Here is a 102,074-nt window from a genome sequence, read left to right on the forward strand (position 1 = left end):
AGGAAAGTTGGAGCTCTACATTGGGAAAACCCAAGACCTTAAAAGACCCAATACCAAGAAAAATATAAAATATTAAATTGCCTAGTAAGAACTAGGCTGAGATGCTCCACAAGGATTGGTCTGTGTTCTGCTCTAGTTGCATTTATTGGTTGGTGGTTCCATCTATCATATAGTGGTCCTCATTAACATTTCACAATGGTTCCTAAGGCTCATGAACAATCTTATTATGAAGTTATGATAGACAATCTAGTTTATCCTTCTTCCTGCTCTTTGAGGAATACTCCTTGAGGAAAGAGTATCCCTCATTTTTTTGCATGTCAAGGTGTATATGCTGTTGAAAAGTGTGAACCTTGTGAAACACTTTCCCTCAGAGGCTTCAGTGGTCCCCTCATGCAATGAGATGCAAAGCTTTTTGACATGTCAGCATTTCATTGGCTGCTGGCTGTAAGGTGGGATTTCACCAACATACTGATTGCAAACAAGGCTTCAACAACATTCTGTGCAAATATGTAAGGGAAATACTGCATGGCCACGTGGTGGCATCACATGATATGACGTCACAGCGCCACGCCCCCTTGAAAATGACGTCATAGCACGAAATCACGCGGGAGTTTCCATTTCGGAGTTGTTCAAGGAGTTGTGCCAGAGCAAGGGAAGGGAAGTGGAGGGCACAGGTGAGTAGTTTAAGGGTGGGGGACACCTCTACAGCACTCCCAGAGCGCTCCCAAGAAGCCACACCATCCTTCCTGGAGAGTTGGTGCTGATGGAGGGAACCAATGGGAGCCCTGGACCACGCGCCTCCCTATTGGTCCACCGACTGGCATGCAAATAAGGGCCGACGTCACTTCCTTGGACAAATCGAGCGCCATTTTCTCTTTCTGGCTTGGGAAGGAAGGAGGAGTAGCAGCCGGAGGTGGGTGGATGGGAGCGCGGGCTCAGTGGGGCTGAGCGGGGCACCCGGTCCGACGCTGCACGGCTGCAGGGCGAGCGGTCGGGGCGAGGATGCTGCGGCTGGTCCTCCTGTTGCCGCCGCCGTTGCCCGTCCTGCTGGGCCACTGAGCGCGGGCTGCAGGTCGAGACCGGGAGGCGGGGCAGGGCGGGGCGGCCGCGGAAGGAGTGACCGAGCAGCCGGCCGACCAAGCAAGCGGCCGCCGAAGGAGGAGGAGGAGGCGGCGCCGGAGGCTGCAACGCGTCCAAGCGCCTCGGGGAGGCACGAGCGCAAGAACCGGCGGGCAGGCAGCGGGCTCCCCCTGCCGGCCGGGCAGGTAGGTGTAAGACTGCGGCGCTTCGCTGAGCCCGGGCTCCCTGGTGCCCAGGGCGGCCTCCTACTCCCTCAGGCCGCCTTGGCAGGAGCCGCCTCGGTGCGCTGCCAGCCAAGCCACAGCCAGAGGGCAACCCCAGCCTCGTGGGGAAGCCCGCCTTCCCTCCCGCGGGCGCGGAGCGGGGAAAAGCCGCGAATGAAAGAAAAGGCTTCTTCCCTCAGCCTGCTCGCTTCTCCCCGGCGCTGCCACCAGCTCTAATAGCTGAGGGGCATAAATAAGGTCCGGGGGCTCCTCGGAGGCTAGGGAGGATGCAATGTCGTGAGGCATTTGGGTTTGCAGGATTTTTATTATAATATTATTCTGCGTTTAACACCACCAGCTCTGCCGCTCTCCTTCATGTGGAACATCAGTGATTTCAGGAAGCCTGTAAACTCTCGACTGCTTCGTTGGAGGATGGCTAAAGCTAGACCCATTTTTTTAAATAAAACCATTTTGGAATACTAAACCAGTTGCTTAAGGCTAAATAGAATTGTGATTTTTTTTAAGGAAGTGCATGAACGGGGTTTGAGTTACAGAGATGGACTGGAGCAAGCTGTCGAGGCTGTTTATAGAGTGGTGGCTGGTTAGTGTGGTACTTTTCTGGTCCCAAGACTTGAGGGTCGGTTTGATAGCGTTGCATATTTTAGGATCTTGCATTTAATTGTCACTGTGGTACTGTATGTGTGATTGGTCTGTTTCCAGCAAGTGATCTGTATTTCCATGGAAGAGTCTGTGAGAGAACTCATATTTCACTGAGACCTGGAATCCAGAACATTTTTCACAAAGTCACGTGTCTGTATGGCCTTAGAGGTGCATGCCTCTCTTTGGTCATAGTGGCTAACCATATGGCAGCTGGAGAGATCATGACATTTTAGGCTTGTAAAGGCTTGAACTTGACTCCCTTGCAAATGTGTTCCTGGCCCACAGTTCAATTAAGAAAGGGAGATCAGGGAAATCGTCAGGAAAGGCAGGATAACCAAAGGTGCAGAGGGTACAAGAGAAGAGGGAAGAAGTCCTGTGCTCACATACAAGTGAGAAGGAAAATAGATAGATTCTTTATTGTCATTACACAAGTGCAACATTGCACAAGTGCAACGAAATTGGATGCCATCCCTTAAAAACAACAAAAGCAAAACAACAACAACAACCAAACAAACCACATTCCAGCCACACCCACACCCACACCCATCAAACTCCCAGGTCACACTATCGAGTTACTGCATTTAAGAAGGCCACAGCTCTTGGATAGAAACTATTTTTCAGTCTATTTGTCCTTGACTTGATGTTTCTGTATCTCCTGCCAGAAGGCAGTAGTACAAACAGACTGTGTCCCGGGTGAGATGCATCCTGCAGGATATTGTTTGCTTTCCTAAGACAACGGGAACCGTACAGTTCTTCCAAAGATGGGAGGGGATGACCAATAATCCTTTGGGCTGTGGTTATGACCTTCTGGAGCACCTTCCTCTTCCTAGCTGTACAGCTGGAGAACCAGGCACAAATACAGTATGTGAGAATGCTCTCTATGGAGCCTCGGTAGAAGGACACCAGCAGTCTCTCACTCAGATTGTTCTTCTTTAAAATGAGAGAGGTAACACTTTGCAGCTCAGACACATTTTGTTTCTGTGACTTTGCCCTCTTTATCTTCTTACTAAAGCACTATTTTTTTCTTTACTCCATTTATATGCAGCTTAATATATTAAAAAAATCTCTCAAATGAAGTACTGTAAACTGAAACAGCAATGAACAATAAATAATACAGAAATACATTTAACAAATAATTGCATTAATGCAATTAACAGTTTACAGAAATACAGTTAACAAATAATTGCTGATACAAATAAGCCACCCCTCCATTCACAGTTCCTTCTCCAGCCTCTGCCCTTTCTCCTGCAGCTTCTTTATTGTCTCTTGGGCAGGGCTTGCATTTATAGGCAGGTATCAAGGTGGGCTCCTGCCAACGTAGCAGTTTGAAAGCACGTCAAAGTGCAAGTAGATAAATAGGTACCGCTCCGGCGGGAGGGTAAATGGCGTTTCCTTGCACTGCTCTGTTTCGCCAGAAGCGGCTTAGTCATGCTGGCCACATGACCCGCAAGCTGTACGCTGGCTCCCTCGGTCAGTAAAGCGAGATGAGCGCCGCAACCCCAGAGTCGGCCACGACTGGACCTAATGGTCAGGGGTCCCTTTACCTTTACCTATTACCACACCTGGCTCCAGGTGCAGTAGGTTTGGTGAATTTCCCAGGGGGGTGCTGAGGATGGGAAAAGGACACCCATCCACTCAAAAGTTATTTCTCCAGCCTCTGCCCTTCTCTTCAGCTGATGTAGTAAACGCTTCAGGAGCTCATAAATTCTATGTGGAAACTTGGTATTTCTGCAGGCAGGTGTATCAATGTAGTCTTTTAAAGAAAACTTAGTGTGTTTGTTGCCTCTCCTAGTCAGCAGTGTTGTCATGGCTGTCTTGGCCTGAGTGTTTAGTCCAGAGTAGACATGCTGAATGATGGCAGGTTAATGATAGAATTGTAGAGTTGGAAAGACTGTGGGTCATATGGTCCAACCCCCTGCAATGCAGGAATCTTAGCTAAAGCATCCATGACAGATGGCTTGAATATGCAATCTGTATTGCCTTATATTAGTTTTTTAAAAATTGTTTAATGCATCTTCACATTTTAAGATCAAACTGGAGAGGCTTTCAAATGTAGTTGTGCACAGAATTGTTCTTCAGATCATGATCTTGAAACGAGGAAGAGCAGGAGAGATCTGTTATGGCTGGAATTTTGCTGCTTGAGAGTCAAAACCACCATTCATGTTCTATGACAGATTATCGTTTCAGCAATTGGATTTGTAGCCAAGGGAAGGCTTTGAGTGAAGTGAAGTTCTCTCCTGTGCATTGATGTAAATGTAAAATTTCCTTATGGTTCTTTTGGTTTTGGTCTTGGTCTTGTAACTCCACTGCTGCTCAAACTTATGTCATTTATCTCTGTCAGCTCTTTGGCCCTTAATATTCAGTGATGTAAATTTTCTGGAAAGTTTTGGAATGGAATTTCTTCCAATGCAAATTAGGCTAATTAAGATAGTGGAATTTGTATTGGAATATTTTCAGTTTCCATGGAATTTCTTTTCTGATTTCCTAGAGAGTTCTAATTTAGTATGCTTATTTATTTTATATATATATATATAGAGTAAACAATGGTTAAAAATTTTGCTTGCCTAACATATTTTAAGGGGTAACTGTTACCATTGAGCCTTTGAAGCAGAACATTTTTCATGGAAAAATAAAGCACTGGAATATTTTCTGTCTCATGTTGACTATGTTGTTATGCAAAACATTATTCTCACATGAGAAAGTGGTGAGCAAACCAAATTATGTATCATGTATAAAGTGGAGCAGTCCAGTCCAGGAATTACGTTTTCCAGTTCACTAGGGTCAGGAACAGCTCCAGTCCAGGTCCTGCATACAAGTTCTATAGAGATCTGATCCTGAAGCAGCTGAAGATGTAAATTTATGGTGGGCTTTCCCCTCTACGTGCTCAGGGGTCCACAGTTTTAGAGGGCTACATCAGAGGCAAGACCCTGAGTCAGAAGAAGGTGAGAGCTTTGTCTCATGACTTTGTCTCACACGCTTTCCAAATGAATGCAGACAAGAGAAACAAAGGAGGAGAAAGTTCTTTGTTCCAGTAGGCACAGCTTACCTTCCATCTCAGTGCTCCCAGGCCAAACATAGACACTTTTGTCTCCTTACCTATGAAAGCTCAGGCAGCAAGTGTGTATCCCAGGAACAGAGTTCAAGAGGAGCCTGGCACATGGTTCAAGATGGAGAGCAGGCATGTATGTGGTGGGCTGCACTGTGGGAAGGTTCCTTGCTTTGACTTTTGTCAGCTCCAGTCTGATACTGCTAAGAAGAGTTTGGATTCGATATCCTGCTTTATCACTACCCAAAGGAATCTCAAAGTGGCTAACATTCTCCTTTCCCTTCCTCCCCCACAACAAACACTCTGTGAGGTGAGTGGGGCTGAGAGACTTCGGAGAAGTGTGACTAGCCCAAGGTCACCCAGCAGCTGCATGTGGAGGAGCGGTTCACCAGATTACGAGTCTACCACTCTTAACCACTACACCACACTGGCTAAGTAAGCAGCTGTGCATAGCACAGTTAACAAGCTTATGCATGGCAGTTACTTACGTACCAGTGCAATGTGTTGTTCTCTTAGACAACAGTTCTAAGTAGCCACAGCATGCTCAGGGGATGGAAAGGGAAGAAGTACATGCATGGTGCTGGATATGTTTTGAAAGCTTTGGTTGCATCCAGTTGCACTGGAAACTTTGCCTGCTTCTTCCACCTGCTGGAATCCTACCACACTGGCATTGCAGTCTTCTGTTTGTATGTGCATTTCATCCTCTGGTTATGCCGCGATATGGCTTTTGCAAAAAATGTGTTAGCTGAATAATGAATAACTTGTGGCTAGCACTGAACAAAAATATGAAAAACCTGAACATTGATAGCTTATAAAATTAGAAATGGTGGGGAAAATTGAACTTGGAGTCACCTGATGAAATTGATTGGTACTAGGCTGAGGGTAGAACAGTAAATAATTAAGGCAACATCTTACATCTTAGAGAATTCACTGCCACACTGTTGTGACTGCGAAGGAAGCATAGGATGTAAGTTTTTAAAATTAAGATGTGGCAATGGCTTTTTTTAAAGGATTGGAGCAATTCATGGGTTCCTCATTGGACTGTGGATATTTTAGCTTCATTGCTGTACAGGTCAGGAATAATAATAATAATAATTTATTATTTGTACCCCGCCCATCTGGCTGGGTTTCCCCAGCCACTCTGGGCGGCTTCCAACAAAGATGAAAAATACACTAAAATGTCACATATTAAAAACTTCCCTGAACAGGGCTGCCTTCAGATGTCTTCTGAATGTCAGGTAGTTGTTTATCGCTTTGACATCTGATGGGAGGGCGCCACTACCGAGAAGGCCCTCTGCCTGGTTTCCTGTAACTTGGCCTCTCGCAGTGAGGGAACCGCCAGAAGGCCCTCGGAGCTGGACCTCAGTGTCCGGGCAGAACGATGGGGGAGGAGACGCTCCTTCAGATATACTGGACTGGGGCCGTTTAGGGCTTTAAAGGTCAGCACCAACACTTTGAATTGTGCTCGGAAACGTACTGGGAGCCAATGTAGGTCTTTCAAGAAGGAAGGGACTTTGCTTCCTTCACACCACAGATGTTGTGGAAGCTGAGTGTGCTGATGGAACATGGACAGAGCAATTTCTCTGATCCTCTTGCATTTCCATGCTAGCATAGGAGGAAGGTACTTTGTTTCCTAGCATAGAAGACGTATGAGCTGACAGAAGAGGCACACAGTGATTTGTACCCCTCCACCAGCCTGTTCCCTCACCTGGATGAAGTTCCATGAATGTGCCTGCATGGAATTCCTGGTCACCCATGATGAGTAATTCAATACAAGGTGGTTATATCTTATTTGTGTACAATAAATTGGAAGTTACAAGGTTAAAGGCAAGCAGTTATGGGAGAAGAATCATAGGCTGGCTTTATTATACAGGAAGTAAGTTACCATGCCCATCACATTGAGTTAGAGAAGATGGTTAGACACTAGATGTCATTCTGGTTGGAATATTTAATGCAGCTACTACAAATGCATCCTTGAACAATCTGTTCTTTGGAAAAAGAAGTGCTTGAAACATCCATATAAAAAAACCTCTTAATACCAAGCTTTCAAATGACACCCTTATCAGTTTTTAGAAGTCACCACATGCAAAAGAACATTCTTGGCTTCATGGAATATTTTATTGTAGTCAATTGATGGTATTATTTTTTACTTGCCAACTGAAAAGTGTCTCAGCCCGTGCTTACAGTCTCGGAGGTATAGCAGTTTCTGTTGCTTTCAGTTTTGCATCAGGTAATTACATTCTGGTACACAGTCGTACCTTGGTTTTCGAACACCTTGGTACTCGTTCAATTTGGCTCCTTAAACGCTGAAAACCCGGAAATAAGTGTTCCGGTTTTTGAACGTTTTTCGTAAGCCCTATGGATTGTTCGGTGGTGGTGTTGCATAGGATGCACATCATATGTCTTGAAAGATGTAGCTATTTTTGTCAGCTAGTATTGTGACATATCACTTGGCAGTGTATAGCAATCCAATTAAAGAGGTGTATCTGAAATTCACACCTTGAGTTTGGCTTCTAAACTCATAATACAAATTACTACTTACATTTCAGTAACTCAGTACTTTGAGCACCTTTTTCAGACAAATAGATGCTGGAAGGAAAATACTGAAGTTTTCTGGTGGTCTCCACTTGGAATTTTATATTTGGGTTCTCTTGCTAATATTTGAACAGCAGAATTGCACCTCTTCAGTAATAAAGAACTTGAGCAGTAGCATTCATGTACAGGCAGGGTGGATAAAAAAAATGATTTTTTTTTTAATGGATTTTTTATGATTTAAATTGGGCTTTTTTTATTTAAATCAGATTTCTTTGATTTAAATCAGATTTTAAAAATAAAATGCTTTTGGAGGAAAAAGCTTTCTAAAGATAGTTTGCTATTTAAGTTACATTATAGTCCAAAGGCTATGCATCAGGAAATAAGGATTTGTTTTAAGTTTTTAATGTGTGCTAAAACTCAGTCTGGTGTTGTTGTTTTTAAATGGTCGTTTAACCACATCAGTTAACAAACATGGATACATATACTATAATTCCAGTTACAGATAGGTAGCCGTGTTGGTCTGCCATAGTCAAAACAAAAAATTCCTTCCAGTAGCACCTTAAAGACCAACTAAGTTAGTTCTAGGTATGAGCTTTCGTGTGCATGCACACTTCTTCAGATACGAAGAAGTATAGGTATCTGAAGAAGTGTGCATGCACACGAAAGCTAATACCTAGAACTAACTTAGTTGGTCTTTAAGGTGCTACTGGAAGGAATTTTTTGTATATACTATAATGTTATTGTTTTAGTTAAATAAATTGTTTAAATTGTTATTAAGGAAATAATCCTTCCAATAAAGTACAGCAAAAATCCTTCCAATAAAGTACAGCAGAAAAGCTGTCTAAGTATAAACAATAATTTCATAATTACCTGTCTTTGTATTTCTGTTAGTATAACCAAAAAAGGAATTTTTGATATAACTGAAAAAACTACTCTGAAAATTTATTATTCCACAAATGAAACCTTCATCTGGTTGTAAATATTAAGATTATACCAGTGATTTAATTTTATTTGATTTAAATCAAATCCACCCTGTGTACAGGTAGTGCTACTGTATTTTTATTGTGTTCAGTAGCACTTACTCCCGGGGAAGTCTGTTCAGAAATTGCAACCTTCCTGTGATAAATATAGCTGCATATGTATTATTTGTTGTTTGCCACAGAAAGTGTAAAATCTACAAATATACTCATTTGTTGAAATACTCAGTCAGATTAATCTGAATTTTCTAAATGCATAAGCATAATTTGAAATATTACAGTTAACGAAATGATGTATATATGTTGTGTCACCTTGTTTTCTAGGCAAAATTCAACATGCTTCAAATTCCTGTGCAAAATCTTGATAATATAAGGAAGGCTCGGAAGAAAGTAAAGGGTATTCTAAAGGATATTGGGCTTGACAGCTGCCAGGAGTTACTTCAGGTAAGACCCTTATAGTTCTCTATTGTCATTCTTCTTAAGTGAGCTCATGAGTCTTATAAGTATGGAAATATTGGTTGAAAAAGAGGAGTGGAAAACCAATTCCAATACAATTGTCCATGAGTAAAACATCATGAGATCCTCTGTAAGTCACTGTGTGCGTGATCATAGGTCTTCAACTGTCTTTTTATAGGATTCAATTTGGGGATTTACTTGTAGCATGCATATTGACTCTTTTTTAAGAGAGAGGTTTGCAGATTGGAACTCTTCAGTTATTTATTTATTTAATACATTTTTTCTCGTATTTCATTTAGGATGACTCTTAGATTACATCCTATGAAACATGACTTGATATATTTCATGTGTCTATTTTTCTTAAAATAAACATAGAAGTAAGTGAAAGCTTTGGTTTGCACAGAAGTAGTACGGTTTGCACAGAAGTACTAATATACTAGTTTGGCTTGTCAAGAAACAGTATTTACAGAATACACAACTCCTTCAACACCTGTAAAGCTAGAAAAAAGACCAACTATGATAGGTCACATGAAAATATGAATGGAATGAGAGATCTTTGTTTAGCTTACAGATTCAAGCAAATGGGTATTGGGCACATTAATCTGAGGCTGTGAAGCTCAAAACATAAGATTTTAAAAACATGATTACTTCAAATACAGTCACCCTACTCTCACTTGGAGTGGGAATGCACATCAGTTAAAAAGACTGGGCATTCCTGCTTCCTCCTTTATTGTGAGAAAAGAATGGGAAAAAGGAAGCGTGTCTTTATGGCACTGGTAGCAGAGATTTGACTAGGCTTCCTTCTGGATAAAGGGCTAGTAGGACTTTGCTCAGATAATTTTGTCTTTGTGGCTGCTGGGGAGCTGTTGGAGTGTGTGTTTATCTTCAACACCTATATATTTTGCTATCGGTGTGCATGCTATGGAAGCTTCAGTAAAGCTGTTAAGCTCACCAACATGAACCAGTTATTTTACTTGGCACACACAAAACACACACTACATATTTACACACTATATACAGGTTACATGTAGGCGTCTCTCCTTTTGGTACCAGAAGGGTTTCTGTACTTTAAAGTTTTTGCTGAATAAAGTCCACACACAAGCCAATTTGCAGTTACAGTGGTACCTCAGGTTACATACGCTTCAGGTTACAGACTCTGCTAATGCAGAAATATTGCTTCAGGTTAAGAACTTTGCTTCAGGATGAGAACAGAAATCGTGCTCCGGCAGCAGCAGGAGGCCCCATTAGCTAAAGTGGTGCTTCAGGTTAAGAACAGTTTCAGGTTAAGAACGGACCTCCAGAACGAATTAAGTACTTAACTTGAGGTACCACTGTATTCCTGCAACAACTTAAAATCTTCTGGTCCCGAAGTCTGGCAATTCTCCAAATCTTCTCAGACAAGCTCTTCTCAAAGTGTTCAGGTAACTCCACAGTTACACAAGGATCCACTCCTTCCTGATAATGACCACAACCAATGACCCATGACCCGTGCTGCAATCTGAGCTCTTTCATACACAGAGTTCAATCTACCTAGTAACACTAATACGGAAGTCACCAGATTTCTGCACTGGCTCCCGGTGGAGTACAGGATCAGGTTTAAGGTGCTGGTTTTAACCTTTAAAGCCCTATACGGCCTAGGACCCTCATACCTACGGGACCGCCTCTCCTGGTATGTCCCACAGAGGAACTTACGGTCTGCAAATAAAAACATCTTGAAGATCTCGGGCCACAGAGAGGTTAGGCTGGCCTCAACTAGAGCCAGGGCCTTTTCGGCCGTGGCTCCAATCTGGTGGAACGCTCTGTCACAAGAGACCAGGGCCCTGCGGGACTTGACATCTTTCCGCAGGGCCTGCAAGACAGAGCTGTTCCACCAGGCCTTTGGTCACGGCGCAGCCTGACCCCCCCTCCTCTGGCAATCTGCACAGATTTTTGCTTATTGGTTGCCATAAATTTGATTTTAATTAATTTTTATAATGAATGTTTTTAGAATCGTTGGATTATTGATTGTTGTTAGCCGCCCTGAGCCCAGCTTCGGCTGGGGAGGGCGGGATATAAATAAAATTTATTATTATTATTATTATTATTATTATTTAGCCAGGTGCATCTCAGCAATGAGAAAGCTCTTTCCTCACTAATAAAATTAACCCCTTAACAGGAGGTTGGCATGAGTTTCTGGTGAATTTGTGCAGGAGTATTAGTCATTGTTTTGCTTTGACTATTTGTTGTGCATGATAAATAATATTTTAATGGTTTTCTGAATTTTGGAAAGACTGAAAGAAAAGTAAAACAAGAATAGAATAGTATTTTTTTGCTGTGTAAAAGCAGCAGAAGCTGGTGGTGATGTTGTAGAGCCTGGAAACAACATACACACAGAGTGAATACAGATGACTAAGTTAACATGTAGCTAACGGGGCCACATTGTAAATGTGTATAGCAATTCAGATAGCTGTGTCTGGCTTTGTTGTGGTATCATGCACATATTGCTGTTGCTCCACCCCTAGTTACTGGCTAGTTCATTGCTATGAAGTGAAAACCTACCCTTCCATGCATTGTTGCCATGATTTGTCACTATTTCCTGTTTGTTTGGGTTTTTGTTGTTGTTGTTTTTTTGTTGTTTTTTTGTTTACAGAAGTTGATAGTCTTAAAAGTTTGCGCCAAGCAGATGAGCAAAATATTGTTTGCTCTTTTAGGAAAAACTGAAGTTCCCCCAAGTTGTTTTTCATTTTCATATTACTATTATTTATACCCCATCCATCTGGCTAGGTTGCCTTTGAAGCCCTCTGGTTTATTAAAGATTATGCATAGGGTTTTTTTAGTTTTTTTAAAACACACACACACACACACACACACACACACACACACACACACCATGAAATCAAGGTCAGTCACAAACACACATTCCATCAGGGCACTTCATTACATCAAACATACAGAACTTTAACTTCAGAGATATGACTATAGTTTCTTGACAAGCAAAGCTTGTTCAGATACACCAGAAATTGTGCATTTTAAAAAAGTCTAGCTCAATTAATTGCAAATATTTAAAACCTTCAAATTGCATAAACTACACTTGAAATAGATTAAACTTGAAATCTGAACAAAGTTAGAAAGGCAGGGGAGACAAGCTGTAAAGAAAACTCTGGCTATGAGACTCTATAGCTTGGGTTAATACCTTCCACACTCAGTGTCACCTGTAGATTACCCACACAGAAGCAAGTAGTGTGGGGAAGCCTTAAGATCTGATAAGCTCACCAAATTTACCACACTTTGAAATCCATTATTGAAAAAAAGGCAACATAGCATATATATTTTTCAAATTACAATTTTAATTTTGAGGTTGTATCCAGTATTGTGTGAGTAGAGCTGTGCTTGTGCCGCCTCTACTCACTAGCCCCTAAAATCTGCTTCAGAGGGTCCCCCAACTCTCTGGAGCAGTTTTTGCTCGTGTTTTGGGACTGCAGGGCAGGGGGGAGTCCTGTTGTGCAAGGGAGGTGTTGTGAGTGAATGGAGCAGAGGCATTGGATACAGCCTGCAGTTTATATCCAACATAATGAACTTATTGACTTAGAATTGTATAAAATAGGGTTTTCTTTTAGTTGCATGCTATTTTAGAAATCTTTGTTGTTGTTTTTTGTAGACTCTGAAAAGTTTTGACCCAGGAGAAAAATATTTCTGCAACACTTCATGGAGTGATGTGTCTCTTTGGGAGTCTGTGACCAGAAGAAGGGTATGTTTATTCATTACAGTTTTCAGAATGCTGTTTGAGCCCACTGGTTTGTAAATACCTAGTGGATTTTTTTTAGCCTTTCTGATAGAGCATGGGATCAATTGTGCAATGCAAACTGTTTCTTAGATGGCTATCAGTCTTAGAAGCTGATTGCAATATAGCAAGAGGTGTGCATGCTTTTCTTAAGTTCACATGGAACTTGGTGTATTATTATTTTTTTGGATGCCATTATAATGACTGATTAGAAGATGAAGAGAAAATGATGGTCTTGAAAATGATGATCTCAAAGAGTAAAGAAACTGTATTATTGTTTCCTGGTGACTAACTGATAACCAAGCAGTAGCTTTCCCTCATTGTTTTCTGTGTTGGCTAGAATCCAAATTTTCACCCAGTTTTTGAATGGGGCTATGGGGTGGGGTTATGTTGCCAGCACAGCAACATAAAACATCTACATCATTTTGCTTGTTCTGCATACAGTTTGTGTTGTTATGCAAGCATATTAGTGATGAGAAAGTTGTGTTCATATAAATGCATAAGATGTTGGCTTTTTGTTAATACTCTCTTGGATGTAGAAAGTTCTGATCGCCTGAAGAAACTTTTGTGTTGACTGAAATTAGTATAGTGGCTTTCAGAACTTTGGTATTTTTATTGGACAATCAGCATAAATATGCCTTTTGTAGATGCCAGTTGAAGTAACTGCCCCTTTTTCTTGTTTTTCAGAGATACAGAACAAATCCGTACTGCTGTAGCCTCTGCAAGTTTTCATCAAAATTTCTTTCTTCTTTCAAAAACCACTTGAACCGTTACCATGAAGATGAAGTTGACCAAGAATTAGTTGTTCCTTGCCCAGAATGTGCATTTGCTTCTCATTCCAAAGTAGTGGGAAAACACCTTCGTATATTTCACTCTAAGAAAAAAATTCAAAACTATAATGTGAGTGGTGGCATGAGACAATTCCGGAGTGATGCAGTAAACTTCATATGCCAGAAATGTCAGTTTACAGACACATTATACTATAATACGAAGAAACATGTATTGGTAACCCACTTCCAAAGCCTAATAAGCACATACTTTGAGGAGAGGCCTGATGAAAGTGAAGAGAATTTTACTGATCACTACTGTAAAAAGTGCAATGCTTTTGCAAACAGTCGGGATTCTTTAATATACCATGTCCTGACATCTGAAGTACACAAAGACCTGGAGAATATATTGAGACCTATAATTTCAGTGCAGCCTAAAAAATCAGGACACTCAAAGTCGCAGCATATCGTCAGTATTGCACCCAAGCCTTCCACAGTTGGAGCCACACCATCGCTGATACCTACCACTGCTTCAGTGGGTTCACCTTCTCCTACGTGTATCCAACTTTCACTTCCATCAGTGAATCAGAATCAGAATGTGGTGCCAACAAAAGCAGTCCCAAACACAGTTGGACCAAGTGCCTCCAGTAGCCTGACACATCCATCATCGTCAGCTTCAGTTGCCCAGACATGTCATACACTACTGCCTAGCCAAGCAGGTCCGAACAATGTGACTCTTCGGTCTGCAGTTCCTCATCCAGTCTTTGTTTCTCATCGACTTCCTGTGAAGCAGCCAGTGAGACCTGACATTCTCTGCCTAAACCAGCCTCCTGGGAGCATAAGTCGAACTGTTCCTCCAGGAGTCCTTTCATTCACTCGGCCTGTCCGGCCTACCCTGCTTCCTGTTAATCAATCTGTTAGGGCCGTTGGCAGTCCAGTTTTGCCGGGGTCTCTCCCTGTAACTCAGCCTGCTGGTTCTCTGAACAGACCCATTGCGGCTAGCTCTGTTCCTGTAAACAGGCCTTCTTCACCTGGCGTCCTTGCTGTAAACCGACCTGTTGGTAGCTTGAACCAGCCCAGTGGTCCTGGGGTCCTTCCAGTCACCCAGGCAATCCCACCAGGGGTTCTTCAGTTTAATCATCCTGTTGCACCTGGAGTTCTTCCTGTAAACCAGTCAGTTGGACCTGGGATTCTCCAGTTCAATCAGCCTGTTGCACCAGGAGTACTTCCTGTAAACCCGTCTGTCAGACCTGGAGTTTCTCAGAATGCTGCTTTACTGACTGCGGGACCTATCCTTCGACAGTTAATTCCAACTGGCAGACAAGTTAATGGGATACCTACGTATACCCTTGCCCCAGTTTCAGTAGCTTTGCCTGTGCCAGCGGGTGGAGGGGTGACAACAGCTCCACCTCCTCAGATGCCTGTTCAGCTGATGCAATCTAGTACAGTTACTCAGCAGTCTCAGGCTCCAGCTACTGTGCCTTCCTCTGTAGTAGTAACTTCTTCCACGAATACCCTCGCCAAGACTTCTGCCTCTGCCTCTGCAATGAGCCTAGCCCTTAAACAGGCCAAGCAGTGGAAGACTTGCCCTGTTTGCAGTGAGCTTTTCCCATCAAACGTCTATCAGGTGCACATGCAAGTGGCTCACAAATGCAGTTCAGGGAAGACGGGCAAGCTTGATACAGACAAAGTTGCAGCCTGTGCACCTTTTCTGAGATGGCTAAAAGATAAGACGGTCAGGTGTTTTTCTTGTAAATGTTTTCTCTCTCAGGCAGAGCTTATAAAACATATTTTCATACATGGATTAGCTTGCCTGTTTTGCACCAGTACTTTTCACGACCTAAAATGCCTTGTGGATCATACTAAAACTGTACATAAGGGGAAGAAGAAACTACATGCAGATTATGATGACAAAGGTTTTCAACTTGAGAGTGATTCGGAAGGTGACCTGGTGTTTCCTCACTTTGACTTCAACATAACTGTAAAAGAAGAACTTTGTGAAAAAGAAGTACACCTAGCATTACTTGCTGGGGTAAATTCAAGGACACTTATTCCTCTGTACATGAAGCTGCAACATGAGACTGCTGATATGAATAATGGCAATAAGAAAGTATCAACTTGCCCTTTTTGTTACGGTGTTTTCACTAGCCTAGAAGCCTACGAGTTCCATTTGAAGGACAGGCACCATATCATGCCAACTGTGCACACCATTTTAAAGACCCCAGCTTTCAAATGTATCCACTGCTGTGGTGTATATACTGGCAACATGACTCTGACTGCTATTGCTGTGCATCTGCTTCGCTGCCGGAGCGCTCCCAAAGACAGCACCCCAGCTGTGAAGATGGAGCTTGAACTCGACGAGAAGAAAGATCTGGCACTTGTGAATGGTGAAAATCATGATGATCCTTCTCTCTCAACAAAGAGGAAACTATCTGATCACCTTTATTCTGTTGCAGAGGACCAAATGAATGATGACCAGCCATTCCTGATTATAGACAGTGGCACAGCCCAAGTTCCAGCTAAGGAAATGACTTTTGTGCCTTCCAAGAGACAAAAGACTGATCATAAGTCTGAAACTAAGGGCCAGCCCTCCGTTGAGAATCTTCACATTTTAGCATTAAATCCAAAGCCATTCCAACAGTGCTCAAATGAAGTTCAGAAACTGTTTCTTATAGATTATTTTCACAAGAAGCCGTATCCCTCTAAAAAGGAGTTAGAGTTACTGTCATCCAGTCTGTGTGCTTGGAAAGTTGACATTGCATCATTCTTTGGGAGAAAGAGACACACCTGCCTAAGGGCAATAAAAAAACTTAAGCCTTCTGTGCTTTTGGGATTCAATATGTCTGAACTTAAAAATGTGAAGCACAGTTTGAATTTAAAATGTGAATCAGAAGATGTGTAATTTTTTTTTTTTAAAAAAACTCTCATAAGGCAATCAAGATTGCATATTCAGGCATCTGATATGGATGCTTTAGTTCAGATTCCTGCATTGCAGGGGGTTGGACTCGACCCTCGGCGTCCTTCCAACTCGATGATTCTTTGAATTGTCTCACTGATTTAGTTTCTTGTGATTATTAAAAGATTAGTACGCAGTGCCTCTTTCATTTGGGCTGTGTGTTCTTTGTGGCAGTAGGGTACAGTATAGTATACCTGAGGCTCTGGGTTTTTGTTTTGTTCTTTTTTGCTGTTCATGGGGTAGTTTTCTCTGCCTATGGTTTTTATACAATTGTGTAACAATTTTCCTGGCTTTTTTTTTAAAGTACAAATTGTTTCTAAAAGTGTATAGGTTTGATAAAATAATAAAACTATTAGGAGGGCCATAATTAAAAAAACCCACCTCCCCTGTCTTTAAAATTAATATGGTTAACTTGTAACCTAATCTTCAGATTGCTCTCCAAATTAACAACAGATTTACCAGTGACAGCTATAACAAATGCAGAAACTTTGATTAATTGAAAAATAGCAGTTGCTGCCTTTAGTTATGAAACATGTAAGCCAAGGATTTGCAAGCACTGTTTTCTAAACTATTTGTTTTACAATAAGAAACTATGAAGGCTTACATAAAAAATGGCAACTTTTCTCCCCTGAAGTTAAAACTTTGGTTTAATAATCCTTGATTTGCATTTTGGAATAAATAAGAGAGAGGAGCTGTCCATTTGATATTGAGCTATAATGACAACCTAGGGATCTTTTCATATGGCTCTATTGCTTGCTGGGAGCTCTGATGACATAGCATACTGTTCCAGGCAGCACTTGGCTATGTACACTTTATGAAGGCTTTTCACTGGCTGCTCTGCTCTATGTTAGCAAATAATCCCAAGCCACTTTTGTTTGGGGCAAGGGATCAAAGACTTCAGCAACACTAGCCTAGTGCAGGCCCTGAGTTTATTGAAGTTTCTCACTGTATTTGAATCAATGTTTATTGAAAGCTCTTGCTATCATTACAGTAGCTGAATTATTTCCTGCGTCACCCAGATGACAACCTTGTCTAAAGTTAGACAAGAGATTGCACATGCAGAGTACTCTTTAAAAACAAATAGGCCTGCGAACAAGGGGCAGGTTTTATTGCTTCTCTTGTCTCTTACTTTTCAGCAATGTATGTTCTGACATCTCTACAGAATACTGTTGTTTTAACCACTAACATTTAACATTCTGTTCAACTTGACTAGGACACCTTATTACTTTAGCATCAAGAAAAGAAAATGATATATTTGGTGTGCTGACTTGACATTGTTTTCTAGTTACTAATGTGTCTTTTATGGCAAGAGAATTTTTGTTAAGGTGAAACTGCATGTAAATAACTGTGCAATTTAAGCAGTTGCATTATAGGCTGTTCAGTTTCTATAAATGTCAGAAAATTGTTCAGAGGGCTTTTTGGTTTGGTTCTATTCTTTAATACAATCTCATCTGACAGTGAATAATGCCAGTGCAAAAAATAAATAAATTCTGCAATGGGGGTCCTGTAGGCACAGGTAGATTATTTACTTTTGTTTCAGCATTGATCCTTATGTATATGCCAGAGCTTGGTGAAAGAAATGGATTCAGGGGTGAAGTAGTAGTGATTACTACTACTTCTACTGTTTTAACTTTGACCTTCATCCATTCATGTGAGAATGCCCAGAGAATGTGGAATAGTGCCTCCCTCTGCCATTTTGTGGAAAAAAACTAGGAGGTAGAAGTAGTGGCAAAAGCAAACTGCTTTTACCTGAAACCCAGATGCTAGCAGTAAGTACAAAACAAAAATCACTGCAGACGTTAAGGAAAGATCAACTTGGCTTTGAGAAATGACGACCTATAAATCAAAACTGACTGAAGTGCAAATATCTGTGTTCAGTGCCGACCAACTAGGCTGAATTTCAACTTGGCCAAAGTTAATATGTGAGCATATTTTAAGTTGCAGGATAAATTATATGACAGTGCTAATTATTATGCTTGGCTCTCACTACAGCACATGCCTGAATACTGCATGTATGATCTGCCAAGAATGGAAGTGAATAGAGGTGTATTAGTGGTGCTTTTGTGAACAGCTCCTCTTTATTTTTCTAGACGCCAAGGAGTGAGAAGAGCACATAAAGCTTGAGCTGCTCCTTACAGTAGGAGAGAGCCTGGTCTGTTACATGTTAGAGCAATTGATCTGTTGACTTCAAATAAACCCAAGTTTTCAATTTTAGATGTGTATAGAAGTTTTTAAAGTGACGTAATGAAGCAGCATTCAAGCAAGCAGCCCTTTGAGAACTCTGTTTCCTGTATACTGTGTCTTAGACCCTGTAGGCAGGCTTGAGCTGTAAAACTCCCAGGCAGCACTACTTCAGGCGACTACTTCAGGCTGAATACATTCTGTGCACCCTTTGATTCTGTAGAGTTATGTTAGTCATCTCATGTTTGGGTGAGATTATAATACATAACTAAGAACTACTATCCTGAAAAGAACCACATTTTATCTCCCCACCAGTATCCCCTGTACAGTAGTGAAGAATTGATTATCAAGAGGGTGCAGAAAGTACTTGTGCTTGCAAAAGCCTTTGGCTAGGTTTCTCAATATGGCAGCATTGAAAATAGTTTCACTGCTAGAGGAAAAGTCCAAATTCCATAATCCTCTTTTAATAAAAATACATCCTAGTTTCTGTAACAATGTGAGAGTTCACTTATATAGATGAGGGGTTGCCAGTCTTTTTTAACCAGTGCACACAGTTTAAATTTTGAGAGTTAACAGGCTGCCATTGAGGTGGGGGGATGGCATGCCATAACACTATATTAGAGAGTATGATCTTGATGAATTCATTGGCCATAATCCCAAACAAGTGGGCTTATGAGTGCAACCTTACATATAGTTTAAAAATAAAAACTTCATACGCTAAAGAATCTTATTTAAACTTTAATTAGATTTTAAGTTATAAGAGCTTTGGCCACTGCTTTTGGCATTTTATATACAAACGTTTTAAGGTATTCATCAAAAAGGGCTTTGTCAGCAACAGTTCCCCAGAATTGTTGCAGTAGGCAGCACCTATAGCTGTTTGACTTTGCAGCTTTTGCCTCTCCTTGTTTAAACAGTGCATTTCCACCCAATACATTGAACTGAATCCAGATACATTCATTAAAAGGGCATGAATGTATAGTTTTGGTCCTTATTGCACTTAAAAGTACCACAGAATATTTTTTTAAAAATATCCTTGTGGTATGTGGGTTAATACTAGCAGCAGAAATAAAAAATGTGAGATGCAAAAGCATACATTTCCTGTTTTCTCCCCTCTTAATCTCTTAACTGCAGATGGGTATTTATACATTTTTTTAATTCCAATTTCTGAAATGAGAATAACCAAGAAAATATTACTAGAGTATGGCAACTGGTTGCCCATATGCCAGTCTACTCCTGGGCAGAGGAAGACAAAAATGAGTTCTATTGCTTGGCCTCTTCCATTTCCTCACAATTCATTTTAGGTCCAAAGAAGGGGCTGTAGATCTAAGGAACACATAGAAAAGTATACCTGCTTCTACCTAGCCTTTCAATGTTGACATGTAAAAAAGGCAGGTGTGTGTTTATGGCATCCTTAGGGGGCAGGTGTAAGAAAAGAAGGTATTAACTTACGTGTTACTTCCCCACTTGCCTTCCCTGACACTCTCTAGCCTGGAAAGGTAAAAAAAGGTGTTTGGTAGGTAGCTGATCATAAGGAAGCCCATTCTGCACACACTTACCCTCTTTCCTACACATAAAATCAGGGAGGGGGAAGGACTGTTTATGTCTATATGGCATGAGAGTGTGCTTGCCTCCACCCAACCCCATCTCCCTCTCCCTGCCTTCAAAGTGGGTTACTTGCAAGGTTAGCTGCCAAACATGAGTGTATAGTTCACCTTGTTGGAAGACTGGAAAAACAGTATATTCTATACAAAACTAAGCTGAAATATGTTTGAAGAGGGCCTGGGACACATGGGAAGCAGCAGGACATAATTTCCAAAGAATTGCAACTACCTAAGATCAGCACTGAACTCGCTTAGATAAGACTCTCTTGTCAATGATGTCATTGTCAAGCTAAATCACATATACTGTGCTTCACCAAGGGAAGGGAAGTAGTCTTCTGTCTTGAAGAGATCAGGAGGTTCATAAACTGTTTGATTCTGCCTTGAGGAAGATGTTTTCTGGAATTAAAACCTGTATGTTAAAATACTTGCTCACAACAGAATAAACAGAAATAAATCATGAATTCCCCACAATTTTAGTGGTAGCTTAAGAGGAGCCCTGCTAGTAGTATTCTGTTCCCACAGTGGCCAAACTAGAAGCCCACAAGCAGGTTCCAAGTGCAACAGTACTCTCCCCACTTGTAATTTATAGCAACTTGTAAGGCAAAAGATTTATGAGTCATCGTGCCTGGAAGCACAAAACAGGCAAGATCCAAAAAGGAACTGAGAAAGAATGGAGCTGACTGTCATTCATTTCTCATGGAAGCAAGTAACTTCTATTCACCTGTGGAGGACTTATATGAGATAGCAAGGTGAATCATGTATGAATCTTTCTGTTGGTTGGTGGGGTAGGTTGGCCACTGTGGGCATACCTTTGTTAACAATTGAGTACTTAGGGGTTACATTTAATAAAACAGTATTTTGCAATCATGGCACATATAGCATGTTCCAAATCTCCTGCCCCCCCAAACCATTTCCCATTTCAGATAAATGCAGGGGAGGGTGGGCCGCAACCCTTGAAGGGAAGAAGCACGCTGTAAGCAAATGTCTGTGAGGGATATAACACTCCAAGAAAGTTATCTAGATTGCATTATGTTTCATTCCCTTTTATGTATCTAAATCCACACATCCATATGTTGACTGTCAGGATCAACCAACCACACCTCTACTTAATGAATCATCATCATAATCATCTCAACAGTGGGGAGATTTGCCAAAGTTGTTCTCCTGGGCTTACAAACTAATCTAGTAAGTTGACATCTGAACATAACAAAAGCTTATGATATTTGAGATCAAATACATTATTATAGCAAGCATTTCCATAGTTGAGGAACAAAACTTACATTAAGGAAAGATGGCACATTGATTGTGTGTAGAAATTTTTTGAAAGTATTTGGGAACGTTCCAAGGTCTGATTCTGCCTTTGTGATCTGTTCTTCCATCCCTGACACACTATTTCCAACCATTTTTACAAAGGCCTGAAAGACAACAACAGATCAATAGCAATGAACAGGTGCAATATGGGAGAATATTAAAGGGACATTTCTTTGCTCAAATAGTTCTATTGGTCATATAAAAAGCCAATTTTCTGTACACATGTCAGAAACCACTGGCATCTGATCTACAGCCACATTCCAAATTCCAGCTTAGACTTAGTACATGAAAATCAATGCATTTTAAAGCACAGAACAGAAATGAAGAATCCCAAGATTTCTTATATGTTGAACTTCTACACTCCTTTGAAATCTGAAGAGTGAGTCATAATTTTTACAATGTAAGATGACATTATACTGTGATACCTTGGTTTTCGAATGACTCTGTTGACGAACATTACAGTTTTCAAACGCAGCAAACCTGGAAGTAAATGCTTCGGTTTTCAAACGTGCCTCGGAAGTCAAACATGTCACGTTGCTTCCGTGTTGAGTTTTCCATATTGAGTTTTCCATTTTGAGGCTTCCATATTGAGTTTACCATTTTCGAACGTTCTGGAGCTCTTAACGGTCTTCCGGAATTGATTACGTTTGAAAACTGAGATACCACTGTATATGCCAAGACAGCATAGCAAGCTCTTCCCCTAGTGTGCCTGGATACACTGATTTACGCTACAAAGTCACATTCCTCCTCTTTTATTTGAAATTTACAGGAGCAAGGATTTTTTTTTAAAAAAAGTGACAGTTTAAACTAAGTTTTAAGAACAGCAAGGGGCCATGTGCCCAATCTACAAGATCATCTGCACACAGGAAAAGGAATGGACATGGAAACTTCTCCTTTCCAGCTGGGAAGTTCTACACAAATTTTGGAGCTCAATTGTTTGGATTGGGTGAATATATTTATGTTACAGGATCAAAAAGAAAATAGCCCAAAGATTATTTCCAAGTAGTCCTGTAAAAAAGGGCTGTGATACTGACATTAGAAACACATACCTCCAGTTTGTCAATCTTTCTATACAGTTGCTTCATTTCCATTGCCTTTGCATGAATATGAGGCACACTTTCACTTACTACTTGAGAGGAATCACTTCGAATCTAGAAAAACATCAGACAAGAAAAATTCTAAACAGCATTAAGATTACTTGAGATCTCAAACATCATCTAAATGAATGAATAAAATGTTATTTAAACCCACAGGCCACTACAAGTAAAGAATTTGTGTCTAAGTGCTCATATAAAGAACAATCATAATCTAAACAAAACTATTTGGCTCAGAACAATTGGTTAAGACTATTTCATTTTTTGTTTGGTTGATCTGAGCAAATCTGCACATGCCTGCGGGTAATGTTGGGATGCCACAAAAACTGGAATGCTACATGTTAAAACAAGCTAGATTCAGATTATTAATTTCATGTTGGTGAGAAAGCATGCCTAAAGGTAGTTTGATTTCAGTGGCTGACCGTATCTATTGTGCTCTTAGACTTACCATGTCTAACATCCCCACAAACTCATCTACCCTTGTCAGCAAATCTTCCAGACTCTTGTCTAAGGTTTCAATCTGCAAAAAATAAATAAAAATGCAAACGTCACAGGGCATTCTTATGTGGAATTCTCTCCCTAGAGAGGCTCGTCTGGTGCCACCTTTGGGCACCAGAAACACTCTTCTCTCAGGCCTTTGGCTAATTAAACGATAACCTTTTTAGTTTTTGTTTGCTACTATGTTGTGTCTTTTTTGTGCTTCTTGGATAAGGGCATTATAGAAATTAAGAAATAATGATAACACATGGTCTGGAAGAAACTCAGGGCAAAGTGGAGCTTGCTTCTGAGTAAACAGACACAGGATTTGGTTGAACAATGGAAGCAATACCCATTAACCTCCAAGAAAGAAACTCCTCACAAAGTCCAAGGCCAGTAAGATCATAAACTAAAGTCCTACAGCTGCTGCGTTGCATAAAATCGGAGGTGAGAGGATGTAGTCATAATTTTTTTTGGGGGGGGGGCTAGGACACCCATCTGTCATCCTGCGGATTCTGCAGGAAATGTCTCAACGGTTGTTTCAAATTACTTTCTTTGGACCCAAAGTGCTCCGAAAAATCTTGTCAAAATCTTTCTACAGTTTCTACTCTTAGTTAAGTATTTATTTATTTAATTGATTGGGGGGGGGGGCTCGCTACGCCCATGGGGTGGGTGAGTCCAGCCTAAAGGGGTGAGCCCACTTCGCCCCCTTACCTGGGACCCCCCCCCAATTGAACTGAGGGGGGGGGGGCTTTGCTTCGAGGTAAGCACCGCGGCGCGACCCAGCTCTCCCTCCCCGCTCCGAGGCTGCGGTTAAGCGGCGGCTTCCCCTCCTGAGGAGACGCGGGCGAGTGATTGCGCTCACCTGCCCGGTTGGGGCGACTCCTCCCAGCGGCGAGGGCAGCAGGTACCCGGCGTAGTCCGCCGCGGCCGCGGCCAGCAGCAGCTCCGCTCCGCAGGCATCTCCTTCGGCCGCGTCGTCTTCCTCCTCCCCGATGCCGGAGGCGCTGCTGTGGCTCTGAGAGACGTTGCCGCTGTCGCCGCTCAGCTGCGGAGGCGGCGGCGGCGGCGGCAGCAGCGGCGGTTCCTCAGCTGCCGCCTCATCCATTCGGCCCCCTCCCTCGCGCTACTACTCTCCGCCCGCGCGCCTCAGGAAGCCAACCGCCTGTCACCTGACGAAGCGCTTTTCAACGGTCGGCCCGTCAACTGTCGGCGGAGTAGCGGGAGGGTGCCTTTCCTCATCTACGGAAAGCCAGCGGGGCCACGGCCAAAGGGAAGGCTCGTTTGTTAAATAATGAGGGGCGTAGCGGGGGCGTGGCGTTCTTTTGAGCGGAGCCCGTGATTGGGTGTCTTGGGCCTCCCTCCTTTCCTCAGTCTAGGCTGGAGAGCGTCCAGGGAGGTGCTTCCGCTTTCGTTTTCCCTTCTTTTCTCCCCCGCCCTGTGAACTTAGGACCGCATATTCCTTTTAAAAGCGAGGTGCTGCTTCTCTCTCCTCTCGTTTTGTCCAGCACCTGCAAGGTAGAGGAAGGCTAGGATGCGCCAAGCAGACTTCGGAAAGGAGCCCCATGGAGTTTCAAAGCACTTGCTAACAGGTAAATAGGTATGCAATTGCAGCCGGAGCCACGTTGGTCTATCAGCAGAGTAGGGCCGATCCAAATGTCCACGAAATAGGGAACATGCTGTGCTGAGATGTCAACCGCCCAACCACAAAAGAGGAAAACCTGCTTTAATGGTGAAGTTACAAACGCTTGACTTTAGTCACTGTCTTTTTAAAAAATAAAAAAGATTTTGGGACGAGAAACGCAGACATGGGGGTGGCAGGTGCCCCTAAATCAATAAAAATCAATAAAAATACAATTCTCAGGTTCTGACGCCCCCAACAAAAAAGTCTGCCCATTAACGCAGACTTAATTAGATTAAGTACTTTGTAGCTTTGAGCTTCTGTCTTGGGCTGGTGGGACAAAGTAGTAAGTAATCACTCCTCCCTTTGTATGTGTTTGTGTGTGGGGGGGGGGAATGTAGCACTTACCTATGCATCTGGATAAGGACTCATTTCTTCCTTGCCCTTACACCTGCCTTCTTCAAATAAATATTCAGCCCACAAATTTTGGAATTCCAGGACTGTAGATTGGGCAGCTACTGCATTTCCATGGAAACTTCCTCATATGAACTCAGACCATTGGCCAATTTATCTCAGCATTGTCTTCACTCAGTTGGCAGTGGCTCTCCAGGGTTTCACATTGGAGTCTGTTCCAGCCCTACCTGCATATGACAGGGATTGAAATTAAGAACATAAGAGCCCGCTGGATCAAGCCAGTGCCTCATCTCATCTAGTCCAGCGTCCTATTCTCGAAGAGGCCAGCTGGATGCCTTTGGGAAACTGGTAAGCAGGACCTGAGCACAAGAGTACTCTTCCTTCCTGCGGTTTCCAGCAATTGGTATTCAGAACCAGAATACCTCTTGACCATGGAGGCAGAGCCTAACTACTCTTATCCTCTCAGGAATTTGTCTAATCTTCTAAAACATTGATTACATTGTGAAACATTGTCAACAAGATGTAGAGATATCTAATTCTATGCCTTCATCTTCTCCAGCTGCAATAAAACATGTCTCCCTCGATTCTGTCTGTACAGTGGTACCTTGGGTTACATACGCTTCAGGTTACAGACTCCACTAACCCAGAAATAGTACCTCGGGTTAAGAACTTTGCTTCAGGATGAGAACAGAAATCTCGCCGCCGCGACGTGGCAGCAGTGGGAGGCCCCATTAGCTAAAGCGGTGCTTCAGGATAAGAACAGTTTCAGGTTAAGAGCAGACCTCCAGAACGAATTAAGTACTTAACCAGAGGTACCACTGTACAGCCATAGTAGGCACTGTAGGGGACTGACGGACGGGAGAGAAGGACTGGGGTGGCAAAGCTTAAGTTCTTTTATTTAGTGTATGCTTGGGGTTTTTCTGTCAGTATCACTTGGGGAAGTTCTCTTTCTATTCACTTGTTATGTTTCCTTGATGATGAGAGGTTGGGGTGGCCTAGGGTGTGGCTGATTGTCTTTGGCTGGCTGCAGTGGGATTTGTTTGTGCATGGGTGAGGGGGGTTGCTGGGTTAAGTTAGCCATATTGAATTGTATGTTGTCAGTGGGTTATGAGCTCTTTATAGTGTGAGTGGGCATTGTTATCTTGGAAGGTGTTCAGTAGGGCCAGTTCTGGGGTGACGTCTAGTACCTGTTTAGCTATTTTGCTTATTTCTGGTATGACTGCGCACACTCCTTTTCTGACTAGATCCTCGATTACTTGGTTTGGCGGAATCTGCTGGTTCAGACACAGCATATGTTTGGAGAAGGCTCCACGGGGGATCATGGGAAGGAGGTGCGAGGAAAAAACTGTTGTGACATTGATTTCTTTGGCAACTTGGAAGGGCTGTGGTGGGATCCAGAAACAGCAACCTGGAGCCCCACTGACCACTTAACTGCTCTCTTCTCCATCAGCTTGGGAGCTTTTTCTGAGATGCTTGCGGGGTATGATAGCATCCTTTGTCGTTTGAGCATCTTTATCAAGATGCTAACAGATCTGCCTGCCTTTGATCAGTTGTGCTTCAAGGGAAGCTTACCACTCCTCTGATTCTTTAATATTTTCCAGCCCAGATAGATGTTAACCAAAGGATCTCACAATAGTCACCTCCTTGCAGGAGCAAGGAAGCATAAGAGAATCAGATGCACCACAAGAGCATCTTGGATGGGATGGCTTTCAAAGAGGGCTAGACAATTGCCTATCAAAGGCAACTAGCTGTGATGGCTATGCTCAGCCTCCCCTGTTGGAGGGAGCATTGCTTCTGAGAAGAACTTGCTGGAAGCCACAGACTCCCCAAACGTGTTTCACAAGGACCCCTTCCTTCCCTCTGCCCCAGTACCTGAGGGTCATCACGTCTCTCCAGGGATTTGGCCAGAACAAAGTATATGCTGGGGAAAGGCTCCTTCCCTGCAAAGAAAATGGAGGAATCAGCAGGCGCCTGGCTCCCAGCCATGCTAGCACCAGTCTGGCGCATGAGGGTGGAGGACACAGGAAGGAAGCATTCCTATAGTATAGGGCCCTCAATTGGCATTTCCACCTACATGAACTCTTAGCCTCCCCCCCCCCCCTTGTTCTGGCCTGCCTCTCTCCTAAGGAAGATGCAAACTCTTGCAGGAAGCCACTGGTGGGAAGTGTGTTCCTATGATTCCCAAATGTTTCAGTAGCATCTTTTCATTCCTTTAGCTGCTTGATATAATCATAGCATGGCAGAGTTGGAAGGGATCCCAAGGGTCATCTAGTCCAACTCCCGGCAATGCAAGGATCCTGCCCACAGCCAGCCCTGGCTGGGCTCCAAACTCCAGCCTTCTGGTTACCATTGCAATTCTGCATGGTGTGGAGAAAAGGGAGAGAAATGTGTTGCTTACACTCTCATAACACTGATATGAGATCCACACCATGCAGCCCTTTCAATAACTAAAGGGCTGTCACATGGATGGAGCAAGCTTGTTTTCTCCTGCTCCAGAGGCCCTTAGGACCTGAAGCAGTGACTCTCCTTCCTTGGAGGTTTTTAAGCAGCGCTTGGATGGCCATGGATCATCTAGTTGAGATTTCTGCATATGCAGGGAGTTGGACTAGATGACCCTCAGGGTCCCTTCCAACTCTACAGTTCTATGATGCAATGCTTTAAAGAGCATCCAATGCGCCTTTAAAGCACATGACTTCCCCCGAAATGATTCGTGCCATTGTGGCTTCCCTCTCACAGACCTACAATCCCCAGAACCCTTAACAAACTATAATTCCCAGGATTGTTTGGAGGAAGACATCTGGTTTTTAGAACAGGGATGGAGAACCTGCAGTTTGCTCACCCCCATTTCCTAGGAACCAGGAATGGGAAGCTCAAGTGCTTCTAACAGTACAGTGGTACCTCAGTTTACAAACTTAATCCATTCTGGCAGTCTGTTCTTAAACCGAGGTGCACTTTCCCTACTGAGGCCTCCCTCTGCCGGTGCCCTTCCACCATTCGACTTCCGTTTGGCTTCCAGGGCAAAGTTCGCTAACTGGAACACCTACTTCCGGTTTTGTGGAGTTCTTTGTCCAAATCGTTCATTAACAGGGCTGTTCGTAGATCAAGGTACCACTGTATGGTTATAGGGAGCAGCATGTATAAAATATTGAATGTAATGGGGTTATTAAGGTAATTGTATCAGAATTATTATGGGAATGTGGAGAGAGGGGGAGAGAGTGAGTATGGTGGGATTCTGGTGGTGAGTGATGATTGGATGAGGATTTGAAAGGGAGTTTGAATGCGAGGCAGTTGAGAGCAGTGGGTTCTGGAGGGAGTGGTTGGGCAACTAACTGTTCAGTTTAGGATCAGTAGTCTAGTCATCATTTTTGTAATAAAGCAACATATAAGATAAAGAGAATTTGAGGCCATGAGCTTAGTTACATACGTCATCATTTAGTGAATCATTCATACAATCTCCTTTAATGAGGGTGTAGTACCTAGATTCTGGACCAAACATTGATATTTTTTTCTCTTTTCTAGTTTCATAGGTTTATGTTTTGGTTCTAATGATGTAATAGGGGTGGGGACTCTTTAAATACTGGGGGCGTTGCACACTCCTTTTTAAAAATAAAGTAAAATAATTTCCCCTCATTTTCAAAAACACATGCATTGTCTCTTCAGGTTCTTCAGTTACTGTTGTGAAACACTGGTGTTATATGCAGTATAGGGCTGGGAAGAAAAGAGGGGGCCTGTAACTCTCCAACAGTTTGATTTCACCACCAAAAACACAAATAAATACTTATCTACAGTCACTGTTTCAGTCACCTACCCAACCACGGACAGTTATATGCCTTAAGTGAGAAGCCTGCTAAACTCATGGAGACTTATCCCCGATTTGTAATGAGGACTAATGACACAAAGACTGCAGGTTGTAGTCTGGTTAACTTTTCAGAAGAGGTTAACAGAATCTGTATTCCCTTTAGAACATTTATGTGATTGATACTTTTGATCATGAAGTATTTGTTACACAACAGTGAGATTGATCAAAAGCCAACTTCATGTGATTTTGACAAAGTGGTTCTACAGGGATCCCATTCTGCTTAAATATTGGGGCCTCTAAAAATTTGACGTGATCTGTTCACCAACGGGAATCGGTGTCTGGTATTTTTACTGGCTCCATTTCTCCAACACAAAGTTCAATTATTTGCTTTTGCCGCATCCAGTTCTCAGCAACTCTGTATAGGTAAAATAACCCTGCCATCTAGTTTCCTAACATATTCACACTCTTTCAATTGTTCCAAACAATCCATTTCATTGTGTATGGCAAGGTATTCAATGGCTACCTAAAATTCTCACCCCGGTACACTCTTCAGTAGCACAGGTGGGGAACTTGTAGCCCTCCTGATGTTACTGGACTCCCATCTCCCATCAGCCCCAGACAGCACAGCAATTGGCCAGGGATGATGGGCGTTGAGTCCCAACAACATAGATGGCAACACATTCCCACCTCCTGCTTCTAATGAAGCACCAAAGGTATTTTTATTGAGATGGCTTTGGTGCCCAGGACCTGGGTTTGGGGTGATGGTGGCATTGTTCAGTTAAGAAATATTGAAGCTTGTACATAACTTTATTCCAAGCAGAACAATAAAAGGCTTTTTTATTAAACAACCCCAAAGTGTTTTGAGCCCTTTATAAATAAGGGTGTGGATGGTGTGGGATATAATTTATATAAAGAATTTTCATTTGTTTAGAAACGCTTTAATACACAAAACTACACAGTAAAAAACAAAGAAAATGACAAAGCTAAAAGTAGAAAAATACATTGTAACACAATTATATTTTTTCCTAGACACTTCATAATATAGTCAACCTTTTTTTCTACTAAACATTGTAACAGCTTGTGGCATTTTATAGAACAGAAAAACAGAGCTGGGAGCAAAACCGTTTCTTTTGGAGTAGCCTATTATTGATTTGCTTTATAACTAATCATGATCCCAACAATCTAAGATAGTCTTTAATTGGAACACTTGATATGCTGTTGAATTGTAGCATTTTATACTCCAGGGACAATAAAATAAAATAACACTCTAGCTTAGGAAATCAGTATGTACCAAGAGGAACCAGCTTTCATTATTAAAGACTCTGGATTCAAGTTAATTCTAAACAGTAAGACAAATTTAGGCTGCAATCCTAACCAAATCTTTTCAGAAGCAAGTCCCATTAAATTCAGTGAGGCTTACTCCCAGATAAGTGGAGCTAGGATTACAGCCTTAGATGAGTTTCTTGTGGTGACAGAGAATGCAGTCCAAAGCAATCTTATTATTTATTTGCAAATTCAGTACTGTTATCAATATAAAAAAGTGAAACCAACAGTCACTAAAATTTGAGCATTTGTCTAATAAATATTTTAGCAATAAAAAGAGAACACATATCCTGATGGTGCATCAATTAAACCAACCTCCATGCTGCTTGTTGTTTTTTCACATCATATGAAGACAGTTTATTCCAACAGTACTACAAGTCACCAGCAGGTGGTGCTGATCAAAAAGAAATTATGGCAACAATGTGACACTTTAAAAATATACATATAAAACACAAAATCATTTGGTCAAAGTTTTGTTCCAAAAATAAAAAAAAACAAATGCAGCATTCCCTCAATGCTATTTCCAGGATAGAAAGTTGTTCAGTTAGCCCTTTCCAGATTTAGGGGCAAGACAAGTAAATTTTCTGTGTAAACAAACTAGGAAGCAGTATATAATGGCAGAAAGTAAAATTTCAAAATTTAAACACATTGCATTGTATCCAATTGTGCTATTCAGCTGATGGTAAGGCTTTGGTCAGTATACTGGAGTGGTCAGCAATTTCCCCTTCCTAAATCTGCTCCAGAAAACTTGGGAACCCCCCAGAGCAGATTTTTTTTGGGGGGGGGCGTTGCAGAGGAAGAGGGAATACGGATTTCCCTGTTTGGCTGACAGAAACCTGACTGAGCAACCCTGTTGGATGCAATCCTTAATAGTAGTTTTCCCCTCAAAGACTAATTTATGAATGCCCATTCCATGTTTACTGTGTCTGTTGTTATTAATCATCAAAATATATACAATTTACATGTATATATTGCAGCGTATATCCATACATGCAGCAGACATACTTTCATAGATGGGATTCTTTTTAAAAATGCAGCAATCTTTACTTTCCCTCATTCTGACCCTAGGAGCAGAAACCATATTTACAATTTTTCATGGGTTGCAATAGGCAGCACTTTTATGTATAATCCTGAATACCACCATGTCCAGAAAGCAACACGTGTGTCACACCTCAGAAGGTCTAAGAGAATTAAGATTCCCTTCCCTTCAGGATGTGTATAGATTTGTTCCAGTTGGCACTTCAGACAAGAAACACACACACACACACACACACACACACACACGGAAGCACCCACTAAAGTGTGATCACCGTTCCGTCCTCCTCAATGCCTCCTTTGGGAATAACCAAGCTATGACGAGGATCAGTTTTTAAGGAACTCAGAATTTTGTGAATATTGCCGTTGCTTTCTCGTCCCAAGCTGTTGTTGAGTACCAGGTCCCTCTGTAGTCTTTGGCTAAGACTGCTGCCGTTAATTCGGGAAAGGCTACCAGAAGGAAGGCTGTGCGATTTCGGAATGGGCTGTGGCTCCAGACAGCCCTCAATTACAATGTCAGCATCCTCGTCACTCTCCATTTCATCAGGGTGGAAGTTCTGCAGGACATGAGAAGAAGGCAAACTATGATGACTTGCAGTGCTGTCTGTAGACTGGCCAGAACTCCCAGACATCCGACTGCTTCTGATAATATTGTTCCTTTGGTTTGCTGGCTTGACTGTGATGATAAGATTATGGCTATTGGCGATCATCATGTCCGTTACCTGATCAAGAGTTTTCCCGGCCACTTCTATGCCATTCACTTCCAGGACTTCATCGTTGACAGCCAACAAGCCTGTACTCTCAGCTAAACCACCAGGAACCATCCGAGAGATGAAAATGCCAGGTACCTTTTCCAGCCCATGAGGAGTTACTCTGACACTGGTCCCATCACGAATGTAGAACCCTAGTGGCTTCTCACACCCATGTCGATACAATCTCACTCTCCTATGAGTTTCAGGTAGGATGTCCACATCAATGATGGAAGACACGGGTCTAAAATCCTGAGGCATGCTGATATTAACGTGGGGACGTCTGCGAAGGTTGTCATTCCGGAGGGTCACCAGAGCTTTCTTTTTCCTGGTTAAGGTGTTTGAACCAAAGTTACCGTAATCTGCTTCATCTGAGAAGAGAGGAGAGGAAGAGTTGAATTTCACATGCCACTGAGCCATAAACTCTTTCCAGCAAGCAATGGAGTTTCATCTCCAACATTTATAAAATGTAGTCATTTGCCCATGCTGCAAACTGTTCTTGCTTTGAACATCTTTCTTCTCCCCACCCCACATTTCAGGGATTTCAACTTCCATCAGTCCCAGCCAGCATAAACTGTTGCTAGCAACAAACCATAATTTATAAGAGTTTTTGTTAGATTGGAGGAAGACGTGGGCTGCTGCTGTGCAATGCAGAAGCAGCCCTTGTTGCGTTATCTGAAGATAAGAACAGTTAATGAATTTTTACATCAGGTTATGTTGCAAATACACCTATGAAGAAATCTGTCAGACAGAAATTCCCAAAAGTTAAATAGGATTTCTCAGATGAGAGATGAAAACAGTGGTACCTCGGGTTAAGAACTTAATTCGTTCTGAAGGTCCGTTCTTAACCTGAAACTGTTCTTAAGCTGAGATACCACTTTAGCTAATGGGGCCTCCCACTGCCGCCACGAGATTTCTGTTCTCAACCGGAAGCAAAATTCTTAACCCGAGGTACTATTTCTCGGTTAGCGGAGTCTGTAATTCTGAAGCGTCTGTAACCCGAGGTACCACTGTACAACAATTACTTTGCAGACCCATCATGGAGGGACATTTGTTATTATTAAATATATTTTACAGACTTCTTTCTCACGTGGACCCAAGGCAACATACAACATTATACAAATATACCTTATATGGGGGGAAAAATAAGGAAGAAAGTCACATCCATATAATATGCCAAAGCTCTTTAAATTGGGTATATATGCTGAGCAAACCAATTACCAGGCCTTTGAGAGGGGCTGGAGAGTGTGATGAGCTATTTAGCTGTGATTATTCACAGCCTGATATTTTGCTTGATTTTGTTTATTTTAATAAAGGTTTTAATAGCATGTGTACTTGAGCTTGTTTTTTTTTGCACTGTTCTAATTATCTTGTTTACGTTCTACCCTGGGACCATTTGGTAATGGGCAGATTATAAAATCCCATCAGTAAGAACTGGTGGGAGCTCAGGTTTTCCTGGCAAAGGGAGATATTTCTCCTCCCATAAATATCTCTTTGAAAAGACACCTAATGGTGACAACCTGGGCATCTTGCCAAGCACATCTTTAAGGAAGCAAGTATCCTATTTCCCACGCAGAAATTGCAGAAAGGGATAAAGGTATACAGAACCAGGAGCAGGGGATGGCGATGGCTACTTTTCTGTGCCCAGTGGTTTGTTAGTGCAGGGTAGGAGAGTGAATCAATAAAACCCAGGCTACTTGGAACCCACACTATACCAATCATGCCCCAGAGCAGCTCATTGGTAAGGTTGGTGGTATAAGAAGCAACAGTGTGGCTACTATGTATCAGGGACTGGCTGGACTTGGAGTGGTGGGAGGCACCAACAGGGAAATCTCCAAGTGAAATGCCAGAGGAAGAAAACTCAGAGCCAGGGGATTGGTAGTGAGACACTGAGGAGAGGTCAGAGGAAGCAGTCAGTGAGCAGGAAGAGCCAGTGATAGAGAGCAGTTCAGAATCTGAAGCTAAGGCAAGAGGCTGCTGAAGAATCCAGGGAGCCTCCCTCTCCTGCTGCGACAAGCTCCCCTCCTCCTTGGTCTCCAAGAACATGCAGAATAATGAGGAAGGCTGAACAAAGACCAGAAGTGTGCAGGTGCAGTTTGAGACTGCTTAGGAAAAATCTAGGAGAGGAGGAGCCTTAGAAAGAGTGGAAGGCAAGGACCTTCAGTCCTGGCAACTGCTCCACAGAGGCTGGGCATGCTGGGAAGTGTTGTATGCTGTTTCTTGGAATACAGAGTTAACTTCACTGACAACGGAGCCTTGTGTCTCCCATGCTGACCTGCATCTGACTCCAGCCCTGACACTCTGAACCTAGTTCTGCCTTCACTCAAGTTAATCGGAAGGTGGTCTTCAGAAGAAAAATGGGAGTTATGCAAACAGGAGAAGACTTGTGGACTATGTAAGCATGGTTTAGGAAACCATGATTTAAAACAATTCAATCAGAGCTAATCAAGAATGGAAAGTGGTGGCGAAAATTCTGCAGCATAGCTCACACACTCCTCGGTCTTAAATACGGTTCTAGAAAGCCCAGGAAATTGGGCAAGCATGAGGCTAAGCAGGAAGACACCCACTTGTGTTTTCAATTTCTAAAAGGTACAGTATGTTATTAGACGTGCAGGCAAAAAGTAATCAAGGTAGTCATGGTCTTTCAACAAGGGCAGAGCTGAGAAAACTGGTGCCCTCTCCCCAGAAGCCTGGCATCAAAAAGTATGTCAAGCACAAGGGAGCATGGGCAGGCATTTCCTGTTACTGCTCCCTAGTTTCCTTGATGCCAAAAATGAGCCATGAGTGCCAGGACAAGTTATAGCAACTGGTTGTGTGGGTGGAGTTGATGAATTGATGACTACTTGCAAAGCTGCTTTGATTTATGGCTCCAGTTAAGCAACCATGAGGTTGGGACATGTCTGTGCCGCCTCCTGCGTGTGGTCGGAATAGCCAGTGGAAGTTACTGTTTTATCTCCACGGCGTTTGGAAAAGAAAAAGCTATTTGTTTTAACTCACTCAACCTCCTCAGCTGCATTCTGCTTATCTTTTGAGTCATTCTTCTGAAAGCGACTTTTCTAAGAGTTTCAAATTAAAACAGCACACACAAACAAATGTTTGGAGGAACCCAAAGACTGATAATGTTCATTCCAAGATTTCCTGAGCACAGAGTGTTAGAAAAATAGGATGACACCTTCTAGCAAACTGGGATTGCCTTTTCCTCTTGCCACCTCTTTTTAAAAGCTTCGCATATTCTGGTCATCACACAATTATGCATGCGTGCATTTCATAATTAATTAATTAACTAACTAACTAACTAACCAACCAACCAACCCTATTTCGGGGTGGGGAGATCCAGTACAAAGGTAAAGAATACCTTCAATATTAAACTTAAAAGTCCCCTAAGTCTAAGTAGTCTTTTCATTTTAAGAAAAGTCATGAGGGACACCTGTACAGATGAATGTTAAATATTGAGCATCTGGTCTTAGGAGGAAAACAGGTATACTTTGAGCAAGGTGTTATAGACAACCATCACCACCACACGAAATCCCTATAACCAGAAGCGCCACTCCCATTGCTTGGACAGCTGCTTTTTATAGGAACTGCCTGCCAGATGAAATACCAAAGCGTAGACAGATAAGATTATGTAAACAAGCAAGATTCCACAGAGAACCAGACTGCCAGACTCCTATAGGAAGAATTCATTTTGGAGTTTGCATTTCTAGTCTGCATACACTCCTAGGGTATTATTTCTTCTGGGAACTGTGCAACTTTAGTCGACAGCTCTGGAAACTACATCAAAGACAGAATTACTTCCACTAAGGAGAACAGCACTTCGGGCAACTTTGGGAAGGAAGCCAACAACTCATTAAGAGCATTTGGGGTGCCCCTCAACCCAAAAAAAATCTCAGTTACTGAATGCAGAAGTAAACAGAAGGATAACTTAAAACTGGGGAGGGCTTTAAGCCTTCACTTCATCACCCAAGACAACTTTTCAATGGATTTCTTTATTTTTAAAGCCTTAAAAATCTGCACCACGTGACCTTTTCCTACAGAGAAACATACACAAGTGGTTTCGGAAAGTGATAAAAGGCCTGGCCGGGGAACTCACTCCATCGTTTGTTATAAAATGATGGAACACGCAGAGATACAGAAAGATTCAAAAAGGAAACAGATATATCGTGAACTCTGACTTAGGCTGCTTCCTTTACCCAACTCAGATACAAGTGAGCAAGCTGGATAAGGCAAGAAAGAAAAACACAATGCAATGCCCAACCAAAACCTACTTGTGCTGTAGTCAAGCATAGTCATTGAACAAACAAATGCTAAAGTAAATTGGGCTGAGTTTATTGTTTGAAAGGCTGCTGTGCCTTTTGGGTTAAAGTAACCTGTTTTTACAATCCTACCCAGTTAACCCCTGGGGAGGGGAATCTGTGCTGCAAGTTCAAACAAAAAATCATGGCAGATCAAATTTTGTACACAAGAAAGTCTTGTGGTTTCTTCTTCACATGCACTGTACTAAGGGTTGTTTATTATTATTATTATTATTATTATTATTATTATTATTATTATTATTATTTTGTTAAACAGTGACGCTGATGTTCTGACAAAACAAATTCCTGGAACTGACTTAGTTGGTCTTTAAGGTGCTACTGGAAGGAATTTGTTTTGTTTTGACTATGGCAGACCAACACGGCTACCTATCTGTAGCTGATGTTCTGGTTATCTCAGAAACTGTCCCCTCTTCTTGAATTCCAATCTCTATCTTGAATTCCAATTCTTGGCTCTTTTGCCCTGGTCATCCAATGAAAGAGGTGCTCCTTTAACTTACTTACTTTTTCCTGTTCCACCTTTTTGACCTCCAAGATGGCTAAGCATTAAGAACTAAATGTAAATAAGCTGAAATACACACACACACACAACCAACCAACCAACCAACCAACCAACCAATGAAATCAAGTCAGCAGCAGCAACTGAGTTATCAAGCTGATGAGAGTAGGCCAAAAACCTGAGTTCAGCACACAAATTCACAGCTCAAAAAGTGATAATGGGTTAACCTAAAATAAAGCAACTGCTCGCCTTGATATGTATAGGCTCTCATCTGGTCTATGAGAACCAGCAGGTGGTTTTTTTAAACAGAGGAATGCTAAGTAATTTTTTTTTACTTTTACTTGAGCTATTTTAATTGCATCAGGAAAGCTAAACCAAATTGCATTAGGAAAGCTAAACCTAATCCCTTTCTATATACACAGACAGCATTTCAGACTTTCAAACATCTGAGAAAATCAGTATTAGCTGATATTCCAGTCGGGCTCTCTGTAGCTCCAGTTGGTGACCACCAGGGGTCATTGCTCAGCTTCTATAATTTTCCAGTGCAGTATTGGGGATTGTTAAGCGAAGGGATGGGGAGAATGTAGATTTGGTTCTCATTACCTAATCCAAATGAACTGAGGCACAGCTATCTTTCAAAATGTGCACTTTGCCAAATTGCAGTGCTGTTCTTCGAGAAAGTATTTTGCACAAAAATGTGTATTGTGTTGGGGGGGGGGGAATAATTTACCAGTAAAAAGTAACAAAAATGCCTCATATTTGAGAAAATTGCTTGCAAAAATGTGTGTATGCGAAGAAATACACAGTAAATTTCTGACAATTTTTTTGGGCAATTAAAAAAAAAAACAACTTCTGAACTAAGCTGAGAATGTGTAAAAATAAAGATTGAGGGGAGGTTGCGAAGTGCCAGAGAGGAAACTACAGAAAAATCAAACCTAGCATATAGATACAGGTGTAGATTGGTTATACTTATAAGACTGCTGTTCTTATGAGTAAAAAACAGACTGGTACTTTATTTTGTAGGCTAAAAGTACAGCAGGCTGATGAAGAAGGGACCCTCATGTCTCCTTTGCCAATCTGTTGCCTTTCCAGAATGGGTGCAGAGGAAGAGAAGCCATACAGGCTGACAACAGAGACAGAGTGCTTTGCCCTCCGCCTGCCAGCTTGCTAAGTCGCCTGGAGAGAATTCCTGGGTTGGCACCGGCCACCAGACAACGAGTTCAATGCAACGGCTTCAGTAAAGGGGCACTTGGCACCAACACTTCCCTTCTCACTTTCACTGCCTTCATCCGATTCCTCAAAAGTGCTCATCCACATGTGCCATCAGTCTCACATCTGTGGCGTTGGATTACCTCGGGTTAAGTACTTAATTCGTTCCGGAGGTCCGTTCTTAACCTGAAACTGTTCTTAACCTGAAGCACCACTTTAGCTAATGGGGCCTCCTGCTGCTGCCGCGCCGCCAGAGCACGATTTCTGTTCTCATCCTGAAGCAAAGTTCTTAACCTGAAGCACTATTTCTGGGTTAGCGGAGTCTGTAACCTAAAGTGTATGTAACCTGAAGCATATGTAACCCAAGGTACCACTGTATACAGAACTAGAGATAAAAGGTTTTTGGGGATGGATAGCAATATATGGAAACAATGCAAGGGGAATCATCCACTAGTATGGTTTTCATCTGAGGGGGGAGAGGAGAGCATGTCCCTAATCTGTAGTTTCTTGGAATTTTGTGGAAGGGAAACAATATTTTAGAGACTCATCCACAATTATGGTGGATAGTGATACTAGATAGTGGGTAGCAACTATTCTGTGCCATGATCACCCCTCAACAGTGAACTGCCATGTATAAAAACATTGTCAACTGCAGTGTATACAGTCCAGCTGCATTGCAGGGAGCTGCTTCTACTTTGAATGCCTTTGCGAATAGCCACATTGATATTTTGGGGTTCAAGACAGGTAGCGCTTCCTTTGACTGGAGCCCTTAATATCTTCCTCTGAAGTACGAAGTGTTGGCTACTAGAAAGAATAATCAGGAGGTGCTTATCAGGGACACAGAAGGCTGTCATGCAGGCAGTTCTAGTTTTTGTCTTTCTGAGGGGGGCAGAGAGAATGCATTCATGACTCTTTCCTTTTCCTGTCAGTTAAACAAAAGGATTGAGAGTGGAAGATTTGTCACTATCTCCCTAGTGAAAGTACATCCAAAAGAAGCAGGCTGCTGTGCTGGGGAATCCCACAGCTCCGTTAAAGGAAAACATCCAGTTTAGTAAACTCAGTTGACACCAGGCAGCTTCCAAACAAACAGCTGCAAGTGGTTTTCTGCAAGTCTGTTAAGCCTGACACATGACATTCCAAATCAGCTCTCCTTGAATTCCCAGAGCCTGGCATTACCCAAGTATCAAAGCCTCCCCAATAGCTGGCTGAGTTACTGGTGTAGTATCGTGTGCCCTGTTCCTACTGAAGCAGAGAAGCATTTCCAAGGCTTTGTGGATTTTGCACACACGATGCAAAATCAAAATAAAAAAGCGGAACCTAGCAACACAACTCTGTGGTCCTTAACTCCTTTGTGTGCTAACTAGCAGTCGTGAATTGCTATGTTTGACTGCAACCTCCCACATATTTCAATTGGTTCCTGGCCTAATTTCTTATTGGTAAAAAGAGCATAAAAACAGGTGCTCAAGAAAGAGTTGTGTATGGGATGGTCACATCTACATTTGGCTCTGGTCTCACCTACTATGCAGTCTGACACTCAGATTACCTCCTGGGGGGGGGGGGATAGTTACCCAGGCCTGGCGGAGATATGTGGGAGAGTAATTCTCATGAATCTCCAGCACTTACAAGGTCGTACTTTGCAAGTTGAACCGAATCTGTTCTGGAAGTCCGTTCAACTTCAAAAACGTTTGGAAACCAAGGCACAACTTCTGATTGACTTCCTGCAGCCAACTGGAAGTCCCGTCAGACATTCGGGTTCCAAAGAACGTTCACAAACTGGAACACAAACATTCCAGGTTTGTGGCGTTTGGGAGCCAAAGCATCCGAGTACCAGGGCATTTGGGACCCAAGGCACGACTGTAATAGGCTTTCAGCCCGAAATAAAATATCAGGTCTCTCTCCAGCACCCAAAAGGAGGGGCATGATTTCTAGATTCTGGCCTATCATATTCCAGCATTACTGTGCAACATTCATTAGGCGGTTAAAGGGAACTGTGACCTTTCACATAAGAAGAGCTTTGCTGGATCAGGCCATTGGCTCATCTGGTCCAGCATCTTGTTCTTGGTGGCCAGCCAGATGGCTGTGGGAAACCTGAAAGCAGAACTTGAGTGCAAAACCACTCTCCCCATTTGTGATTCCCAGCAACTGGCAGATTGTGATAGTTTTTTAATTTAGGTGGTGAATTGATGGATGTATGGCAGAAGGAATTCCTCCCCCCCCCCCATAAAAGATACTTTAAAACTGCAATCTTAAACACACTTGCCTAGAAATAAGCCTCACTGAACACAGTGGAATGTCTATGTAAAGGTGCATAGAATTGCACTGATAAAGCTAAAATTAACAAGATTTTTTTAAAACAACAACAACAACAAAACCCTGAAGAAATCAGCTTCTCACTTTGAGCTTAACTGGAATGTGGTTACAAGAAAATCTAAAGCTTATGCTTTGGGATGTATACTTGATAATAAACCAGAGTTTCCCAAACTTGGGTCTCCAACTATTTTTAGGACTACAACTCACATCATTCCTAACCACTAGTCCTGGTACCCAGGGATGATGGGAGTTGTAGTCCAAAAACAGCTACAGACCCCAGTTTGGGAAACCCTGTGTTCAACAAATAAAATGCAGCAAAGAGCAAGGATTCCCTGAGAATTTTTTGACTGGCTTTGGAATACTGTGCTGTAGCTGTTCCAGGTCATAAAGGAAAAACATAATCAGCCACCAAGAGTTTTCTAGCCTAGACAATAAGCTGGCAAATATCACCAGTGGAAAGGTACTCCACATCTGTGAATCTAAACAAAAAGGCATCCGAATAAGAGTGCATGATACAAGAAACCTCAACACTCTTTCATGTTCCGACCTTTGGGAGCATTGCTGGATAAGATTTTAAGTTAGTCACCAGATAAACACCAATCGGGGTCAGAACACAGCTGCATACTCTCTTTAATCAGTTCTGCACAGTTGCAATCCAGGATATCACGATCTTTTCCAAACTGGCAGGCCAACATGTCCACCTGTACATCAGAACGAAGAACAGCACTTTGCTCCTAACCAACACACGGGCCGAGGCTCTTATTTAACCGCCTGTGTCAAGATGGAACAGGAATTCATTCCATCGGCTTGTGTACCTCAGCTTCGGATCCCAGCCACTCAGTTCACATGCAACAGAGTTACTCCAGAGGCCGGCTGGTGGGAGTGCCATGAATTACTTCAGAGCAGCCCTGCAGGGCATAACTAGGAGTGGCACCAAGGAGTTCCAAAGGAGACTCATAGACAGTCATGCCTTGTTAGGAAAAAAGGCTGGTGCAACCTAGGGCCTTTAAGACAGGGCGTGTGTAGAGAATGAGAGAACAGGAAATTAACAGCATTTAAAGAAACAAGGGCCACAAAGTCAACACCGAAGGAGGGACATCCACCTTGCCTGTGCTGCACCTCCATGATCTAAGCAGAGTTCCCCTCTTTTAAAAATTGGATAAGTTCTGAACCAAGACCTTGGCAGCAACAGTGTCCAGTCCACAAAACATTATTCCCACATGGTACCATTCTTGTCAACCTGCCAGGACAGTATTGCACAAAGACAGGATGAAGCTAACGATTTAAAGGTGATCATTTGTGTCTGGCTGGCTGTAGCGATTCAAAATTATTCCTGGATTCAGTTATCTTTTATTTTCTACCTCTAATCTACAACATGTAACAAAAAAGACTCAAGAGTGTCTGGCAAGGAAAAATGTTTTTGTTCACGAAAATAATGCAATAGACACCCCCCCCCCCTAAAAAAAATAAATTTGAACCACTTTATGGTCCTGACTCAACTTTTTCTGCTCTTTTAGATGCAGCAGTCTTTTGTGTTAGGTCACACCCCCGGCAGCAGTCATTTACTGACTGCTGCCCTTGGCACTTTCTCAAAATGCCAAAGGTGCCCCGAGACCCAAAAATGTTGGTGACCACTGCCTTAAAACAGCAGCCAAACTGGAATGAGATATGAGCCAATGTTTCACGAAACAGCAGCCAAGGCTATCCATCAATGAGATAGTACACCCTAGAGCAAAATACTTCTTGATTTTGGCTACTGATAAAAAAAAATGCAATGTCAATTAATGTCTGTGTTGTACTATACAGAATGCTGTAAGATCCACATCATTCCCAGAACAGAACTCAGCAGTAGGTCAGTTTCCCTTTAAATTGTGCCAATCAGCTTAGAGCACAATGCCCAAAGATAGCAGACAGTAAGCCCATTGCTAAGCCAAATTTTGAATTTTGCCATAACCATTGAAATATATTCAGATATAGAAAAGCTTACATCTGGAAGCACCAGAAAAAAACAAAGGATTTATTCAGTATTTAATACTGTGACAGCCTTCCCCAGCATGTCTGAGGCTGATAGCAGTTGTTGCCATCATGATAGCACCAGGCTGAGGAAGGTCTGATCTTTGTGAGAAACACTATAAAGGGTTAGTTTCACTGCAGGAGGAAAATGCACAACCATCCTTGTAGCAAAAATGTCTGGAATGTACAAGATAACCAGTTTAAACTGAAATATCCCCTTCTCCAAGAGCAACACATCTATTATATATATTAGACAACTCAAATATATTCTAGTCTGGAATGGATCATTTTAGAACCAGTTTTAGAACTGTAATCCTATGTAAAGCAACAATCACAACAGGAACAGCAGCATTTAAAATAGGTTTTTTTGTGAAATTACCATGGTGTTTTGCTCCACTGAAAGCAGAGCAAGGTAGTTCAAACAACACCCCCAAGGTGGGAAGGAAGGGAGAGAGACTAAGGAGAATAGGAAGACTTAAATATTGTTTTAAAGCTGCAATAAAAAGAGACTAGAGAATCATTGTTCCCAGCTGACCCTGAGAGCAGGTCAAGAAACAACATGCTTATGCTACAAAGAAGAAGACAGGGGTTAAAAATTAAAGAAGCATCTTAAGGTAAAGAGAAGCTAGACAATGGAATCAGGTAGATAGGGATCACATAGAATTCCTCCTTTGTGGGGGTTTTAAGAAACAGAAAAAGGTTGTGCCAGCAACAGTTTAGGAATAATCTTTGGTCACTAAAGACCACTTTTAAAAAAACAAAAACTTAAGAGGATTCATCAGAAACATTCTTTTTGGAACTCACTGGCTTTTATAGCTGTTCCCATCCTGTGCATGAACTCATTGTGCTGCAGAAAAAATAATAGGAACCAACCGTTCTTTAGCTATGATAAATTGGTGCGTTGTTTAAACCATGGTGTCGTGATAAATCAGTTTCCTGGTTCAGATGTGAGCCCTGCTAGTACTAACCAGGCTATAAATCTGGTTTAATGGCCTGAGATAGTTAGTATATCTTTAGTATATGCATGTAATCCTCAGCCATTTTCCTCCTAAGCCAAAACCATACACTAGCATATAAATATAAAGTGGGCGCACACATAGGGTGAAACTACTTGCAGGTATCTAGACAAGAATTGCTCCTGTCTGTTACATTAAAAGGCAAAAAGAGGGTAAAAGGATGCTATTTCATGGTGAGACTAAACATATGTAACGTTATTTTACATGACAAAATTGTTGTAGAACATGGCAACAAATTCATTTTTTTACAAACTTTATATATATTGTGGTTTTTATGTTGATCTTTTCTGTGAACTGCCCTGAGACTTCCAGGTATAGGGTGGTATACAAATTCAATTAATAATAATAATATTTTTTAAAAAACATCAATTTAAAAAAATCAATAATGATTTGTAGTGGCAGGCAAGCTTCACACTTGGTGTGTGTCAGAGAAAAAGTAAAAGCATTCTGAAATGATTGTATAACTTATAGTATGTGATAATTTACAAAGATTCCTGGGGGTGATAGGCCCCCTATGGCCTGCAGGCCCTTGCGCACCCCACAGCCCTGTACAGCCTATGTTGGAGAGGCAAGAGAAGCAGGGAAACCACTTAACTATGGTTTGCTCACAGTGTCAGTGTAATACTTTGTCACGGTTGATGCAAACCATAGTTTGACAACCCGTTCCAAGCTACATTCTACATCTTGTTTGCTGCTCTGACTTTGAATGGAAAATGAACCACAGTTACGTGTTGCCCTTGCAGAGTCTGGAAAGTAGCTATTCATAGCTGAAAACATGATCTTGGATATGCAACATTTGATCCAAATGCAAGGAAAACAATACCCCAGACTCGAAACAAAATAAAAAAATTCCTTCCAGTAGCACCTTAGAGACCAACTAAATTTGTTATTGGTATGAGCTTTTGTGTTCATACCAATAACAAACTTTGTTGGTCTTTAAGGTGCTACTGGAAGGAATTTTTTTATTTTGTTTCTACTACGGCAGACCAACATGGCTACCTACCTGTAACTAGCACTACCTGTAACCCTAGCACTGTTAGGGTTTGCTTCTAGGCTTCTTGCATGGAGATCATAAGCTTATTTAAAGAAAACCCAATAGCGCTGAGGCATTAAATAATATGCCTGCTTGGGCAAAACATAGTCCGGGTGTGGGTGGGTGTGAAATCAAGGGACTGGTGTACAGAGCACTGCTGTACAGTATTTCTTGGTAGCATGCATGATGCGGTTTATTTTTCCAGTGAGGTATTGTATGCTTGGGAAAACATGCAGGACTTGTTTGCTTTTACACTTCTGCAGTCAAAGGCCAGGGCAGCATAAACATGCCGCAGTTCCCATTTACTCCCTTCCCCAAATGATAGCACAACACAATTTAAGCTGAGCACTGCTCTTCTGATTGCTACATTAATTAAAACATGCCCATGCCCCATTCTGATCCAGCACCCTGAGCAAAATGCAATCACAGCAGCATCCTCCCGCATTTTGCCACTTTGACAGAGTAGGAAGACTAGTCACATTTCTGCAGAGCCCACCGCCATTCCTCAATAATTAAAGCTTCCACTTCCAAATCCGCCCCACCCCCCAAGAACCAGGAAATGCACAAGTGGCTCAACTAACTCTGGAACTCTGTAGTCTTATCCTAAAGAGCTCTTAGGGGGGTTTTTTTGGGGGGGGGCAGTGCAGGGAACCGCTGCTGCAATTGGTGAGCTCGGTTAAAAGCAAAAGGTTAGCAGTTCAGCTGGCAAAAACCCTGGCACATAACTGACCAGGCAGTGCTTATTATATAGTTTTATTGATTTCAGCACTACTGGACCAGTAGAATGGTGAAATGGTGAATTCTGAAGTGCAAGAGTGCATTGCGACTGTTCCCAGAGCCACACCCCAAAGGAGTCCCAAAATTCAGACAGTGCATTGATTCATTATATTATACACCAGCCAAAGGGCAGCAGTACATAACAAAATACTTAACTTATAAGGTTCAGAGTAACTGCAATTAAGCAGTGTTTTCTGGGAATAAGTTCAATTGAATCTGTGGTGCTGACTTTGGACCCTCCCTGTGGGATAAACAGCTAGGTGATTTTTAAAAGGCATCTGAAGGCAGCTCACCTATTCAGGGAAGTTTTTAGTGTGTGGTGTTGTATTGTGTTTTTACTGTTTTTTGTTGCAAGCTGCCGAGTGGGTGGGGCAACCCAATCAAATGGGTGGCATATAAATAAATAAAGTATTATTATTATTATTATTATTATTATTATTATTATTATTAACACCTTGAGCTTTAACAAAAGATATTCAGGCAGCTAAAATGCAACCTCTCTAGCTTTTAATTAGAAATGCAAATGAGATTGCAAACAAACACTGTCATTAAACGGCTAGTGTGAGGAGGGAGCCCATCAATAGGTAAGGAAAGTTGTGCTGAACCTCATTTTCCTCATAGTCCAATCTCCTCTATGCTAATCTATCATAAATGAAGCTGAAAGCCTCATTACCTCATTCACTCGCCACAGCAAGGACACTACACCTCTGGCAGGATAAATCATTGAAAAAAGAGTCCCCAGAGTTGTGCTTGCCTGCGTTCCCTCTCCACTACATTACTGCAGAAGCAGCAGCAGCAGCAGCAGCAGCAGCAGCAGCAGCAGCAGCAGCAGCAGCAGCAGCTGTGATTAGGAATTAGAGGCAAAGGATTGCTTCCACCCCCATAGCAAGGCCACAGCAAGTTATTCTGTTACAGTTGCCGGATCTGAACTGTGGGGGACATCACTTCTGTTGTTCTAGACTATATAGTGCCCGAAACCTTCCAGGAATATTATTACCATATTCTACAACAAGTAGGAAGTTAACACCGATATCACACCACATGCAATATTGCTACATCCTTGGTAATAACGGGACTGACAATCTGACAAAAAAAAGCACATTCATGTTCACTACCACCAATAAGATCTGGCTGTGTGAATTAGTCCAGTACAAAGGGGATGTTACAGCTATATATCTTCCAAGCAATAGTCTGTTTGCTTCCCACCCCCACCCCCAATCTCGACACATGTATCGCCATGGGTGGGGTATAAATATAATCATCATATTTAAGACTACAGCCAGGAAATTCAGTTCTTGCCTTATCATATAAACTAGGAATTATAACTTGCATGAACCCCTAGCTACCTCTGTTGTCAATATAGGAAATATCTGAATAAAATTTTGTGCCGATAATGGAGAAATACAGCTGGAAACTCATGGGGTGGGGATTCCCCATTCGAACCAGCACGAGGCTACAAGAAGACTCAAAGGATAAATAACTGGCCAAACAACAATATAGACATACTTCCAAACAGGTGAGGTATCATTACTGAATACCAGTAAAGATTAACAAGAACAGAACTGCTTACACAAAGAGAATATTACCCAAGGTAGGCAGGCATATTTAGGGATGCAAGGAAATGTGAGTCACCTGGAACTGGTTCTGGAAAAAGGAATGTGGTCTAGTTTTGTAGGAATTTTTACAGAGGAAGCTGCCATCATTAGAAAGGATGCTATTCCAGTGCCAGAAGAAAATATCTGGAAGATCAGGACTTTAAATGCTTTCAAAATGGGAGTTTGAAAATATTTTTCTGTAGAGTGAGTCTCCCCCAAAACAAACAAACACCACTACGGAAATGCCAAGAGCAATCAGACCCAATGGGGTGGGAGTGGCAGCACATTTATCCCCCACAGTTTAATGGAAATGGAATAGAGAAAAGCCTCACAGATGCATTTCAAGAATCTCATGGTAGGGGTACAGTCCAGCTCAAGCAGCAGAACCCACTCAGGTGTGGGAAGGAGCGGCAGGGATGTCAAGCAAGGGCACAGTCCAATTCTCATCCTGGGTAAGTTTCCCAGTTGGAGCCACAGTGGATGGCAATACCATCTAATCACAAACACATTGATAGGATTTCCTGTTGGCTTTCAGGGCATCTACAGCACCACCTTATTCATGCCTGACTGCTGTGTGGACAGAACTGCAACTGAGGCTTCAACAGCCGTACCTGCTAGACTGTATCCTCCCCTCCCTGGACTCCAATCAGTTGTGCTCCTAATCATAAGAAATGATATGGCTGTTTATGTATTATTTATTGCATGCATGTCCCTAGGAACTTTTTTTTTTTGAGGAGGCAGTCAATACTCCAAATAAACAAACACATACAATCTCCACGTATCTCGCATGAGAATATAGTTTTATTATTTCTGGTAGAGGAGTTCACCAATGGCTCTTTCATCCAGCAGAGGCTTCTGAGAATGAAATCAGGGAGGCGATATTCTCATTTGCCTTTCCTTGTGCAGCTCCCCAATCTATTCTGCAGGGCTGGGGATCCCCAGAACTGGAGATCCCCACTGTTGCATAGGGAGACGATGCAAAATGTTGCATCTTCCATTCACAGAAGCCTTTGCTAGATTTAAGAACCTCCAATTAACAGAAGGGACCACACAGGATACAGCACAGATTTATTAGCAAATACGTGCTTTCGGTTTGTGTTTCATAAGCAAAACAAAGCAAAGCAAAGCAAAACAAAACAAAAACAAAAACAAACAAAAACAAAAACAAAAAGCCGCCAATGATTCCCTGAACTTCTAAACAAGGACAGACAATGTGCTACTTTTACATCAACCATCTTTGTCTTCCAGGTCTTTAAAACTGGAAAGCTTTTAGAGAACCCTACCCATATACTGGACAGCAGGCATTGGCCTAAAAATTATTAGATATTTCATATATACTCCCCATTTCTCCAATGAGTGCAGGGTGGCATACAAGATCCACCCCTCCTTTTTATCTCCCAACACCCCTGTGAGGTAGGCTAGAGAATTAATGACTGGGCCAAAGGGCATCCAAGTAAGCTTCAAAGCTGCATGGGAACAGTGGCCCTACCTGGAGAAAGGTGTCCTCTGAGCCCCTCCCTATCACTGCACCACTTTCTCTCTTGTGCTACCATGGCAATTACCTCCCCCTCTTGCAAGCAGAGTGGTGATGGGGAGATTGAACAAATGGGTTCCCTTTTGGGGGGGTTTCAAAGAAGGTGGAAGCCAAGGAAAGCAGATCTGCTTTCTCCCTTCTCTGCCTAGTAATGGGGTAGAGAGGATGGGCAGGTCCAATTTTTGTTTTGTTTAGTGGAAGAAAAAGAAAGAAAACATGGGGAGAAGAAAACAGAAAGAAAAAAGAAAGGGGTGGGGTGGGGAGAGGGAGGATGGATGGGGGTGGGGTCGGGTGGCGGTGTTTCTATTATGTTTAATGTATGTAGAGTTTGGTGTCAGCGTTGCTTGTGTTGTTCACTTGTGTTCCTTTGGTGGTGAGAGAGGTTTTCTTCTCCCCCTAATGCCTCAACAAATGAAACGGATTTGTAAAAACGTTACATGGAAGAAGAAGAAGAAGGAAAAAAAACGAGGCACTACACTTCTGTAAAACAAGAAAATCCTTAATAAAAAATATTTATTAAAAAAAAACAAAAAAAAAACATGGAACCATTCCTTTTCATCCCTGCTGCCTTGGGTTGTTATGAGGCACAAAGGGACCGAAGAGATTTGTTCCCTTCCTGTTACCAGCTCAGTCTTTCCTCCTTCTTGCCTTATCAGGTAGCTGCAATGTCAGAGACTTTGGGGGGGGGGTTAAAGAGAGAGAGAAGAAGGCACACTGTTCCCATCAGTCAGCCAGTCTTGCCACCTTCATGGCCCAGAGCCATGGCATTCTGGGAAATGAAGATAGCAGGTGCTACTGGCTGGAACTTTTTTGACTCCACAGCAGCACACCCACTCTGTAAAAAGAAAAAGGGGAAAGGCTGCTGCTGACATTGTGCTCACTTTTGCCTCCACTCAGGCCGCAGGGTCCTTTATTTGTGAGTTGTAGTCCAACTCTATAGAGGCAATGCTAAGTGAGAATTTGAACTGGGGTCTCCCCAGTCCAAGTCCAACACTATAACCACCAAAAGAGGGAGGAGTAAGAGAGAAATATCACCTTCTTATCTGCCCTGGTTAGTTAGTTAGTTAGTTAGTTAGTTAGTTAGATATATCTATATCTATATCTATATCTATATCTATATCTATATCTATATCTATATCTATATCTATATCTATATCTATCTATCTATCTATATATACACCCCGCCCTCCCCAGCCAAGGCCGGGCTCAGAGCGGCTTACAAACAATAATAAAAACAAGAAGAATGATTACAACTTAAAAACAAAAATAAAATACAACATTAAAATAATGGAACATTAAAATATTAAAATGTAGCCTCATCGCAGGAGGAGAAGGAAAAGAAAAAAACAAACAAACAGGGAGACTGGCTCAAAAGAAGTAGTAATACTTCGTGGAAAACGAAGATGACAAAACCAAACTACATTGGGAGGACAGGCAAAGGAAATCAAGAAATTTCTTATTCAGAAGTGTTGATGACTCCTCTTTTCTTTGTCTGTTGCCCGGCCTGTTTTCTATCCTGGATTAAATCTTCCACTTATGTCACTTCAGAAATAAAGATTGACAAATGATAAAAGCAATCGTGCGCATGAAATGTATTTACAGCACATTTTGGGAGGCGCTATTGCGCCACAACAGGAACTCAAAACACACACACACACACAAACATATACAATTACACTTCATGTCCCTTCCCCTCCATCACTGGATTTTCCAGCTGGGTTTGCGTCTAAGGTAATTGACAGCAGAGCAACTCAAATGTGAGGAATTGTGGCCATGCCCTAGCCATGTTTGCCTGAACCAAGCTGGTAATCTAGCCAAGGTGCTTCCCAAACCTAGTTCTGTGCCATGCTTTCCTGACAAGTGTGCTAAGTGGGGCATCACATCATGATACTCTTTTCTCCCTCTAGCTCAACCTGTTGGGAAAAGGCTGTGTTGGTGAGGGGGGCGGGGAATCATGCCACTTCTCTACCAGACAGAAGAACGTCCACCAAGGCTAATGGCAGACCACAGAAAATAAAGAGATGTACAGTTCATAGTGGAGGGATGAGCATGCCCAAAGGTGTGTGGAGTTTGCAGCTCCCACCTGAGAACTGCACTAGGAAGGAGGGAGGCTTACAGTACTCCTGTCAAGTCAGCCACTAACCCGGGCTAACTTGGAGAGCTCACCACATAGGACGCCTACAGTTTCCGAAGCCACGTTGTTAAGAGATATGATGCAAAACAAACAGGGGAAGCTGAAGTAAGTGATTTTGAGGAACGCTTGGTGCAGCAAAGCCCATTAGGGCAGAAAAACAGGCTTTTGAGTGGAAACTATGGAAGTGTGTCAACATTATTGTGTAATATTATTAATGTTAGCTAATACTCGTGCTGGAATCATCACAATCCCGTGAAAAACAACTTGAGCAACTCACATAGAATATTTAAAAATACAACCCACACTACAAAAGGTTAAAATCAATGCATAAATCAAAACCTATATATATTAGAATTGAGAATTGTGTAGCTATTTAAAACCCCTGGCTGATAATCCAGTTAGTCTTGCTCAAAATAAACTCAATGAAACAAAGTTATCCACTAGTCTCAATAGGTACTTGAAGTATGGTTGACACTGGATCCGTCTCCTTATCATTTGCACTCAGTGAACAATAGTAGGAATTCTTGCTGTGTATTTATTTCAAATCACTCTTCATCGAAAAAGAGCTTTTAAAAGTAGAACACAAAGAAAGATAAAATTACAAAAACATTACAGCAGGACAATAAAATACAACAGAATTAAGAAGAATAAAACCACCCAACCACCTAAAACATATCAAACGAAAATCAGCTAGAGTAACGTAGAAGTTCTTGCAATTCTGTTCATCTCAACAGAACTCAAGGCACAACAGATCAGTTCAAGCAGAAAGCAAGTTATTTCACTGCAGCAGCATTTGGAAAATAAAATAAAAATAAAACAATGTGGTGTTAGATAAAATTTCAATGACTGTACACACAAATAAGGTACAGACTGTTTGGTATAGTAGGCTAAGACACTCAGTCCTCTTCCACTGGCTCTCAACTTGTTCCATATATAAATATAACCACAGTTAAATAAATTAGTTATGTAAGGGCAGCTGTGAAAATATTTGGGTTGATTGTTGGTCTTTAAAAACTGAAAATGTACTTTAAAAAAGAAGTACCCATTCAAGTTTCCTGAATGGCTTGTGTGTGTGGGGGGGGTGTGAGCTACCCCCTTTGTGATCGGTTGTCTTTTGGTTAATGCAGAGAATTTTCTGCTTCATTCTCTGGGGAAGGTTCAAACATTAACAAATGGCTCTTTTGTTTTTTAAAAAATCTACAGTCACCACGTCATGCCAAAACATTTTTATGTTTCCCACCAGCAACGCTGACCTGTGCCAGGCAGAGCTCTGGGAAAATATGGTATATGAAAAGAAGAAAAGCTCATTGTTGCCACAGAACCAGCTGAGGATGCATAAAACTTTAGTTGACCGTACAAAACCCTGAAAATAACACTCACGGCCACAAGGAGTCCGGAGATAACTTTTATTATCAAATAAATACCTGCTAGAGAGCAGGTATCTGAAGAAGTGTGCATGCACACGAAAGCTCATACCTAGAACTAACTCAGTTGGTCTTTAAGGTGCTACTGGAAAGAAATTTTTTTTTATTTTGTTTTTATTATCAAAATTCAGCACAGTGTTAAGAGAAAAACCGAGTCCTAGCTCACCCTTTCTAATGGCTGAATACCTAGTAAAACTTTTGGGAAAGCGAGAACCAGGCCAAAATATAACTAATGCCTGTAGCCACAGGGGATCCTGCAGACACAGATATACAGTCAGGTCCCAACGCTCATGTGGGCAGATTCCAGCTTAACTATTTTCCTCCATGGAGAAATGCTCTTAAAAATTAATTGTAATGCAAAACCCATGTGGATTTTGTACAGATGATCTGACAGCAAGGCACTAGACTCCTGCTCCACACATACTATAAACATTTCCTCACATTTTTCTCTGCAGCCGAGAAATTGCTCCGATCAGCAACATTCTACCATTAGTAGCACCCTGGAGCTGGCACTCCAAGTACACTTACTCCCAGGATGCAGTGAGTAACCTGATACATTCAAAAAAGTGTTTTTGAAAGAGGGTTACAGAGCTGTAGGTTATTAGAACCATAGATGGTTCAATGAAGCACAATTAGTCTATTTTTTTTAAAAGAATTGCCCTGAAAGATCTAGAGAGCAGGAATTAAGTTTTAATATTACTCAAGAGGCTGAAGCAAATAAATTATGCCTATAAGGTAAAGATAAAGGACCTCGGACAATTAAGTCCAGTCAAAGGCAACTATGGGGTGCGGCACTCATCTCACTTTTCAGGCTGAGGGAGCCGGCGTTTGTCCGCAGACAGCTTTCCAGGTCATGTGGTCAGCATAACTAAACTGCTACTGGCACATGGAGGACCGTGCCAAGTGCCAGAGCGAACGCAAATGCCATTTATCTTCCCGCTATTTATCTACTTGCACTGTATGCTTTCGAACTGCTAGGTTGGCATAAGCTGGGATAGAGCAACGGGAACTCACCTCGTCACAGGGAATCGAACCGCTGACCTTCCAACTGGCAAGCCCCAAGAGGCTCAGTGGTAGACCATAGCACCACCCTGGTAAATTACCTAAATCATGTCTATAGCACGGAGAAAGCAAAAATTGCTCCAGTTACAGCCACTTAAGTAGCAGAATATTATTTTGGCACTTAGTAAGGCAGAACAGGGCCAAGGATGAGCACTCAGAGGTCCTGAGACCCAAACTGAGCCATAGAGAGAAGTGATGCTTGGCCAATTCAGAGATTTAAAGAGGAGTGAAAGTGGGGGTGTCAGCTGCAGTAACAGGATCTGCTTTGGGGAGGGGATCTTAGGCAGTCCATCCACCCTCTACACTCACTCTTCTCAGAGCACCCCCCCCCAAAACACTAGTTGTTGATCAGAGAGTTCAGACCATGACATCTGCAACTGTCTAATATCTAAGACAAGACCCTGTAACTCTGAAGAAAGAACATTCTCTAAACTGCAGAGAGAGATACCTTGGGCTGAATGAAGGTTCAAGGTCATTTTCACAGAAATGTGGGCTTTATACAATATGTCCTGGTGCAGCCATTACCTACAGAAGCTGAAGAGACCCTTGTTCAGGATATAATGGCAGTGTGGGAGATGCTGAGCAACAGGGAACAATGACAACAGCAGCAAAACAACAACACCCTAATCAGACAAAGGGATACAATTTATATGTTTCTCAGCTGAATTGAGCACGGCATAGCAAGCTATTATAAATCAGTAACTTCATCCCACTCAGCACAGCAAAGTCACTTGCTGACCTCTAGAGGCCCCCAAAAAGCTGCAAGCAGGGCAAAGATTAATGCATAAAACGAGGCTCCAAGCATCCTGCTAGGCCACATAAACCATAAGAGAAAAGTAGGAACATATGTTAGTGCAATTAAAATCCATTTTGCCCTAATGGATAAGATTTCAGCTTCCCAGACTTACGTAAAGCAAAACACCAAAGCTTGCAAGACTGTCATTGTGGTTTGCAAGCCAGAGTCTTCGGCTTAAGAAGAGATGAGAGCTTCAAGTTCCCAAGGAAAATGGAGTTTGCAATGCCAAAAGCTGGGGTGGAGAATGGGGCCAGTTAGGTATGTTGGCAAAAGTCCTAGGCCTAGCTGTCCACCCTGCTTGGTCCAGTGGTTTATCAAGCACTACTCTCACTGCCACATCATCACCACACACACACACACACACACACACACACACACACGTTGCTAGGATACTCAGCCAGTCTTCACCTACCACAAGCTCCCAATCATACTGCCACAAGCTCCCACTGGATAGCTCAGTTGGTTAGCCCATGTTGCTGATAACACGAAGGTTGCAGGTTCGCGCTCCATATGGGACAGCTGTGTATCCCTGCATTGCAGATCAGTGTTTCCCAAACTTGGGTCTCCCAGCTGTTTTTGGACTACAACTCCCATCATCCCTAGCTAGCAGGGCCAGTGGTAAGGGATGATGGAACTGTAGTTCAAAAACAGCTGGACCCAGGTTTGGGAAACACTTTAATAGATGATCCTTTGATCCTACAGTTCTAGGATTCTCTGCTATGCTGCTCAACCATTTCATGTCCTTTGGCTGTAGCTGCAGTGGACGCAAGATTATGGTCTCTTCACACTTTAGCACATCTTAAACAGATCCTAGGTTATGTCACACACCACCCCAAGTGCGCTTGAACGTATCCAGCACCAAACATGCGGTTTTAATTGCAAATCAAATCAACTGGAGAATACAGCTTCTTTTAAAAGGAAGAGAGAGAATTCCAAAATGGATACTGGAACGCAGCCAAAACAGTCTGCTGAAGTCCCAATTCAGAAATCGAAAACAAGTATCAAGGTGGCAACTTTGAGTTGTGCCTTGCGGTGGGAAGGTGAGTCAGTTCAATGTTAATGAAGAGTATAGAATTTAAGACATATAAAAAGCGTGGTGCACATACTGGCCAACCATAAACTCTCCAGATTATGAAAGTAAATCTTTTGATATGTATCAAGAAAGTAGTGCTTAAAAAAACAAACTCTTAACATTTCTCCTCAACACTGAAAAAAATGTTTAGATACATTTGTTCTACAAATTATAAAACCTAATCCAAGATTAGGGTAAACCCAGTCTTTCCTTTTCAGTGCAGTGTCAACAAGAAAGTAATTCGAGTGCATTGCTACCTTAACATAATTTTAAAACAATTCTTCAGAATACCTGGATTTACACAGGCATGTTTTCCCCCTAATGTCTTTTTTCGCCTGCTCCAATTCACATTCAGGTTCTAGAACATAAATGTCTCAGCTAAAAATGCTCATCACAACTTATCATTATTTTCCTAAAGACTCCACCTGATTTGAAGTGATGATGGCAAAAAAGAAAAAAAGTTATAAAGAGGTGTACAAATCAATTTATATGTTTACTTCGGAGTAATACTATTATTTGCTGCTTATCCACCCAGGTTGTTTTTCTAGTCTCAGCTTGCTCAACCCTTCCACGTCATCTACATTCCTATTCACCAGTGTACGTGGCTACTTCACGTATCTTTGTTTCTAAAGAAGGCAAGTTTCAAGTCCTCATGATTATATGGGGGGAAAGCTGAAACTGGGTGGACAGGTTATGAGGATATATTTATTCAGTGCCTCATGCCCCTCTCCTGTTTCCTTCTGCCTTCCCATTATGTCCCAGTCCCTGCCCCCCAAGCTCCACCTTTTGAAACTTCCCAGTTCCTCTTACTGGTGACCTTCCAAGCTCACTTTGGTTGCAGCAGTCACACACACACACCTCTGGTGGTTAATGAATGACTAAATCAATGTCCAACAAAAGCGAGTCACTAGGCCTCACCACTCAACATCCCTTCAAGATTAAGAGCTCCCATAGCCTCAAAGAGGATTACAGGACAGTTCTTTTGAAAGCCAAGCAGCAGCATCCGAGGAATGGCCACAGATAAATCGATGCTGCACATTGAAACAGTCCAGAATCGCTACCTGTAATCAAATGCCCTACTATCTTTTTTGTGCTTTCTGCTGATAGAAAACAAGGTAATTTGGGCTGGGCTGCAGCTTCCATTCTGAAAGATCACAGAAAGCCTTGCAAAAACACCTTCCAGTCTAAGCTTGTTTAAGCGCAGCGAAGGCAACAGATCTCCTCCTGCACCCTTTAGAACCAGCAAGAATCCAGTACAGCTACACACCCTTGGCTAAAAGCATGCCTGTTCAAGCCCAGACACTTAGACATAGCCTACTTTTTAAAAAGTGTGCACTTCATAATAGTCAGATGAGTGCCAGCTGGCTGATTTACCCCGATCCACCAGGCTGGATCCACCAGCCTTGCTGCCGGAGGCTGAAGAGTCATCCTTTTGTGCAAACGATTAAAGCTTTCATGTGTTTAGTTACACAAGTTTAACAATTACCCAGAAACCTTGTAAGCCCATCTACACACAAGCAGCTAAAACTCAACCCCGGAGGTTGCTGTCATGCTGTCCTATAATACTGTTTCATGCTCTTGAATGTTCTTTCCCTTATATTATCCAAACCACCCAGTATCCCAATCCACTTCAAGTACTGAATTTACATGAACAGTTTTGCTTAGATGGTCTCCAGGCCACTGGAACAGATGCTTGTACCAGGCTGAGCAACAACAGAATACCAGGGTCACTGCAGAGGCCATTGTTTTTTTCAAGAGAAAGATAAAGGGACCCCTGACCATTAGGTCCAGTGGTGGCTGACTCTGGAGTTGCGGCGCTCATCTTGCTTTACTGGCCGGCATACAGCTTCCGGGTCATGTGGCCAGCATGACTAAGCCGCTTCTGGTGAACCAGAGCAGTGCACAGAAATGCCATTTACCTTCCCGCCGGAGTGGTACCTATTTATCTACTTGCACTTTGACATGCTTTCGAACTGCTAGGTTGGCAGGAGCAGGGACCGAGCAATGGGAGCTGACCCCGTCACGGGGATTCGAACTGCCGACCTTCTGAACGGCAAGTCCTAGGCTCTGTGTTTTTCAAGATAGACAGAGTGAATACAGCAGCTTTGATATGAACTGGCTGAGAAAGCACAGTGCACACGCCCTTTAATCTGCATGTATTACCGATGGTCAAAGCAAGATTTGCACATAAGTGAATGGCTTAGTTTCCCCAGATTAGGCTTTCCTAAAACAGTCTTTCACTCTCACTAATGGAGAAGAATCATCCAAAGAACAAACACACTTCTCCTGTTTATTTTATTTCGATCCTGCCTGTTTCCCCATCCCCTCATTTTCTCCTCACAACAACCTTCCAAGATAGGAAAGATAGCCACCTCAGCTCAGTCACAGAGGGAGGTTCATTGCAAAGCAGATATTTGAACTAGGGTCTCCCCCAGAGCTGGCCCAATGCTCTAACCACTATACTACACTATTGTGTGTCTTACTGTTTATGACTCCTAGCTTAGTGGAAAGCCTAGAACAGGTATCTTTCTGCAGCCCAGGGGCCACATTCCCTCATAAACAGACTCCCAGGGGCCACAGCCAGTTGTATGCACCACAAGAGGTAAACGTTTTATGCAGGCTATATTCCAGCTATAAAATAGCGAGATGTTTTCTACCCAACCTTCCTCTGCCCCTTGCACATCTCTCCATCCTGGTAAGATAGAGGCATTAACACATTTCAAAGACACATTCCAGCCAAGGAAATGCTTTAAGAGAGGGAAGGGGGCTTGAGAGTTGAGAGTTTTAAAGGCCAGGCAGAGAGGTCTGGAGGGCTGCATTCAACTCATCCCAAATTAATATGTAGAAAGCCAGACCTGGGCCAGTACAGTAAGCTGGGGGGTGGGCTAGCCAGCCAGGGTTTTTTTGCCCTGGGTGAAGCCTCCAGAGGGGCACCATTCAGGCTCCCAGTCTGTGTGAGAGAGTACGCAAATTCACGTGGGGTGTGTGCACGCCAAACTGGGTCTTAGACTCTGGTGAAAGAAAGCCTAGCTTTGCCCCTGCATGGGGTCCCTTCCACCTCTACAATTCTATGATATCCTCATTCCAGAAACTGGGGGTCTCTCTGAGACACCAAAGTTATTTCAAGTCGCTGCGGAGTAGAAATTGCACTCCCACATAGTGCTCTGAAAATGAGTTCTCCCTACTTTGATATGAATGTGAATGGAACAATACACTGTTTGCTGCAGGTTGTCAAAAGTTCAACACATATATTTTCCCTCAAACAAGGCATCAATTTAAGCCCGAGCAGACTTTCGGGACAAGGTGCCTGCAAACATTTCTCCTGCTCACGGGAAATCACTTTGCACCCCAAGTTAAAATGGCTGCCCCTGAGGCAACTAGATTGATACAAGTGGAGGAGCTTTGTCAGATAGCCTTAAGCCAAGCACAGTACCGTATTGGCCCAAATATAAACCGCACTTTAACTTTTCACTGTCAGAATTTGGGAAATAAGTGTGTCTTATATTCGGGCCAATACGGTATATAAAGTTTCCCTCTAACTGTGGTTGCGCAAATGACAGGACACGTCTGAAGATGGTTTGTCTTGTTTAGATTTTGCACTGGTCTTAAACCAATCAGAGATCTGTATTGATCAGAGAGAGAAATATATTATTTAGGAGAGTTCCATTTCTGCAAAATTTCTCCAATGGGGCATGAACTAGTACACGGTGAAGTATGTAAGTCAAGGGGGTTTGGATGTAGGTCTCTCTAGGGATTTGTACAGAGCTAAATTTTGGGATTTTGCTTGAATGCAACACACATATTAGCAGAAAACACATCAAACCTAGAGACAGCCTTAAAAGCAAAATACAGTGGTGCCTCGCAAGACGAAATTAATTCGTTCTGCAAGTTTTTTCTTCTTGCGAGTTTTTCGTCTTGCGAAGCACGGTTTCCCATAGGAATGCATTGAAAATCAATTAATGCTTTCCTATGGAGACCGCTTGCCAGGCTGGCGGTGCGGAGAAGGGCTTTTCTCCCCACCGCAAGCCTTCAGGACAGGTACGGGAACAGAGGGGAAGGCGCGCAGCGCTTTTCCTCTGTTCCCGGGGCTTGCGGTGGGAGGAGGGTTTTTCCTCCCCACGCCAACATTCAGAACAGCATTCTGAAAGTTGGCGGTGGGAAGGAAAACCCTCCTCCCACCGCAAGTCTTCAGGACAGCCATCCGAAGGCTGGCGCAGGGAGAAGGTCTCTCCGCCCCACCGCCAGCCTTCGGAGCAGCCTTCCGAAGGCTGGGGGCGGGAGGAGGTCTCTCTGCCCCACCGCCAGCTTTCGGTGCAGCCATCCCAAGGCTGGCGGCGGGAGGAGGTCTCTCCGCCCCACCGCCAGCCTTCGGAGCAGCCATCCCAAGGCTGGCGGCGGGAGGAGGTCTCTCCGCCCCACCGCCAGCCTTTGGAGCAGCCTTCCCAAGGCTGCCGGTGGGGCGGAGAGACCTCCTCCCACCGCCAGCCTTTGGAGCAGCCTTCCCAAGGCTGCCGGTGGGGCGGAGAGACCTCCTCCCACCGCCAGCCTTCGGAGCAGCCTTCCCAAGGCTGGCGGCGGGAGGAGGTCTCTCCGCCCCACCGCCAGCCTTCGGAGGAGGTCCGAGGACAGTGGGGAAGACGCGCTGCGCTTCCCCGCTGTCCCGGAGATTTCCCTATGGGCTTTCGTCTTGCGAAGGAAGCCCATAGGGAAATTCGTTTTGCGAAGCGCCTCCAAAACGGAAAACCCTTTCGTCTAGCAGGTTTTCCGTCTTGCAAGGCGTTCGTCTTGCGGGGCACCACTGTACTAGCATGGATTTAGTTATGCAATGCTGGAGATAAGATTTGGGATTCTTAAGAGGTCCATGTAACCCCCGTGAGCAAGATCTGAAAAACAGATGTGCTTTTTATTAACAGAAAAACAGCAAGCAGACACACATTCCCTGTTCCTGATCACCGTAGTTGTTCTTAAAGGAATGTGCTCTACCTGGGGGATAAAGAATCTAGCAGACATTCATTAACCCATGCATTTTGATGGCAGATTTGAACAAATAAAGACTCCAGGCCTGTCACAAAAGTAATTGACTCCTGGCTTTGTAATCCTTCAGAGAACCAGCCAGCAAAACCCTCTGCCAGGTACTGATGCTTACAACTCCTCTTGCTGGGGAGAGCTCTGGTCCAAGAAAGCGCAGCCATGAAAAGGCAAGATAAGCAGGAGAGAGAGAGAGAGAAGCAAATCCACAAAACTAAAGAAAAGCCAGAAAATGAGCAGAAGAGAATGCAAGAAAAGAAGGAAGGAACAGTTTTACAGCACAAGGCTATCCTTTAAAATTGAAACCAATACCCCCCCTTTTGTTCCCATAAAGTTAGAACATTGCAAGAAGCAGATTTGTATCTATTTACTCATATCATAGTTTGTTATTTCAGTTTAATGAAGTTTATTGCTTGTTCCCCTTTTTAACAAAGTGCCCTTATTTTTATAAAAATAAAAATCTTGCACAGTTTCTCTGTTTCTCTTCATTTAGCGATGCTTGCTACAATAAAAAGTTTGAGAAACCTCACCCAAAGCATTTCAGCTGAGAGAACTAGATTTAACGCAGTTTGAAAAAGTTTCAGGAACTATTATTAACCATCTTCCGACATTTTACAAAAACGAGGAGCTTGATACAAGCCGCTTGCCATCACTATATTCACCACAAGGAATATGCATGCACAGCTGAACCCAAGGCTAAAATCAAAACAATTCTGTTCAAACCTGGGTTGAATTACTTACATTGCTAGTGGAATGCAGTTCTGGGTTGTAACCCCAGCGGAGCTGGGATAAGTTGCCAGTAATGATATATTTAGAAAGACATCCATAAAGTCTGCTTTTTGAGATAGCCTTTCATCCTTTATCTTGACAAAGGAACCCATGCAGAATGATCTGTTGGTTCTGTTGCCTGCTGGTTGATACCGGGAGCCCTGCATTATATTGTTTACATTACACTGAAGCACAAGGAAGGTGGAATCCCTGTCTACTATTCATGGTAGAAATTCAGTGAGGTGGGGACACAAATTCACTTTGTGAGGTCTGCAGCAGATGAGAATGATGCTCACATTCAGAGAGGCTTTGGGCATTTTGAAGAGGCATATGCACAGCCTTAATTTGAGCTATACTATCTTAAGACCATAGGAGCATCTGTTAGAAACTCAGATATATAAGCTAATCACCAAATTGCAACTTAAACCTATGTTAAACCACAGTGGACTACAGTGGTACCTCGGGTTACATACGCTTCAGGTTACATACACTTCAGGTTACAGACTCCGCTAACCCAGAAATAGTTACTTGGGTTAAGAACTTTGCTTCAGGATGAGAATAGAAATCGTGCTCTGGCAGTGTGGCAGCAGCAGGAGGCCCCATTAGCTAAAGTGGTGCTTCAGGTTAAGAACAGTTTCAGGTTAAAAACAGACCTCCGGAACGAATTAAGTATGTAACCAGAGGTACCACTGTATAACTAGGTGCCATTTTTAAATGAAATTTGGTGTTGTTTATTTCATTTCTATACCACTTTATATTTTAAAGAACACATCTCAAAGCGGTTTGCAACCCATTAAGACATCAAATAAACAATCCAGAAGAAATTCAAACTTCAAGGAAAATATTCCGAATCCTTCTCTAAGTGACGTTTTGCTTTCCCCAGCTGCCAACCTGGCATTCAGAGCTCTCTCTGCGGTCACAATTGGACCCATGCCAGTTGCAAAATGCACCCAGCACCTGGCCAATTTCTAACGCTGCACAGGAGAGATGGCATGTTTAATGAACCCCGTGTTCTTCACTGCAACAAGGTGTTAGGATGTGGTGATTGTGCAAATGCAGGAATTCATGGGGACTCATTCAATGACCCACTTCCCTATATTCATTTAAAATGGGGTCTGCACCAAGTGTCTTTTCTGGCCATTTGAAATTGCTCCTAGAAAGCCTGTATGAAGTAACTGCCAAATGTAAGCATGAAGGCCCAGAATCAAGCTCCTTAGCGAAACTTTTCAAAATCCTTTCGAGTTTTCAAAATATATTTGGCTCTAGTTGTTTATTTAGTCATTTGGTTTTGGAACGACTGTAAATCCACAATCTTGAAACAATAATTTAAGCACAATAGCTACAGTTATATGGCCCTTGCATATTTTCATTTGTTTACCCCGTCATAAATATCTAAAAGAACACAGAATATACTCTTCTAAAGGTCAGATGTGAAACATGTTCAAACTTAAATACCTAGTGGATGTTAGTGATACAGCCCTGCATACTGATGATGATTATGTACAACATGAACGTGGAAGGAGTAAGGTAAATTAGGCTGAATAGTGTATTATGTGCTCTTAAACTAGAGATATGAAATGAGACAAATGAACTCTTTTCAAATCAGGGCCTTTTGATAGCTAAAAGGGAGTGGAGGAGTTTGTGGCTAGCTGCCAGTCTTGCTAACACTCTTACACAGCTGGCTTAAGCATGCATTTACTTTAAACCATTGTAGGTAGTTTATCAAATGAAATTATTTGCTTCAAAACTGAAGAGGCCATGTTCCTATCTGTTCCTCCCCACAAAATGAGAAGAAAAAAAGACACAACTCATGTCAAACACATTTGGCTGCTTTGAAAGGAAGAGATGACATATACTGTTGTCTTTCAGGAAAAAAGGAAGTATAAAAAGAGATGTCTCCTCAAGCCAGAACTCCAAGGATTCATCTCCAACGCAAACTTTTAACTGGAGCTGGTTCCAAGGGACCCACCATTTTGTAGAAGAGCTTCCAGGTTTATTCAAAGCTGGCTAAACAGTCCAGGCAATTAAAAGAAATTCTGCTGTACACTCCTCAGGTGCCAGACCTATTGATACAGGTGTGGCTGATCAAAATGTGATCTACGGCACATATAAATGCATGCACCAGCCAGAAACTTTAAAGAAAATAAAAGAACAATCACAAACACAATGAACTCCAAAATACTTCATCAGACTCTAGCCTTTTAAAAAAGCATGCACACAAACAGTAGACTGAAAGCCCATTCAAGCGCCCCCTTTTTAGGCAACAGCTCTGCCAGATTATAGTGTTTTACAAATCTACTTTATCCTCACACTCACTCTGCGGTAAAGGTTAAGTCAAGAGCAGTGCTAGAAACTCAGATACATAAGCTAGGCAGCAAATGGCTCCTTAAACCAGGATTACTGTCACCAAAATAAAATGCCTAGTTGCCATCAAGGATCCCCAGGCATGCACCTCCCAATGGTGGAGATGTCAGGCACCATACTGGTGCCTGGGCATCTTCACATGGCCACAAGTGGCCGATAGCCAGGTGCAGAATGCACATGGCGCCTGGCAAATTTCGAACACTGGCCGAGAGCTAGAGGCATGCCCCATCCCACTCCTACCATTCAGCTCCAATACTTTTTATCCCATGGCCTACACCGGACTCACTTTAACACGGGGCAATGCAAAGCTACAAATTACCATATTTTTCGCCCTATAGGACACACTTTTCCCCCTCCAAAAATGAAGGGGAAATCTGTGTGCGTCCTATGGGGCGAATGCAGGCTTTCGCTGAAGCTTGAAGAGCGAGAGGGGTCGGTGCGCACCGACCCCTCTCGCTCTCCAGGCTTCAGGAAGCTATCAGCAAGCCTGGGGAGCCCGCGGGAGTTCCCGCAGGGCTCCCTAGGCTGCGGATAGCAGCCTGCTGCCCCGCGCTTCGGGCAGATATCCTTTTCTCCTCTAAAAACTACGGTAGGTGCGTTTTTAAAAGCTCGGGCTTCCCCCGCGGCTGGGGGGGGGGAATAAATATTTTTCTCTTTATTCCCCCCCCCCAAAAAAAACCTAGGTGCGTCCTATGGGCCGGTGTGTCCTATAGGGCGAAAAATACGGTATCTACCCAGAAGAGTAAAAGGCAAGCTGCTTAAGATTCAACCTGCTCTGCCAATCTGTCGGTTATAAAAGCCAGAGGCAATTTAACGAGGACTCACATTGTCATCATGGCATTTGAGCGCTGCTTAAAAGTGACTGCGGCTCAGGAGGAAAAGGACGGCGTGGTTTATCATCATAAGCAGGGCCATGGTTTTTTAAGAAAACCCTCCAGGGCTGGCTCACCAATAAAACTATAGTAAAAACACACAGCAACTTGCCAGAAAGCACTAGGAGAGGCACACTCAAAAGAAAATGGGAAGCAAGATTAAGTTTGCAGTGTGTGTGTGTATGCCCATGGTTTTGCAAGCGAGGTGTGAGCAGTAGTTGATCCACTGACTGCTGGCCATTGTCAATCTACAGAGGAAGACACAAGGATTTCAGGAAGAAGATTCCAGCCATCCAACAGCGTCAAGTGCATGTAGCCGTGCTCTGAAAGGCCAGTGTGGATTGCGTGGGAAGAGGGAAATGGAATGTGTAATTTACTAGTGCAGGGACTGCTGACGACAGTTGTTTTGTTACCCTCCCTCCCTGCGCAGCAATTCAGAGCTTGGTATGATGAACGCTGCCGACACACCGCATGCAGTACAGGCAGGAAAATAAATTCCCCCACAGAAGCTTTATGTTTGGATTTTGGCAGTGGCCTCTGGGCAGACATCTGCTTGAGAAAGGCCCATACACAAATAAGGGGAGTTATGTCAATGCAGCTAGCATAGGCTCAACAGGAAGAGGCAGGCAGGGTGTGGAGTCTGGTGTCACAGGGAACTCCCAGCCAGGTAGGTTCACTCCTCAATCTGCCAGGTAGCAGAGAAAATTGTGCCATTAACAGCAGCATACCTACAGAGCAGTAAAACTGGATTTTCCCATTCTTTCAATACACGCTTCTAGGCAAAGTGGGGATTTTTCCAGGTTGTGGAAAGTGATTCGTTGAATTCAGAACTAAGGATTGGTAGCTATGTGTGGCTACCTTTGAAGATGACTTGGAAACTACAATTAATCCAGATTGTGACAGCTAGACTGGTGACTGGGGGCAGATGCAGGGACTGTATAACACTGGTCCTAAAGGATCTACACTGGCTTGTGGTACGTTTCTGGGCACAATTCAAAGTGTTGGTGCTGAGCTTTAAAGCCCTAAATAGCCTCAGCTCTGTATAGCTGAAGGAGCATCTCTACCTCCATCGTTCAGCCCGAACACTGAGGTCTAGCTCCAAGGGCCTTCTGGCAGTTCCCTCACTGTGAGAAATGAGGTTACAGGGAACCAGGCAGAGGGCCTTCTTGGCAGTGGCACCCTACCTGTGGAACGCCCTCCCATCAGATGTCAAGGAGATAAAGAACTACACAACATTTAGAAGACAGCTCTGTGTTGGGAAGCTTTTGGTGTTTTATTATGTTTTTATATGTGTTGGAAGCTGTCCAGAATAGCCGGGGCCACGCAGACAGATGGGTAGGGTATCAAATAAATCCTCATCCTCATCTAATTTGGACTAATGAAGGGTAATATCCAACCATGTCAGTGCACTTACATGACGAATCTTCCCCTTCCTCTCCTCCCCCTGCTGCCCCAACCTGGCAATATCTGCTCTGGGCTTCCCCCACAACCCTCTGGAGCAGATCTGGGGTGCATGCAGGGGAAGAAGAAGGAGGGAAAGCCCTGTTGCACAAGCAGAAGTCCTTGTGCAGGCTGACTAGCTCCCAAACCAATCAATCAATCAACCTTTTTATTCGACCGTCAGTCAGAGAAGGCTCCCAAACTGATTTAACAATCAATCCCTCTTTCCCAGGGATTTCTGGGAACTGCTGTTTTGTGAGGGGAGCCAGGGTTCCCTAACAGCTACCAGCACCTTTACAAAAACTTCAGTTCACAGGGCTCTTTTGAGAAAAGCCAAGACTGTTTGTAATGGTATGATACTGCTTTAAATGCATAGTGCAGATGGGGTCCCGGTGTGTCTCCTGAACAGGGATTTGAACCTGCCTCTCTCCCCAGTCTAACTTCAATCTGCTACATCACACTGGCTGTCCACATTGCCAGTGTAACTTATTATCATGAAATAAATGGAGAGTGGAGGGGTAAGTAGGTTCACAAAAAGTCTACTGCATTTGTAATCACCACCTACTTTAGACTCAAAACGTAATAGGAAGCTCTACAGTGCACTGTAGTAAATTATCATCATATCCTACTCTATCCCTCAGTTAAAGGAACAAAAGGTTCAGATTCAGAGTATTAGAACACTAAAGGATGTAGTGAGGGATCTTTCAATACTGGGGGAAAGAGTGACAAGGCAGCAAATTAAATTATGGGCTAATTTAAAAGAGAAATGATTGGTATATGGACAGAGAATGCTTCTCTCCAGTGTGAGACTGACCTGTGTACCTCTCAGGTAAAATCTTATATTTTGTGAGCTGCCCTCAACAAATATTTTAAAAATTGAAGGTGTGTAACTGTTGCTCAGATACTGCTGGGGAGCGGGAGGGGCATATAGGGAGAAATGTAGAAAGTACCCAAGTCATGCAACTGACAGATGGCCAAATTAGCTCACATGTCCTGGGCAGTACCTGGGTTAAAAAGCTTAGGCTAGTTACCCCAGGTATGGGAGCCATTAGACGCCAAGAAACAGGATGATGATGTAATGAAAATAAAAGGATGAGACGCTTTTGTTCTGAGCCTCCTTAACCTAGGTGGTTCTATTTATATATGCATCAAAATTATAACATAAAACTTCTTACTGCAAGAACCTAATGAGAAAAGAGAAAGTTGTGTGAAACCATGACTCCGTGCACAGCGCTTATCTGACAGAAAGCCAATTTGGAAAGCAGCAGAAGGGAAAAGTGGGTGAGGGAGAAAAAGAGAGTAAAGGAGCCATCTTTATATAATACACAGTGACTGCGGCATGTCTGTGTAAGGGGGAGTTCATGGTAGGACAAGAACCTAAGCAAAACAATAGCCTAAATCTGTGCTATGACCCAGTGCAGTGTGGTGGTTGGAGTGTTGGACTCTTGGTTGGAAGATCAGGGTTCAAATCCCTGATCTGCCATGAAGCTCACTGGCTGGCCTTGGCCCAGTCACCGTCTCTCAGTCTATTGTGAGCCAGTGTGGTGTAGTGGTTAAGAGCAGTGGACTTGTAATCTGGTGAACCGGTTTCGTGTCTCCGCTCCTCCACATGCAGCTGCTGGGTGACCTTGGGCTAGTCACATTTCTCTGAAGTTTCTCAGCCCCACTCACCTCACAGAGTGTTTGTTGTGGGGGAGGAAGGGAAAGGAGAATGTTAGCCGCTTTGAGACTCCTTAGGGTAGTGATAAAGTGGGATATCAAATCCAAACTCTTCTTATTGTACCTCACAAGGTTGTTGTTCAGATAGAACAGGGTGGGAGGGAGGCAATGCACACCCCCTTGGATATATATAAAACAGAATAATAATATACGGAATAGAGCACTAGAAGAAACTGACAAGTTATCTGAAAAATAGCAGCAGTTGTCACAGACCTCCCCATGTCTTCTCCTTACTGGTAAGAGATGAAAACAGAAAAAAGCGTCTTGCTTTTCAAAGAGAGAAAATCTGTTATAAATTGGATTAAGGAGCATTAGTCACTCCTGGATGCTTCTCAAACAGTGCCTGACTTCTGAAGACTTTGCCATTCACAAAACTCATGTATATAAATGCCGAGCCTTATTGGGCAAGAAGGGGGAAGGTTGTTTCTTACAGCACACACTGTTAAAAAGGATGCAAAAGCTCTCCCCGCCGCCTTCACGGTGCTCAGAAATGGCTGTAATTTTAACTACCGTTGTTAGTACAAGATACGAGACTATTAAGGGTGCAACACAATGCAAATTCAGCACTAACCATGTTCATAGTTTCCCTCTGAGGCAGCATTTAAAAGCCTAACCCCTCTCCCGCCTCCTAGGTGGAATATTCCAAGCAAAACTTCCCGTCGCAACTCTGAAGTCAAAATATCTCTGACCAAGGATATTTACATTACGAAGAAAGCACTCAAGATCTTACAAGGGGCTGAGGAAAAGAAGACAGGAGGAGGAAGAGGAGGGATGGAAAGCACGCTGCTGCAAATGTGTCCTCTTCTCTCCAGACTCGGCTCATCGAGCTCCTTGGTGGCTTTGCTGTCACAAGTCAGCGCCATCCATTTACATGACACCCGTATGGTTGCCAGAGGAGGCAGGAGGAAAGAGGGCTGTAATTGAAGCCACCAAAAATAACCCATTGGCAAAAAGGCACTAGTTATTTCCTGCAGGCCCCCTTCAGCAATTCCCATGGCCATAATTCAAGGAACAGTTTTGCCAACACACCAAAAGCAAGGGTTGCTTTCTCCCTCGCAGTGAGTGGGTGGGAAGATTGCAGGCCGGCACAGAAATCTGAGAGAAAACAAAAAAATCACAGCAATGGGCCTGCTTAGCCCACGCCACCAGCAACAAAAGGACAATGCAACAAGTTGCTCCATCCCTGTCCCAGCCCTTCCAAACATCCCGTTCCCTCCATGAGATAATTCAGCTAGAGTGGCTAGCCTGAGTCAGCAGGCTAATAGCAACAACAGCCTGCCAATTATGAAATGCTGGCTTAAGCCTTGCAATAACTATCCTTTTGTGGAGAGTGTGAGACTTAGAGACTGATAAGATATTCCAGATAAAACATTTTTCTTAAGCACTGCCAAAGTGAACCGTGGAGGGGGAAGGATGTCTCCACGCAATTTTCGGTGTGCCTGGGGTGAGGAACTGTCCCCCTGCAGATGTTGCAAATCCCATCATCCAAAACCATTGGCCATGTTGGTTGGAGAAGATTTGAGCTTGGATTCCAAGGACATCTGCAGGATCACGGGCTCCCTAGCCAACAAAAGTGCAAACACACTGCACACCATGTTGCACACCATGTTGCCTAACAACTGAAGCAAACACACATGGCTGCAAAGTTTCATCTACCCTGGAAATTAAGAGAGTCAAATGCACCAGAACCAGGAAATCCAAGAAGTTTCTTCTGGGTTTGCATCCCATGTTGACGGAGGATTGGAAACACTATGGATCAGTATTTAGCAACTTGGATCCACTACAGTAAGCACACAACTTATGCACATTTAACTTTTTTGCATTCAGCATTATGTACGTGGCAAAAAATTTAAAAGGGACAGGGCTCTGGAAAAAAACCAACTTGGGGCAAACCCACCTGCTATTGAGCCCAATGTGTTTTGACTATATGCGATTTTGGCTTTAGGTGCAATTCCGGAACGTAATCCGTGTGTACATTGTGGGCTTATCGTACCCAATAGAGCTAAACTTGAGCCCTTTGATTTGTTCAATGGTTCATTTTCCCTCTATTTGAAACAAAGCAAAGTAGTGGTTCTTAAAATAATGTATTTTCTTCTATGGCAAAGAAAATATACAAGTCAAGGGAAGGGATGGATCCTATTTCCACCATCACATGACGCTCACCTGGCATTGCAAAAGCTTCCAGTTAACTAAAGCACTAGAAATCTAAATAGATTCTAAGCATTCCAGAGTGGTAGACCCTCTTATGAAAGTCCTCAATATGGTGTCTGTGGCCTCTTCCATCTGCTTACTGAAGCCTGCTTTGAGAAAAGCAGCAGCTCCCATCCCACATGCCTAAGTTACATTGTGAACCAGCTGCTAACTTGCCAAAATCACCTGAGCTGGGAGAAACAATATTTTAAAAAAGCCAGCTAGATATTACAATGGCATGGTCAATTATTAGAAAACAGAATATGCTAGATTCCTATTGGGTGGGGGCAGGAAGTTTGAAGCACAACATGAATAAAAGGTAGGCCTGAGCCCAAATCTCTCAGGAAATACTTTTCTGACTAAATTGAGAATCCCCCATCCCCCGCAAAACAACAAGAATTTTGTGGAGATTTTCAATCCTTTCCTAAAGAATATTTGGTGAAATGTCCACCCCTCTTTCACCACCCATGCATTTTGGTTACATCTGTGAATCACATTCTAATATTATTTTATTATCATCATTGAAGGAAGCAGTGGGCTTGGCCCCTACTTCTTCCTCTTTGATAGCCTACTGCTCCCTTCCCTTCATCCGTTCGAACTCATAGGAATCTTATAGTTTTGTTTAATGCGGAATCAGCCAAACTTTCTCAGAAGAGAGCTTTCTGAGGAAAAACAATTGGAAAATTTAATATCTTTCTCCTCATCCCATAAGAATATTTGGCAAAACATTTCGCAACCCACAAAACAGCATTGAAGGTTTTTGAGAGGCAAAAGGTTATTGGCTCAGCTCTAGGTAGGGGATGTCAAACCCTTCCCCCTCCAGCCTTTCCTTTAGTAGCGATTATTTTTAAATCTAAGTTCAAGGAGAGAAAAGCAATGTTGGTGGGGTGAGGTGTGGGGAGAAGATGGGGCTTCAGAAGCAAGTGCAGCCTGGGAGAGTTCACCACCATATTCTGCATTCTGAAAACTCCCCACCCTCCATTTTATAGGAATTCTGTAAAATTCTTAACATGTGTCTGCAATCTCATATTTCTCTAACACACAACTGTTGTTGTTTCATTCCACTAAGTTACTGAACTGAAGAATCTGCAAAGCAAGTTTTGAGAAAAGCTTTACAGATCAGCATGAAAGGAGGAGGGGGGAATATAGGCATACACAGAGAGAAATGTTTTCAACGCTGGGGTTTTAAACAAGTGTGTGGTGGCTTTTTTGTATTTCTCCAGTCAATAACGTCCTGTATTTTAAGCATGGAAAATGAAATTCCTGAATAATAAATCTTGGTCATTCAGAGGCAGAAAAATAATTCATAACTGCCATTTGAAAGTGCAGCTGAAGCCAAGCAAGGCTGTTGCATTCCATTTATACTTGTGCATTAGCTTTGATAGAAGTTTGTGTCCTTAGAATCTCAGAGAGCCAATATACAGAAAAAACCACCACCAAGACTCTTGGTTGTAAAGGAGTGAGACCCTAGACAGCCCTTTAAAGAAAGTGTTTTTTGCAAACAACCCTGTGGCAATATTGGTCCTTCAGAGGTACCGCTATTGGGGTGGGGTGGGGAGTTTCTGAATTGTTTTGAAAATTTAAAATGTGAAAATCCTTAGTGGCAAGTGATGCAGTACATTACCACAAGGTGAAATAGTGATTGTTGTACCTTTGAAGGTGTACGACTTGCTCACAGATGTGAAAGCCAAGGAAAAACCAACAGAAAAAAAATATTTTTTAAAAGTAGTCCTCCACATTTCCCCCCTTTTTTTCTTGGCATCTATAGACTTTCCGGCATCTTTCTAGCAGTACTTGGTTATGCCAGAAACTCCTGTTACCAGGGAAGAGACCATGCTGCTCACCACAGCAGCATGAGAAGAAGGAGGCATATCCTGGGCTTCTCCCACATAGCCTCAGACTTCAAACATTACTGAGCAGCACAGGAAGGGGCTCGCATGCTGGAAGGCAATGTCAGAAGAGACAGTTGGGGATGGGGGTGGTGGACTGCATCCTACTCCATATGCAGCTATTGAAAGAGGCAAGGCCTGGTCTAGATGAAAGCAGTGGCAAAACCTCAACCAGGAACCCTACATGCACTCCAGTCATTAAGCATTTGCTAGCATCATGATGAAAAGACTATCTCCACATGTTGTCTGCACCATTTATTCCAAGGATAGCGTTAGCGGGTGGTTAATTCAAAAGTATTTACTACATTTCCTGTGTTAAGTTTCTAATTTTAGCAGGGAGGGGTTTTTTGTTTTTGTTTTAAAGAAAACACCAAAGGCACTGCATGACTACTTCTGCAGATAATTCCCGCAGCAGCAGCACATAACACAAAAAACTTTTCCTAACCTTGTGCTTTGCCAGATGTTTGGGGTTGTGCTGGCTCAAGCTGGTAGTCCAAGGGTGTGGTATGAACTAGGGGGGAGACTGATTAAACGTGTTCCCATATCTCACAGGAGCAGCTACGAGGAAGCAACCTCAATGAATTAAATATAAGTAATTATAGCTTCAATCTTTTGTTCATGAGGCTGGCTGGCTGAATTATTCCCATTGCTACTTTGCAAACTACAGAGGCACATGATATTTCAACATATGCAATGATTTTTTCCTTCAAAACTGGTGGCTGGGGGATGATGGCAGTGGCATTGCGTGGCTTGCCAGTGCCCGGGGCCGTGCAGGGCTTGGTGGGGGGGAGGGAGGGAAATGGATGGAATATGCATGCACATTAAACTGCCTAATGGCATCTGTGTCCTGTGTCACCCAGGAGTTCATGGCCACAAAGATCAGAAAAGAAGTTCCAAAGTCTGGAGGTGTCACTTCCTGGTTTGCATGAAGAAGCTGTTTCCAATGGAGCCCAGTGAAAGCTGTATTGAGGCAGCACTCAGTGTTGAGATTTTGCACCCCAGCAATTCTGCGCCTGGGGCAACCACTCCTGCGCTCCCCCCAGCTATGCCACTGTAAGACACTGATAACCTTCAAAGAAATACACTCCCCTAAGCAGAAGCTTCCTGGGCTCAATGAGGTTGTCAATTAAGAGTGGCTCAATTGGGACGCAGGTGGCGCTATGGTCTAAACCACAGAGCATAGGGCTTGCCGATCAGAAGGTCGGCAGTTTGACTCCCTGCAATGGGGTGAGCTCCCGTTGCTCAGTCCCAGCTCCTGCCAACCTAGCAGTTCGAAAGCACACCAAAAAGTGCAAGTAGATAAATAGGTACCACTCCAGCGGGAAGGTAAACGGCGTTTTCGTGTGCTGCTTTGGTTCGCCAGAAGTGGCTTAGTCATGCTGACCACATGACCCGGAAGCTGTACTCCGGCTCCCTTGGCCAGTAAAGCGAGATTAACGCCGCAACCCTAGAGTTGTTTGCGACTGGACTTAACTGTCAGGGGTCCTTTACCTTTACCAATTGTTTAAACTATTGCCTTCATTAAGATGACAGCCCAAAGTATATATGCTAAAAGAGAAAAAGAGCAACAACATGTACGATATTCTGTGTTGCCAGATCATAAAAGGGACAATTGTCTGGATTTACAATTTCTCTTTTTATCACCGTTAACTGTGCTGCCCATAAAAGGCATCCATCTTGGTCAGTTCAGCTCTGGCAAATCTCATGATGCTGAATAATCTTGTTGGCCATGAATACCACATAATTCGGATTCAAACATGCAGAACAAAGAGCACACAGGGCAGCCCAGAAGTGGCTGCGATGTTTGTAATTATCTGCTTGTAAGGTTGCTGTAGAACTAGGCTGGTCACCACTTCCTTTTTTATAACTAATACACAAGATTAAGCAGATAAAGCTTTCCCAAAAACTATACCACCATGCCAGAAAGAGTTTTCACCTGCACAATGTCTGGGTCAGGGGTTGTTAAAGCAGGGCTTCCTGAACTTGGGTCTCCAGCTGTTTTTGGACTACAACTCCCACCATCCCTAGGTAGCAGGACCAGTAATCAGGGATGATGGGAATTGTAGTTCAAAAACAGCCAGAGAGAGACCCAAAATTGGAAAACCCTGTGTTAGACATTGGAGAGAACAGTACACAAAGGGGGGGCTTGGTAACCCTTCCATGTGATATGACAGTTCCCTACAGACAGCTTCCTTTCAATTGCTTTTTTACACAGCACACAGCTGGAGGGGGTGGGTGTAACCTCACAAACAAGTGATCTTGCCTCCCTGCACTGGGAAGGTGTTTTATTAACAGCTGCCAAGTCTAGATCCAAGCTTGCTTTGTAATTAGCATACCAAGGTGACCAGAAAAATTATACATTATAGAAATCTCAGGTTTCATAACACAGAGAAGCCAGGATCAAAGAAGAGGAACAAGGTCTCATACATATTCAAGGGGACATCTCACTTTCTTCTCTTGACCTATGCAACATAAGGAAGACCTTTGTGGAAGACCTCTGCAATACCATCCTATTTGTGTTTGTTTGGGGTTTTTTTTGAGATGGGAAGGTGTCAAGCAACTGCTATTAAGAAAAGTGTACCTGAAGCCTCTACTGGGCATGTGCTTTTGGGATCTCAGCTAGAAGGAATAAGCAGCAAGATCTGTGCATTCAATTATTTTATCAATCTTTCTTTTAGTTTAACATGGATCAGGAAGTAAAGACATGTGCCTTCAGAAGAAGAAAAGTTTCCCACATTGCTATCCCAATTATGAGGTCATAAATTTCTCATGCAGCAGACACCTCTCTCTATAGGAAAAGTTTTTGATCCAACTGATATTAAATTACAGAGTTACAAGAGCAAAACATCCCAAACAGTCTTGTCTAGAGAACAAGGATATTAGCTGATGGCCTAGTCCTTAAAACCACTTCTCCGAAAAGCAATTGGGAAATATCTATTTCAGCTGAGGAAAATTAAGTCAACAGAATTAGCGCTTGCCTTTTATTGACTGTTTGGTGTTCAATTATGCAAGCATTCCCTTAAAATTGGTCATCCAGATTTCTCCTCCAGGCTACTGTGAAAAACAAAGCACCTGTAAACTATTATCAATGCTTGAAATAGACAACTAGGAGAAGCTAATGAAACCGACAGTAAACTGGTGTGCTGGTTGCCAGAACACATTACTGAATCACCCTCTCTCTGTATGTGTGTGCATGTATATGAGTGTGTGTCTATATCTATATTTAAATACCCACACCCAGGTTGCCTGACCAATACAGTACTTCTGGATTCTCCCAGCACACTGTGGATATCCACTTTGTATGGCATGTCAATAATGCAGCCCCCAAACTACCAAGGGCTTTACTTCTTCCAGATTCAAAACTGGCTCCCACTGGACATCTAAGGACACTTTCAGACTGATCTGAACAACAGGAACAGGAAACATTCTTTCAACACTGCCAATCCCAGCAGCGCAAACATGTCGGATTCCTCACCCAACGCTCTCCTCTGATGAGCTGACAAGTGTGAGAACAGCCAGAGAGTACACACCCAGCTTGTATCGTACAGTGAGCATGGAAAGGCCTGGGGAAAACATTTTCATAGAAATACTTCCTTTGCTCAGTTTGGTACTGCAGTCCTCTCTTTTTTAAAAAAGGTACCAGCAGAAGATGCTGCCAGAAAACATCCCTCATCCATAACACCACAGGTTGAACACAAGAAGTATCAGTTTGCACTTAAAACATTGCTCTTTGTTTGCGGGTAATCATTAGTTACCATTAGTAGCCTGTAGCCATCTGCTGTGGCTTTGCCTAAAGAGCAAAGTTATCTTGGCCTGGCCGGTACCCGGGACAGGATCCACCTAGGAACTATTCCAAGCTGTGACAGGTCAAGAAATCCATAAATGGAATAAGAAAGGGGATGTGAAAAACAGCTTGCAGCATCCAATGTAGTATAAAACTTACTTTAAGCAGCTTATGCAGAGATTCTAGTATTTGCATCAATTTAGGACTGTTTAAGCGCTCATTGTGCTGAAAGACTGTCAATTGTGTTTGGGATAAACTAGATAAACACGAGTTTGACCAAACTGTGGGAGGCAGTGGAAGACAGGAGGGCCTAGAGTGCTCTGGTCCATGGGATCACGAAGAGTCGGACACGACTAAACAACAACAACAAGCTGGCAACAAAGGCTGGATGGAGGAGAGAAGGAAAGTGGAAGGAAAGGAGAAGCATCTGAAACAAGTGGAGCGGTTTTTGTACATTGGCCTTGGAAGGTAGATGATGGGTGCTGCGCATTTCAGCGATCAAACTTCTTAGCTTGCACTTGTCTGCCTACCAGCCAGTGATCTGACAGAGCCTCCCTATCGTCACTGAAAAATCTCCTTGTGATAATCTAGAAAAAGAGGACTGACCTGCATCACAGCCTGCCTAGGTGGAAGCAAATCAGAAGCCAAGGTGTACAGAGACCCAGGTTTTTTCTACCCTTAGCAGAGGCCAAAGGAGGATGGCTCACTTATTCCCTGTATTATTTGCACGCCTCCTGCTCTTATTCCCAAGGCTCATGGCTGATTTTTACATTTCATTCTTTACTATCACAGTGAGGCAAAACATCATTCCCATTTTGCAGGGGGGAAGAGAGGGGACAAAGACTTAAGAGTATAGGATGGGTCCAAGGCCACCCAAACTAGCTCAAGAGGGATCTAAACCCAGGCCCAAGTGCCACATTATATTTGCTTCTCCACCTGTGGGAGAAAAACAAAACAAAACTAAAAATGCTTCCCTTTTGATTAGCAGCACTGATGGCTCAGCATGCTTAGCAGAAAGAAGCCTAGAGCAGAACAGCTGTGCCCTTGATGTTTAAGAGAGAGGGATACTAGTCCAAGATGGCAATCTAGCCACAACCTGTTCAACCAGAGTGCCAAAAACGACGACGACAAGGTGGTGATGTGCATTGCAGAGAAACACCCACTTGCTGTGCGGTCCTGGAGTCCTCTAGCCCCAGACACAAAGAGCAAACTGCCTATTGTGGGCCTGTGCAAAGTACCTGCCCTTCAACACACACACACACACACACACACACACACACACACCCCCCAAACGCCAAAGTTTAATAGGTTCTGTATTTGAAGCTGTAATGTTGGGACACTGCAGCTGTAATATTATAATGGCTTGTAAGGGAATAGGAAAGTGGAACAGAGGAAGATACATTTTATTTTCCCCCAACTAAGCAGATTTAATATTGGCAATGGATTATTTTTAAGTATAACATTCCGCCTCCTCCAAAACATGATTATCAAACTCAGGAGTGTTTATACTCTGGGCTCTACAACAATGAAGTTACTTTCTCCAACCACTCCCTTTCTGCATTTTTTTTAAAAAAATGGGGTCATTGGTCATCTGGTTCTAAACTTGCCAGTCCCCTATTTAAGATGTAACAACCCCTTTTATTTTATTTTGTTTTATTATTTTATTTTATTTTATTTTATTTTGTTTTGTTTTATTTTATTTTATTTTGTTTTATTTTATTTTATTTACAAAGGAGAATTGATACACACACACACACACACACACAGGTAAATTTGAATTTGTGCTGGCATAGGAAAATTAGATACAATTCCTTCTGATTCAAGGTTTGCTTGTAAATTCAAAGCTACTGGCCCATTTGCCAACACGGACACATACCTGTATTAGTCATTTGTGACTAAGGTACAGAATCAAGGAAAATGGTACCCAATCCAGCACCCCATGTATCATCATATAATAAAACTGCAATGGTTTTGGACCAATACAAACTTTTGCACACTCCAGTTGCAAAAAGTCTGACTACCCTACATCAAAACCAATCTGTATGAGTAAAGATTGACATCATCATCATCATCATCATCATCATCATCATCATCATCATCATTTTACTTGTATGCTGCCTTTCCACAGTTAAAACAATGCTCACGGTGGCTTACAATATGAAAAGATTTAAAGGTAAAGGAAAAGGGACCCCTGACCATTAGGTTCAGTCGTGGCCGACTCTGGGGTTGCGGTGCTCATCTCGCTTTACTGGCTGAGGAAGCTGGTGTACAGTTTCCGGGTCATGTGGCCAGCATGACTAAGCCGCTTCTGGCGAACCAGAGCAGTGCACGGAAACGCTGTTTACCTTCCCGCCGGAGCGGTACCTATTTATCTACTTGCACTTTGACGTGCTTTCGAACCGCTAGGTTGGCAAGAACAGGGACCGAGCAACGGGAGCACACCCCGTCACGGGGATTCGAACTGCCGACCTTCTGATTGGCAAGTCCTAGGCTCTGTGGTTTAACCCACAGCGCCACCCGCGTCCCGTATGAAAAGATTTATATAATTACAAATATAGCAAATTAGTCGTAAAAATAAACAAAACACATTAAAAACTACATAACCAAACTGAACAATTTCCACATAAAGATACAAAAAGTTAACATCAGTAACAACAGCAAAAACTTCCAATGAAACTTCTCCCCAAACACCCCAGTCCTTGCTGGGCAGCAGCAGCAGCAGCAGCAGTCCTTATGAGGCCTGTCAGGCCCCACGCTACACAATGCCAGTCTTGCAACATCTGAGCATTTGTGAGAAGCTCCCCAGAGTGATTTGTCTTGTTTGTTATTCCTGCTATTTCTCTTCTATTCTGTTTTAAGAGTTTATTCTCCATTGTGCTGCTTCATTTTTCTTACTACATTAGTTATTTCAAGGCTGCCTGCCTTTGGCTCTGTTTCAAAGTCACTCGCTTCTTAAGCAAGCTTTGGAACACAGCAGCTTAAATATGGTTCGGCAATCCTGTTTCAAATGGCTAACATGCTTTAAGCTGCAATCCTATATGGCTGGTGTGGCGATCACACAAGGTCCCCAGGCGTTTCACCGTCTATTGATCCCTGTGCCACCACTTTATTTCTCGCTGCCACCACCCAGGCCCTACCTGGTAAAATACTGAGTCCAGTCAGGGTTAAATCAGAACATAAACTTCTATTTATTTATTGCAGTTCAACAAGCGTGTGCTTTCATAAACGATCTCAGTCCATTACAATCATGGGGTGCCTATCCAGACCTATAACTTCCGCTACCTGCTCTCACTCACTAAACCACCTCTCAGATATTTACTTGTCTTCCTAGCTCCTAACTGTTCCTGACTCAGCTTATTTTGCTACACTAACTCAACCTACCCACAGACTCTATCCCAATTCACTCCCACTCCAACCAACCACCCAACTCCCAACGAACTCCCCCTCTTTGCCCCTCCCAGAGCTGGTTTTATAGTCCCTCTGACTCCACCCCCCTGGGTTCTGATTGGGTAACCTGTTTAACTATTTCACCCTCAGCACTCTCATGTTAACGTCACTGCTGGCAGTATGGCCTATTGAACTTGGTGCCCTTTATTTCTCAGTATATATATATATATATATATATATATATATATATATGACTGTCCTGTTACTTAATAAATTTTAAGAACAGATATATTAGGCAATCAAACCATGCTTAGTAGGGACTGCTAATGCAGAAGAGGGCAAAACAGAGCTTCCATATATGATTCTTTCCTCTGGTAGAAAAGAGACACCTGTTAAAAATAAAAGTCCTAGAATACATTTTGCTCCCAAATATTATGGCTGCAGGGAGAAGTTGGAGTACTGGCAGGCTTGAATTCCCACCCCCATCTCTCATGAGCTGATGCACAGTGAAAGAAGCAAAACAAATCTCGTTGGCTGGGCATCCAACCTTCTTTGATCTTCAGCCATTATTTCAGATTTCTTAAGGGCCAACTTACATTTTCTACATATAAAGGAAGGAATTTCCAAACTGTAATACACAAGCAGCATCTCTAACAACAGCTTGCTGTTTGTCATATTAATGAAAGGAATATGCAAATTATTTTGAGTGCATGCTATTAAAATATGCTGATGCACTGCAGTCTTTTGTGCCTCGTTGCGATATATTTCTGCTATTTCCCTAACAACAACTTACCCACCCCACTCAAATATCCAGGTCGAGGAGCCAATACAAACAGGATTCTACTCTCCAGAGGGGTTTTCAAAATCTAGAAATCAGTAAGAAAAAATGAGGAATTTATGTTTTCAGCAGATGGGTGATCATTTAATCTTACCTTGCTTTTGTATAAAAATCCTAAGCAGCGGGTTCGCACTTGTAACAGCCTTGAAGAAGTTGTCGTCATTATTAATAGGAAGAAGATCTCCATGTATATCGGCATAACCAATCATCACCTCCATGTTGGATATGTGGTGGATGTGAAGAATCAGTTTGTAGAAGTCTTCAAATTTCCCTGGTTTGAAACGATCCAGGGAAAACCTTCGAAATTCTGCACCAAACTGGAATCAAGAGGAAAAGAGCAGATGAATGGGTGTCAGGGTTTTTAAGGTGACAGAAGCTTTCTAATTTCACATCTGCTGTTCTTATTCTTAAGTAGCTTATGTGCTCTTCAAACTGCAACCTTATAATTGAACAGGATATTAAGATGATGGAAGAGGCCAGTGGTTTTTAAAATTTAATTCAAACACTGTACTAGACCGTGCTTTGCACTAGCTGTAGCTTAGAATGCAAACCATGGTTTGAACTTCTAAAGCATTATTCTTTCTGCACTTCTAATGTCATTGGGACAGCAAATTTATCAAGGCAGACAGATGGCTGTAACTATGGTTTGTCAATTCAAAACATCACACCAAACCAGTTAGAACAAATTTGCTTATTCTCTCCTTCCTTCTGTCAAAAGTAGACAACCCTGTCAGTGTTCCTTTGCCTACAGTTGCTTTGAACATGTCAACCAAAATGCAATGCTTCTGTTTTCTCCTGCTACTTACTATACCTCATGATTTCAGCAAATTGCTCTTGAAAGGTTTCCCAGAAGTTCATTTTAAATTGATTCTTTTTCACTTCCCTAATTTGACCAACAATTGGGAAATCCAGAGGCCCACTCTGAAAGATCAGTTCCTGCCAGGTTTTTGAGGGACATAAGAACTCTGGTTCTCCATTTACTGATGAAAACAGAATCCCCAATGACATAGATTTCTGATGTTGAAGAGGCCTTGGACTCCCAAGACTGTTGATGACCATAAAGTACTCTGCAAGCCTACAAAGCCCACAGCATATTTTCCTCTGTGAAGATTGCCTGTGCAGGAGAGTTCCTTGCAATGGAACTTGCTCACATAACCAATGCCTGGAAAAAAGCCTCAGGAGCTTTAAAGCAACATGCAGGGCGCCTTGAAATCCCTGAGCAGTGCTTTGAAGTCCTGACATTGGGACTTCAAAGCACCCAGTTATCTTATATCATTGTGACACTAGATAATTGATGGGTGGGCAAGCTTCACTCACCTGTCAGGTTTGGACTGTTGGGCCAGGGCCTGAAAAATATCTGGTTCATAGACCCAAAAGGCTCCCCACCTTTTGTCATTATCCTTCCAAATATGTTGGAAATCAGTTCCACTGAAGTCACTAGGTCACATTTGAGACAGTTTCCCTGAATGATAGTCATGCAAACAATGCAGATGTGGAACACACTAGGTTAATTTAATGAGGGGGAAATTGGGTGGAATTAAATTGTTCTTAACAAACACTAATTTCAATTCAGGCATTTTAATATTCATGTAGCCCTAAGAGACTTGGAAGAAAGTCTACAAAGGTAATTTCCATGTTCATTGCCTTGGCTATATTTGAAACTGTTAACTGGGATGCTGATAAGCACCCTCAGCTCATTGCAAAAGGAAGCTTCTACATGGAAATTAGCAAGCTGTTACTCAAGTGAACAAGTAATTAATGGAGTCAGAGCTGGAGAAGTACCGTATTTTTCCATGTATAAGACTAGGTTTTTTTCCTTAAAAATAATGTCAAAAATTAGGGGGCGTCTTATACACGGATAGTGCCAAGGGTGGACTGGTGATTGGTTGTTGCCACAAAAATAGAGGGCGTCTTATACATGGGGCGTCTTATAGATGGAAAAATACAGTATATTAGTCTTTAGCTGTCAAGCACTCTGATTTTAAGTTACAAACCACTAAGAAACAAGTCAGTAAAAGGGAAAAGATTTGATGAAATATTGTCAATCCGAACACTGCAGATAAATCTTCCCACAGCCATGCATGCAGAAGGGTTGTGTATGGTGCAAACAGCAGTGTCAAAGGGGGTGGGGGAGGGAATCCAGCAACGCCTATTTTGTTGTTACTTTCTTGTAAACTGCCTTGTGTATGGTAATATAGAAAGGAGGTTTACAAATTAAAAGTGAAATGAAATTAGTTTAGAGGCAGAACCCTAGTGAACGGACTTGTGCATTCATTCATTCATTCATTCATTCATTTAATATACTGTCCTATGGCCAGAGGTCTCAGGGCGGTTCACAGAACAAAATCAAAATATAAAACCACAAAATATATAATCAAAATAAAAACAACCCAATAATCCCTTTGGAACGATACTCCTTTGTAGCATTTATACAATACAGTATATTAAGTACAGTAATTAAAGAGTTTGTCCTTTGACTTTTGCATCTCTTGTCGTTAGAAGCAACTAATCTCACATAAAATCACCATCAGACAACACGTGCCCAAACGTGAGAAATGAAAGCTTTTATTTATTTATTTTTTAAATACAACTCTTCCTATCTGAAGAGTTTTAGGGAAATGTTTATGTTTTTTTAAAAGAGTTCTGTGAAGCCTGGAAAGCTTGCTTACCATCACAAATGAAACTTGGTTAAATAAATAAATAAAGCAATACTAGTCTCATTCTTTTGGGCAGACACAATTGTAACCCTTCATAAGAACCTAGAAATTAAGAAGTCAGGTCAACCGATGGAGTAAATATTTAGAGGTTTGCATCCAAACACACATGTGGAGGCAGAGCCATAGCTATGTGACCTTGTGCCCCATGCAGAACTGTCCAGATTGCACCCCCCCCCCCAGCCACGGACAAATTAGCTCTTCTTTCTGCCTCTCCTCCAACCCGCCCCCCCTTCCACCCATTCAATCCACCCTCTATTTAAAACCATTTCCTATGAGGCATTAATCAATATTTACATTTACGGACATATTTTTAGCCGATTTTGTGCCCCTCCCCATTGCCTGCGCCCCTGGCAGAGAGCCCACTTCACCCCCCCCAGCTATGGCCCTGTGTGGAGGTCACCAAGCCCCCCTCCCACTTTACAAAGTCTGACGCAGAGATTTAGCAGAACCATAGCAGAAATGACCAATTTTGCTTGAAGGGTTTTCATAAAGGCTGCAAGCTAAAAATAAAAAGCATGCGAGAACACAGTGGCCTGTTAAGTTAACCACCCCTCTTCAGGCTACATACTTTTATTTTAAAAAAGGTTATTTCCATTCCCCTCTTCCCTAATTAAAGGCTGGTGAGCAGCAATGATATATTACTAAGCAGCACACTGGGTAGTAGAAGAAATAGGATACCTCATAGTTGGTATTGATCTCTAAAGGCCTTTTCCAGACTAGTCTCCTCAACTGCTTTGAACCTTCCTATCACTAGAGTGCTAAATGGCTTTTAGAAGGGTGTTCTTTTGCCTATCACCCAGGCTACACTAAGACAGCAGCCAGAACAATCCTTCATTATGGGAACCTAATCTACTTATTAGAGCAGTTTTTGAACAATGAAGTACAGTAATCTACTTTGGCCTACTTGCCTAACGCAAACATCTCGGCTGACATCGCAAAGCTAAAAGCAAGGGAAGGAAGGGCAATACGGGGTTGACGGTAATTTAGGCTGACAGTGCTGCGAGAACGGTGACTAACAAAATAGTATTACACATGCTTGCTCTTCAAACAATGACCCCTCGTTCTAAGAATCTCCCTCAATATTAGTCACCGTCTGGTCGATTTGCAGATACAAGCAGCAAAAGATAAGGAACCAACCTGTCCTAGCAAAACAGGGAATCTCATCTATTCCCATATTAAAATCAACGTCAAGGACGATACAAAGGGTAGAGCACGTACAAAGTCAAATTCTCTGTTTCATGTCATATGAATGCCAGTTGTCAAATGGTTTCGATGCTTTCGATACAACAATCTGCATGTGCAAATGATGCTAATTGTTTTAACTTTTAAAAAAAGGATTTACAGAGAAACTAAAACTTGGGCACAATACGTAATCTTAGAAAACTGATTAGAAGGTCAGAAAGAACCAGGTTGGGAAATGCTACAGCTCCAAAATTTAAGGAGGGTGTGTGTGTCATTTAAAATGCCTTCCAAAATTACAAGCTACTAAATCTGTTAAACATTGTTTCAAAAATCGTGTTCAAGCTTCTTTCTGAATAAGCTCAAATATTGGGCCGAATTCAGCATTAGAAATTAGCCAGGCAGAAGGCACAATTTGCGACTGGAGTGGCTCCAATTGCGACCACGCAGAGATCACATAATGCCAGGTTGGCGACTGAGGAAAGTAAAATGTCACTTAGAGAAGAATCTGAAATATTTCCCTTGAAGCTCGAATTTGTTTTATTCCTGATTATATTCTGTGATGTTTTAATGTGTTGTAAACCACTTTCAGATTTGTTCTTTAAAATATAAAGTGGTATAAAAATGAAATAAAGAACAACAAATTTCACTGGAAATTTGTACACACACACACACCCTGCCCATCTGCCTGGGTTTCCCCAGCCACTCTGGGAGGCTCCCACCAGAATATTAAAAACACGGTAAAACATCAAACATTAAAAGCTTCCCTAAACATTCCATTATGGTTGCCATTTGGTGATTAACTTATATATCTGAGTTTCTAACACTAGGGCTGAAGAAATATCGTCTCAAAAGAACAGGCAGGCTTTAGGCAAAGGGCTTCTTATTTAGTCATTTAATTGGCAAATATGCCAAGGAACCCAAGTAGCTTCATGGAGTTCATGACAGCCTTTGACAGAATGGACCAAAAATAGATTTATGGTTTAAACTGTGAAACACAAGCTCTTCATGGATCCAGCAATGGGTTTGCTAGAGATATCTAGTTGACCATTGTGAGAAATAGGAGGCTCTATTAAAAGAGCCGTCAATCTGCTTCAACGGGGCTCTTAGGTATCTGAAAGCACAGGGGGGATAGTCCAGCTTTCTAGAAAAAAAATTCCAGTTAGTGCGTGTGCAACACAGATATTTGATGGACCTATTCCTATTATATTAGTGGCACACTCAGAAATACAACATGCAGAACATTTTCTAGCAGCACACATGTTGTAATGAAGCACCCATATTTACTCTGGCCGATGATATACTTTTGTCATCATGAAGAGAAGGTGGTTTACGATGACTCCTCAGAAATTATGACATGGCCTGCCAAGAGGAACAGTGAAATGCCAATTATACTAAACTACCGAGTTATTTCTGGAGCTCATGCTATGCACCACAAATGGTTGTGCAATGGTCAGGAGCAAGGCAAGTTAGAAGCTACAATTTTCTTAGTAACTGGTTTTCAGAAAAAAGGTACTTTGAATACTCCTCTAACTGCGACAAAAGGCGAACATTTCCAAATCTTTTATAAGCAATTGTGGGTTTTTTATAATAATAAAAAAATAGATTTTGGAAAGGTGAAAATTGAATTTCATTTGTTCTGAAGATCCCTGCTGGAGTTGCCTTCAAGAACCTTGGCAGCATATATGAGTGCTGAAGTTGCGTATTTATGTCAATAAAGCCCATATTCTCACAGCTGTTTTCAATATTATTTCAAGTTATGTAAAGAAGTGCTGCATTTTATGAGAATAAAATGCACTCACTTGACATGGACCCACAAAACCCAAAGAGCTGGTGCCATTAGTAGTCACCAAAATTACTGTGGGAGAAGCCTGCCAGAAGTTAGTGGGACTGATTCACTACAGTCACTTGATTTTAACTATATAACACATATTGGGGGAAATTACTTCCATGCGTCAACATGAAGCATTCTGCATAAGGCCTTTTTAGCATTAGAAGACTGTAAAATGTGCCATCTCAGAACAGAGAAGTGTTGGTACATCTAGAAGGCACTGCAGTATAATTTTTTACAACGTTATGTATTGTACTGCAAGATTTATGCTGGAGCAAGGGAGACTCTTGTTTTGAATTTGTTAACAGATCTATCTAAACTTGCTGCCAAATCAAGTGAGAATGACTGAGTAGCAAGATTTGTAGAAACACAAACTGAGAATGAAGCAGGATGCTAGCTAAACTGATGAACATGGAGGAGAGATTTCCACAAACAAGGTGGAATGTCTGACAAAACCTCCTGACAACAGAGAGGTGAAATAATCTCATACTGCTCCAACAAATCAACTCATCATAGTTTCTACAGCAGTAGTAACCAACATTTCACGAAAGAGCCCTACAAGAAAAGCCCAATTTATCAGGCATGACCTACAGTACACAAATGCCACCTCATACATTTAACCTGTTATCATCATCATCAGCACAACACAAAATTGGGAAAATCAGAGATCCTTCTATCCAAGAGAACCGTCTTCCCCATGACACTAGTTCCAGTATCTTCACTTATTAACACTTCCTAGTTAGTTGCCATTATTAAAAGACTTGAGGCTTATAAGCAAGAGGACATGTTTAAAATATGCTCCTCATGCCAGAGGGGAACATAAAAATTCAGGCCAAAATTCCTCGCACAATGATTGTTTAGGCAATTCCACAACAATCCAGAAACCCAAGAAATTCAGAACTGACTGACTGAAATTTGGCACCATGTCTTCATTTATGAACAGCAGCAATATAAACAATGTGGTTTATTTTTTATGTCTGGATCCCATTCCTTATGGTTTGAATAATCAACTTATTGTTGCTGTTTTTAAAATGCAATGGTGTTTTAAAAAGGATTTCCATCAGTTACCAGTGAAATGACTGCATTGCAGGGGGTTGAACTTGTGGCCCCTTCCAAATCTACAATTCTATGATTTTGAGCTAGCCAAAGGTTTTGTATTTCTGGCAGCACATCATTGATGAAACACTGAGGGAGGAAAGATTGCTTAAAACTGTTGCTATCTATTTAATCCTGAGTCTGACACCACACAAACTTTAAAAGGCAATGGCTATCTTCCAAATGTTTTAAGTAGCTCAGGCTAAATACCTTTTTTGGGATTTGAATTCGAAAGCTATTGTAGTTGAGAATGCATTTTATTTCACTTTGTTTAAAAAAAAGTTTAAATTACTAGAAGTTCAAGAAAGTATACATACTTTCCAAAGTTGCCTACAGAGAAGAAATATAGGCTGGGTAATGGGAGACACTTACAAATGTATCATCCACATGGTAATAGTTCAAAAATTAGGATATAAATTAGCAGGCTCTACTAGCATATTCACGATAATACACTATCAAGCAAGACAAGACACAAGCTTTCTCAGTGTTCCTCCACTCTAGTGATTGTTGTTCATAGGACAGAACTGCCAAATGGCATAGGACAGAACTGCCAAATCAGTTGATTTCAGCATGTGTCAGAAATCCAAACTACTGCAGAGAGCCAACAATATTCACAGTTTAAACCAGAATAATCTAGACATTGTTGCACGGAAGACCTTCCAACCACAAGGAAGAGCTTCATATGTTGCATGAATTGGCACCATAGCGTAATCCAGGGGCAAAGCTGAGAGGGATGCTTGAGGAACTGGGTTTCTGCAAATTCCAGTTTGACCTGACCTAATCTGCTCCTCATGGGCTAATGTATAAATCAGAACTTAGTTACCCACAGAATTTCACACTTTGCAAAAATATTCCAATACCATTCTCTCAAAGAGATAGATACATAAAGATAAAAACTAAGATTAAAGGTAAAGGTAAAGGGACCCCTGACCATTAGGTCCAGTCGTGTCCAACTCTGGGGTTGCGGTTCTCATCTTGCTTTATTGGCCGAGGGAGCCGGTGTACAGCTTCCGGGTCATGTGGCCAGCATGACTAAGCCGCTTCTGGCAAACCAGAGCAGCGCACGGAAACACCGTTTACCTTCCCACTGGAGTGGTACCTATTTATCTACTTGCACTTTGACATACTTTCGAACTGCTAGGTGGGCACGAGCTGGGACCGAGCAACAGGAGCTCACCCCGTCGCGGGGATTCGAACCGTCGACCTTCTGATCAGCAAGCCCTAGGCTCTGTGGTCTAACCCACAGCGCCACCCTTAAAACTAAGATTATATGCAGATTAAATGAATGCAGGAACGGGACAGAAAAGACTTATGGCAGGGGTACCCAAACTTTTTTCAAAGAGGGTCAGATTTGATGAAGTGAACATGTGTGAGGGCCAACCGGATTAAATCAACCGGTCCCTGAAACGGACTTTGGACATGCCTGACTTATGGGACAACTAATGCTGAAGTGACGTAGACCAGAAATAGTCTGATTTGCTCATCCCTGCCACCAACACGGTAAGAGGCCCTGGTTATAAAGCGTAGTCCCTTTAAAAAGAAATAAAGAATAGAATAGAATAGAAGAGTAGAATGGTGTGGAACAAAAGAGGGGCTGGACAGGCACCTTCAGAATTCTACTTCCCTTCTATACCTTACAAAAACAAAATGAAAGCTTGTGGGTTGACAGGTCTTGCATGCTGGGAGTTGGCCTAATTTCAGACATTATCTCCTTCCCATTTCAGATCATCAGTCATAGCCCCAAATCAGCAAACAACTTGTCAAATGGAAAACACCACGCTAGCAAAACAGGCAGGGATGTGGCGACAGCCCGTTACACCTAAACGTGATTAGAGGCTATTCTGTCACACGGTAGTTATCCTCAGAAGACTAGCTTCTATCAGGTACACCCAGAAATTAATTATTCTAAAGGCATTCTTAAAGGACTTTGGTTTTTTTTTTTTTTTGCCGCAGGAGATTCCTCCAAATAGAAACCTACCTGGGTAAAAAAACACAAGGTAATTCTTATGAGACCCTCTGGTTCTGCCCATTTCAAACAATAATTCCAGCAGAGAGATACAATGACAAAGAGAGGTGTGAGGTGTCTGTGTGGGGAACTGTATTCATGCATTCTCAGTTTAAAATTCTACAGGCAATACTTAAATCTTGCCCATTTTCACAATTCCCTTCCTGCACCCACTAACGTCCAACTAATGCAACACGTTATCTAAAATACTAGCAAAAATCTAATGCCTCAAGAAGCATGACAGTTCAGCATATTAATTCAGGTGTGTATCCCATGTGCTTCTCACAGGAACCTCATTGATGCGCCTGTCCCAAAACTACAAGTGATAGGAGCTTGAAGCGTGGATCAACATTTGAAAAACAACTCACATTGAACAGGTTATGCCTACCAGACATATTGTTTCAACATCCTTGGAACCAAATTCCACGTTCCAAACAAGAGTTTAACTGAAGCCCAGCTCACAAGGTTGACACAGCTAAGTGTTTTCCTTAGGGCCAGGTGGTACATTACATGCAGTATAATGCACCAGCTGGAGACTGGTGGCTCTTTTTAAAGAGGAAACGCAGCTTTGGAGAGAATGGTGTGAAGTAGCAACAGAATGCTTAATGCTTTCCCTACTGCGGCAAAGTCCCGCAAAGCAGCTTTTCCCACTGCAGACAGTCAAACGCAAGGATGTGCACATGTGAAAACCTGAAGGCAGCAAAATGGAGAAAGGAAAGGGCACACAAAGAGTTAAATAGGCCCTTCCCACTCCAGATCAACTCCTGCAGAAATAGCCACCCCCCTTTTTAAAGGAGGCCATCAGACTACGTTACATGAATTTGTATGTACTTATTGAGCCTTTAGGAATATCTATTACTTTGTGAATCTTGAAAATTTCAGAATACATGATTTTATGTTAAAAGAGAATGATGCTTGTAAATCCAAAAAGAACTAGAACTAGAAAGACTCTACTTAAATATTTTTCTGGTAGATCACTTTTAAGAAGCATGTAAATGGTATATGCAGTTTTTTCTTTTTCTTTTTGCTATTCTATCTCTCTTTCTCAATAAAATATATTCTAGTAAAAGATATGGAACTGGGGTGGGTGGGGGTGGGGATAGAAATAGTTAAAAATGTAATGCTATTACTGCTTACCTGCTGAATTCAAACTCTGTTATGCAAAATCTCTCCAGATTTCCCATGCATCTGATGAAATCTGATTCAGCGGGTAAGTTTGGCAAGGCACAGCAGTGGAACAACAAGAAAAGCTCTCAGACCCCAGGGGAATTAATTGATACAGAATACAATTCAAAATATGGGTCAAAGCAAAAGTGTGGATGAGCCCTTTGTCTGAGTAATTAATGCGAAACAAAACCACCTCCAGCTGCAGGGTTTTAAAATCTAACAGCAATTTAAAGAGTGCATTGTATGGCTTACATGTAGGAATGGAAGATTCCTTTTCGACAAGTTACATGTAGCCAGATGTAATTTCTCACTCAAAAAGGACTTTTGCTACCAGTTTAGCAGAGTGATGATGAAGAACCGCTGGTTCCAACAGTAGCTGGTATGGGAGTTGAACACCCATCCACCCCAAGAAAACCCTACACACATTTAGCTTTTTGTGAGTTGTAGCACATGCTAAAAAAAAGTGGAAGACATGACTAGTCAAAACTGCTAGAGAACTAGACCTTCCTGATTTTCAGGGTGCTGTAGCTGTTCTGGCCCCACAGAATAAAAGAGTGGAAGAACAAGTCGAGATAATAATCTTTCATTGAACTTGTTAGTGTAAAAGCCCAAGCTGTTCTTGATTGGCTGAATTTAAGCAAGTCTTCTAGCCACAGTAGAAACAGATAACCAAAGTCAGGTATAACTAAGCTACCCAACCTTTTATCATCACAGGAAGGCATACAAATACAGGATACACGACTTGCTGGAAAAAAAAATAGGAGCTGTCATATGTACTAGGAAGGATGCAGTCTTATAGTGCATGCTTTTCATTGTCCTAGCTGAATTAGATTTTCTATTTAGGAAAAAAGATATAGTTAAAAGATTTGTGCCCTGTCTTTCTTCCACAGAAGTCCAAGAAGTCAAGAATACTCAAGCTGGACCCTTTTTAAAAAAGCTATACTTTCACCAGGCAACAAAAAGTTAACAGTGATAAAAACAGGAAGTAAAGTAAGGAGGACATTCTACTGATGTGCCAACTGAAACACCCAGATTCTTGTGCCTCCAATGTTGATCTAAATCAGTGGTTTCATAATAAAAATGTGCTCATGCCACACTTGATAAGAAATACATTGGAAAACAAAAGCTGGAGAGCCGCAGGTTTCCCCATCATACTCACAGTTCCAAAATTCCAGCCCAACTGATTGAAATCTTGTGCTATGGTCTAAACCACAGAGCCTAGGGCTTGCCGATCAGAAGGTCGGCGGTTTGAATCCCCGCGACGGGGTGAGCTCCTGTTGCTTGGTCCCTGCTCCTGCAAACCTAGCAGTTCAAAAGCACATCAGTGCAAGTAGATAAATAGGTACCGCTCCGGCGGAAAGGTAAACGGTGTTTCCATGCCCTGCTATGGTTCGCCAGAAGCGGCTTAGTCATGCTGGCCACATGACCTGGAAGCTGTATGCCGGCTCCCTCAACCAATAAAGTGAGGTGAGCGCCACAACCCCAGAGTCGTCCGCGACTGGACCTAACCGTCAGGGGTCCCTTTACCTTTACAATCTCAAGAGATCTGCAGAGGACAATGCAAGAATCTGTAGTCGCTTACCCCAGAACACAAAGCTCATCCCATGACTTAGGAATCTAGAAGTTAGTGACTGAAATCTCTCTCCAAGCATTGCAGTTGTGAAGTATTAATTACCTCTATCAAGAAGCACTTCAAACCAACATGGCTTTTGCCACCTTTCATAGTTCCCTGATAAAAAGACTTGGGCTGCATACACACAACATCTTATTCGAGAACCAATGGAGACCAAGTACTTGTCTTTTTCTACACAGTCCATGTACCATCTAGATCTATTGCCTATATTTTGCACCCCAAGAAGTGCTTCATTCTGAAAATAAAAGCTCATTGATTTTGCATTACACTGCAGTGTGTCCATCTGAAAACAGACGGAGGCAGGCTAGGGATGAACCAAGAACTTTTGGTAGCTGAGGCGAACCACAACATGGTGCTGCCACACCCTGCCAGGGAAGAAGGGGCGAGTGAATATCCACATCAGGAACAAGGGGGGTGAGGGAAATAAATATCTACACCTGGAACAAGGTTGGGAGGAGACCCAAAGTGCCTCCTGTTTGCCAAGAGGCCACCATAGAGGTGGCAACAAATCTAGTCTCCAAGGAGTGCGCTGCAGAAATGACATTTTTGTGCTACAAACATTCTACCCCTACCAGGCTTGTCATTTCTTCTCCTTTCAAATAAACAAAGTTCCTGATTACATCTGGAGGCCCAGGATGCAGGACTGCGCCCACTCATACCCATTTCTTCTAGGCTAAAGCATTGGAGGGTAAACAAGAAAACACGAGTTCTCATTCTCAACTTTCTTGTTCCCAGACAGGTTTTCACAAGTCTTGGCGCTTACAACATAAAAGATGAGTTGATCCATTTTTTTTTTTTTTAGGATGACGGCACAGGCATTGGCCGGAAAGAGCAGCACCTCCCAAGTGGCATTTTGAGCTGCATTTGATCTAGAGCAGTCTAGCCAAGTTGGTCAAGATGATGCTTGCAAACAGCTACCCACCTATGGCAGATAAAAACAGCCACTAGGCAGGGAAGTTGATGCCACCTGTAAGATGGCTATTTTCTCTTTCAGGCCATCTGGGCTAAGAATAATTGCAGGTGGAGTTATTTGCAAAATGGAGCTGAGACACACTTGTTCTGTGTGGTTAAACAGTTGCCACTTCATTAGCAAGACACCCATGTCCACCTAAGTCAGACAGGAAGCAGTGTAGAGGAGCAGATACCTTACTAGCTCAATGCATTCTTACAGATGGATCGCCAAGTCCTAATGGGATGTTATTTGTTCATAAATTATGAGCTGCTTTTCCAAGCGCCAAAAAGTGCTGCGTACAAGTAGAAATTCAATAGCAAGAAGCAAATATTCAAACAATACAGTTCAAGCCAAAGTGTTTCCCCTCAGTGCCCACTCTAAGTCACAAAGTGCCCTAAACAAACCTTTCTAAATTTAAGAAAACATCCATTCTTACCATCTCCCCCTAAAAACAGAAGGCCAAAATAGATGCAATGGAGACACCATTCATGTTTTCATCCCATTTACATATACAGTGGTACCTCAGGTTACATGCGCTTCAGGTTACAGACTCCGCTAACCCAGAAATAGTACCTCGGGTTAAGAACTTTGCTTCAGGATGAAAACAGAAATTGTGCTCCGGCGGTGCAGCAGCAGCAGGAGGCCCCATTAGCTAAAGTGGTGCTTCAGGTTAAGAACAGTTTCAGGCTAAGAACAGACCTCCGGAACGAATTAAGTACGTAACCAGAGGTACCACTGTAAAACAAGAACGGGAACCTGACTTCATAGGTCACCAACACATACCCAGAGGTTTTCCTTGGGGTGCCCCCAATAAATTTAGGATTGGATAGATTAACTCTTGCCTCCCCAACTGCACTCTCCAGGAAAATCAGGGGGTGTGAAGGGTTCAACACTCTTGTATACTCAGCTTACTGCTGAATAAAGACCTAAAGATAGACAGACACACTTAACGCATGTGGGGCCAAGCACTTAAGAAGAAACACATTTCTGCCAATCATATCTACTTAATGCTGCTTCCAAACAGGATTCTGGACTAATGATCCCAACACAAACCCTTTGAGTCACTATAGGTTTATTGTTCCAGAACATGAACACCTCCCTCAAGAAGAAAGAAAACTTGATGGGGTGCCCTCTTCTCACAAGAGAGTTATCATATTTGGTATTTTACAGAACTACCATGCTCTACTTAACATTTTGTTTTGGAGATGGAACAGCCCAGTCGTATGCGTGTCTGGACACAGTCAGATTACTCAGCAGGAAGTGCTACCTACTCCCAGGCGAGTATGCGCAGAATAAAGCTGCAACCCAACCAGTCCAAGTGAGATCGTGAGACTTTCTCATCACCTACTACAAAAATGCTGACTTTGTCTCTCAATTAAATAAGAAATAACTGTTACAGTTTTCCCACAAGTAAGGTAAATTTCAGTGCTAATCCGCCATTTGGCATATGGAAGACCATCTGTTATATACCTGACAAAATTAGTAACATGAACTTAAAAAGACAAGTTCAAAATTTCCACAACTCTCAAGGCATCTGCACCAAGCAGTGAAAAGCCTTTTCATCACTGCTGAATATCCACCTTGACATATTTTAAATATAAGCACTATATTTAAGTTTCACATGCCACTCCAAACCAGTGAATTAAACACCACCAACACACAACCATGTGTGGATTAAAACCATCTGTACTTTAATGATAACATGCCTCCCGAGCTGAAGAAGCCATTTTCTTCCTTACTGGACAGCAGTTTTTGCAATTAAGGATTTCAGAGGCACAAGCTTAAGCACTCATTGTATATTTGTCACTTGATGACTTGCATGTGTGTATGGGCCCTGTGCTGATCCATCTCATCACATCATCACAAATGCGGTTACTTTTGATTCAAGAGAATCATTTCAGACATTCAACTGCAAGTCATCAAGACATACAGCAATTCAGTACAAAGAAGCCTAAACACAACTTTTCTGTAGCAGGGTGTGTGGATCAGCAACATCTGGAGGCTTGCAACTCCCATCATCCCTCACCATGCTGGCTGGGGGCGATAGGAGTTGGGAATCCAACAACATCTGGAGGGCCATAGGTTCCCCATCTCTGGTCGACATTAACGGTCCTGGAGTCTGTGTTCGAAATTAGCCAGGCACCAGGCGCATTTTGCATCTGGCTTTCGACCACTTGCAACCAAGTGAAGATGCCTGGGAGCCAGGATGCCACCTGACACCTCCATCATCTGGGGATCATTGGATCTGGATTGTTTGCACACACTAATAGCCCATCCTGTAGAATTCTATCAGATATATTTTACATGCACAATCAGAATGAATTTCTGGAACCAAATTGTTTTTTCTGTGCAGTTTGAGCAGGAGCAGGAACCACCATTAGAAAAAAGAGGTAGGACTAGACCAATATATATGTGGACTGTCCCTGGATCAAGTGGCTTTTCTTCCCAACATTCTTCACCTAGCTCAAGGTTGTCATCTGAACTAGCTAGATGTTTAACTGAGAATTCATCACAGTCAATACATCGTTTGAAAAATAACAACCTCCAAGCCGCCTCGCCCCAAAATGGGAACTAGACATTACATTTAGGTGACTGTAACCTTGGTTTAAGGAGCCATTTGGTGCCTAGCTTATATACCTGAGTTTCTAACACTGCCTGGAGTGAAGGCTAAGCATCACTACCAGAAGGGTCATAGTCAATGAAAGTGTCTACATGTTGAAGTACTTTCTCATATCAAAGCAGAGGAGGCACACACTTTGGAGATACTTTGTTTATTATGTCCTTTACTTTACCAGCAGCCCCTTTACTTAAATATTTCTCAAGACTCTAGTAAGGAACATTACCTCTGCCTGGAGCAAGACCTGAGAACATGGACGCTAATCGTCACAATCAATCAATTTTCTAGAAATGTAGTTGTGTGAAGTTAATCATCCAAAAGTATGTTACTCTTGGTCAAAACAACATTTTTCCTTAGCTGTCTAACAACCTCTGCCCTGCCTTCCAGGTAAATCACACAGAGCCTATGTCACAACCTCATGCCATAGATGGTTTTAAAAAACAAACATCCGTAGCATTCTCTCTTCATTAGTCCTGTAGTCATGTCTAATGGGAAAGTATTCCACCACCAAGGCACTCAATATATTATGATTGCTACTCTAATATACAACTTGAGCGTAATTGATGGTAGCAATAACGGTCTTAGGAATCAATGTTAAGTGACAGAATACCACCAGTAGTAACTGATTGTGTGGAGTGTGCTGCTCTCTTACATCTAGTAACCCGTATGTATGACTGGAAAACAAATATTCTCACATATCACAGGAGGTATGCTGCTGGTTAATAACTACTTCAGGTACTTGGTCAAACAAATACTCTTGAAAAGGAGTTAACATGAATGGTACACCATCAGTGTTGCAACTGTCAAACCTTGCCTTTGAGGGTCTATAAGGTAAAGGTAAAGGACTCCTGACAGTTAGGTGCAGTCACAAACGACTCCGGGGTTGCGGCGCTCATCTCACTTTACAGGCAGAGGGAGCCGACTTTTTCTGCAGTTTTTCCAGGTCATGTGGTCAGCATGACTAAGCCACTTCTGGTGAAACCAGAGCAGCACATGGAAATGCTGTTTACCTTCCCACCAGAGGGGTACCTATTTATCTACTTGCACGTTGATGTGCTTTCGAACTGCTAGGTTGGCAGGAGCTGGGACCGAACAACGGGAGCTCACCCCGTGGCGGGGATTCGAACCGCCGATCTTCCGATCGGCAAGCCCAAGGCTCAGTGGTTTACACCACAGTGCCACCAGCGTTCCTTGAGGGTCTATACTGTATCACTAAAAATGTTACTATATCATTATGAAGCACTTCCGGTTTAATAGGCAGTAACACAAGGCAGCCAAAAGAGTCTGTTACCTATAGACATACTTTATGTGTATATCAGATTATCTGTATGAATCCCAGCAAACTAGTCTGGCTGACAGGGATTAAGAACTAGTATTTACATATAACACAGCCAATTCATTCCTTCAGAAGAGTTCATTCAAAGGATGTTAAGTACAGCTCACATGGCCCTTCTACTGCCTATTATCAGTGCTTGCACCGCAATGAAGTCTCAGAAGTCTGTGTTCTAAACGTACAATACTAAGACCGTTGAGAGAGATACAAGATTTATTGGAATATGAAGGGGAAAGGCAGCCAGCTGGCTATTTCATGCAGCTCGGTTGCAGAACATCTGCTCTGTATGCAGACGGTCCCAGGTTCAAATCCCCAGCATCTCCAAGAATGGAACGGAGGTACCTCTGTCAGATGGACCAATGGTCTGGCTGGGTGCAAGGCAGCTTCCCCAGTTCCCTATATTTCACCCAAAGTAAAGTCAAGCATCCATAATTTTGAAACAAAGAAAAGCAACTCATCCCTAACATGGCTACAATACCCAGAGACCTCTGTTGGTTTCACAACAGGGATGGCAAACCTGTGGTTGTCCAGAGGTTTTTGGGTTACAATGCCCATCACCCCTGTCCACTGGCCTTGCTGGCCAACACTGATGGGTGTTAAAGAGTCCAACAAACATGGGCATATCTTAGTGCACCCCCCCCCTTTAAATGGCCAAATATAGTGGGGAAAACAGTGGGGAATTTGCTCAGTCAGTGGCAATCCAGCTCTTTCTAATTTCAGCTTGCATCATCCACAGAAGGACTCTTGCCACCATTTAACATTGATTTAAACCTTTTGCTATAAGCTGTTGAGAACAGAGAGGCAATGCAACCCCCACCCAGAGGTACTGCTGTGGATCTTACACGTGCAAGGCAAGTTTGGAAGGCAAAGCCAAGAATAAAAGAAAGAAAGAAAGAAAGAAAGAGAAATAAATAAAAGTGGGCGGGAAAGTAAGGTAGCTGTAGGAATACAGATAAGGTGAGGCTAGAGTGATTTGGGAAAGAGAAGGCCTTCCAGATGTTGGTGGGCTACAATTCCTATCATCCTTCCCCGATTACTGGGCACAATGCCTGGGGATGATGGGAGCTGGAGTCCGGCAACACCTAGAGAGGGCCATGGGTACTCCACCTCTCTGGTGTAGTTCATTAACATACGTCTCACAACCACGCATACGTTTGTCATAGATAAGCTGCCTGGAATGGCACAACTCCTGACAAAAGCAGAGGGCAAATCTGGTCTCATGCTGTTTCAAGGATAGCTGCCTCCCCTGCTTGAACAGGGGCTTTGGGATGTAATGGTGCTAAGTCAGGGTTGCCATACGTCCAGAATTTTCCAGACATAGCTGGTATTCAGCCCCCTGAAAGCATCTGGGCAGAAAACACTGCAATGTCCAGGAAAGTCCAGACATATGGCAGCCCATGTCAGTAGTGTAGGGTTTGACGATTTGCATTAAAAATAGCTCAAAAACTCAAACTTTGCCATAATCCCCACCCAAAAAACGCAGCAGCTTTGCAAAAATATGTTCAACAACTTTTGTATCCAGATTTCCACTTTTTGAAATATGGCAACTCTAGCAAACTTGTCATAGCAGGCATGCCATGCAAGCACACAAAAGGGCAAGTCTTCACTATGCTCAAAGGGTTCAAAGTACCTTTGCTATGATGAAAGACTAAAGTGCTCTTATTAGTCCAAGGAGAGGGGAACAGACATAACAGGAATTTACAAAATTATGACTAGTAAGAAGAAGATAGCCAAAATGCATTCTTACTCCCCCCGCTCTCATACTACTAGAACTTTGAGTCCCTCGCCAAAATCATCTATCTGTATATATGAAAACAGGAAGTGCTATTTCACACGCCTAGTTAACTTAGGGAATTCACTGCCACAGGATGTGGCAATGGCCACTATATTAGATAGCTTCTAAAATGACAATTCATGACAGGTATCTCCATCAATGGGTACAGTGGTACCTCGGGTTACATACGCTTCAGGTTACAGACTCCACTAACCCAGAAATAGTACCTCGGGTTAAGAACTTTGCTTCAGGATGAGAACAGAAATCATGCTCTGGCGGCGCAGCAGCAGCTGGAGGCCCCATTAGCTAAAGTGGTGCTTCAGGTTAAGAACAGTTTCAGGTTAAGTACGGACCTCCGGAACGAATTAAGTACTTAACCCGAGGTACCACTGTATTAAAGGGACGCGGGTGGCGCTGTGGGTTAAACCACAAAGCCTAGGACTTGCCGATCAGAAGGTCGTCGGTTCGAATCCCCGCGACGGGGTGAGCTCCCGTTGCTCGGTCCCTGCTCCTGCCAACCTAGCAGTTCGAAAGCACCTCAGAGTGCAAGTAGATAAATAGGTACCGCTCCGGCGGGAAGGTAAACAGCATTTCCGTGCGCTGCTCTGGTTTGCCAGAAGCGGCTTAGTCATGCTGGCCACATGACCCGGAAGCTGTATGCCGGCTCCCTCGGCCAATAAAGCGAGGTGAACGCCGCAACCCCAGAGTAGGCCACGACTGGACCTAAAGGTCAGGGGTCCGTTTACATTTACCTTTACCACTGCATTGGCAATGACAGCTAAATTTAACATCCATGTTGGGAGGCAATATGCTTCTGAATACCAAAGGCTAAGAGCATAAAATGGGGCAAAAGTTGTTGCCTTCAGCCCTTACACCTGGTTGGCTGGTTTATGGAACTGATCAGGGACGGGCAATCTGTGCTCCTCCAAATGTTGTTTGACTACATCTCCCATCATCGCTCATCATTGGCCATGTTGATGGGGGCTAATGGTTGGTGTAGGGTAGGCAAACATCACCTGAGGGCTAGATGGACCTTTGGGTAGATTCAACAAGCCTCTTCTTATGTTATGGTCCCCTCCCATCCCTTGGCTGATTTATCTGAAAACCGGAAGCTCTCGGAACTAGGAAGCAGCATTCCAAGCATAGACTTCAGATGCCTGTAATTTATCCCTCATTACAAGCTTACACCTTCGTCCTAGGGCAAGAAAGGCAGGCTTTACTTAAAGGCCTTTTCAAAAAGACAGCAAGGGTGGGGCGGGGCGGACAGATTGAGAGGGTGTAGTAGTGAAAATAGATCCGACTGCACTTAAAAGTCAGAGTTGTGCCCTTTCAGCGGGAAACACCAAAAACGTGAAGACTACGTTTGGTAACGCGCAAGCACTTCCCTCCTGCCCTCAACCCCCCCCCCCCGCGACGAAGGAAGAGCTGAGAGATCAGGTGGCACCGGGAAAAGGGAGAGGGAGAAAGGGAGTCTACTACTCTCCAAACAAGTTTAAACACGAATTAAAGAGAGCGAGTTTGCAGAGCTCAAGACCTGCAAGGCAGCAACAGGGCCAGGAGCAGATTCAAGAGGGCCAGTATGGGATTTCGCAGCAGGCTGCCTGGTGTTTCTTGAGAAGTCCAGAGGGTTGCATTCAGGGGAGAGAAATAAAGCTCTCCCCACCCCCACCCCGTGTCTGTAGTCCAGTCGTCCCTTCCCGCGTCCACGGCAATATTTTCAAACCGAAACACAAAAGGTTTCGAAGTACTTCCATAAGGAGGAACAATGGGAAACGTTAAGCAGAGGCAGCCGAGCGTTTTGCAGGGACTGGACTCACTCCCACGCGAGTGGCGATCAAGTTTAACTCGACCGCGAGCGCGTGGGGGAGGAGTGGGGAGTAGGGGGGCTTTGCGGCAATAGCATCCCCCCTCCAATCGGCCCTCTTTTGAGGTTCACTAATCCAGATCTGAGCCAGCCTAACCTGCTTCTCCTTCCACCCGAGCTCCCCCCACCCCACCTCCCGCCGCCCTAGTTGGAAAGCCCTTTTGTTGTGAACGGCCCACCAGCAAGAAACGTGCCGCGATCCGATCGCCGCCTGATCCCAGCAAGCCGACGAAGCAGGAGATTAAGGATCCAGGCGCCCCCGAAGCCACATTGAAACAAAAACAAAATCTGTGGACAATGTCCAGGCGGAGACGTAAACCCACCCCTCACGACAAACACCCTAGAGATCTCGGGACAAGTTGCTATGGGATACGTCCCCTATGGTGGAGAGAGAAGGGAAAACATGTGTTTCATAGCAAGTCAAAGGGGGGGGGGGCTGGCGGGCAGAATATTCCCTTATATTCTTTCATAAATTGGCGCAGACACGTTTAAAAGAAAAAAAGAAGTTGCTGCCGGAGTAAGTTTCTTCCCTCCGGTGGAAAACTAGAGCAATCTCGTTTTTTTCAGACTCAAGACAAAGCATCATAAGGGGAGGGGGCGGGAGGATGCAAGGAGATGGGGGGGGTCTCCATTCATTTTAAAAAGAAGTTAGAGGAGGTGGGGGAAAGGTACTGGAAGGCGGGGGGGGGGAGGAAGGTTAATCCGGGCTGCAAGTAGCTATTCCTTCTGTCCTTACCTTACTTTTCACTTCCACCGCGCTGTAGCCAAAATACCGCAGACTCTGAGATTTATTAAAGCTCCGATTCATTTTCTCGGCCCCCAGTTTGAAACCCCCCCTCGTCCTTCGCCTCCTCCTCTTCGCCCTCGCTCAACAAGGGCTGGGAAGACCCACCGCCTCCGTGAGAAAGTGCCCCCCGGGCGGCCGCTTGTTGCTGCTGCTCCGACCCTGGAATGTAACTTTCTTTGGAACGTTCAGCCTCCCGAGATTCTTTTACTTTGTCCCAGCGCGCTAATCAGAACGCCCGCCTAGCTCGCTCTTCGGGCTTCTGTTTGTTACAATCGCTTTCAGCTCGCAACGCGCCTCTGACTCAATAGGAAGGCGGCTGCAGCAGCAAGGACTGGGCCCCGCCTCCATCAGAAACCCGCCCACTTTCAGTCTTCGCCCGTTTCAAAAACCTCAGAGCTGCAGTCATCGCCGTCGCTCATCCTGGCCGCCAGAGGGCGCGCGTTTGCGGATTATGACAGAATAATGATAATATTTGCTTAACTTGCTCAGCTAGCTAGCTGCCTGGCCGGGTGCTCAACAGTGGGCAATGTCGCACCAAGGTCTGAAAAAGCAACAAACCCTGCTGCGTTAATGAGTATAAAGTCGCTTCCTTTTTTTAAAAAAAGTCACATAAAACTTTATAATATGGGTGAATGCAAAATGCCCTTTTTCTTCTTCTTCCAGTGAATACGCCAAACTTTCTTTTGGTCATTTTTGCATATGAGGGCGTGCAAGTTCATTAACATTGAAGGATATTTATGCAAGTATGCGCAGGACCAGGATCTTTACGGAAACAACCACAACTATGTGTAATAAACCAATAAAGATAAACTGCCTTTTTGTTTGTTTTTGGTTTTGCAGTGGAAGGCGTTGTGCTTCTATACCAGGCACCCTGGCCCAAATGTATATTTTCAATGTGATAGACTTACCCAGAACAACCCCAATTTTCTGGTTCCTGCCTCAGGTGAATCACTGCATTAGGAAAGTCCTGATATTCTCTATTGGGCATGAGTTTGTTAAAAAAAAACACAACTACACAAACACATTTTTACTAAACTGGGCATATCCACACTTGTCCTGCTTTCTCTCAAGTAAAACTGCTTTTTAGCACTCAGTCGCAGAACTTATCCACACTTAACTTTTGAACCACTCTTTCCAGACACAGTTCTGCACTTTAAAACTCTTGTGTTGGAGTACTTTTTTCTTCTCCTTTTTGCTCTAGAACTTTCCCTGCAAAAACCTGTTCTTTAAAGCTTAAGCACAATTGGTGTTTTCGACAGATTGCTATTTGCTCTGCTTCAGCTTTAAAGAGTGTGTTTTTGCTGGGAAACCTCTGGAGGGAGGAGGAGGGAATCACTCTGACATGGAACTTTATATGGAAATTTGGGTTTTCTCTGGACTGATGTTTGCTCCAATTTAGAGCTAAAGAGCAGTTTCCCCCCTTTGAAAGGATTGGGGCAAGGCTTTCTAAGCACAGGACAAGCAGAAGTGTGGGGTATATGGTGACTACTTTACATCTTATTCCCAGAGTGTTGCAGGTTGAGGAATAATGACAAATATGCACAGTGATTTAAATAAACCTTTTCTTTCTTTTTTATTTATAGCATTGTAGTTGGTGTTAGGTATTCTGATTCTGTATTAAGGCCACAGTCCTATGCCTACTCACTTTGAGAGTTAGCCCCTATCAATTCAGTTGGACTGAGGAAACTGAGTAAAACATGCATAAGACTCCACTGAAAAGGTTTAGAACAGCAGAGTCATAAGGAGCTGAATTAAAAAATGGTGATCGACTCTCTGTAACTGTACATAGATTTCATTACACCAGCTCCGCTAGAGATCAATTACACAGGCCAGGTAACCACATGACAAGCCATACTGCAGAAGCCACCATCCCAGTATGACTCTCAACGTGAAATTAACTGTGTTTATGCAGTGGTTTCAAGTAGCTAATCAATTTATTCATTTATTTCCTGGCACGGCACATATACACGGTCGCGTGCGAGTTGGATGTGCGCACTGTATTGGGGGGGGGG

General features: G+C 42.8%; 3 protein-coding genes and 1 long non-coding RNA gene across 8 annotated transcripts; 2 read left to right on the forward strand and 2 right to left on the reverse strand.

Annotated features, from left to right (window-relative positions):
- Positions 1-889: 889 nt before the first annotated feature.
- ADNP2 (ADNP homeobox 2) lies at positions 890-18,654 on the forward strand. 5 transcript variants are annotated; one of them, XM_081873373.1, is made up of 5 exons: positions 1,220-1,265; positions 5,300-5,424; positions 8,826-8,945; positions 12,595-12,684; positions 13,405-18,654. In XM_081873373.1, exons 3-5 carry the CDS (start codon positions 8,838-8,840, stop codon positions 16,384-16,386), a joined length of 3,180 nt encoding a protein of 1,059 aa, XP_081729499.1. In that variant the 5' UTR covers positions 1,220-1,265; positions 5,300-5,424; positions 8,826-8,837; the 3' UTR covers positions 16,387-18,654. The 5 variants fall into 5 exon arrangements, with proteins under 5 accessions (XP_081729500.1, XP_081729502.1, XP_081729499.1 ...); XM_081873374.1 differs by lacking the exons at positions 1,220-1,265; positions 5,300-5,424 and adding an exon at positions 890-913; XM_081873376.1 differs by lacking the exon at positions 5,300-5,424 and having other exon boundaries at positions 933-1,265.
- Positions 18,655-19,346: 692 nt separating this feature from the next.
- On the reverse strand, positions 19,347-24,350 carry BLOC1S4 (biogenesis of lysosomal organelles complex 1 subunit 4). Its single transcript, XM_081873499.1, has 5 exons — positions 23,970-24,350; positions 23,076-23,147; positions 22,583-22,684; positions 21,503-21,637; positions 19,347-20,618 (listed from the first exon to the last, which is right to left on the reverse strand). The coding sequence occupies exons 1-5, from the start codon at positions 24,210-24,212 to the stop codon at positions 20,517-20,519; spliced, it is 654 nt and encodes a 217-aa protein (XP_081729625.1). The 5' UTR covers positions 24,213-24,350; the 3' UTR covers positions 19,347-20,516.
- A 106-nt stretch (positions 24,351-24,456) lies between these two features.
- LOC309348389 lies at positions 24,457-30,760 on the forward strand. Its single transcript, XR_014159382.1, has 2 exons — positions 24,457-24,696; positions 28,800-30,760. It is a non-coding gene; the product is annotated as an uncharacterized lncRNA (long non-coding RNA).
- PARD6G (par-6 family cell polarity regulator gamma) lies at positions 29,727-100,488 on the reverse strand. The gene is made up of 3 exons (XM_081873445.1): positions 100,012-100,488; positions 79,203-79,425; positions 29,727-32,416 (listed from the first exon to the last, which is right to left on the reverse strand). The coding sequence occupies exons 1-3, from the start codon at positions 100,081-100,083 to the stop codon at positions 31,557-31,559; spliced, it is 1,155 nt and encodes a 384-aa protein (XP_081729571.1). The 5' UTR covers positions 100,084-100,488; the 3' UTR covers positions 29,727-31,556.
- Between the last annotated feature and the right edge of the window lie 1,586 nt (positions 100,489-102,074).

This window comes from Podarcis erhardii, assembly GCF_964252035.2.
Source record: "Podarcis erhardii genome assembly, chromosome: 8".
Taxonomy (NCBI): domain Eukaryota; kingdom Metazoa; phylum Chordata; class Lepidosauria; order Squamata; family Lacertidae; genus Podarcis; species Podarcis erhardii.

Bases quoted from the DNA above. Each gene is read 5' to 3' on its own strand.
- ADNP2 (XM_081873374.1), top strand. From the start codon at position 8,838: ATGCTTCAAATTCCTGTGCAAAATCTTGATAATATAAGGAAGGCTCGG. The intron at 8,946-12,594 runs GTAAGACCCTTA...TGTTTTTTGTAG, and splicing joins GCTGCCAGGAGTTACTTCAG to ACTCTGAAAAGTTTTGACCC. The intron at 12,685-13,404 runs GTATGTTTATTC...CTTGTTTTTCAG, and splicing joins AGTCTGTGACCAGAAGAAGG to AGATACAGAACAAATCCGTA.
- PARD6G (XM_081873445.1), bottom strand. From the start codon at position 100,083: ATGAATCGGAGCTTTAATAAATCTCAGAGTCTGCGGTATTTTGGCTAC. The intron at 79,426-100,011 runs GTAAGGACAGAA...TCTTGATTCCAG, and splicing joins CGGTGGAAGTGAAAAGTAAG to TTTGGTGCAGAATTTCGAAG. The intron at 32,417-79,202 runs GTAAGATTAAAT...CTCTCTTCTCAG, and splicing joins GATTTTTATACAAAAGCAAG to ATGAAGCAGATTACGGTAAC.
- BLOC1S4 (XM_081873499.1), bottom strand. From the start codon at position 24,212: ATGGATGAGGCGGCAGCTGAGGAACCGCCGCTGCTGCCGCCGCCGCCG. The intron at 23,148-23,969 runs GTGAGCGCAATC...TATTTTTTGCAG, and splicing joins GAGTCGCCCCAACCGGGCAG to ATTGAAACCTTAGACAAGAG. The intron at 21,638-22,582 runs GTATGTGTTTCT...GTTGTCTTTCAG, and splicing joins GAAAGATTGACAAACTGGAG to GCCTTTGTAAAAATGGTTGG.